The following is a 144,179-nucleotide window of genomic DNA, read 5'->3' on the forward strand; positions in this document are numbered from 1 at the left end:
TCCACCCTGCTGTAGTAAGGAGAGCATTAGAGTGCCAGCTTCTGTGGTTCACGTTCCGGTCTTCGAGCACAGATACACAAGAGCGTTTTCTTTTAGAAGGCAATGGTTGAATAACAGATGCAGGAGGGGGGGAAATGTCTTTATTAGCTGTAATGAGAATCACAAATCCTGACAATAGCCGGCTGGCTGCTGCAGCAGCATCCGAAATGCATAATGATAACAAGCTTTATATATACTTAGAAGCCTAATGGATGTTTTTAATTATTCAGCCAGCTCCCAAGACACTGCGACATAGCACGGCGTTCTCACCTCTCCGTTCCTTTCAAACCTCATAATACCGACTAATATCAGCATTTGCAAGATGCTCAGCGGAACACAGACGCTCTAGAAGGGGGGAGTACAGTTATTCATTGTGTTCCTATAAGAACAGACAACACCCAGGTCACATGATACGGGCACCGGTGGGGCCACTTGTGTTGGGAGGACTCGCGGCTCAAACTTTTCACAGTCACATCATTAAAAGTTTGAGATTAAAAAAAAAGTAAGATAGTGAGTTTATAAAGCATTTACTGTATATAATGTATAAACAACTTATTTTTTCCCTTCCTAGATATATCCGAATAGCTGGATTTCTGGAAAGGCCACATAGGCCTGGGCCTTGGGTGGCTCCTGCACAAGGGGGCGGCTGGACATGGAAGAAGAGGCTGCACATGGGTAGCAATGCATGGAATAGAGAGCTAATACCAATGAAAGCTACAAATGAAAGAGATGGACTGCTTGATGATGTTACACGTGGAAGTGGGAGCTACATATAAAAAGGGAAGGAAAGTGCAGCACGTTGAAAGGGAGTCGCAAGAAGGTTGGCCTAGTGTGGGAAAAAGTATACATTTGGCCATGTATATAAAACAGAGTACCTGTCATCATGTGTAGATGCATCGCTCTAGCAGCATAGAATATATCAGAAGAGGAGAGTCAGATGGAGAGTCCTCCAGCAACACATAGTAGATAAGGTGTAAAGGGGTTAGATGGTGGAAGGAGCAGCATCCTCCAGCAGCACAGAGTATATCAGGAGTGGAGGGGTAGATAGTGGAAGGAGCAGAGTCCTCCAGCAGCACAGAGTATATCAGGAGGGGGGGGTTAGATAGTGTAAGGAGCAGAGTCCCCCAGCAGCACAGAGTATATCAGGAGAGGAGGGTTAGATAGTGGAAGGAGCAGAGCCCTCCAGCAGCACAGAGTATATCAGGAGAGAACGGTTAGATAGTGGAAGGAGCAGAGTCCTCCAGCAGCACAGAGTATATCAGGAGTGGAGGGTTAGATCGTGGAAGGAGCAGAGCCCTCCAGCAGCACAGAGTATATCAGGAGAGGAGGGTTAGATAGTGGAAGGAGCAGAGCCCTCCAGCAGCACAGAGTATATCAGGAGAGGAGGGTTAGATAGTGGAAGGAGCAGAGGCCTCCAGCAGCACAGACTATATCAGGAGGGGGGGGTTAGATAGTGTAAGGAGCAGAGTCCTCCAGCAGCACAGAGTATATCAGGAGTGTAGGGTTAGATAGCAGAAGGAGCAGAGTCCTCCAGCAGCACATAGTATATCAGGAGAGGAGGGTTAGATAGTGGAGGGAGCAGAGTCCTCCAGCAGCACAGAGTATATCAGGAGAGGAGGGTTAGATAGTGAAAGGAGCAGAGTCCTCCAGCAGCACAGAGTACATCAGGAGAGGAGAGTTAGATAGTGAAAGGAGCAGAGTCCTCCAGCAGCACAGAGTACATCAGGAGAGAAGAGTTAGATAGTGAACGGAGCAGAGTCCTCCAGCAGAACAGGGTATAGGAGGGGAGGGGAGGGTTGGTAGATGGAAGGAACAGAGTCCTTCAGAAAGACAGAAACATTCAGAAGCACAGGTGTGTCTTTCATTCCTGGAAGCTGCTGAATGGCAGGAGTGACAGCTGTGAAGGCCTGAGGGGGTGTTGCTCATCTCCCCACATTGTCTTCCATCATCCTTACTTCTTGCTCCATTGCATGATGCACTATAATGCACTAGTAATGGATTTACGGCTTGCATTATGCAGTGAAACTAGCCTGGTCTCCTGGCTGTTACCTTGTCTGGCGGTGATATACAGAGTGCTGCCTGCACTGTGATTATCTCATCATCCGCTGTTACAGAGCAGCGCACGTTAGCATTGCAGCCATTAGAGGATTCTGTACATAAAACATGACAGTTTCAGGGTTATGTAAATTGTATTACACCCACACTGTGTGACTTGTTTAAAGATTAACCAGAGGCAACAAGTGAAATCAATCAGGCAATTATTACATGACACATGTGCGCCATGTGTATATATTATATGGTGTGGGTCACAGGAACAAACCAAGGGGTGCAGATTACGGATTTACAAAGCAATGAGAATCCCATCAGCCAAAATTCACCAAAGCAAATGCTAATAGCAACCAAGACAAGTGAACATGAATAGCAAACTGCTGCACATAGCCTTTTCAGCCAAATGTGCTTGGAACTGCACTGACGCTTGCTTCCTCTCATTACAGGATTCAGCTGTTGGGCGGGTCAATCAGGTGTGACCATGTGACAACCAAATTAGGAAAAGCAATATATTGTAGAGACACAGGTTTGATGTCCTGAACAAAACCAGTACCGATTTAGTAAGGAGTCCTTGGGAAAGACTCCCCAATGCTCTAGGGTGGCCTACTGAGTGCACCCTGAGTGGCTGCATTTCTAATACACTGAGCACAATAGGAGAAAAACTCTATAATTAACAATAGATGCCAGACTCTAGTTCACACTGCTATATTATAGTAGAAATGTGTCTACGTAAGGACTGTGTAATTCACAGAAAATTAAACATTGCAAGACCTACAAGAGTGAGAAAGGTCTTAACCTCCTTAGTGGTATGATTCTTCCCAGATATAGTTTCTAAAAGTGGTATAATGGTTTATCTGGAAAGATTTATACCGCTAAGTATAGGCAACCAGAGAGCAATCCCCAGTAACATAGCTAGATATTACGGGGCCCCATAACAATATTTCCATGAGGTCATCAGATCTAGGCACTTTTGGGAAATGCTACCCTATGGATGGATGAGTTGACTGGGCAATTTACTGTTAACGATTTAACAACATTATTACCTTAAAGCGGATCCGAGATGAAAAACTAACTAGAACAAGTAACTTGTCTATATATCTTATCTAAAGTTTAGATAGTTTAGACAGCATATCTAGCTGCAAACAGATTCAAAAGTTTATGATTATTTATTCCTGTGATACAATGAGGGCAGCCATGTTCTGTTTGTCACATTGTCATAGGCCGAGGGCTGGCGATGCTATCAGCTTGCCTGTGTGTAAATACAGTCCCCTCTCCTTCTCCCTCCTCCCCTCTGCCTCTGAAATCTCTGGCTAGTAACCTCCTCCTCCTCCTCCTCCTGCCCAAACTGAGCTCCCATAAGCCCTTGCTACAGTTCGAAGGAACTGTGAAAAAGCTGTGGGCGAGGCTTGTTTTGTTTATAGAGTATTCAAGAGAATCTGTACTCTCAAATTCTTACAGTAAAAAGCATACCATTCTATTCATTATGTTCTCCTGGGCCCCTCTTTGCCGTTTCCACCGATCCCTGCCACGATCCTGGCTTTTAATCGCCAGTTTTAGGCAGTGTTTACAAACAAAAAACATGGCTGCTAACTAGGAAGTGATGTTTGTATATATCTCATGTTACAGTATACTACAAGTTTTTATTACATATAGAATTATCTGCACTCCAGTCTGGGATTCTCACAGTTCTCAGCATGAGACAGGCAGCTCCATTCCCCCTTAGAGAGCTCTGTCTGTGAGTAGTAAACAAAGCACACAGAGCCTGCATGGGGAGGGGAGGGGGCGTACATAACTTCTCCCTATCACAGCAGAGGCAGCACATTCCTCCCTGGCTTGAGAAAGCTTGACAAAGAAAAGAAGATTAGATATATTACAGAGACAGTGCAACTAGAAAAGGCTGCAGTAATCCAGACCACATTAGAACAGGTATAGGAACTTATAGGATAGAAGAAATAAGGCTCAAAAATTTTGTTACAGAGTCTCTTTAAAAACAAAACAAATATTTGGCTTGAGGAATGCCCTATAAACTATATGAAAGGAACACAAATATGCAATGAGTAAAAGTTTATCTCTGATCCACTTTGAACTGCAGTATAGTAAAACAACCACAAGATGTTACTGTGTGTAATATGTGATAATGATCTTTATGGAATTGTAATTTCCTGTATTCTCACTCTTTGATCCTTCCTCTCTGTTCTAAGTAAGCTGCATTTCCTGATGGCGGCTTATGATATATATCTGCATGTTTTTCTCCAGTAAAGAGTTTGAACTTGTTATACTGGGTGCTTATCTGCGTGTACAGACCACTCTGCTCTATCATTTACATTCCCATGCAATATACACTGTGTGTAGTCCATGGACACTTAGGGCCAGTGCTGTGAGAAAACGCGGAAAAGCCGCCGCCAATACTCAAGGTGAGGCGGCTGACTCCGCGTTTAACATGGCAGCTGGGGCGCAGTCGAAGTGCGGAGAAACCGCCGCATGCTCTAACAGGGCGCCGCGTCCAATGCGGCAAGTTGCTCGCATAGGCCTACTCCTCTCAGTAAGGCGGAATGCGGAGTAAACGCCGCACGCCCAGACAGTGGTGCGGCGGATTCCGCGTCTAACACAGCAGAAACATTACAACACATGACTGGTGTGGCTGGGACTGATAGTCCACACTGGTTTAGGAGGGCGCGCGCGCGCGCAGAGAGGCAGGGCCTTTATGGCAGCCAGAGGAGGGTCAGCTGACCAAGCCGGTCAGCTGACAATTGTGGCAACTCTCATTGGTCCAGCACTTAGGGGTGGCGCTGGAGAGCGCCGGGGTATATATACTGGGTGCTGGTCATTCATCTGGTGTCTGGCGTTGCGATCACTACGTGGTAGCACTCAGACCTTGTCAGTATCTGTGTTTATTAGTCAGTTTCGTAGGTGTTGATGATCACAGAGCTCACACCTTAGCCTAGGAATTCTGTTATTATTTGTATTGTTATCTAGACCAGTTTCCAAGGTGTTGACGGCCAAGGAACTCACACCTTAGTCTAGGAATTCTGTACCATCTGTATTATTTGTATTATCTAGTCTAGTTCCTGGAGTGCGAGAATCTTGGAGCTCACACTCAATTTTAGGCATTGTTGATTATCTGTTATGACTTTCTGCATTCCTGACCATTCTCCTGACCTCTGATTTTGTACCTTGTCTTTCTGATTCTCTGTTGCCAAAACCCGGCTAAGTCTCTGGATTCTGTATCTGCCTACTGTGTCTGTACTTTATCTGTCCGTGTGTTTACGACCTGGCTTGTCCGACCTCGAGAACTCTCTCTCCTGTTAGGAGATAGTTCACAGATCTGTCAGTGACACTCCATCATTGGTGTCACTCACGTTCTGTCCTTCCCACTGTCTCAGCCTGGCTCCGCCCCTTGGGGAGCATCAGGCCTGTGGAAGGAAGCTAATCCTACTGTCTAGCACCCATCCCACGGGTGCTTTCCTCAAAGTATTCTTGTTGCACCAAACACTCTCATCTCTCAGGTGTCCAGAGGTTAGAAGATATATCTGATTATCGGTGATACTGCAGATCATCAATAATCGGGTATATTCTGCATTCTCGGTGATACTGCAGATCACCGGTAATCAGACCCTCTCTGTGTTACACCGATCGTTACAAGTGCACACCAAAAACCGGTAGCGGACCTGCAAACTCTAACGTTTTTAAAGCTGTTTTTCAGAGTGATACTAGGCACGTTTGGAGCGATTTTCGAAGCATGCCTAGCGTTTTTTGGAGCGTTTTTGTGTAGCAGATTTTATATTTTGTTACAGTAAAGCTGTAACTGAACAGCTAATGTAACAAAAACGCTTGGGAAAACGCTCTTATCTAGCACTCTTCAGAGCGGTTTTCCACTTTCCTATACGTCACATTGAGGCAGAAACGACTCAGAAATCAGCAAAAATGTTTGTGTTTGGGGAAAAAAATTAATCGCTTTGATGCGCTCCATCCCATTCACTTTTATTAGCCAATTGATTCCCCCCCGCAAGCGTTTTAAAAAACGCTCAGAACCGCTCTTGGTGTGCACCAGCACTCAGACAAAGTCAGAGGGTGGAGAAAAAAAAGGAGAGTTAATAATGAACACATCAAGTACAACCTGGGCCCCTCTGCTCCAGGGCCCCATAGCAGTTGCTGCTATGGCTATTGCTAATCCCTCCCTCAGTATAGATAGCCAGAGATGTCTACAAAGTATAGGTAGTTAGAGAGTGGCTCCCTAGTTTAGGTAGACAGGAAGTGGTCCACCCGTTCTAGGTAGCCAGAAAGCTCCCACTAGTGCAGGTAGCCAGAGAATGCTCCCCCCTACCCTGTTTCAGTATAGGTAGCCAGTGGGTGACAGTTTGCGCAATATGACGCAGAACGCCGGACGTATCACAATTGCCGCAATCCCGATGCAAAGTAAGCAGCGTGTTACTGCATGATCTGTACCTGCTACATGGATTATACAGTAATACAAGTCAGTAGGTGATGCAGAAAGTGTGCACAACGTGGCTCACATGCGCAGACCAACGGGAATCCCAGTGACATACTTCCTGCCCAGCAGCTAGCTGGGAGGCGGGGCTGTGCATATGACCCTGTTTGCCACACTGTGGGGCAGGGTCATATGATGCCTAATTTCTGCAGTGTGTTGCTACACTTTAGTGATAGGTCGTTCGCGAACGAGCCGGCTCTAGGAGCCGGCTCTTTGCTGCGAACGACAAGAGCCGGTTCTCAGTTTCAAAAGAGCCGATGCCTCAGCCGCCCCACACAGCCCTGCTTTGGTCTGTAATAAAGGGCGCTGAGGCATGCTGGGAGATGTAGTCCTCCTCTCGCAGCTTGTAGGAGTGTATGGGGCGGAGCAGAGCAGCAGCAGGTGGGATTGCACCAGTCAGAGAAGCAGTCTGGAGTTGTCATGGAGACAGGGGCGGGGCTTTTACTCCGATTCTGAGTGGTGTCTAGCGATATTTAATGAAGAGCCGATTGAGAGCCGTAAGAGCCGTCTCTTTCATGGGAGCCGATTCAGAAGAGCGGATTCTCTGAGAAGAGCCGGAATTCCCATCACTACTGCGCTTGCACCGCATCTCAATTAATAGGTGTGCCACCAGCCTTCCCTGAAGGTACTGTGGGATATCGGGCCCTCAAAGTTTCAGTTGTGAAGGGAGGCCAAATTATGTCACTGCAGGACCATATCCAGCCTATTCATGTGACTCCCCAACATACTCTTATTCAAACTACAGAGTAATACCTTTGGAATTCTTTACACCAGTAGCCATATTGGCTGCCCCCTCCGCTCAGGACCAATCTGTCCACACAAGAGATAGTTCCCTGTCTGAAGTACTCTGCTGCCCTCTAGTGCTCTCTGCTGGTCCTGCACAATACTTCATTTTCACGTAATTATCTTCAATAGCCCTCACCCTATTCAGCAGAGAATGAGAAGAGAGATTGGAAAATTTCATGTAGAACGCAGAGGTGAAACCTGAATCCATGGAATAATAGTAAAAAGAATGGTCTATATTATAGGCTATAACGGGGAGTATAATGAGTATAGGTTCTCATGGAAAATCCTCATAGGCTCGACATCATTCCCAGAGAGCTGTCAGACCCAAATCACACACAGAATGTAAATGGAAAAAGCTCTGACAAGCCAATGCCAGGGGCCCGCGGCTGCTAGAACTGCACACGCTAAGCTGCTACAGCGGACATTAAGCTATAATAGGAGGTGATCAGAAATACATCATTTATTGGATATAGGAAAAAGCTATGAAAGAAACCTTTAGGGCTGGCGCCCACTAGCACTCGCAAAACGCTGAGCGTCATTGTCAGCGATTTCTGTAGCATGTTCAGGAGGGATTTCCAGAGCTTTTGTTCAGTTCTGGGTAGTAAAATTGCTGAAAAATCGATTTGTACGGGCAATTGAAAAGCGATTGTACAATTGCGATTTGGGGCTTTCGTAGTCCCATCTGTGAAAACCTCTATTGACTTTCACTAGCTTAGCACTTTTGGAAAAGCAGGGGTGAAACAGCTCCTGTGGGTCCCACTCCCTTAAAGCAAACCTGAACTGAAAAATAAGTCAAGATAAACATACACACATCATACTTACCTCCCATGTAGTCTACTCATCAGTCTCTTTCTCCTCTCCTGTATCCCGTTTGTCCACTGTGATCAATGGAATTCTCCATCCTCCATTTTAAAAATGGCAAGACCCCTTAAAGGGAAGGTCCAAGCAAAATAAAAAAATGAGTTTCACTTACCTGGGGCTTCTACCAGCCCCATGCAGCCATCCTGTGCCCTCGTAGTCATGATGACACGTACCCTCGTACGCGTCATCGCGGTACTTCTGTTCTCTCTTGACGCGACTTACAAATGTAAACAGGAAGTGTGTCAGAGAGAGGGCGGAAGTACCAGATGGTACTAGCGCCTGTGATCGCCGGCTGCCGCTTCCTATCCTCTTCCTGCCAGCCTGCTACAGGTACTTTGAGGGACTTCTATTTAATTTTATAGGGTCCAGCAGAAGGGAGAGCTTAGCGGGGAGGGGTGGGGGGCATTTCCGACCAGACCCCCCCCGCGCTCGGGGCATGCTCTCCCTTTATGCTGGGACTCTATAGGGGGCTTTGTTCGGCCGGACACGGCTGTGTTCGGCCTAACACAGAAGGCCTGAGGTGTTCGGGGGGTGGCGAACCGAACCCGAACAGGCCAAAATCCGGGCGAACCCGAACAGTGGCGAACACTGTTCGCCCATCACTACTGAAGAAGTGTCTGAATCACACCAGAAACAAGCATGCAGCTAATCTTGTCATATCTGTCAAAATTGTCAGAAACACCTGATCTGCTGCATGCTTGTTCAGGGTCTATGGCTGAACGTATTAGAGGCAGAGGAACAGCAGGATAGCCAGGCAACTGGTATTGCTTAAATGGAGATAAATATGGCAGCCTCCATACATCTCTCTACAGTTCTCCTTTAAGGCAGGGAACACACTTGACTGTTTTCGTACGCGTTTTCTGCACAGAAAAACTGAGAACTCATGTTAATCAATGGGTGACGTCACACACATGCGCAGAGAGTGCCCGGCAACGGGAGCGCGATCTAGGACACGCTCCGCCGGGCCAGCGCAGACGTACTACTCCGGGTCATTGCGACCCGGAAGTAGTAAGAGCCACAGCCACATGACAGGTTGGGCAGCCGAACAGTTCGGCTGCAGTTGCGCTAACAGTTCGCCCAACTCTACTTTTAAGTCGCACCCCTGCAACAAGCATGCAGCCAGTGGAGTCAGACCAAAAGCAAGGCATCTGATTGCCATGCTCATTCTGAGCCAGTGATATATTATTTGGAGGCAAAGCATCAGCACAAAACTCAGGCAAATGGCTTTAAAGCCTCATTTCCATTTAGTGCGCTTCTGTCTGCTTTTTATCAGCACATCAATGTTACAGATTGATACATGTTGCTGAAAAGCGGACATATGCTCACTAGTGGAAATGAAATTATGCCTAAAGAATGAAGATGGCAGCCTCTGTATCACTCTCACTTCAAGTTCCCTTTAGTAAACATGATGTCAGGTCTATAGGGTTTTTTTCTTTAGTGATTCTTGTAAGGGCCAAGAATACCGAGGTGAGAAGTAGGGAGAGATCGGGAGCCCAATGGTGCAGTATCGTCAGGTATAGGGAGGATAAGCTCATATAAATATATACTCACAAAGGTGGGTTGCAGTTCCTGCAACCACTGTATAGGCCTGCAGGGAATTAACCGTTCCTGGTAATGGGTAGGATAGAGGCACCCAATGTGTGTTTATTTTAGTGTTTTAACCACTTCACAACTGAGGGGTTTTACCCCTGAAACACCAGTGCCATTTTTACCTTTCAGCGCTGCTTCCCTTCCTTTATTTCTGTAATATGATTGGTTATTGGGGACTGGGGTCCCCATAACCAATCATTGGACTGCAGAGCCGGGGTATGTTTGTGCGCACGCGGGTTGCGGGGGCATGTTTGTTTATTTTACATTGCTATGAATGAACACTGCTTCTGTTTGAAGCAGTCTTCATTCTATTCGCAATCGGCGAGTCTAATTGGATTTAGGAACGCTTGTTCCTAACGTCCAATTAGTCACCTGCTGTGCGGGCTGGCTGGCTGGCTGGAGTGTGCGCGCGCGCGCGAGTCCCCCGCCCACTCCCAGCCAGTAAACAAACAAGTGCGCCTTTCTCCGTCCCTGGGGGTGAAGCGGTACGCAGAGGGACGGAGAAATTTAGCACTGGGGGGGAGGGTAAAGTGGTTAAAATATAAATAAAAAATAATAAAAGAGAGGTAATCGCTTACCTTTTCCAGACAATATAGATACCAGTTCAACTGATAAAAATGTTTTTATTCAAAAAGCAATCTGACAACGTGTTTCATAGGTCATAGCCCGCCCCCTCAGGCCAATACAAAATGCCTTGATAGCATAGGGGATAGAGTGTAGGTGCCTACACTGTATTCCCAGTGCTCGGCAAACTACAGTTCGCGGGCCGGATTCGCTGTACTTGTGCGCTGTACAGCGTGTGGTATGCTGGCGTGTCATGTGACGGCTTGTTACATTGGAGGCGCAACGCAGGAAGTGCTATGTAGGCGAGATAACCCCCGCTAATCGCCAGCTCGCCACTGCTGCACGGGGGGGGGGGGGGGGGGGGGAAAGAGAGAGAGAGAGCGCGGAGGCCAGGCATGTTAGGAATGCAGTTCGTGCTGTGCTAAGTTTGGCCTGCTCTATCTCCTATGCTATCAAGGCATTTTGTATTGATCCGAGGAAGCGGCCATCACCCATGAAATGAGTTGTCAGATTGCTTTTTGAATAAAAACTTTTTTCCCCAGTTGAACTGGTGTCTATATTTTCTGGAGAGGTAAGCGACTACTTCTCTTTTTTTATTTATATTTTAAAACACTAAAACAGAACACACATTGGGCGCCTCCATCCTACCCATTATGTCAGGTCCTTCCCTTGGTCTTAGGTGCACAGTGCACTCCATAAACTATTGCAGTGTCTTAGCACTTCCAGCCAGAAATCACTGCAGTGGCAGGTCTTCATACCTACAGTACAGAAGCAGGTAAGAATTTGGCCTGGGACTCACCAGCAGTGCTTTTCTGAGCGCTTGTGAGCTGAAAAGCTCTTGCTAATGTACAGTGTAATGCTGTGTGTGTGTTTGATCCCACTTGAGGGATGTGATTGCATTACAATAGCAACAGTTTACAAATCACAAGTGCTCAGAAAAACGCTGCTAGTGGGTCTCACGCGTATGGATGTTTGCGTACAATTAACCTGGAGGGGGTATATTCTTCTTAGTTAAAATTAAAATTTCACTTTAAGCTTTTTATACCATTGTCAATAGGCCAAAGGTCATAGTTCACTTACATAAATGATTACTTCAGGATGTCCCATAGCGTAGTAGAGTACTAGACCAGGCAAATAGGTCATTGCACCCCTTTCTGATTTATAGGACTAATTATTTGCACAGTGCTACTGTTTCTATTTCTATCTGTCCAACTGCTGGAGTATGAACATTTAAAGGGCCATTATGCAGAGTGAATTGTGGAGGTCACTGGATGGAAACAGGATGAGGTGGAAGTGGGTCAGTGAACGGCCTGAGAGGTCACAAGATAAAGGAAACTAGATCCTCTCCCATTCATAATAACATATGCTGGTGTCAGGGAAAAAATAATGCAAATAATCTGAGCCTGCTTCAACTAAACTATTCAGGATTGACAGTCCCACAACAGCAGAGGCATACGGCCACAGTGACTGAACTAGAGATATCTATATAGATCTATATCCTAGAGTTCTCACAAGGGCTATCATTCATAAAGCATTTCCGCATGCAGAAATGCTTAAAACAGCTGACTTTACCAAACATTCGGCAAAGTCAGCATTCATAAAGGCTCTTTCTGCATGAAAAAATGACACTACCAAGCAGAGTGATAAATCACCGCCTTGTGCGGTGATTATCGGAACAAATGTAGCAAAATGTTAATTCATGAAGATCACCGCAAGCGGAGTGAGGTCGGGAAGTACCGCTCACTCTGATGTGGCGATAACAATGTAAGTGAATGGAGACACACAGACCTCCTAGGCAGCTGCAGCAGAGCGGAACACGGAGAAATGTATCAACTCGCCAGCTTCCGTGTCTCCGCAAGCCTACCGCCAGCCTAGTTCGGTGAATCTCCGCACTGCTACCGCACATAGATACATTTTTATGAATGCCCACCCAGAAGTCTAAAATACCGGCAGCGGTGTTTTCCCGCATTCCCCTTACCGACAGCTCCTTTATGAATGATAGCCAAGGTGTTGGAAAACATGGAAAATCGAGCTGACACATAGAGGAGGGTAAATAAGATTCTGCAGCAAGCTTACTGTCTACGCTATAGTGAGCGCCTTCAATACTTGCAAGAAGAGAGAACCTAGGTGGCCAAATGCCTCGGCTAACACATATCTGATCTATTTTTAGCAGGGAGAGGTGGCAGTGCTTCCCAAGACAGCTGCATCTGAATGACTAGCAGCATAGATGTGCAGAGCCTAAATTATAGGCAGGATACATAACTTGCATTCAAAACAGATGCACCAAAATTAACATAATGGAGGATGTTAGCTTCCAAAACAGTTTGCATATAGAATGTTCTGTACTAGACCTTTCCACCGCGATAAAGTCATACTTCATGGAAGGGAGATCCTGAGTTTGGGGATTTAGTGCATAGTTTAGCATCTGTCTTAAATACAAGGTGTGTATTTGCCTTTAGGGGGTACTGCTTGCCTCATTTCAGATGTGGTCTGGTTTAAGAGCGCTGCCTATTCTTCCCTGTGATCTATTTTCAGGCTTAAAGTGAACCAGAGAAAGCACCCTCATGTATTTTACCATATATATCAGTGGGAACATAAGAGAAAACACCTACCCTGCTCTTGGTTTCATTCTTCACTGCTCAGCCTGCTTGTTATCAGCCCTGATAAAATCCCCTACTGAGCATTCAGTCTGGCTTTGCTCAGGAATCATTATAACTGAGTCATAGCAGAACCAGAAGGGGGCAGGCTTGGACTTGAAAAGACATCAGAGAAGACAGACTCCGCTTAGTAATTCCTGAGCAAAGCCAGACTGAATGCTCAGTCAGGGATTTTATCAGGACTGATAACAAGCAAGCTGAGCAGTAAAGAATGAAACAGAGCAGGGTAGGTGTTCTCTCTAATATGTTCCCACTGATATACAGTGTATATGGTAAAATACATGAGGGTGCTTCGTCTCTGGTTCATTTTAATGCTGGGCATACACAGCTCTTTTATGCACCGGAATCGAGCTGCTGGTGCCTGGATAGATTCCCGCTCGTCCCCGCGGGCGCTTATCTTCCGCTCGTTTTCTCCCATTGTTCCGACCGCTGGTATCGAGCACGGAATCGATCCAGGCGCTGACCGGACACGTCGGATTTTATCAATTGAGCCATCAGCGGCTCGATTGATGATAAAAAACGACCAGTGTATGCCCAGCAAAGCACAACCTTTAGGATTTTTGCTTCTCGATTCTCTCTTACCCCCCGACCCACCTAATTTACTGATGCATAACCCCGGGACACCTCCCGACCCAGGAAGAGTCTTAAGTCGGTTAGTCCACTCAGAGCCTGAACGCCAGCACTGTAGGTCACAAAGTCCAAATGCTGCCCTCCCCTTTCTCTGGGTCCCTCCTCCCTCAGGAAAGCACAGGGAAGGTGAGTGGTAGGCTGGCGATTCCTCCTCCCCACTGCATCACATCCCCTGTAGTTACTAACTACTACCTCTCACCATTAGGTCCTAATCCACAACACCACTTTTCGCAACTATATTTTTGATATGAACAGTCGTTTTCACGATATAGCACAACATTGCTAAATTAACCACTTCACCACTGAGGGGTTTTACCCCTTGAGCACCAGAGCAATTTTCACCTTTCAGCGCTCCTTCCATTTATTAGTCTACAACTTTATCATTACTTATTACAATGAAATGAACTATATCTTGTTTTTTTCGCCACCAATTAGGCTTTCTTTAGGTGGGACATTATGCCAAGAATTATTTTATTCTAAATGTGTTTTAATGGGAAAATAGGAAAAAATGTGGGAGATTTTTTTTTCAGTTTTCGGCCTTTAAAGAGACTCTGTAACAACAAAAACCTCCCCTGGGGGGTACTCACCTCGGGTGGGGGAAGCCTCCGGATCCTAATGAGGCTTCCCACGCCGTCCTCTGTCCCACGGGGGTCTCGCCGCAGCCCTCCGAACAGCCGGCGACTGTGCCGACTGTCAGTTCAATATTTACCTTTGCTGGCTCCAGCGGGGGCGCTGTGGCGACTTTCGGCACGGAAATAGACGGAAATACCCGATCTCCGTCGGGTCCGCTCTACTGCGCAGGCGCCGGAAACTTGCGCCTGCGCAGTAGAGCAGACCCGACGGCGATCGGGTATTTCCGCCTACTTCGGCGCCGAGAGGCATCAGAGCGCCTGCGCAGGAGCCAGGAAGGTAAATAATGACGTCACCGCTGCCCGGACTGCACGGAGGGCTACAGCGAGACCCCCGAGGGACGCAGGACGGCGTGGGAAGCCTCATTAGGATCCTGAGGCTTCCCCCACCCGAGGTGAGTACCCCCCAGGGGCCGTTTTGGCGTTACAGTTCCTCTTTAAAGTTTTTAAATAATGCATGCTACTGTAATTAAAACCCATGAAATGTATTTGCCCTTTTGTCCCGGTTATAAAAACCATTTAAATTATGTCCCTATCACAATGTTTGGCGCCAATATTTTATTTGGAAATAAAGGTGCATTTTTTTTTTCAGTTTTGCGTCCATCCCTAATTACTTTATAAACTATGGGCTTATAACAGTGTTATACCCTCTTGACATTAATATTTAAAAAGTTCAGTCCCTAAGGGAACTATTTATGTATTTTTTTAAATTGTATTTTTTTTTTGTTTTTTTGTTTTTTAATTACAAAAAAAAAATTGGGGCGTGTGGGAGGTAATGAGTTAATTTTTTATGTATAACTAATGTATTTGTATATGAAAAATGCTTTAGGGTGTAGTTTTACAATTTGGCCACAAGATGGCCACAGTAAGTTTTTGTTTATGCGACCTGCAAGCGTACAGGAAGTACGCGTGCAGGAAGTTCAGGGAGGCTGGGCAACTTTTTTTTTTTCTTATAATGATCGCACTGCTTCTCTTAGAAGCAGCTGATCTTTGCAGGGGGCTTAGATCAACGAACGGGAAAGGTTTTTCCCGTTCATTGATCTCCGAGTGGGCGGCAGCGTGCACGAGAGCGCGCGGACGAGCGAGCTGGAGCGTGGACAGTGGCGGGAGCGGCGTCCGGTACGGATTTATCCGCCCCTTGGTGGTAACAGGGTGGAAAAAGACGGAGAAATCCATACGGCTGGGGGGTAAAGTGGTTAAAATTTGTTAAGCGATTGTTACCACGCATGGCGATTGTCAGATCACTGGACGAGCAATTGTTATGATCGCCAGAGTGTCTTGCAACATTTCCCGCAATTGCATAAACAATCAAGTCGGTGATCACAAACAACACTTGACAGATTGGGAAACAATCGTTAATCAATAGAGAGGTAACTGCAGGGTGATAGAGTACTGCAATCACCTGGCAGCCCTCCTGCAGGACTTCTCACTATAAAGGTGGGTAAATACAACAGATAAAAGTCTTTGGAAAAGGAAAGATGACAGACCAATTTTATCCCCTAACATGTAGTATGAGAGTTATACCTTCACGGTCTGTTCTATTGAGCTGAACTCCCCATCAGATAAAAATCTTTGCAAGGTGCTGCACACACAAATGCTGTACACAGGCAACAGATCAGTATCTGCAAAAGGTCACTACCTGCAAAAGATCCGTTCCTGCAAATTGCATTCATAGTCTATGATATCTGCAGATCTCATACACACCTTGTTTAACGGACATTCACCTGCAGATCAGACAATCATCTGCAGATCTGAAGATCCATCCTGGTGGATCTGATCTGCAGATAAATGTCTGTTAAACAAGGTGTGTATGAGGATCTGCAGATATCAGACTATGAATGCATTTTGCAGGAACGGATCTTTGGCAGGAATGCATCTTTTGCAGAAACAGATCTTTTGCAGATACTGATCTGTTGCCTGTCTACAGCATCTTTGTGTGCAGCATCTTGCAAAGATTTCTATCTGATGGGGAGTTCAGCTCCATAGAATAGACTGTGTAGGTATGGCTCTCATACTACATGGAAGGGGGTAAAATTGGTCTGTGTGATCTTTCATTTTCCAAAGACTTTTATTTGACGTGTGTACCCACCTTTAGAGTCTCAAGATAATCCAATGCATAATGTGAAAGGGCGGTCTCCTACTTGTATATAATGTAGGGACAAAGTAGAATGCAGTAAATTATTCAGGATACCCACTTCTATTGTAATTTTCCTGGTTTCATTTTTACAAAAAGTTTCCTATATCTGTATGTTGAATGTAGCCCCGCCCTTTCAGTGATGCGTAGCCTAGGCTGATTAGATATGCAAGATAGTGGCTGGAGGAACGGTCTTCATTCCAGTAGCTCAGCATTTCTCAAACCTGTCCTCATGACTCCCTATGGCCTGGAACCCACTGAAATCAGCAAACACAAAACGCAACCGCTAGCGTTTTGTCTGAGCGGTTTGCAAGCGGATTCATGCGCGTTTTTGGTCGTTTTGCAACATTGTATTTTTTTTGCCCAGCGGGTGCGTAGCGTTTTGCGTTTTTATCCTGATTGGTCCTGTGAATTATTTTTCATTTTGTTACAGTGTGCTGAACCGCAAAACCGCTCAGTTTAGGTTTTGCTGAGCGTTTCTGCTAGCGTTTCAATACTTTACATTGAAGCGCTAACGCTCCCAAAATGCTGCAGGCCCTGCGTTTGCGTTTCTGGGAAACGCAAACGCTCCTGTGGAAGTTGCCCAATCCATTAACATTAGCCCAGCGTTTTGGCAAACTGCTAGCGTATCGCAGTGTTGCCAAAACGCTGCCAAAAGCGCTCCTGTGGGTTCCAGCCCTAACAGTGCATGTTTTCCAGGCAGCCTCACCTATGCACAGGTGGGGTAATTAGTGCCTTGGCTACATGGAATCCACCTTGCTGAGGCTCTAATTATCCCACCTGTGCATAGGTGATGTTGCTTGCAAAGCATGCACTATTAGGGAGTCACGCGGACAGGTTTGAGAAACACTGCAGTAGCTTACAAATTCTGATGCATTCATTCCATGCTATATTACCAACCATGAACCGTATATACCTGAAGCGCCATCTTGTGTTATTCCAAGATTACTACAGGCCTCCCAGACTTTTTTTTATTAACATAATACATAAAATCAACAACTAACACTTAAAGCAGCCAAGCCCATTTCAGGAGAAGGGAATTACCTGAGCTGTGCAATGAGTGAGAAAAACGATACAATTTAAGGAAAAGTTTTTAATCTCTTTCACACAAGATTCATCAGCTCCTGCATTGGGGTTTGTGTTCTAAACAGATCGCTTAGGCGACACACTTCTCATTTACAAGACTGCAGGAATTAACCCACAGAATATCTGTGCAGTGCAACTTTAAAACTGGTCTAAATAAAAATCTCACTTTGGATAACTCAAGGTGTGTCCAAAGTAGAAACCAGAAAGAAGGGCGCCACAGGCCCCCATAAATAGAAAGGCACCCTAGACGCCCATTATAAAAGCCACAATTTGTGGCAAGCTGCAGGAAATAAAATGAAGTGTGCCAAGTCTCTTCTATAAAGCCGCAATTTTCATAGCGGGAAGCCTTGGCACCTGCAATTTTATGGGGTGCCTCAATTACCGCAAATCGAGGCTTTTTTGGTGGTGGAAGAGATAAAGGTTTAGGTGATGTGGTGATTAATGCTTAGGCCCGGTTCACATTGGCGTTTTTTCCGGATCGGAACCGGAACGTATACTGTACAAACGGAACGGATGTGAATGGATCCAATGTTAACCTATGAATCCAGTCACATGCGTCCGTTGGTACGGATATGTTCCGGTCCACGGATCTAAAAAATGCTGCAAGCTCTAATCTTCCGGATTGTTCTGCCTAGCGGAAGGGATCCGGACAAAAAAATACTGTAGCATTGGGGCAATGGGAAATGGAACGTTTCTTCACACTAGTAAAGAAACTGACTGTTCCACAGGGGATGTGGGCATGGGCCGACGCAAATCTAGCGGTGGGAGGGGAGGGTGCAGCAGCCGGGCGGGTGGGCTAGGGAGGGTTTATACATACCTTATTTTCAGTAGTAGCCGGCAGTAGAGGCTTCCGTCTTCTTCTTGACTAGTCACATGAAGCGCTGTGTAGTCACAGCGGAAGAAGAGGAAGCCTCTACCACCGGCTACTACTGAAAATAAGGTATGTATTTGCTGAGTGAAAACGGAGCCGATCAATCATTGATCAGATCCGTTTTCACTGTGTGAACCAGGCCACGGACTGACTCACCGGATCCTTTTGGCTCAGAACGCTAATGTGAACCAGCCAATGTGAACCGGGCCTTAGGCATATGTTAAGGGAGGGTGAAGGGTTAGGTATCAATAGAGAGTGGATGAAAATCGATCCAGTTATTGGTCAGGAGCAGATCAGACATATCGGAAATTATCGATTAATCTGACGGTAAGTTGCTTTTTGTGTATCAGACATTACATGCTTGTGCTGTATTCTATCAAAGCATGGCCATTCTGACTTTAAAACAATCCATGACCATCCGGGCCCTAAAAACACAAAAGCAAAACTTTGTGTTGTATTCCATAGTGCTGGTCAACATCTTAATAAGATGTAAAACTTTATGATGCATACATATTTGTTAGAAATGCTCCATAATAGTAAATGTTTTTTTCCAGACATTCCCTTAAAGCAGTGATGGCTAACCTTAGCACTCCAGCTGTGGTGGAACTACATGTCCCATGAGGCATTGCAATACTCTGACAGCTCTAAGCGTAACTCAGGGAGGTAGAGGCATGATGGGATTTGTAGTTGTTGTCACAGCTGGAGTGCCAAGGTTAGCCATCACTGCCTTAAAGGGTACCCAAGACGAGTTGTGACATGAGATAACCGTGTATGTAGAAAGCAAAACATTAATATTACTTGTTTTATTTTGCTGCCTGAAAGAGTTAATTTTCTGCCATGGAAGGGACAGCGGCCATAAAAGTTCAATCAGAAAAACGATCAGAAATCAGATCTGATCTGTCGGAAATAGATTGTCAATCTGATGGAAAATTGCATCGAGTGTACTAGGCATAAGGACTGGTTCACAATGCAAAAGCTTTTTTAGTGCTACTGATTTGAAAAGTTCTTGCTAATGCAATGCTATGGGGGATTTTTATATACCGTAATAACTCGGTGTAGAACACACACATAGCATTACATTAGCTAGAGCTTTTAAAATCCCAAGCGTTTAGAAAATGTGTGACCCGCCCGCGGCAGACAATAGTCTCGTTTCAAATGGGTTCTTGTTTTGCAAGATTCAGTGTAATGGCCAGTTTCCACTAAGAACCACAGCAGTTTCTGGTTTGGCCGCGGCTCCCGTTTTGCTGCGCAAACAAAATTGCTAAGCCATGCCAAGCACAGCTTCAGGGATTTGGGTACATGCTGCAGAAATCTGGTGCATGCCACCCAGATGCGTACTTCAGTGCGATTTGGACAGCAAGCCCATAGTAGAGATAAGCAGCGTTTCTTCGCCCCTCTCACCAACGGGACACGCTGCAGATTCGGCCCGGATTTGGGATTAGTGAAAATAGGGCCTAACTGTAAGCAGTGAGGATAACATTTCCCCCCATTAGAAATTTCTGAATGAATTTGCTACAATACATGAATTACGACAGCTCCAGCCCGACAGAATTCTATTCTGGGGGACTTGTGACTTTTACACAGATGACATTACCTTGGGACAAAATCAAGTAAGATAATTCTACGGACCATAAACAGTAGGTAAACAAGTTTTTATTGAATGTTATGCCAGACTGAAATTCTGCTTTGATCATCTTTAAAAATACCTCTTAGATGTGTTTATAGAGCACTTATTTTTTTATTTAAAAAAATATACCATAACCAATTGATTGTATCCAGATACAATGGTATCTAAAATATAGGTATATAAAATGTTAGAATATATAGGTATATAAAATGTTAGAAGTCTATAGGCACAGAAATCCCTGTGCCTTAAGCCTCCTACACAGGAACAAAGACTGACGCCTGCAGGGATCAGGAATTGATCCCCGAGGTGACAGTCTGAAGCAGAGAGTGTACAGATGTGTCGCTAGCCTGAACGCTAGCAATGCATTCTGTTGCTATAGACGGGGGCTGAGGGATGAAGGCACAGTGAACAACAAAGTGGCACGGAACAGGAAGGATAAGGGGTAGAACAATAGACCCAATCTATGCTCAGATCAAGCAGCATCAGGGCCAACTCAGACGAGAACCAGCTAATGTGTGACCAAAGCTTAAGGCCCCTTTCACAGTGGGACGTTTTCATTGCAGTGTTACACTTTTTTACCGGCGCAGCAGCGCAGGAGACTTGGGTGCAGCTGGAGCCACCATAGGCCGTAATAGGAACTACGGCTATCGCAGGCACAGGGAGTAACTTCAGAGCCGTCAGAAGACGGAGCTGAAGTTGCTTTTAAAACAATAACTCGGCTTCCAGCAACTGCTGGAAGCCAAATTATTTCATTCCCCCACTATCCATGTCGGCCTGGAGGGGGGAATAGTAATTAACACGGCCCGGACTTGTGTGGCAGCAGGATCAGCCATATACTGGCTGTGTCCTGCGCCCAAGTCTCCGGCGCCGTTCTCTCTCGTATGCCTCAAGACGCCCGACTTGGAAACCATGCCACGCTCTAAATCCCACCCCTTACATGTGATCCTAGCAGCCCCTCACTGGGCACATATTTAAAGCTGCTAATGCAGCCACAGGACAAACGAGACCGCACAGAAGCAGCTGGGTGGCTAAAGCTATGGCAGCTGGAGGGTAGCAGCCGACTCTGAAGCACTGGTGTCTCTTGGCACCTGCTCGATAATAATTCTAACCCTGACTGGTAAATGTAATTGTTCCCTGAGTCCAGCCCACATACCCCCTGGATTATGCATACAGTGCATTGAGAGCCTACAAAAGGGATTTGTAACACCAGAAACTAATATAAAGCTTATCACTGGCAGTACTACTTAGCGTTAGCATGTTCTGTGACATGACAAGCTGTCTTCAGGGAAGAGCTATGGCATTGGCACACTTCTCAGGCACATCAGCGGCCAGCAACATCGGTTACACTCTCTCCGTCTCTCCCCACATATGGTAGAGTCCAGAAAAGCCCAGGGTCACTGACCAGCAGGTAGCAATTAATTTAACATCTGTCTCTTTAAATAAAAATAAAGTTTATCTTCTGAAAAAATAATAAGATTAAAAGTCAGTCTTGATCTGTAATTGCACAAGAAGATAAATAGAGAGTCATTTGTAGGCCAAAAAACAGGCTGGGTTAAAAGTTCTAAGGCACTGATAGGACAATATATGGAGGAGATCATGTGACTGTGGTCCTTATGTAATACAAAAACTAAACAAGACTAGCTTGAGTCACTTTGGCAGATTGAAACTGGGCAATAAACGCCAAGGGGAAGCAGGAAGGGACAAAGATGGCAGCGATAACGTCTCACCCAGTCAGAGAAGGCAACACCTTGTGCATGATTGGCTGATTTTCCATAAAAAGTTTGTTCTGACACAGCAGCAGCTTTGAAAGACACATGGCGGTGTGCAAGCCCTTGTTCAGTCCCTGAGATGTACAATTAGCGAGAGTGTGGAGCGGCTCCTCAGCTAATTGCTGCATTCTGTGCCAAGAGCAACATAGTCTCCTGCAAAGTCTTATTGGCTCGGGGCTCCCAGGTGCTCAGGAGGATGTGCAGGTCGTATACGCTATAGGATTCCCACCATCTGATCGATTTGCCGCATGTAAACACTCTTCAGAGGTAGGGAGTACCTCCGCTCCTCGGGGACTCTGTAACACTAAGTGCAAAACAATGCATTATTCACAAGTGCTAACAAATAGAGTATGTTAAAGCTGACCTGAACTCAGAACTTCCTCTCTGATCTAAAAAGATAAAGTATAATCACATAATAATTAGCGAAAAATGTTTTTTGTTACAGCTGATACAAATCCTGCAATAAATCTGCAGTGTGTCTACTTCCTGCTTTCAAGGAAACAGACACAGGGTTAACATCCTGTGTACCAAATTATCAGCTCTGCTGACACAGCTTAGAGATTAAATTACAGTTGTGATTAGTCACAGATGAGGGGGAATTCGACAGACTCTCTAAATACATACAGCGTGGATTTATCGGTTTTCCTTCTGTCCTATGCAAGAGTTCAGGTCCACTTTAAAAGGGTTAAACCATGTTTTTCACATTGCTGTCTATGTTTTTGTTGGAAAGCATGCTCCCTCACTTAAAGAGAAACTCCGACCAAAAATTTAACTTTATCCCAATCAGTAGCTGATACCCCCTTTTACATGAGAAATCTATTCCTTTTCACAAACAGACCATCAGGGGGCACTGTATGACTGATATTGTGGTGAACCCCCTCCCACAAGTAACCCCTCCCACAAGAAAAGTTCGAACTTTTGTGGGAAATAGCTGTTTACAGCTGTTTCCAACTGCCAAAAAACGTGCAGCAGCTACATCACCTGCCAACAGTAAAATGTTCACTGGAGTTCCTCTTTAAAGAGGAACTCCAGTGAAAATAATGTAATAAAAAAGTGCTTCATTTTTACAATAATTATGTATAAATGATTTAGTCAGTGTTTGCCCATTGTAAAATATTTAAAATCCCTGATTTATATGTTGACATTTATTACATGGTGACATGGTTACTGCTGGCAAGTGATGTAGCTGCTGCTTGCTGTTTTGGCAGTTGGAAACAGCTGTAAACAGCTATTTCCCACAATGCAACAGGGTTCACAGACAGGAAACTGCCAGAAGTACCTCAGTACTCAGAGCTTCTTGTGGGAGGGGTTTCACCACAATATCAGTCATACAGCGCCCCCTGATGGTCTGTTTGTGAAAAGGAATAGATTTCTCATGTAAAAGGGGGTATCAGCTACTGATTGGGATAAAGTTCAATTCTTGGTCGGAGTTTCTCTCTAAAGCAAACCTGTGGGAAGACAAAGTTTTAAAGCTTGATACTAAGTTTTGGGAAGGCTCTGGAGCATCCAGAGGCTTCCCAGATGCTCCCTGAGTCCACCGCTACTAGCAGAGACCCTCTCCAACACTGTGCTCCCATTTGTGTACAAGTATGACCATACTGCGAATGTGAGTGGTCCACGCAGTATTCTCCCCAGGCTCTTTTAGCCGGATGCTCCACCCGGCTAGTTATGGTGAGCATCCGGCTGTTATCTGCTCACCTCCTTCTCTGCTGTATGCAGAGAAGCACCTGCCCTGCATTATCTTATCTCTCCCCACCCGGCTAGTTCTTCATGCTACCCGGCTACTTTTTCATGCCACCACGCTGGAAAAAAAATCTGGGGAGAACACTGGCATCTCCAGTGGCTCACAGCTGCTCAGGCATGGAGGAAAAAGCAGTGAACAAGCAGCTGGGTATGTGTGGACTGCACTCACATTCACAGAATGGTTGCGCTCGTACATGAAAAGGAGCAGAGCAAGAGAAGCATATTCAACAAGCCTTTGTTGAATATATGGTTACAGGCACCCAGCACTGGAACGGTGGGCCACTAGACTATCCGGGAAGCATCTGGGCTATCCATAGGCTGCCCTCTATTGAGGTATCCAATTTTAAATTCCTGCTTCAGATACACTTTAAAGCAGAATTCTAGTTATCACACTAAAAATGGCTGCAGGTGCTACTACACCAACATATTTTTTAAAAAAAAATTCTACAGCTATAAAACAAAACACTAAATAGGATTTTTCAAAACAGAATCAGAATATGCTGTTCAGCTGGTTGTAAATTGCAGAAATATGGTATATATCATAAACAACGTAGGGCTTCTCATCTGTATTTGGAAGCGGGGTTTCTAGGTTCTCTGGCAGCTCTATAAGTTACATGGGGATTGAGAAGAGCATGCTTTCTCTTACTCCACCCTGACATGCAGTGTTGCTCCTCTTTTCCTAATTATCTCGATCAGCGTCTGGAAATTGTAGTAGGCTGTATGCAATTTTCACTGCTGGATACCAAACATCAGTATATCTGCTGATCACACTATATATAGGAATACTCTATGCTGAAAGATTCCTGTTTTTGCTTAGAAATGCTATTTTATCTCTTCAGTGACATGCCATGAACTCTCCATTAAAGTGAACCAGAGACGAAGCACCCTTATGTATTTTACCATATAGATCAGTGGGAACATTAGAGAAAACACCTACCATGCTTTCTGTTTCATTCTGCACTGCACAGCTTGTTTCTTATCAGACCTGATAAAATCTCCAACTGAGTATTCAGCCTCGCTTTGCTATAATGACTCAGCTATAATGATTCCTGAGCAGAGCCACAAGGGGGCAGGCTTGGACTTGAAAAGACGAGAGAACACAGACGGAGATTTAAATATTCCTGAGCAAAGCCAGACTGAATGCTCAGTCGGGGATTTTATCAGTGCGGATTAGAAGCAAGCTGTGCAGTGCAGAATGAAACAGAAAGCATGGTAGTGTTTTCTCTAATGTTCCCACTGATATATATGTATGGTAAAATATATGAGGATGCTTCGTCTCTGGTTCCCTTTAAGTACACAGACAGCAACACTAATCAGACCCTTCACTACACAGAGATCCTGTCATATCCACTTGTCAGCAAGACAACAGGAAATGAGGAACAATCTCCCTAAAGCGTCGTACAGACGCTCGACTAAAGTCTACTGAGGCGGTCGATAGCTCCTTCCCCAGCTGATATTTAGGCTTGTGTACAGAGGCTTGCGAACCCTGACCTCAAGTAATTCACCAGGGGGGGGAATCAACTCAGCCCCAGTGACTACCAATGGCATTAACACCGCACCTCCACGTGATGTCACGCACGCGCTGCACCATCGTCCCTCCGCCCCCATCTGTGCAGCCTGGCCCAGCAATGTAGTGTGTATGCACCTAACAGAGACACAGAGCAAAACACATGCTTAAAGGAAACCTGAGACAAAAACTGATCCTCCACCGGCCAGCCTGGACTCCTACTCCAGTCATCCCAGTCTGCGCGTACTTCACATGCGTACTCTCAAGCAACAGGGGCACATGCGCTGGGCCGCTCATGCACTGTATGCACCGACTGGAGAAGAAGACTGGGCCGGCCTGTGTAGGATCGGAGCATCCTGGGAGGACGGCGAAGGAGCTCATGGCTTAAAAAAAGCCCCAAGTATAAATGCTTTTAAATTTTTTGTCTCAGGTACACTTTAAAAAAAAAAAATTAAAAAAAATGAAAGCATCCTATGCACTTTTCAGGTTTGTCTGAACTCCTAAACTCATCACCGTGCTGAAGTTCACCAACCCCTCTTACTCCACCAGTGCTAATCATACCAACCAGATTTAGCCATAGATACAGCCAAATACAATCTTCCACTGATATCGGTTACTTACATTGGTGCTGGTATTAGCAGCTCGGACTTTGGTCTGGGAAAGTTTCTGTGAGTCCGTCTGTTCTTTGCTCTTGGGGCTTAAGAAGATGTCCTTCCAGGCTTTGTTCCTGAAGCGCAGGTCGAGAGGGATCAGGTGCCCCTCAGTGGTAAAAAGATACTTGTTGCCAGATGAGTGCACTGGATTTTCCTCATCAAAGAGCTGCAGGGAGGAAAATATGCAACAATGAGTCCAAAATCACTTTTCACATACTGTATGTATGCAGTCTGTCACCTACTGGATTTTGAAGGAAACCATAGACTTGAAACTTTGGTCTGCAGATTGAAGGCACCCATGGTCTGCCTACCATCAGCAGATCAGCTCTTTCACACTACATAGAAATTTCTGCTGAGGGCTTCTGGTCCGGCTTTGGCTGACAAACCACACCAGTGGTGTGCTAGTTCAGCAGTTAATGGAAATGCTAGTCACAGTAAGGGGAGTTAACATGGTTAAGTGTTGCCACCTAGGTGTTAAGCTGTAAAGCATACAATCTAGCTGATCGGGTTTCTAGCTAAAGTCATGCACCAATGCACCAATAGCCTCTAGGCTAGCAAAGTGTTTTGTAGCAATGCAAACCGGAGAAGGGCCAACAGTGCGGGGCACACTGTAGCACCATGGAGTGGGAAGAAAAAGCCGGGGAGGATCACTCACCAACTTGAAGCGGAATAAGGGGCCACAGTATACATGCTAGACTCTTGCCTGAGGCAGTCTATCAGTTGCCTCAGTCAAGATAAATCCAGTGTGTGTTAGTAACACAACTCTTCCATTTTGAAAATACTTTCATATAGCCAAAGGAAAGCAAATATCAGCTGACCATGGTATCTGGTCTATGGGTACCCCCTCTAGAACTCATGAAGTTGCCATTTTTGTGTAGATCCCAGCACAATTCCTCGCTCTGTTCCCTTCCATTGAGCCCCGAGTTCTCTCCAGCAAGGGATCGGATATTTTCCTATGTCCATATGAAAGGATTTTGCAAGGGCTTCAGGAGAATTTTCCTTACCAAGTAGAGATATTTGCAGGTCTCACTCAGGAAGAAGCTCTCCATTCGATCCTCCTGAGATTTCTCCACCACATGATGCAGCGTAGCATATCCACACCTGAAACAAAGGGAGAGTCAGCCCAGTGTATGCAGCAATAAACTAGTCACAATTAGGCCTTGCTCCTACTACTGCCCACAATGAGGTGGGGGACAGCATTACTCATAAATGAATGGAAAAAATGCAGCCAGTGGGGCTGAGAAGATATGAGCAGCACTGGTCTCCACTGCTTACAGTGTGCACTAGCACTGAATGTGGTCCATACAGATCCCTACAGCACAATACTGCAACACTCCCTGGTTATACTCACTCGGCCTTGGCGTGTTTCTCTAGACTGTGCAAGATGTCCATTCCAACATGTAGATAGAAGGGATTTTTAGTGGCCTGTAACAATACCAGGACATTAAACATTGAACTCAATGAAACCAATATGCAGCTACAATAAATGCCAATAAAACACCATCATAATATAAAGTAATCTTTTGTCATAATTTTGGTAAAAACCAAAGTGCTCATAGGTTACCTGAAACTTAAAATCCTTTCTTGAAATGTTTATCACGTGACTCAAAGTGATGAAATGAGAATCTGTTTTAGGCAGCGGGAACACGGGAGATGCACAAATTGTACCATCCTGCTGTTCTGACTGCAAGGAGGAAGGTACAGACTGAATCCTTCTGGGAAGATTGCCATGAAAGTCAGAGGTGCATAAAAGCAGTGGGAACAGGGGGCTTCTGAACACACTGATGGAATTTGCTGGAAAACTACTGCTCCTAACATACCCAACTTATGATCTATTGACTTTGAGTGGTTTGTGAGTCAAAAGAGGAAATGGATATGTTGAAAAATCTATATAAGATCAATGGTCGCATAGTGTTGGCATGCATGTAACAATATAACCTATGCTCAATAAATTTCTGATGACACCCAATAGAGATTGCGCATGCACAGGAAGGATTTCCAGTCTGGAAGGGATCAATCAGCTTGCCATATCAAACTATTAAAGGACACCTAAAGTGAGAGGTATATGGAGACTGCCTCATTTATTTCCTTTTAAAAAATACCAGTTACCTGGCAGTCCTCCTCATTCTGTGTGTCTAATACTTTTAGCGATAGACCCTGCACAAGAATGCAGGAGATCAGGTACTCAGACTCAGGTTGTACTGGATTTGCCATATGCTTGATCCAGGGTTTTGATTCCGACCCTACTTATGCTAGAAGATCAACAGGGCTGCCAGGCAACTGGTATTGTTTACAAGTAAATAAATTTGGAAGCCTCCATATCCCTCTGACCTCAGGTTCCCTTTAACCACTTCACCCCAAAGCGTTTTTTACCCTAATGGACAAGAGGGATTTTCACCTTTCAGGGCTCATCCCTTTCATTTGCCAATAGCGTAATCACTACTAATCACAATGAAATGATCTATATCTTGTTTTTTTCACCACCACCACCGCTTTTTGGGGTTGTTTTCAGTACTTTATTTTCTATGCATTTTAAAGGGAAAAACAAGGAAAAAATACACTATTTCTCCAATTTCATCCCCTATGGTTTTAATATAAACACTGCTACTGTACATAAAACCCACACATTTTATCTGCCTATTTGTCCTGGTTATTACAAGATTTGAATTATGTCCCTAGTACAAAGTATGGTGACAATATATTATTTGGAAATAAAGTTGTATTTTTTCTGTTGTGTGTGTGGTTTTTTTGTAACTGATCTCACGTGCGCGCACGGGAGCGCGCACAGCAGCAGCACTGCTTGACTTATAAAAACGTCCTGGAGCCGTTAAGAGGTTTTAATACGCCTGCATGTCTTTAAGTGGTAAATGACCCATGTATATCTTATTATTATTATTATATCTAGAATAAGTCACACACTTGGATCAAGCATGTAGCAATAAAGGCAGAATGTAGAGTTCTGCATGGGATCGGGTACCGGTAACACACAGTTTTTGCAATTGTTTTGAGGGTTGGGGGTGTGTAAAAGCTATTGCCGGGTGGCTGTGGGTAGGGATAGCTAGCGTAATACTGCTAGGTAGTATAATGCTCCCGCTTACAAAAGTCTTGTGGTCTGAGCAGTTTTTTTTGTTTAGCTGATAAATAAAAATTAGGGATGGTGAATGTGATAATTCAGAGTTGATGCACATTTCACGCTTCAAAACGGACCAATCAATTTAAACCTATGCGGGACTTGATTGGTCCATTTTAAGGCTGCACAGGTTTGCATACAAAATGTGCATAATAATGCATCAAGTTGGAATCATTTACATCTCATTGACCCAGAGGCGTCCCAGCCGCCAGGCAAGGACAAACTGTGGCCTGGAGTGCCGTGGGGGGAGGTGGGGGGAGGTGGGGGGAGGTGGGTGTGGGAGGAGTGCCCACCTTCCCCCGCCAGACTGTGCAACCCCTGTGGTGGACTGGAGGAGTCTTCTACAGGTGAGTAAATGCTTTTCTTTTTACAGGTAATTATACATTTTTAGTGAAATGCTACCCAAATTAAGATTATTTTCTGGTGAACACTGGCCATATAACGATTATTTTATGGTGAACACTGGCCACATTACGATTATTTCCTGGTGAATGCTGGCCACATTACGATTAATTCCTGGCGAACACTGGCCACATTACTATTATTTCCTGGCGAACGCTGGCCACATTACTATCATTTCCTGGTGAACGCTGGCCACATTACTATTATTTCCTGGTGAACGCTGGCCACATTACTATTATTTCCTGACGAACGCTGGCCGCATTACTATTATTTCCTGGTGAACGCTGGCCACATTACTATTATTTCCTGGCGAACGCTGGCCGCATTACTATTATTTCCTGACGAACGCTGGCCACATTACTATTATTTCCTGGTGAACGCTGGCCACATTACTATTATTTCCTGGCGAACGCTGGCCACATTACTATTATTTCCTGGCGAACGCTGGCCACATTACTATCATTTCCTGGTGAACGCTGGCCACATTACTATTATATCCTGGTGAACGCTGGCCACATTACTATTTCCTGGCGAACGCTGGCCACATTACTATCATTTCCTGGTGAACGCTGGCCACATTACTATTATTTCCTGGCGAACGCTGGCCACATTACTATTATATCCTGGTAAATGCTGGCCACATTACTATTATTTCCTGGCGAACGCTGGCCACATTACTATTATTTCCTGGTGAACGCTGGCCACATTACTATTATTTCCTGGCGAACGCTGGCCACATTACTATCATTTCCTGGCGAACGCTGGCCACATTACTATCATTTCCTGGTGAACGCTGGCCACATTACTATTATATCCTGGTGAACGCTGGCCACATTACTATTATTTCCTGGTGAACGCTGGCCACATTACTATCATTTCCTGGTGAACGCTGGCCACATTACTATTATTTCCTGACGAACGCTGGCCACATTACTATTATTTCCTGGCGAACGCTGGCCGCATTACTATTATTTCCTGACGAACGCTGGCCACATTACTATTATTTCCTGGTGAACGCTGGCCACATTACTATTATTTCCTGGCGAACGCTGGCCACATTACTATTATTTCCTGGCGAACGCTGGCCACATTACTATCATTTCCTGGTGAACGCTGGCCACATTACTATTATATCCTGGTGAACGCTGGCCACATTACTATTTCCTGGTGAACGCTGGCCACATTACTATTATTTCCTGGCGAACGCTGGCCACATTACTATCATTTCCTGGTGAACGCTGGCCACATTACTATTATATCCTGGTAAATGCTGGCCACATTACTATTATTTCCTGGCGAACGCTGGCCACATTACTATTATTTCCTGGTGAACGCTGGCCACATTACTATTATTTCCTGGCGAACGCTGGCCACATTACTATTATTTCCTGGCGAACGCTGGCCACATTACTATTATTTCCTGGCGAACGCTGGCCACATTACTATCATTTCCTGGTGAACGCTGGCCACATTACTATTATATCCTGGTGAACGCTGGCCACATTACTATTATTTCCTGGTGAACGCTGGCCACATTACTATTTCCTGGTGAACGCTGGCCACATTACTATTATTTCCTGGCGAACGCTGGCCACATTACTATCATTTCCTGGTGAACGCTGGCCACATTACTATTATATCCTGGTAAATGCTGGCCACATTACTATTATTTCCTGGCGAACGCTGGCCGTATTACTATTATTTCCTGGTGAACGCTGGCCACATTACTATTATATCCTGGTGAACGCTGGCCACATTACTATTATTTCCTGGTGAACGCTGGCCACATTACTATTATTTCCTGGTGAACGCTGGCCACATTACTATTATATCCTGGTGAACGCTGGCCACATTACTATTATATCCTGGTGAACGCTGGCCACATTACTATTATTTCTTGGTGAACGCTGGCCACATTACTATTATTTCCTGGCGAACGCTGGCCGCATTACTATTATATCCTGGTGAACGCTGGCCACATTACTATTATTTCTTGGTGAACGCTGGCCACATTACTATTATATCCTGGTGAACGCTGGCCACATTACTATTATCTCTTGGTGAACGCTGGCCACATTACTATTTCCTGGTGAACGCTGGCCGCATTACTATTATTTCCTGGTGAACGCTGGCCACATTACTATTATTTCCTGGTGAACGCTGGCCGCATTACTATTACTTCCTGACGAACGCTGGCCGCATTACTATTATTTCCTGGTGAACGCTGGCCACATTACTATTATTTCCTGGTGAACGCTGGCCACATTACTATTATTTCCTGGTGAACGCTGGCCGCATTACTATTACTTCCTGACGAACGCTGGCCGCATTACTATTATTTCCTGGTGAACGCTGGCCACATTACTATTATTTCCTGGTGAACGCTGGCCACATTACTATTATTTCCTGACGAACGCTGGCCACATTACTATTATTTCCTGGTGAACGCTGGCCACATTACTATTATTTCCTGGCGAACGCTGGCCACATTACTATTATTTCCTGGCGAACGCTGGCCACATTACTATCATTTCCTGGTGAACGCTGGCCGCATTACTATTATTTCCTGACGAACGCTGGCCGCATTACTATTATTTCCTGGTGAACGCTGGCCACATTACAATTATTTTCTGGTATCATTCTGAATCATTGCTACGTTATAATTATTTTATGGTGAATCATTGCTGCGTTATGGTTATTTTCTGGTGAAAGATTGCCGCATTACGATTATTTTAAAGAGGAACTGAAGAGAGAGGTATATGGAGGCTGTCATGTTTATTTCCTTTTAGACAATACCAGTTGCCTGGCAGCCTTGCTGATCCTCTGCCTCTAATACTATTAGCCATAACCCCTGAACAAGCATGCAGCAGATCAGGTGTTTCAGTGGTTCAGACTTATAAGTCTGATCTGACAAGACTAGATGCATGCTTGTTTCTGGTTTAATCAGATACTACTGCAGAGAAATAGACCAGCAGGGCTGCCAGGTAACTGGTATTGATTAAAAGGAAATAAACATGACAGCCTCCATATACCTCTCTCTTCAGTTCCCCTTTAAGTGAATCATTGCTGTGTTATGATTATTTTATGGTGATAGATTGCCGCATTACTTTTAACTTATGGTGAAACATTGCTGCGTTTTGATTATTTTATGGTGAAACATTGCTGCGTTACAATTATTTTCATCAGGGGGCATCACACGGGGAGGTGGGGGGGCTCCACAGGTTTTCGCGCCTGGAGTGACGAAATGGCTAGGGACGCCCCTGCATTGACCATCCCTAATCAAGAGATTTGCCACCGCCTCTTGTCCTGGAAAAGGCCATTATCGGGACAGGAAAGGAAGAAAATCTTACAAAAGCTATCAAGAACAACATTACAGTGCGCAGTGCAGTGCTGTCCCATTCCATCTGACAGAAGTAGTGCAAGCATGACAGTGTGCTCAGCCCCTAAAGGAAACATGAAGTGAAAGAAATACTGAGGCTGCCATCTTCATTCCCCTATAAAACAATGCCAGTTGTCTGGCTGTCATACTGAGCTTTAGGGGGGGGTTTGTCTGTTTGTTATTTTTTGAGTAACACACCTGCAACAAGCATGCAGCCTGGCAACTGGCATTGTTTATCAGAGAATGAAGATGGCAACCACCGTATTCATTTCATTTTGGGTTCCCTTCAAGGGCCGAAAAAGTCGGAAGACATACCTGATACAGGAGATAGGTGGACTCCACCAGTTCTGGTCTGAGCGGGTAGAAGGAGACATCAGGGGCCTGCAGTTGCCAGTTGTACCTTTCTGGCAGGGCACCAAATCTTTTCCAGATTGCATAGTAGAAGGCATGCAGACAGATCGCATCCTCTATGTCTCCTTTTAACACCTGTAAAACATTTTTTTACATAATACTTAACCAGGAATTCGTTTTCCAGCCATCCTTAATAACAGTATCCAGGATTCCTCTTAGAGGTGCTAACAAAGAAGGATGAACTATATACTGTATGGAGAACAAGAATACTTGAGGGCGATTCCTTTTCTAGGATGTGATCTGGGAGGATGAACTAAGGCAGGAGGCCCCAAACGTTTTGGGTCAAGGGCCGGGTCAACAAACTTCTCAGACTGCTGGGGGGGACGGAGTATAATTAAAATGATGTAGAAAACTTTGCGGGCCAGACAGTGAACAATAACAATAATATTTATATAGCGCTTTTCTCCCTGGGAACTCAAAGCGCTGTGACCCTGCATTATGCAGTCTCAAAGGCTCGGGAAAAGAGGTGAGTTTTTAGCCTTTTTTAAAGCTGTCCAGAGAAAGAGCCTCTCGTACTGATTGTGGAAGTGAATTCCATAGAGTAGGGGCTGCATAGGAAAAGGCCCGAGCACCAAATGTTAAGTGTATCCTGGGAATAACCAGCTTTATCTTGTTGGCAGAGCGGAGGGTGCGTGGAGGGGCATAAAGTTCCAATAGATCCGCTATGTATTTGGGTCCCATGTGGTGTAGAGCCTTGAATGTCAGTGAAGCATACCCAGGATAAAACCTGCAGTCCAATTGGACAGCAGTGTCACCTAATTTGATTGAAAACCAGCGAATTACTACTTTCCATGTGGATGAGTGGTGCCAACACCGCTATTCTATATGCGGACCACCAATATTTAAATGTAAATAACCCATCTATAAGTAATACATTTTGTGAGTGGCGGGGCAGTAAAAAAGCCTCAGGGGGCCACGTTCAGCTCACGAGCCTTAGTTTGAGGACCATTGAGCTAAGGTATAATGCACAAATTAAATAAAACAAAATAGGACTGTACTTTGGTGTCTGGTGTTACCTGGAGGCCTGGAAAAAAGGCCTGCAGAGAATCGATCCACGTGTTCATGATCTGGCCATTGAACATGTTGACATTGACATATAGTGGTGGGTCCCCTTCGCCTTCGTTGCACGCTTCACGCCTGCAGGATAGACCGTTAGGAATGAATATAGCGGTAAATACAAAGTGAGATTTTGCTTGTGCAATGCAGTAAGTTCTACAAGAGCTAGCCTTATCCTTACTTCTCATTCCGGATTTGTGGAACAAAGTGAATCTCAATCATAGAGGTTTTTCAGTAAGTGAAATTATGTTAAGACACAACAAAAAAGCAAACAAGCATGTTTGTGTTCCATTATGCATACATTTTTTAAATTCACATTTGATAGCTGTAGCCTTAGGATGTGGTTGGAAGAAGCGAAGATGGCCATTTACCGTATATACTCTCATATAAGCTGAATTTTTCAGCACAAAAAAAAAAAAAAAAGTGCTGAAAAGTCCCCCCTTCGGCTTATATGCGGGTCAGCTGGCTGTGCTCCCCGTTCCCCTATGTCTGCGCAACATGGTACGTGCGGTTGTCAGCTGACTACCCTTTCCAAGAGTGTGCGGCATTACAGATTAGGGACGCAGCCTCTTCTTGCTATAAATGCCTTTGAAGTTCCCACGATTTTATTCTCTCTACTTCCCCCTCCCTCCCCCCAGTGACGTAGCTGGGAAACTCCTCTCTGCAAGGCTGAGCTGTTAGGAGTCGGACTCAGGACATGTGCTTAATGTGACAGGCAGCCCCACGCTGTGATTATGCTCAGAGCTGCATAGGGCTGTGGCTGCAACTCACTATCAGTGCTTTTGACATGATAGTGAGTTGCAGCGCTGAGCATAATCACAGTATGTCCCGAGTTTGACTCCTAACAGCTCAGCCTTGCAGAGAGGAGATCCAGCAATAAAAAAAAAAAAAAAAAAAAAAAAAAACACGAAACAAATAGACATTTCCCGTCCACATCGCAGGGGGGAGGTAGAGGGAGTGAAATCTACAGAACTTTAAAGGCATTTATGCATTTATGGCAAGCAGGGTCTGCGTGAACATTTTCCAGCGGGGGGGGGGGGGGGGGGAATAAGGAGTAGGAAGAAACACTATGAAGATCTTCTAGAGACTACATTTCCCTGCATGCTTTGCTGTCCCTGCACATGCTCAGTACAATGCAAGATGACAGCTGTCAGGAAAGCAGCATGTGAAGTGCAAAGGAGATGATGTGGTCTGTATATCTCTACTCTCTAGGCTACGCAGTTATATTTCCTGCCTGCAGCTTTGCAGTTCCTGGGGAAGTACTTAGTGCCCTGGTGAGTGCAGCTTCACTTAATCTTATTTTGGAGTATATTCCCTTATAGCAGAATTCACTCTAGACAGTCAGTAACGGTCATTTGACAGTCCAAATTCCAGGGTGTGGAAGATCTGTCTTTGGCAATGTCCCTGGTTTTCAGTAGGATTTGTATCAAGAAGAGGCTGGCCACTGGGAGCTAAGCAGACGTGTGGGGCACTGACAATTAGCAGAGATGAGGGTGCACATCTGGCTATGGGAAGTGGGGCTGTCTCACACTGGGGGACCACCTGGCTATTTATACTGTAGAGGGGGCTATACTGGGGAGCGGGGTGATACTGGGCAGGGGGCGATACTGGGGAGGCGGCTTATATGGGGGTCAACCACTTTTTCCTGGTTTCTGAAAGAAAAGTGGGTACCTCGGCCTATATGCGAGTATATACGGTACTTCACCTTGAAGATTTGAAATTACAATGTGCATAAAATGTGCATTGAAGATCTTGTGATTACAATTTGCGTAAAGTAAGAGACTTGAGTAGCAATTCAAATTATCTTGTAAAGCTAGCAAACAGAGAAAGCTGTTCTTTGTCTGTATCAGTGTTTTGTGAAATAGGAAAGGTGGCTATACACTATTCGACTCGGCAGCCGATAGATCATTCAATAATTATCGAATCAGATAAAAATCGGTACCACCAATTGCATAACCAATCGACAATGTGACCAACTTCGAGCTGAAATTGGTCATATGTATTGATCGGACATGCTACAAGATGTCGGGCCATCGTGGTCTATTGGATGCGCAAACGATGAACGCGATGAAGCCACCAAAGCTGTTCTCCCTAGTGTATAAACGTGCCCAGTTTGTGTGCATTTATACATAACCTGCCCTATGTCACCCACCATGCGGTGCACATTCATCTTCCGCTTCCTCCTCTTCCACTTGCGCTACAGACGCCGCAGGCGTACAGCACGTGGCGCGTGTGTAATGACACACGCACTATGTGCTAACTTAAGTAGCACGATTTCCAAAAGATTTTATGCTGAAATCTTTTAAAAAAACTGTATGCAGTGTATGGCCAGGCAATAGATCTAAGATCAGAGAAGGATCTATCTAATGGTCGATCTGGCAGTACATCAGTGATATACGGCCACCTTAAAAGTGCTGCTACCAAACAATGCTTAAACAAAAGAAAAACTTTGGACCTTGCAACTTACTACAGAGCGAGTGGAATTCGAACTGACAATTGCAGACCACAAGTAGAAAAACAAGCAAAAAAATCAAAAGACAATTTTTGCAAGTCCATATTATCTTGCATACTATCAGTACTGTACTTTCATTTAACGGACAAAGCAGATTTTTATTTATTTATTTATTTTTTTACTTCAGGCTGACATCAACTCACCCCCTGCGAAGATGGTTCTGAATGCTTTTATATGCTTCATTAAACATATGCAGGTCCTCCTCTTCCCCAAACAGGATATAAGACTTCAGCAAGTACTCAAAAAAGGAATCCAGACCAGCACCAAGTCCGCTCTGCTTCCCCACCCACTGCCCCGTCTGAATGTCTACAACATTGCCTGCAAGACAGAGAAGAGGTAAGCTGAGACACTGCAGACACTTCCAGGGATAAGGGAAGCTCAGTCTAACCACCCTGCTCACCTAGGAGTCCGGTATTATTGTTGCGCAAACTCCAGAGCGCTTGCACAGCTCGCCGTGCCACCCACTCAAACGTGGAGTCTCCCAGAAGTCGGCTGAGGATGCCAAATTCTACCAGTAGAGAGCCGGCTCCAGCCGTACAAGTCTCATTCAGACTGTCAGGAGGGACTCCCTTCTGCAGGTTCACCTAGAGAGAGAAGATTGGGCAACAGGACACTGCATGAGCCGAACCAATCACATCATCACCAGCAACAAACCGCTGCAGCATTAGTAAGACTTCAAAAATATGCTACAAAAACAGCTAGCCGGCAGTTAAACATATATTCCTGGAAGATCCTAAGATTCATTTTTCTACAAGTGGACCTTTATTGAAAACACAGATCAGCTCTAGACCGTAAGGGTTAATTTTAGTGTACAGTATATTACAGGGCTGTGGAGTCGGAGTAATTTTGGGTGCCTGGGGTCGGGAAAAAACGCACCGACTCCGACTCCTTATGCGTTTAAACTGTAATTAAAGGGACTCCGAGCAGTGCAGAAACTATAGAAGGATGCATATCATTTTAAAGCTCGCTTTCTCCTCTTTTCAATGAAATACAAACTGTCGCCCTACGCCTTTTAGTTTTCGCTATTTTCGTGATTGAAATTGCTGTGACCGTGATTTCGATCGCAAAAATAGAGAACGAAAAGGCGTAGGGCGACGATTTAGGTGTCGTCAGAAAGAGGAGAAAGAGAGCTTTAAAATGATATGCATCTTTCCATAGTTACATTGTATTACACAGGACGACACTTTCCCCAGTGTCAGCAGATCCATTCAGCAGAATGCAGCTGCTGACTTTGGGAAAAAGTCGCCCTGTGTAATACAATGTAACTATGGAAAGATGGATATCATTCTAAAGCTCTCTTTCTCGTCTTTCTGACACCTAAATCGTCGCCCTACGCCTTTTCGTTCTCTATTTTCACGATCAAAATCGCGGTCGTGGCAATTTCAATCGCGAAAATAGCGAAAACTAAAAGGCGTAGGGCGGCGGTTTATATATCATTGGAAAGAGGAGAAAGAGCTTTAAAATGATATGCATCTTTCCATAGTTTCTGCACTGCTCGGAGTCCCTTTAAAATAGAAAATATGATAAAATGTTCCTTTCTCAAATAATAGTCATAAATAATTTATACATACAGTAATAGATGTGCTTCGTCCACAAAAAAGAAACAAATCAAAATTAGTTACTTTTGCTGCTTCAATAAAGCAGTCCCCGTATTTTTAAAGTCAGATATACACATCTGATTGTGACTGTATATATGATGTGTACACAGGAATCTCTTATATATGTAACGGCCAGAACCCGAAGTGTGGCCACTTCGGGTTCTGGCCGGCCAATGTGCGAAGTGGCCGCAGCGCAGCGGCCAATGTAAGAAATGAAATGATGACATTAAGTTACAATGTATTTTACGGCCGTCTCGCTGCGGCCAAATGTATTAGAAGTTGGTTAATTGAATGAAATACAGCCGGCGGCTATGTAATAGATGAAGCCGCCGGCTTTCGCATTGCCTCCTCCCCCCCCTCCCCCCCCGCCTCTCTCCTCTCCCTGCCTCCTATACAATACGGAGCAGCCGGCGGGGACATGCGTGTCCCAGAGAGTCGTTCGGCGTGGCAGAGGAATCCTGCCGTTCCTGCAAAGCGGGTGCTGGCAGAAGCAATGTCCGCAGCCTCCCCGCTCTGCTTCCCCTGCCGCCACGAACGACTCTCCGGGACACGCATGTCCCCGCCGGCTGCTCCGTATTGTATAGGAGGCAGGGAGAGGAGAGAGGCGGGGGGGGGGGGGGGGGGGAGAGGAGGCAATGCGAAAGCCGGCGGCTTCATCTATTACATAGCCGCCGGCTGTATTTCATTCAATTAACCAACTTCTAATAAATTTGGCCGCAGCGAGAGGGCCGTAAAATACATTGTAACTTAATGTCATCATTTCATTTCTTACATTGGCCGCTGCGCTGCGGCCACTTCGCACATTGGCCGGCCAGAACCCGAAGTGGCCACACTTCGGGTTCTGGCCGTAACATATATACTAAATAACATCCATGCTGTAAGTATAAAGCCTGATGCGTAGCCATGTCACTAATAGAGATGGGGAATGAGATGGAAATAATTCTGCGTTGATTCTGATTTTATGCAAATGTATGCACTCTCTTTGCTCATGAAATCAAATAATTTGATATGTGGTTAAAATTTGGTTTGGGGACTACGAATTAAATGGTACCTGAGAAGGATGAAAAGTTTTATACATACCTGGGGCTTCTTCCAGCCCCCTTCAGGCTAATCAGTCCCTCGCTGTCCATCTCCACCACCTGGATCTTCTGCTATGAGTCCTGGTAATTCAGCCAGTCAGCGCAGTCCGGCCGCATGCCGCTTCCACAGCCAGAAGCGTTCTGCACCTGCGCAACAGTGCTGCACAGGTGTAGTATGCTCCCGGCGGCGGAGTGTGTGCATGCGCACTACGCCAGACTGGCTCAAGTACCTGGACTCATAGCAGAAGATCCAGGTGGCAGAGGAGGACAGCAAGGGACTGATTAGCCTGAAGGGGGCTGGAGGGAGCCCCAGGTATGTATAAAACTTTAATTTCATCTGTCTCAGGTTTACTTTGTTACACAGTAGTACTATACTCTACATATGCTCTCCCCACAGAGCTGCAGGGAATGTTGTGCACATTGAACACAGAGGTGTTGTCTATCCCCCATAAACCTGGTTCAGATTGTGCATGAAGAATGCGTAATAGAGGAAGAATCTCCTTATTCCCCTGCAGAGTGCCTGCACATCACTCTTACATGTACCCACAGTTACATTGCTTAGGGCCTGATAGATGTTCTTTGTTCCGGTCTGTACCTTTTACAAGTACTCTTACCAAGGACTAGTTGTAGTCTATGACTAAAGGGAATTAATATGGCAGTCTCCATATCCTTCTCACTTCAGTTGTCTTTTAAAATTCCTAAGCGTTGGCAGTTAAGAGACGAATTTTATGTTACATACTTTCAATCAACAAGATTGTAATATGCAAATTAGAGGAGTCGGAGTCTGAGTCGGTGGAATCCTAAACTGAGGAGTCGGAGGATTTTTGTACAGACTCCACAGCCCTGGTATATTAGAGGTTAGTTTTAGTGTATGTTTGAAAGTGGACATCTTTCATCATAGCCTGTGCTGGAAACAGGTGGTCAAGTATTTCCCAGCTTCTTACATCTAAGGGTAGTAGCGATATTTCTCTGCGATTTGTGCCTTTGCCAAACCACAAATTGTGATCTTTCCCATGTATATCTTCCCTTCCCAAAATGGTTACCGTATTCATTGATAAATGATTTAGTCAGTGTCTGCCCATTTCAAAACCTTTCCTCTTCCTGATTTACATTCTGAAATTTATCACAGGTGGCGACATTCTATCGGACAGGTGCAGCTCTGCGGAATGTTCATTTATAAGAATTCCAAAGCCAGTGAAAACAATGATCGGTCTCCCAATGCTGGGGGAGGAGAATTCCGCTAAGCAACACCCGGAGGGCGCGGCTATATAAACATATAGATATAGGAAGTTTCTGATGCTGAAACCAGGAAATTAATTGCAAAGTGGGTAGCCTGAATAAATTACTGCAATCTACTGTATGTCACTACAGTGCCTCTATAAAAGGGAACCTTAACTGAGAGGCATATGGATGTTTCCTTTTTAAACAATACCAGTTGCCAGGCAGTTCTGTTGATCACTATGGCTGCAGTAGTGGCTGAATCACACACCTGAAACAAGCATGCAGCTAATGCAGTCTGACTTCAGTCAGAGCACCTGATCTGCATGCTTGTTGAGGGGCTGTGGCTAAAAGTATTAGAGACACAGGATCAGCAGGAGAGTCAGGCAACTGGTATTATTTTAAAAGGAAAAATCCTTATCCTTCTCAGTTTAGGTTCCCTTTAAGCTCCAATATTACCAATCCATATAGATCAACCATATCTATAATACGTACCCTTGGGTACGGCATTCCGGTTCTGGTGTTCTCAAAGGCGGGGAGCAGTCTGACGGCAAGGTCATGTGCCATATGAAGGAGTTCATTGTCGTAACCGCTAACTGACATGTTGCCAAAGGGCTGTTTGGAGTCTGTCAGGATAATATGTGCGGAGAGCAGACTACCCAGAATCCTGCAGGGGCACAAGACACGCAGGTCAGATAATGGAGGGATAGCTAAAAACATATTTACATGATTTAATATACAGCCTTATTTTAGATAAAAGGCATAACAACTGAATCCAAAGCGGATTATCTGCTACGTTTACAATTACAGCAAGAACTGCTCTGCCAAAACAAAATCAGATTATTATAAATGTTAAAGTAGCACTTCAGCCATTCAGCTCAGGAAATGTTAGAACCTATATCTGGATTTTACTGCTGTCTGTGACCTTGTTGGGGAGATTGCCCACCAACTACTGGTAGCATCACCAGCAATGTGATGCAAGGGGATCTCTCTAACTTGGACAAAGCAATTAACACTCTAGAAGTGAAAGACAGGAGACAAAGGTGGAAATATAACTGAACAGGGCAATCTAACCCTGTTGATCCATTCCATCACTTCCTGTAATGTTACTGGGGTAAGACAGTCATGTGATCTCCTTAATGGAAAGATGGTCAGCACGGTGGCGTAGTAGTTACCACTCTCGCCTTGCAGCGCTGGGCCCCCGATTGAAATCCCAGCCAGGGCACTATTTGCATGGTGTTTGTATGATTTCCCCATGTCTGTGTGGGTTTCCTCCAGGCACTCCCATTTCCTGAGGGAGTTAAGTGACAAGACAATATACTCTGTGCATCGCTGTGGAAGAGGTTGGCGCTATATAAATATTGAATAATAATAGGCGTTAAGGTGCGTAACCATACAAAATTACTGAGTGCTGTACAGACGTGTTGCTAGACTACTAGAGATGTAGGCGAGCAGCTCTAGAGCTGCTCACCGCGAACAGCGCGCCCTGTACTACTCCCGGGTCGCAATGTCCCGGAGTAGTACGCCTGCCTGTGTCTGCACGCGTCCTTTAGTACACATGCCCTGGCCCAGCGGTGCACGTTGTTGCAATCAGGGACGCGCACCGCCGGGCCAGGGCATGCAAACTAAAGGACACGTGCAGACACTGGCAGGCGTACTACTCCAGGACATTGTGACCCGGAAGTATTACAGGGCCAGAATGCCCATAGAGATTCGCTGGCGAGCTGTCCGTTAGCATCTCTATAGACTGCAGCAGCGGTTACCAAACTTTTTGGGATGAGGGCACCCTTGGTGGCTTTAAAATTTTCTCAAGGCACCCCTCGGCAAAAACAAGAACCGAAATGCCGTTATGACCCTTATCAGGTGACAACCCACTCCAAGTAGCTAGTGATGCATATTAGGCACCATGATTCCTCTCATGTTCAACTTCAACCATGGTTGTGGGGACTAAAGGTTAACTAGCAGGTAATGCAGCCACACTATATATCAATGTGCGGTTGCATCACCTGATGGTATTGCATAAAGGATCAGGATGCATGCCGAGACACCCCTGAAAGGTAGAATTTGAGAACCCATGGACTACAGGGTAGTGTTCTGTTGCTATGGAGGGGGGAGGAAGGACATTGGTGCAGTGCACAACCAAAGCAGTTTTGAGCTTTCTGGGTAAATAAGAAAACAATGGGCTCAGATCATGGCTGCTGTAGATGCTGGACCGGCCGCTGCAGCCAAAAGCCACCTAGTGTGCATATGAGGCTTTTAGATCAGGAAAACAATCGATATCTGATATAACACACACACAAACACACACACACACACACACACACACACACACACACACACACACACACACACACACACACACACACACACACAATGAACTAACACATGTGGAAGTATAGTACATAACCAAAAGGTGTGAAACAACAAAAAACATGTCATATTCTAGGTTCTTCAAAGTAGCCACCTTTTGCTTTGATTACTGCTTTGCACACTCTTGGCATTCTCTTGATGAGCTTCAAAAGGTAGTCACCTGAAATAGTCTTCCAACAGTCTTGAAGGAGTTCCCAGAGATGCTTGGCACTTGTTGGCCCTTTTGCCTTCACTCTGCGGTCCAGCTCACCCCAAACCATCTTAAGTTCAGGTCTGGTGACTGTGGAGGCCAGGTCATCTGGCGCAGCATCCCATCACTCTCCTTCCTGGTTAAATAGCCCTTACACAGCATGGAGGTGTGTTTGGGGTCATTGTCCTGTTGAAAAATAAATGATGGTCCAACTAAACGCAAACCGGATGGAATAGCATGCCACTGCAAGATGCTGTGGTAGCCATGCTGGTTCAGTATGCCTTCAATTTTGAATAAATCCCCAATAGTGTCAACAGCAAAGCACCCCCACACCATCACACCTCCTTCTCCATGCTTCACAGTGGGAACCAGGCATGTAGAGACCATCCGTTCACCTTTTCTGCATCGCACAAAGACATGGTGGTTGGAACCAAAAATCTCAAATTTGGACTCATCAGACCAAAGCACAAATTTCCACTGGTCTAATGTCCATTCCTTGTGTTCTTTAGCCCAAACAAGTCTCTTCTGCTTGTTGCCTGTCCTTAGCAGTGGTTTCCAAGCAGATATTCTACCATGAAGGCCTGATTCACACAGTCTCCTCTTAACAGTTGTTCTACAGATGTGTCTGCTGCTAGAACTCTGTGTGGCATTGACCTGGTCTCTAATCTGAGCTGCTGTTAACCTGCTATTTCTGAGGCTGGTGACTCGGATGAACTTATCCTCCACAGCAGAGGTGACTCTTGGTCTTCCTTTCCTGGGGCGGTCCACATGTGAGCCAGTTTCTTTGTAGCGTTTGATGGTTTTTGAGACTGCACTTGGGGACACTTTCAAAGTTTTCCCAATTTTTCTGACTGACTGACCTTCATTTCTTAAAGTAATGATGGCCACTTGTTTTTCTTTATTTAGCTGCTTTTGTCTTGCCATATTACAGTCTATTCAGTAGGACTATCTGCCGTGTATCCACCTGACTTCTCCACAACGCAACTGATTGTCCCAACCCAATTTACAGTGGAGGAAATAATTATTTGACCCCTCACTGATTTTGTAAGGTTGTCCAATGACAAAGAAATGAAAAGTCTCAGAACAGTATCATTTCAATGGTAGGTTTATTTTAACAGTGGCAGATAGCACATCAAAAGGAAAAATAACCTTAAATAAAAGATAGCAACTGATTTGCATTTCATTGAGTGAAATAAGTTTTTGAACCCCTACCAACCATTAAGGGCTCGTTTCCACTAGTGCGGTGCGAATCCCTGGGATTCCACCGCTGGCAAAATCGCATGCGGATGCGATTCCGCGTGCGGTTTTTGCCGCGAATTCGCATGCGATTTCGCATAGGCAGGGTCTATGCGAATTTAACCATGTCACTGCCTGACTCAATTTGTATTACTTTTCATGCGAATTCGCGGCAAAAAACGCACGTGCGTTTTCCCTATTAAATACATGGGCTGCGATTCGCCTGCATTCCTCACGCAGGCGAATTCTGCAGGCCCTACCGTGCAGAAAAATCCTGCACAGAAAAAACGCACAAAAACAATGACAAGTGGAAACAGTCCCATCCACTTTCATTGCCTATGCGAATTCGCATGCCGGGCACGCATGCGAATTCGCCCTAGTGGAAACGGGCCCTAAGAGTTCTGGCTCCCACAGAGTGGTTAGACACTTCTACTCAATTAGTCACCCTCATTAAGGACACCTGTCTTAACTAGTCACCTGTATAAAAGACACCTGTCCACAGAATCAATCAATCAAGCAGACTCCAAACTCTCCAACATGGGAAAGACCAAAGAGCTGTCAAAGGATGTCAGAGACAAAATTGTAGACCTGCACAAGGCTGGAATGGGCTACAAAACCATTAGCAAGAAGCTGGGAGAGAAGGTGACAACTGTTGGTGCGATTCTTCGAAAATGGAAGGAGCACAAAATGACCATCAATCGACCTCGCTCTGGGGCTCCACGCAAGATCTCACCTCGTGGGGTGTCAATGGTTCTGAGAAAGGTGAAAAAGCATCCTAGAACTATACGGGAGGAGTTAGTGAATGACCTCAAATTAGCAGGGACCACAGTCACCAAGAAAACCATTGGAAACCCATTACACCGCAATAGATTAAAATCCTGCAGGGCTCGCAAGGTCCCCCTGCTCAAGAAGGCACATGTGCAGGCCCGTCTGAAGTTTGCCAATGAACACCTGAATGATTCTGTGAGTGACTGGGAGAAGGTGCTGTGGTCTGATGAGACCAAAATAGAGCTCTTTGGCATTAATTCAACTCGCTGTGTTTGGAGGAAGAAAAATGCTGCCTATGACCCCCAAAACACCGTCCCCACCGTCAAGCATGGGGGTGGAAACATTTTGCTTTGGGGGTGTTTTTCTGCTAAGGGCACAGGACAACTTAAATCGCATTAATAGGAAAATGGACGGAGCCATGTATCGTGAAATCCTGAACGACAACCTCCTTCCCTCTGCCAGGAAACTGAAAATGGGTCGTGGATGGGTGTTCCAGCACGACAATGACCCAAAACATACAGCAAAGGCAACAAAGGAGTGGCTCAAGAAGAAGCACATTAAGGTCATGGAGTGGCCTAGTCAGTCTCCGGACCTTAATCCAATAGAAAACCTATGGAGGGAGCTCAAGCTCAGAGTTGCACAGAGACAGCCTCGAAACCTTAGGGATTTAGAGATGATCTGCAAAGAGGAGTGGACCAACATTCCTCCTAAAATGTGTGCAAACTTGGTCATCAATTACAAGAAACGTTTGACCTCTGTGCTTGCAAACAAGGGTTTTTCCACTAAGTATTAAGTCATTTATTGTTAGAGGGTTCAAAAACTTATTTCACTCAATGAAATGCAAATAAGTTGCTATCTTTTATTTAAGGTTATTTTTTCGATTTTCCTTTTGATGTGCTATCTGCCACTGTTAAAATAAACCTACCATTGAAATGATACTGTTCTGAGACTTTTCATTTCTTTGTCATTGGACAAACTTACAAAATCAGTGAGGGGTCAAATAATTATTTCCTCCACTGTATAAGGCAAGAAATCCCACTTATTAAACCTGACAGGGCACACCTGTGAAGTGAAAACCATTTCAGGTGACTACCTCTTGAAGCTCATCAAGAGAATGCAAAGAGTGTGCAAAGCACTAATGAAAGCAAAAGGTGGCTACTTTGAAGAAGCTAGAATATGACTTTTTCAGTTGGTTCACACTTTTTGGTTATGTACTATACTTCCACATGTGTTAATTCACAGTTTGGATGCCTTCAGTGTGAATCTACAATGTTCATAGTCGTGAAAATAAAGAAAACTTTTGAATGAGAAGGTGTGTCCAAACTTTTGGTCTGTATATACATACACACACACAAATGTTAGCTCAGTGCCTAGTACAATGACACTGTATGTACACAATTCTCCTTTTAATGTAACATTCACATTAGCAATGTGGTGCTATTCCCAATGCAGCAACACACCAGAATGTAGAAAACAGACATTTTTCTCCTGTGCTGCATTGCAGTGTGACAATGCACAACAGCACTAAAGGAGTTACTCTGCAACGTCCTTGTATCTGGCAGAACTTCACAGCACAGCCAAATGAGGCACAAGGTAACCTCAAACTGCTGTTATACAACACAGGTCACTTGCTATGAGATTTACATTTGCATTTCTAGTCTTTACATATCAGTCAAACACTGTGGGAAGCAATCTAATTTCAGTCATATTACCGTATAGTTGCCTCAAACACCTGCACTGTGGAATCCTTGTCAAAGGTCACTGTGTCTATCACCAACCGAACAGCTTTCTGAAACTCTGTGACGTTTCCCATTACCTGCGAAGATTAATACAGATTTCACCAATTCAGTTTAATAAAGTTTGCTGCAATCCACTACTCTAAGCTCCTGAAGGACTCTGTACCTTCCAAAATCTAAATCTTCCTGGAATAACAGTGCTGCCGTAGATCTCTGTTCCTTCCACTACCTCATTTTCTTGTCCAAATACGCCTCATGCTGCTGGAGGACTCACCTCCTTCCACTGTCCACCACTAGCAGAGGCCACTGAAGTTAGGGGACACTAGTACATACTTTACATTTCCATCATTAACAACTAGGAATATTTTGGCTAAGTAAAAATAGTGTGGAGTGTAGGTAGCTTTACTCTCCTCTCCAATATACTCTGTGTTGCTGAAGAACTCCACCTCTACTGCAATCTTTAGCTGGCCCTAAATACACATTTTCACCTTAAAGAAAACCTGAACTGAAAATTAAAAGTCAAAATAAGCATACACAAGTCATACTTACCTTCCATGTAGTCTACTCCTCAGTGTCTTTTTCCTCTCCCGCGTCCTTTTTGTTCACTGTGAGCAAGGGAATTTTCCGTCCTCCATTTTCAAAATGGCCATTACCCATAACAGCTTTCTGGTCAGCACACAGTTAAACTGTAACATCGCCCACTTCAGCCATAGGGAAGCATAGACGTTACCTGGTACATCAGTTTTCCTCTCAGCTATAACTGACAGCAACTGATATTTTACTAATAGCAACTGATATATTTCAGATCTGACAAAATATTGTCAGAACTGGAAGGGATTATTGTCAGAAGACAATGGTGAGCTTCTGAGAGGAACGGATGGCAAGATAACTATGCAATGTTCATTTTTCTAGTTACCTCGTGTTTATTTTAAATATTTTTACTCAGTACATGTTCTCTTTAAAGAACAACTGAAGTAAGAATATGGAGGCTGCCATATTAATTTCCCTTTAACCACTAGCTAACCGCTCCATGCCAATAGGCGTGAACGCGGCGGCAGCCCCAGGACCACTTCACGGCGATTGGTGTGAACGGCCTTCTATGGGGCTGGCAGCAGATCGCTCCACCTTTAGTCTCTCAGACGGTGAAACTTAGGCTGTACAGTGCAGCGATCTAAGGCAGCAATGTACTGGGGACAGCCGTGTAACACGGCTGTCCCTCCGGGACACAGGAGAGCAATCAGCTCTCATAGGCTGAAGCCTATGGCAGCCGATAGCCGTCATTAGCTGACTGGAGGGAGGGAGGGAGGGAGTCAGAGAAAAATAAATAAATAGCAGAATTTATTAACCTCCTCAGCGGTATGCCCGACACTGTGTCGGGCATACCGCCAGCTGACCCCAGGAGTCCCCCAGTATAATTTTTTTGAGATCCCATGGCAGTAATAGCTTCAGCTTGCACTAGGCTAGCTAGTAGTAGTGGCAGGCATCCCCCCCCCCCCCCGATTACTTTTGATCCCCCCGATTGCCCGCTAAATACATTACCTAGCCTGGATCCAGCGATCGCACAGCCTCCCTGCAAGTCTCCGGTTCTCTCTATGGGAAGGATCGGGTCTGCGCATGAAACCATGACGTTGCCGACATAATGTTCGATCCTGCCCATAGAGAAGATCGCTGGCTACAGGCTAGGTAATGTATTTAGCGGGCGATCGGGGGGGGGGGGGGGGATTAAAAGTAAATCGGGGGATGCCAGCCACCACTACTAGCTAGCCTAGTGCTAGCTGAAGCTATTACAGCCATGGGATCTCTAAACATTATACTGGGGGACTCTCGGCTGCAAACCCTCCTGAGCGGCGTACCACTCAGGGAGGTTAAAAAAAATTAACACTGGGGGAGCAACCAGACCCCACCAACAATGAGCTCTGTTGGTGGGGAGAAAAGGAGGGGGGGTTACTTGTGTGCTGAGTTGTGCGGCCCTGCAGCGAGGCCTTAAAGCTCCAGTGGCCTATTTACAGAAAAATGGCCTGGTCTTTAACACTGCGGTCCTCACGTGGTTAAACAATACCAGTTGCCTGCCTGCCCTGTTGATCTGTTTGGCTGCAGTAGTGTCTGAATCACACCAAAAGCAAGCATGCAGCTAATCTTGTCAGATCTGATAATGATGTCAGAAACACCTCATCTGCTGCATGCTTGTTCGGGGGCTTTGGCTAAAAGTATTAGAGGCAGAGGATTGGCAGGCTAGCCAGGCAACTGTCATTGCTCAAAAGGAAATATGGCAGCTTCAGGTGTCCAAACCAAATGTGCAGAAAATCGATTGCCCTCAATATGCTCAACTGATTAAATTGCCCAAAATCAATTGAATGTTGATCAAGCAAAAGTCGAGTGGACATGTGGGAAGATCATGAGTGGAGGAATGACAGCTGCCCTCTTGATAGCACAGCACACAATTCCTTGGTAGATAGTCACACAGCATGCCCATACAACCATTATGCCTACACTTTCAGCCAAAATAATCCTAGACAAAAATTCCAGGTGATAGCTACTAAGCATGTGTGCAAGGCATCTATCTCCTCTCCTGATATATTGCAAGCTATTGGAGAAATATGTCATTTTCTCTAACTCTCCACTCTCAAACCACTTTGGTTGTTTTTATCTGTTAAACTCTGTGCACGTTTGTAATTCGGTCCTCCTAAAAAGCAAAAAAAGTCCAGGCTAAACCTCATCAAACTCCACAAATAGTAGTGCTGTAGTCAAGCACACAGGAAATAATGCAGAGATGACAAAGCTTTTGCCAAGACTTAAGTGGCCCATACATTGGTTGATTTCAGCCTTCAATCGATTGCCGATCGTTTTGATCTGACAGGATGGAAAATCTAGATCAATCTGCTGCAGGCAGCAGATCGATGACCCATAGAGTTGCATTGGATCTAATGGTGGGAATACACAGGTCGATTTTGCAGCTCGATTCCGCGCCCAATCGTTTTCCGAGCTCAATTCTCTTATCTTTTGCTTGTTTTTCTTATCTTTTATCATTGTATCTCGTTCAGAATTGAGCGCGGAAACGATCGGGCAGGAGATCGGACGTGTCAGAAATTATCAATTGAGCCATCTAAATGGCTCTAAATCGACCTGTGTATTCCCAGCATAATGATGCAATAATGCATTTAGATTGCCTTTCAATAGCTTTCCAATAGATTTCATTCTGAAATCTATTGGAAATCTGTTCCTAGTGTGTGGCACACATCAGATAGATTCCTGTCAGATTCAACTTGACAGGCATCTGACAGAAATCTATCTGATGGTCAAATCTGTTGCAAATCTATCAATGTATGGCCACAGAACTTTAGTTAAACTTATGGGATCTGATTGGCTGCTTCACCCACTGGACAAATTCTTGAAACTCAAGCAGTGATCTCCCTCTGCCTCAGACTCCAGCTTTCATCCTGGCTAGCTTACCAATTTCTATGGCATAATTTAAAATAAAATACAGGAGAACATGCTTAAGAAAAAAAAAAAAAAAAAAAAGTATTGACACATTCGGTCTCCGCTCATTTTCATTATGTGCATGCAAAAAGAAAAAAAAATCAGATTGCTATCCTATCGTATTAAAGAAAGGGTTCCTGTGCATTGGCATGTATCTAACAGGGATAGAACTATTGAAATAGAAACAAGATGGATATTAAGGATAGATACAATGCACCCAAGAGGTCTTAATGCAGAATAAGTTGAACTGTTTCATAACTAATAGCTGATAGAGTAGGTTTAATTGTGTATATCCAGTTTCATTTGTATGTAATTAGTATGCTATTTGTTTGTTGGTGTTTAAAATGCAAAATGATGTTTAAACACTAGATGGCAAACTGCCTTTTGTGAATGTGAAATCATGCAACGCCCTCTGTGAACAGGTAAGCGCATGGAAATGAGGAGGCAGATAGAGGTGTGACTAAAAAAGGTATACAAGCCGAGTCTGTGCACGGCTGCGCTCATTAGCCATTACCCCTTGATAAATTCCACTTGGATGAACCCGGGTGAGAAGACTTTAACAAGCCATGGGAGCCACTTGGTCTGTGCGGACAGGTTATAGGGGATCACGCATGCATGCTGTGAGTCAGAGGCTAGGGTCCTCTTTACACCCGCACGCTTAGCTGTATTCATCTTCGCAGGGCATACTGTGATTTAAGAGGAGTATATGGTTTTACAATAAACTTTTAAACGAAGAGCAATGCACCATTTGAGCATTTTTTTTTTTTGGCATGATGAAGAAGCACCAGCCGTTCACTGCTCAGTCTCTCAGGGCCCTTTCACACTGGTGGTGTTCGCACTGCTATCGCAACCTAATAAAAGTCTGTAGGGAAGTTCATACTTCCCACCTTGCGGTACGCTGCACCGGAAGTGCCCAATTTAACACTAGTGCAGAACTACGCTACTGCACGGTTCCTGCGGCGATCTGCATCCGTCCAGAAGTCATGTTAGTCTATGGCGACGCAGGGTTCTTTAACCACGTTGGCTTTGCCACGTCATGGCGTGGAAGCGTATTTTTACAATACGTTTCCCTGCACTTCCACATATTCGAAGCAGGAAGTGACTTGCAAGCGCACATCACTTCTCGCTTGCCCGAATGCCAGAAAGGGGATACTGTGTACTAACGCAGTATTCCCTGAAGGCCTGTTTCTGGCGTTGCGATGCGGTGTGTTGGGCACGAAGCACCACATCACTAATGCCAGTTTGCAGTGTGAAACTAGCCTCACCGATCTTGACCAAAAAGGCTTTGGATTTGAACATGACCTGTGAGGGCTTACAATCTGGTGAGTGACACTTTGTGTGGGGTGAGGTGATGGCACCTATGGGGTCCTGGATTTAAGCAATACAAGCGACATTTATCTGTTCTGGAATTTAAAATAAAATAAAAGCCAGAAGCAGGATTGGAAGCCTCACCTGCTAGGAAGAGCCAACAAGCATGACAACATAAGTGTTATGGCTGCATCATGTTTTAAAGTGGACCTGAACGCTTGTACAGGACAGAAGAAAAACAGAGAAATGCGCCCTGTATGTATTTAGAGAGTTTAACCTAATTTCCCCTTCATCTTTGACTAATCACAACTGTAATTTGACATCTCAGCAATCTTGGCTTATTTGTAAACACAGGATTTTAACCCTGTGTCTGTTTCCATGAAAGCAGGAAGTAGACATACTGCAGATTTAAATCAGCTGTAACAAATGTTTTTTCTTTAAATGTTATCATGCTGTTGATTATCTTTTAGAGCTGAGAGGAAGTTATGAGTTCATGTCAGTTTTACATATTTACAAACCAAAAAAAAAAAAAAAAAAAAAGTATGATAGTGTCCAAAACATGTTACAACTTGCGTGATAAATTCCCTTAAAACTCCCTTGTAGCCTCTGTGATGTAAGGCTAAGAAGAGAGCCAGATGGTTGCATCTACACTGCATGTGACTGGCTGGGTGACCTGACACGCAGGCTAATAATAGGCTGTGAAGATTTCAGTCTCAGTTTCATGGCTGTAGAATGGGCCCACTGGGAAATGAGCACCTGTTTTCTCACACTGTGAGACTGGCACACCTGCAGCTTCCCCAGAGACGGAAGTCCACGTGGCAGAATGCAGCTCATAATAACAGTTTTCTGTAACCTGCTTCCAACAGACAAGATTTAAAGGGCACCTGAACTGACAAATATAAAAAACGACCTATGCCAACATGTGCAATATGGGGTGCTTATACGTACCTGTCCATCGCATTTGATGGGATCCCCTCCCTTGTGCCTGCTCGTGGCTCCAACTGTTGCCAGTCACACTGAGCCAAATGGTCTCCCTGAAATTTTGTGCTCCCATTTGATAACACAGCATCCCTGGCCTGGAGTGGTCTGACCCTGGCTGCTGTGCCTAGCTGAGTGGGAGTTGGATATTACAAGGAGCATGGAGTGGACAGAGCATGTGCCGCTCATCACTGTATGGAGGTCAGAGCGGGGTAACGGAGGGGAACCCATACAAAACTGATGCACATTTTTATAGGACCACTGGAGCCAAAAAAAAGCAAGCAGTTGAATTCTGACAGAACTAACAGGTTTTGGACTAGTCATCTCTACAAGGGGGATTCTCCGGGGGTTTTTATGTTTTCAAGAGTATTTCATGAACAGCCGTTGTTAGGTCTGACTGCCAAAATAGTAAAATGCCAGCCTCCCTTCTTGCTTGCACACTATTTTGGCAGTTAACAACTGCCGTTCAGGAAATGCTTTTGAAAACAAAGAAAACTGTGAGAATCTCCCATGAGGAGAGGACCAGTCCAAAACCTGTCAGTTATTTCACATTTGAACTGCTTACATAAGTCTAACAACCCTAAAAGCTCACGGATAGAGCCAAAGATGATAGGTTCCACTGAACTGATTCGGCACCTTTATCACGCTGAAATTAAAGTGGACCTGAATGCACCCTGTATGTATTTAAAGAGTTTAGCCTGTCTAATTCCCCCTCATCTGTAAATTATTCACAAGTTGTAATTTGATTCCACAGCTGTGTCAGCTGACTGCCACAGCAGAGAGGCTGATCTGAAAGCACATGATATTAACAATAACAGGAAGTAGACACACTGCAGAGTTATTGCAGGATTTGTATCAGCTGTAAACAAAGAAATGTTCTTTAAAGGTTAGTATGCTGTTGCTTATCTTTTAGAGCAGAGAGATGGTTCTGGGTTCAGGTCCGCTTTACCAAGCCAAAATGTGTAATTTTGTCATAGGCCACTGGGAGGCACATGTGGTCCTGAGCTAATATTCTCAGCAGTGTTGGGAGTTCAATACACTTGAATGCATTGCTCTCAGCGCTGGGAAGACTACAGCGATAAAAGATGATTTACCTTCTGTGTGAAGAACTTATACTATGTGTGAATCCCCTGCATGCACATCATCCTTTCCTCCCACGTACATGCTCCAACTCCATGTGCATCCCCAACTGTGTACACCTACCTATTATCTGGGCACAGCCCTCCATGTGACAACCCTTCACCTGCCATGTGCAGCACCACTTCTTGCGAAGGCTGTGCACCACACACACTAATGCTCTGTAAACCACCTTTTGGGTGCACCCCCACCTTACTGTGCAGGAGTCATACACAAAAAGGAGCTGCTCGGTGGGCGGGAACTGCAAGTACAGGTAGGTTTGGATGATAGCTCCGAGAAGGCCACACATACTTTATCAATCTATCATATATCCTTAAAGAGAACCCGAGGTGGGTTTGAAGAATATTATCTGCATACAGAGGCTGGATCTGCCTATACAGCCCAGCCTCTGTTGCTATCCCAAACCCCACTAAGGTCCCCCTGCACTCTGCAATCCCTCATAAATCACAGCCACGCTGCTGACAAACAGCTTGTCAGAGCTGGCTGTGTTTATCTCTATAGTGTCAGTCTGCTGCTCTCCCCGCCTCCTGCAGAACTCCGGTCCCCGCCTGCATCCCTTCCCCCCCTGCTGATTGGAGGGAAGGAACGGGGGCAGGGACCGGAGCTATGCAGGAGGCGGGGGAGCATCTGAGACTGACACTACAGATGTAAACACAGCCTCACAGCACGGCTGTGATTTATGAGGGATTGCAGAGTGCAGGGGGACCTTAGTGGGGTTTGGGATAGCAACAGAGGCTGGGCTGTATAGGAAGATCCAGCCTCTGTATGCAGATAACATTCTTTAAAACACACCTCGGGTTCTCTTTAATGCTGGGCATACACGGAGAGTTTCTTGTTATCAATCGAGCCGCTGATGGCTCGATTGATAATATCCGACGTGTCCGATCACCGCGGCGAATCGATTCCGCGCTCGATCCCGGCGGGCGGACAATGCAAAAAAAAACGCTGATAAGGAAGTGCCTGCAGTGACGAGCGGAAATCGATCCGGGCGGCCACAGGGACGAGACGGCATCGAGCCGCCGGCTCGATTCCGGCGCATTATCTAACCGTGTATTCCCAGCATAACTATCCCTCTTTTGAAGAAACAGTCCCTCTTTGGGAACTCAAACATTTTGTCCCTCTTTCAAGACTGATGTACAGATCTGCATTGATACATGTATTTTTCTACAAAAAAATATGTTTAACTGACTCTAAACTACTTTATTCCCATCGATTAAATAAAATTTTTATTTTTTCAATTTCAAAATGAAACAAAAATTAATAATTATAGAAGGGACTGGTCTGGTTTCATTGATAAAACGACATCCTTTGATTCAAAATTTTTTGGGATATGCACAGCGAGGGGTGTGTCAGGGGCGTGTCTTAAAGTGTCCCTATTTCTTATCTCAAAAAGTTGGGGGCTGTGTCTATCCTCTGATGTAATAACATGATAGTCACTCAGTTATTGAATCTCTAGATATCTCCTCTCCCTCCATTAGCAAATGAAACAAGGATTCTCTGGAACCATAAACCTGGTATTCAGAAAGAGCAGATACATGTCTGTGTAGCTTTCAGGCCTGGAACCCACTGCAATCAGCAAACGCAACCGCTAGAGTTTTGTCTGAGCGGTTTGCAAGCGGATTCATGCGAGTTTTCGGTCGCGTTTTGCAGCATTGTATTTTTTGCTCAGCGGTTGCGTAGCATTTTGCGTTTTTATCCTGATTGGTCCTGTGAATGATTTTTCATTTTGTTAGTGTGCTGAACCGCAAAACTCTAGCAAAACTGCTCAGTTTAGGTTTTGCTTTGCGTTTCCGCTAGCGTTTCAATACTTTACATTGAAGCGCTAACGCTCCCAAAATCCTGTACGTCCTGCGTTTGCGTTTCTGGGAAACGCAAACGCTCCTGTGGAAGTTGCCCCATCCATTAACATTAGCCCAGCGTTTTGGCAAAGTGCTAGCGTATCGCAGCGCTGCCAAAACGCTGCCAAAAGCGCTCCTGTGGGTTCCAGCCCTCACAGAGGAAAGGCAGGTCAATAAACTCTCCAGTGGGGGGGCAAGAAAAGCAATAAAACGCTGACATATGTTCTTCCTCTTCCTTTATGTCCCACAACGCTCCATCCTAATAAGATCACATAACTGTAAACTATAGAAGATTATTACAGAGCAGAGGTTGAACAGTGTTAAGTGGCAGAGCTGGAAGCACACAGCAGAGGCTCTAGGTCAGGATAACATTACTGGATTACTGCTCAGGTAGAGGGACACAGGCAGGCGTTGTGCTGCGATTGCTCACAGACCTGGGATTACAGTAACAGAGGAAAGCACAGACAGTAGCTGGTAACTCACCGCCAAGGTGTCCAGAGAATCGATCAGGGTGAGAGAATAGTTCCCAAGGACATCATTGATGTTAAGATTTGAACTGAAACAACACAGTCACAGGGATTAACAGAGCCTGAAGGCAAAGAGAACCCAGCAGGACTCCATCAGCACAGTCAACAGATTTATTTGTTAAAAAGCACTACAACGTCACGCCCTAGCTCAATCTTTCATTTTTAAAGCATATTCTAGTACATTTGCAAGAATCAAAAATACGTTAGGTATTGTGCGCCGTTTACAATAGAATGCTGAAAGTACCCCTGTGGCTTCTAGCAGGCTGCATCTAGTAGCTCCTTCTCCTGAACAGAGCAGATCACCTGGCCAAGCAAAACTCCTCCCATTGCACACTTTATGACCAGCACTGCAGCCATAGATCAACAGTTCCCAAATGCGCAGTGTGTAATAAAGCATTTAAAGGAAACCTGAAGTGAGATGGATATGGAGGGTTGCAATATGTATTTCCTATTAAGCAATACCAGTTGCCTGGCTATCCTGCTGATCCTCTACCTCTAATACTTTTAGCCATAGACTCTGAACAAGCATGCAGTATATCAGGCATTTCTGATATTTTTGTAAAATCTGACAAGACTAGCTGCATGCTTGTTTCTGGTGTGATTCAAACAAGTAGCAGGGCTGCCAGGAAACTGGTATTGTTTGGTTCGCTTCAGGTTCCCTTAAACTCTTCCCACATCCTCCCCAGTGACTTCACAGAAGCCATGTGCACCTCTCATCAGTCTGTTTTACCTGCAATAAGAAACCATTTCTCTATGTCCGTTGATAAAAACACACTGTAGAGTGTGCTTTATTATACACGGAGCATGAATGTATAGTGAGACTGCAGAGCTGTATGTGCAGTCCTGGCCCAAAAGAGTTAAATCTTTTAGCAGCACAGTAGAGGCAGTCAGTGCCAACTCCGTGATCAAAAGGAAAGACTGAGTGGTCTCCTCTCCCAGTGCCTCCCTGACAACCTAATGTGATGATAGAAAAGGGGGAGGAGTTTAGACATCCCACAGATTGCTATTTAGTCTGGCCAAGCTGCATCTGACATTTAAACAGGAAGTCAGACGGTAATTTGGTAAAAGAAAAAAAAATCATAATGCAAAAATGGTTTATGTACAGTGTTCAGCTTTTTTTATTTTTAAACTGAGGTTTAAAAAAAAAAAAAAAACACAACGCCTCAACTGAGAGCAGCCTAGAACTCTCAAAATAAGAGGTTTAACCACTTTATCCACCACTGCAGTATATCTACGTCCTCTGTGACTTCATCTAAGCCACGAGTCAGTAGATATACGTCTTGTAGCGGAAGCAGTGCTGTGCAGGATTGGGCTTGCTCCTGTGCACATTTCTGGCACTATCTGATGCAGCACTAATTGGTGAATAGGAATATAGGTTTCCTGAGCTAATGAGATTGATTTTTACCAGTAAAAATACTTTTATTTTCTCAGTTCATAGTGAAAAATAAACTTTGTAGCATTATTTCAGAATCAAATATGTTCACCATAAATTGTGACAGGAACATAATCTAAGTTTTGTGATAAGCGGTAACAATAGCCAAACAAAAATTTGTGTTTTTTTATCCACAGTAGCACTTTTTATTTTTAAACTGGAATTGGTAAAACTGAGAAATAATGTGTTTTTTCTATTTTTTTTCCTTGGTTTCCCATTAAAATTCATGGAAAACAAAATTGCTCGAGGGAAAAAAAATGGCATACAATGAAAGCCTAGTTTGTCTTGGGAAAAAAAAAAAAAACAATATATATTTCATTTCTGTGTCATAAGTAGGGATAAAGTTATTTCTGATTAAATAAGGACATAGCTAAACTGTCAAAACTGCACTGGTCCATAAGTGGGAAACAAGGTCTGGCTGTAAAATGGTTAAAGAAAAGCAAGAGATAAATGGGGATTGCCAGTTGCTGGCTGAGCCAGGAATGATCACGCAAGGACAACACTCTCAGTGTGGCAACTTCTGTGAAAATTTATTAGATTCAAGTACCTTCCATATAAACGCATAACCACATGGTGACAGGAAGGAAGAAACAGGAAAGAAGAAACAGGAGAGGGAGAGGTAGAGAGAGAGAGAGAGAGAAAGAGAGAACAGCAAAACATGAATGAATGCACAGTCATGTAAAATGCCATCTTGTGGCCACTTCGATACATTACACTTGGTTCAATTCAAGCACGAATGTTGTTACACTAGAGAAAGGGGATTCGATAATTTGGGGAGGGGGGAGGGAGGGCTGCTCTTCAATAACCAGTAAGGCCTTGTTCACACTATACGCATCGGCGTACGTATTTTGGCAAAGTGTATAGTGTGTGACACGCAGGAACATCAGATGAACATAGACCGCACTGTCTGATGTTCAGACTACATGAGCTATTGCACTGCTGCAAGCAGTTTTTGGAAAAGCGCTGATCTATTCAATGTTGTGAATAAGATCAGCAACGCATGGCAGCGCAGTTGGAGTGTGATCACGGGTGTTGCGTTCCGATCGCATGGCCGTCTGCGCTGAGAAGTGTGAATGAGGCCTTACTCCCATGGACTGAACAAAGAGGGCTGCACATACACACTGAAGGATGATAGCCTGGGAGTTTGTGCCTTGAAAGAGAAGTCAACCTCCATATACACTGTCCTGAAAGACCATTTAAATTTGGGGAAAACACTAACACAATATATGAAGTCTACAATGGGCAAGCGACCCATGGAAAACATACTGGGGGGGGGGGGGGGGGGGTTAAACTAGTGTTCTCCCCACGCTCTTTTAATCGGGTGCTCCACCCTGCTAAATTTGGTGAGCACCTGGCTGTCATCGGCTCGCCTCCTCATCCTCCTCCTATGCTGTAAGCAGAGTTGCACCAGCCCTGAATTTCCCCGTTGCACCCCACCCGGCTAGTTTTTCGAGCCACCCGGCTGGAAAAAAATTCTGGGGAGAGCAGTGTACTATAATTTAAATATCAGCACACACACACACAAAGGAAAAAAGAAAAACGATTTTGCATTTTTCTCAAGAGGTAAATTAATAGAAATTTGGCATATACATGCCAAAGCAACAGCTACAAAGAGAATCCCCAGGCTGCGGTACCTCATGTCTGTAGGGGACTGTCACCATCTGTCGCCTGTAATCAGGGTTTCAGTATCAGATTCAGGAAAGAGGTAAATGTGAAAAGGGCAACTGAAAGTATTGAAGAGAACATAAACAACTTAGTTAGGTACACTGGCAGAAAATATAAGAGCAGCTAGTGCATGTCCAGGCTGGTGTAAGGTGATCCTTAGTAAACACTACCACAGTACAATTGTTCTTAGGTGCAAACTTCAAGGCCACCATCCTATTAACTAGCAAGATTCTGCCCTGGAACAAGCATGCATGATCTGGGTTCCAGAGCAACTTCTCATGTAGGAAAAATCCACAGAGAGGAGATTTTTCAATCAAAAAACTATGTACTATATTTTTCGGACCACAAGACATATTGGGGGGGGTGTCAGTGTGTCTTATGGTCCGAATAACACTATTTGGATCAGCACAGAGTATCCAGAGGCTTTCCTCTCCTTAAGGTGCGTACACACATGCGACTATAGTCGTTTGAAACGATCGTTCCCCGATCCTTTCAAACGACGATCGTTTGAAAAAAAGCAGCCAACGACCATGAAGTCTAACGACGGACGAGCTAGATCGTTCAAAACGAATGATCTAGCTTGGCGGATTTTTCCCAACGGCGATCGTTTGCAAAAGTAGTACATCGTTGGAAACGATCGTTCGTACTAGGCTTGACATGCGCATTTCACTATTTCTCCATGGAACTTTTCATTTTTATGCGCAGGCGCAATAGTTACTTTTATGTGATGTAACGTTCGTTCTAACGATCTGATCGTCACACACCTTTTAAAACTAACTTTACTTAGGTCGTTCTTTCATCAATTAAAAGTTAGTTCGTCGTCGACAACGAACGATCGTTGTCGCATGTGTGTACGTAGCTTTAGGCATATATGTGTTTCTGAACCTAATCTTCTCTTTAATAGAATAACTGGGACAGATTTGAAAGCTAACAGTTTTCTCAATACAAAAACGGTGATTGATGGACGTGCGATCAAAGCGTTCACTCAATTATCAAATGATACAGTGGCGCCAGATGAGTAAAATTTTACTAAAAAGTTTAAAAAGTATTTGGGTGGTGGTGGTAAACCAGCCACACTCAAAAACAGACATGGTGCTGTTGATTGTAGATGCAATAATTTATTCGCATACTCCTAAACAATATCTGCAACGCGTTTCACGGGCAACATCCCGCTTCATCAGGCAATAAAATGACAGGAGTATCACACAGCATAGAGTCCAGTACAAACTTGGCACCTCAACAGCACCGTGTCTGTTTTTGAGTGCGGCTGGTTTACCACCACCACCCAAATACTTTTTAAACTTTTTAGTAAAATTTTACTCTTCTGGCGCCTCTGTATCATCTTATAGCAATCCATCCACCACTGGTGGAAGGGTGAAAACCCCTTTTTTCCTCTATCTACAGAGAGCGACTTCTTAATCCTGAGTGGGGTCAGGTCTAATCTCCCCACCTGCGTATACAGTGGTTGCCTGAATGGTAACCCAGGTTTGTAAGTATATTACTTACATGGTCATATTTCTCTAATTGTTTAAACTTACTACACTATATTGGGCTCTCAGTCTTCATTTCTATACAATTATCAAACGAGTTTTCCCTCCTGCAGTCTATGTATTTTACATATGTCCAACTTAGACATGGCATTCACACTCCATTTTCTGTGATCCCCTCTGATTTAGCAGATTCAAACATGTTAACTATAATGGGACCAACTTCCAAAAAGCTTATTTTTGTTTTGTATGGTTCCCGAATGCTGCCAGAAACCACATGTAGAGCATTTCTTAAAGGACAACTGAAGTGAAAAGACAAGACAATTAACATTTATATCGCACTGTTCTCCTGGCAGACTAAAAGCACCAGAAGCTTCAGCCGCTAGAGCGCACTCTATAGGCAGTAGCAGTGTTAGGAAGTCTTGACCAAGGTCTCTTACTCAATAGGTGCTGGCTTACTGAACAAGAAGAGCCGAGATTGGAACCCTGGTTTCCTGTGTCAGAGGCAGAGCCCTTAAACATTACACTATCCAGCCACAAGAAAAATTTGGCTGCAGAAATGTATTAATAACATCTGAAACAAGCATGCAATTAATCTTGTCAGATCTGATCTGCTTGTTCAGGGGCTATAGCTAAAAGTTGTTGAGGGGCTGTGGCTAAAAGAATTAGAGACACAAGATCAGCAGGAGTGTCAGGCAACTGGTATTATTTAACCTCCCTGCCGGTTATCTCGAGCTCAGCTCGGGGTAACCTGCCGCGGAGGATTCCTCAGGCCCCGCTGGGCCGATTTGCATAATTTTTTTTTTTGTTACACGCAGCTAGCACTTTGCTAGCTGCGTGTAACTTACGATCGCCGCCGCTCCGCGCCGATTCGCCGCAACCCGCCGCATCAGAGGGTGCCCCCCCCCCGAGACCCGTGCGCTGCCTGGCCAATCAGTGCCAGGCAGCGTCGAGGGGTGGTTCAGGACTCCCTCTGACGTCACGACGTCGGTGACGTCATCGCGCCCGTCGCCATGGCGACGGGGGAAGCCCTCCTGGAAATCCCGTTCAGAACGGGATTTCCGGATGGGTATATGCGCCGGCGGCGATCGGCGCATTCGGGGGGACGCCGCAGGGAGGGGGGGGGGGGGAAGCATGTAGCTAGCGCTAGGCTAGCTACATGCTAAAAAAAAAAAAAATGCCAAAAAACACCCTCCCTGCCGTGCGCAGCAATTTTTTATAACGGCAGGGAGGTTAAAAGGAAAAATCCACATCCTTCTCAGTTTAGGTTCCCTTTAAAGAAAACACAGTGGGAATGAGATGTCAGCCCTATTGATGATGCGGAATGGAAGGAATTCCTTTCAAAGGTTGCCAAGCGTTATTTATACTCCATAGAGCTTAACGCCTATTCTTACAAAATATTGTGTAAGAGCATCAGACAAATGTCCTAAGTGTCAATCTGCACATGTGACCTTTTTCCATTTATGTGGGTGTGACTGCTAGTCAACAGATACTGGGCCCAAATTTTAAAATTTCTGTTTGATCACATGGGCTGTTCTGTAACGGAGGACCCAAAGGTTTGTCTCCTGAATATACTATCCGGACGCATCACTGGGAAACACAAAAAGCAATTCCTACTTACAGTTCTTGATATTGTGCGCAAACTCCTAACTAGGGATGGTCAATGAAATGCAAACAATTTCAAGTTGATGCTGGATTACACAAATTTTGTATGCAAATTTATACAGCTTAAAAATGGACCAATCAAATTTTACCTCAGCATGATTCGATTCATTTTCAAGCTGCGTAAATCTGCATACAAAATTTGCATAATGCTGTATCAACTCAAAATTATTTGCATCTCATTGACCAACACTACTGCTAACTACGGTAAGCATTTGATACAGACTGCGGTTCCTTTGCGCATAGATTGCATCCAATCAGTTAATCATATCTTGCCGTACCATGATTTCATATATAAAAACAGGTGTGCAGACCAAGTTTCAAAGGATTTTGGGCAGATTAGACAAGCTAGCCGCATACGGAAATTTGAGCCTTTGGATATTATGGGGTAACCCAAATACGTCTATGAAGGTAGTTGCATATAGTTAGATAAAGGGACATCTTTCAGTAAGTTGAAAACATTAACTACCATTGCATATACCCAATGTTCATATGTTATTTTAATGTTCTGTTAGCTCAACATGTCGATTGTAATGCTGCATACACACTTGAGATAAAAGTCTTTGGAAAAGGCAAGATCACAGACCAATTTCACCCCCTTCCATGTAGTATGAGAGCCATACTCTACACAGTCTATTCTATGGAGCTGCACTCCCCATCAGATAAAATCTTTGCAAGATGCTGCACACAAAGATGCCCGTACACATTCAAAAGATCAGTATCTGCAAAAGATCTGTTCCTGCAAAAGATCCATTCCTGCAAAATGCATTCATAGTCTATGATATCTGCAGATCCTCATACACACCTTGTTTAACAGACTTCATCTGCATATCTGGCAATCATCTGCAGATCTGAAAATCCATCCTGGTGGATCTGATCTGCAGAAGATTGCCTGTTAAACAAGGTGTGTATGATGATCTGCAGATCTCATAGACTAACAGACTCTGCTTGGCACAGAGGAACTGTAAATTCAGGATTAGAGTCTGATGAAGGCAGAATAGCCTAAAGCTAACTCTAGGCTCAAAACACACCATAAAATCTTGGTTGTTCAATCTTATCACTATCATTTAGTATACGAGCTTATCCAATCAAATCATTCTAAGTATTTTTATTCTGTTGATCCTTATACTAGATAGATTTTGTAAATCTGTACCATCAAGATTGAATGTTGTGTGCTGAGCCTTATTCTTTTAAGGTTAGCCAGTAAATGGTATAATTCTGATGCAAAACTTCCTGTAGAGTATTCAATGCTTCTGGGTACCTGCACTGCACCCACATAGGCACACTAGTTACAGCTGTACGCAATGATTTGCAATCTAAAGCAAAATTCTTCCTATAGAACACCCTAGGTGATGACATCAAACAGCAACACTTACAAGCACTTAATTAGCAGCTAATGATGCAGGCATTACTAGCTTCTTTCAGCATTAAAACCAGAAAGTAGTTATATTTGGCAAGACACAGCTGAGAATTCACATCCACAGAAGATCATCAGCAAAGGGTATAATGGCTGGACTGATGCAATGACATAGCAAACAGACCAAAGAATATACAGAACAACAGCACAAGTCTTGGGGCCGATTTGTACAGACAAAAACTCCAATATTCAGTTTTTTTCCCACTGAAGACTTGCTACTCAACTGACAAATTACACAGCTAAAAAACAAAAAACAAAAGAGAAGCTTGTGTTATAAATGAAAGCAAAAAGTTAAATAAAAAGGCAATGAAAAAGGATTATGGGCAGACTGACCAAGAGACAGATCTCTCTCTGATCAAATCTGATTGGAGAGAGATCTGTTGCCTGCCCATACACCACAGGCCGATTCCTGATCAATTTAATGCCGAAATCGATCCAGAATCGGCCTTGAGACATCGCATCATCATGCCTGACGATGTCCCCCTAATCCCCCCTACACAATCTCAGTTCTTCACAGTTTGTAAAAATTGCAACTGTGCAGGCACGGAGCAATCAAGAGGTGCGCAGACAGGTCCGCGCATTCACAGTAGTCCCCAACTGGCTCAATTTACCAGGGTTAACAGTGGAACATTGTGGACCGGGAGGACAGCAAGGGACCAGAGAGACTGCAGGGGGAGGGGGGGGGGTCTGGAAGAATTTTCTGTTCGCATAAATTCCCTGTAAAGAGAACCTGAGCCAGCAAAGTATTGAAAAAAAAAAAATAAAAAATAAAAAATAAATAAATATATATATATATATATATAAATATATATATATATATATATATATATATATATATATATATATATATATATATATATATATATATATATATATATATATATATATATATATATATATATATATATATATATATATATATATATATATATATATATATATATATATATATATATATATATATATATATATATATATATATATATATATAGACAACTTTACTTACGGTAACGTCTTTTCCAGTAGTCAGAAGGACAGCACCCCTGGATGAGACTTGTCTCCCTCCCAATCGTGGACAGGAACTGCAAAAGAAAGATTTGCATAACAAATAGGCAGCCATATATAAGCTACTAGCTTACCCTCAGTACTTCAGTTAATACAAAAGATGACACGGACCGGTATAAATGCCTACTTACATAATTATTATTCCACCCAAAAATAGGGCGGGTTGCAGGGGTGCTGTCCTTCTGACTACTGGAAAAGACGTTACCGTAAGTAAAGTTGTCTTTCCCAGAACGTCATTGGACAGCACCCCTGGATGAGACGATGTACCAGATATGAGATCTAGGGCGGGACCACTGCCTGCAGTACTTTTCTTCCAAAAGATAAATCTGCTGCGGCTGAGATGTTTAGGCGATAATGCCTCACAAAGGTATTGTGACTTGACCAGGTAGCAGCTCTGCATATCTGTTCTATTGATGCCCCTGACCTCTCTGCCCAGGAAGTCGATATTCCTCTTGTAGAATGAGCTCTAATTGAAGACCCTAACTGCTTCCCTTGAGCTTGATATGCCAATGTAATAGCCTGTCTGATCCATCGTGCTAGAGTCGTTTTGGACGCCTTGTTGCCTCTTTGTTTCCCAGCAAATAGAATGAACATTGCGTCAGTTTTTCTCCATGGACCTGTTCTCTCCATATATTGTATAAGACATCTCCTCACATCCAGGCAATGAAGTCTCTTTTCCTTGTCATTGTTAGGATTCTCACAAAAGGAAGGAAGGAAGATTTCTTGATTCCTGTGAAATGAGGAAACAACCTTTGGTAGAAACGCTGCATCCGTGCGTAACGTAATTCTATCTTCAGAAATGACGCAGTAGGGCTCTTTAATAGACAATGCCTGTAATTCACCTATTCTTCTAGCTGAAGTAATAGCTAGCAGGAAAATGGTTTTTAGAGTAAGAAATTTATCCGAAATCTGTGATAATGGTTCAAAAGGGGCTTCACATAACCCCTGTAAGACAGTATTTAAATCCCATGAGGGTATTCTGGACCTGATTGCTGGTTTCAGTCTCTTTAAAGCTTGGAAGAATCTTAAAATTAGATTTTCTTCTGCCAGCCGTCTTTCTAGAAATACGCTTAGAGCAGATACCTGTACCTTCAGAGTGCTTATACTAAGCCCCTTCTTGTATCCACACTGAAGAAATTCTAATACGGATTTAAGTGATGTATTGTCACAAGATCTTTCCGAGCACCATTCGTTAAACACTCTCCAGGCCTTTTGGTATATTACTCTAGTCACCTTCTTCCTACTCTGTATCAAAGTTTCTGATAATTCGTCTGAAAAGCCTTTGGACTTCAGGATGCCCCATTCAGCTTCCAGGCTGAAAGGTGAAGGCTGTTTAAACTCGGATGCCACACTGGACCCTGGGACAACAAGTGAGGTATGGGAGGAAAGACTATCGGATCTGTAACCGCTAGTGTTCTTAGTGACGTGAACCATGGTCTCTTTGGCCATAGTGGAGCTATCAGGATTACTCGAGCCTTGTCCTGAATAATCTTTTTTATTACTCGTGGTAGCAATGGTATTGGAGGAAATGCATACATCAGTAACTCTCCCCAATTGATCGAGAAGGCGTCTACTTTCCAAGGTAGGTCCTCTGGAAACAGGGCACAAAATTGTTGACATTTCGCATTCGCTCTCCTTGCAAATAGGTCTACTTCTGGGCAACCCCATTGTAACGTCACTTGCTGAAAAACTTCCAGATCTAGTGACCACTCGTTCGAGTCTAACTTCCTCCTGCTGAGGTAGTCCGCCAAGTGGTTTGAGGTTCCCTTTAAATGTATCGCCCTCGTGCCCCCTTGCCTGTTCAGGAAAGCTACAACGCTCCTGTTGTCTGTTCTTATTCTGACATGAGAATTCTCTATTAGGGGGCCGAAATGTAGTAAGGCTTGCCATACTGCTTGCAACTCTCTGTTGTTCGATGACTGTGACCTTATTGTCATATTCCATGATCCTTGAGCCGGCAGAGAATTGAAGTGGGCTCCCCAACCCCACAAACTGGCATCGGTTGTGATTGTATTCTGTTGTGGATAATTCCATAGATGACCTGGAGATAGATGATCCAGACGTTGCCACCAGATAAGGGAAGTCTTTACACTTTGTGGAATGATGATCTTCTTGTCTAGAGTCACCAGAGACCTGTTCCAAGATTTCAAAATCCATATTTGTAGAAATCTCGCATGGAACTGTCCCCACTGGATCGCCGGAAAGGCAGAGGTTAGAAGTCCTAGAAGAGCCATGGCTTTTCTTAGCGATATGCTTCTTAATTTCTGAAATGAGAAAATACTATTAAAAATAGCAATGATCTTCCTATCAGGTAACAACAGTTTCTCTTCTCTGGTAGAAATATTGAAACCCAAAAATTCTAGACACTGGGAAGGAATCAGAGCAGACTTTTCCCAATTAATTAACCAACCTAACTCCTGGAGGACGCCCAGAGTTATAAAAAGCTGATCATTAACCACCCTGGCGTTCTGATTAAATCGCCAGGGTGGCTGCGGGAGGGTTTTTTTTAAATAAAAAAAAAACTATTTCATGCAGCCAACTGAAAGTTGGCTGCATGAAAGCCCACTAGAGGGCGCTCCGGAGGCGTTCTTCCGATCGCCTCCGGCGCCCATAATAAACAAGGAAGGCCGCAATGAGCGGCCTTCCTTGTTTTGCTTATATCGTCGCCATAGCGACGAGCGGAGTGACGTCATGGACGTCAGCCGACGTCCTGACGTCAGCCGCCTCCGATCCAGGCCTTAGCGCTGGCCGGAACTGTTTGTTCCGGCTACGCTGGGCTCGGGCGGCTGGGGGGACCCTCTTTCGCCGCTGCACGCGGCGGATCGCCGCGCTGCAGCGGCGATCAGGCAGCACACGCGGCTGGCAAAGTGCCGGCTGCGTGTGCTGCTTTTTATTTCATTAAAATCGGCCCAGCAGGGCCTGAGCGGCAGCCGCTGGCGGTGTTGGACGAGCTGAGCTCGTCCAGACCGCTCAGCTGGTTAACGGATTTTTCAGAAGAACCCCATAATAAAAAATCATCAAGGTAACCGACAATATTAACGTGTCTTAACCTGAGAAGAGCTAATACTTCAGACATAACCTTAGTAAATAGCCATGGGGCAGACGATAGTCCGAAAGGCAAGGCATTAAATTGAAAATGTCTTACCTCTCCTTCCATCCACACGGCAAACCTCAGGTATTGTTGGCAGGATAAATGGATTGGTAGATGTAGATACGCATCCTTCAGGTCTAGGGATGCCAAAAAATCGTCCTTCTGTAAAAGATGAACCACAGATCGAATATTGTCCATCCTGAACTTCCTGTATTTGACTTTTAGATTCAATTTCTTTAGGTTTAGAATCAATCGATAGGCTCCCTGAGGCTTTTTTACCAGGAAGATTGGGGAGTAGAATCCCTGTTCTCTTTGACATGCTGGAACCTGTCGAATTACTCCTTTCTGAAGAAGAGACTTTACTTCTGACTGGAGGGCTACTAATAAGGCTGGGTCTTTTGGACAAGGTGTTAAGACAAAGTTTTGAGGGGGGAGATGTTCGAACTCTATTCTGTAACCTTCTAATATTATGTTTAGTAACCATTGATTGGTGAATAGTTGTTGCCATATTTCGTAAAAGTTGGTGATTCTCCCCCCCCACCGGAATGATGGCGTCATTGTTTGTTTGTCTTTTTAGTATTAGTAGCGGTATTGCGGGGTCCTTGTTGCCTGTAAGGAGCCCATCTTCTACCCCTGGAGGATTTACTATCCGTTTCATTTTTAGCGGGGGCCCGAAATGGCCGTTTATTCTGAAAGGGGCGCTTCTTTGGGAAATTTTTCTTATTATCTGCTGTACGATCTAGTGTATCGTCCAGCTTAGACCCAAACAGAAGATCTCCTTCACAGGGGATACCACAAAGCTTAGATCTGGATGAGTTATCCCCATTCCATGTCTTAACCCATACTCCCCTTCTAGCTGAGTTCACTAGTGCGGTGGTACGGGCTGTTAATTTAACCGTATCGTCTGCTGCATCAACCATAAAATCTGAGGCATTAGTGATTTTAGGAAAGTCATTAAGGATTTCTTCCCTAGACACCCCATTTGCTATTTTATACTGTAATTCTGCCAACCAAGACTTCAGAGATCGACTCACTGCTGTCGATGCTACTGCCGGTTTAAAAGTTAATGAAGCAGACTCCCAAGCCCTACGCAAAACATTATCCATTTTCTTGTCTATTGGGTCTTTAAGGTTTCCGAAATCCTCAAACATAAGGTCTGATTTTCTTGAAACCCTGGAAAAGGACGGATCTAGTTTTGGCGGAGGGCCCCAATAAGCCTGGTCATCAGGAGAAAAAGGATAACGCTTAGATAAAGATTTTGGCCAAAAGGCCCTTTTCTCAGGATTTTGCCACTCTTTCTTGATCAAAGTTTTAAGAGTAGAATGGACCGGGATGAACCTGGATTGGGGGTCCGCCAATCCCTCATACATTTGGTCAAGGGGTGACAAGGGTTTTTGCTCTGATTTAATACCCATTGTTTCATGCATGGATGTCAAAAGATCCTTCATTAATTCTGTAGAAAAAGCAAACTTTTGTGGTTTTTCAGTCTTATCCATCTCCTCCCCCTCAGATATTTCATCTAATGCAGAAATTTCTCCCTCAGAAAATTGAGAACCTTCTACCTCACTATCTCTGCTTCTCCTAGCCTGCACAGGAGTACGAGATAAAGGAATTGGAGATAAACCACTGACATTAAGGTTAACAGGAACCTCATTGCTAGGACCAGGCATTTCAGCAGGGCTGGGAGCTACAGTCTGAGAAGAAATGGCAGAATCTTTAATTTCCTTGATGGCTGAAGACATTTCTGACCGCATCCATCCCATCAGATCCTTAAAGATTACTGGTGATTCATCCTTAACCAGTTTGTTTGTACAATCCTGGCACAGCTTTTTTGAGGTAGAGGATGACAAACGAGAGGAGCAAATGGCACATTTCTTCACAGATTTACTAGATCCACTAGACTGTGTGGAAGATTTGTCAGATTTGTCCTGTTTTCCAGGCTTTTCATGTTTTTCTGGCTAAAAAACATAATAACAAACCAACCATTAGTACCCTCTCTAGTATATATAAAAATACACATATATACACACTGTACAATTTGTACATAAGTACTTGCCAGAGAGGTATCTTGGGCTGGCCTGGCAGACTGCGCAGGAGCTGACCCAGAAGCGTCCTCCATGCTCACTTTAGACAACCAGAGTGAGTCAGGAAACAGATTTAAATAATCATCACATGACACAAAGAAATGCAAACAGCCACCTGAATACTCAGTTCATTAGCATGTTTCTCATTTGCATAAGCCTTTCAAAGGTTAGCCAGCCGCGGCACCTGCCGCTTAATTGCTTAAGCGTATTAGCATAATTATCCCCCTTCTGCGGCACCTGCCGCCTGTAAACCGTTACCTTAGCGGATCAGCTGATGCTGATCCGCAATGACCGCCGCGGCCGCCTGCCGCCTGATCTGAGTCACACTGGACGCTGCGCGTGACGACTTCCGGGAAGACCCGGAAGTACCTTGTCTCCCAAGCGCGCCTGCGCTATATCTCCGCTGCCTTGCACGGAGAAGCCTCCTCCACGCTGCAGGGCTCCCACTGTCACCTGAATCAGCCTAACTGGAGCCCTGAAAGACGTTGCCCCTGAACACCTGTCAAGGATAGCACTCTGGAGACCTCTCCTCTGCATTCCGTCCGGGACAGGAAACTGAACTGAAGTACTGAGGGTAAGCTAGTAGCTTATATATGGCTGCCTATTTGTTATGCAAATCTTTCTTTTGCAGTTCCTGTCCACGATTGGGAGGGAGACAAGTCTCATCCAGGGGTGCTGTCCAATGACGTTCTGGGAAATATATATATATATATATATATATATATATATATACATACATACATATATATATACATACATCCCCTGAGAATAAAACCTAGCAGGGATTTCAAGAATGCTTGAAATGTAAGACATCTTACGAATTTAAGCCCTAGCTAGGCAGCAGCCCACATGACACCAGCAAGTCATGCTCAATACAAAGCCTGGATACAGGAGAGCAGCAGTATCATGTGAGTTCTACTCAGTCCTATATATGTGTCAGGTAATTTGTGTTTTTTGTTGGAGCAAGTCCTCCTTATCTGTCCTGATAAGCATCAGCAGCACTTCACCTCTTCCCAGGACACACAGATTATTCTATCATAGCTCTGGGGAGCCTAACAGAGTTCTCTGCCTGCAAGAAATAGACTCTTACCCACATGATCAGCAGAATTTCTTGTAATTGAGAGCCAATATCTGCAAACCACAAGCTCTGTGTATGTTGCACATGGCATGCAGTATATACATTTTGTATAGGAAAACTACCAGTGTTTGCCCAAAAATAAGACATCCTCTGAAAATAAGCCCTAGCACATCTTTTAGAGCAAAAATTAATATAAGACAGTGTCTTATTTTCGGGGAAACACGGTACTACTTGATCCGTGGGGTTAGCCGGATCTGGTAGCGTCCATCACTGCCGCTCCCTACTGCTGCTGATTCTTTTAATCCCTCAGTTTCATTACTGCAGGAAAAAAATGGCCATGACACTGCAGCTCTGGCTCTGTGCTTCTCATCACAGAGCACAGAGAAGCGGTGAAAGGGCAGGGAGAGGCAAAGTTGGGACATTGAAAGGCGGGGAAGGGACGTTCCTAATGCCAGAGGGGGCATTATGCAGGAGTGCTTCTGCTGCAAGGGAAGCCCCTTCCCGTTTGCCTACCGACAAGATAGTAGTCAGTAGACTCCGCGGGGGGGAACAAAGGCATGTCATGGTGCAGAGAAGATACAAGTAATTAGCCCTTTGCATACCAGCAGTCTCCAGATCCTCACGTCTTGACGCGCTGATGGCCGTGCAACGTGTACGAACACACGCCATCTGCGTTTCCATGCGTTGCGCTTCTGATCCCATTCACTGAAGTGAATAGGTCAGCCGTGCGTTTTGCCCAAAAATGCGTGCAGCAGCGCGTTCGCGCATTGCACTGCTAGGTAACGCATGTAATGTTTGTGCGTGTCTGCCTCCCCGTGCGTTGCCGAAATACGGATGGCAACTCATCTAATGTGAATGAGGCCAGAGTGAAGGCAAAATGGCCAACAAGTGCCAAGCATCTCTGGGAACTCCTTCAAGACTGTTGGAAGATCATTTCAGGTGACTACCTCTTGAAGCTCATCAAGAGAATGCCAAGAGTTTGCAAAGCAGTAATAAAAGCAAAAGGCGGCTACTTTGAAGAACCTAGAATATGACATATTTTCAGTTATTTCACACTTTTTGGTTATGTACTATACTTGTGTTAATTCATAGTTTGGATGCCTTCAGTGTGAATATACAATGTTCATAGTCATGAATATAAAAAAAACTTTGAATGAGAAGGGGTGTCCAAACTTTTGGTCTGTACTGTACATACCGTATATGTATATAATGTTGCATATACAGTACATATTAATGAAAAATAAGGGAAAAGTACCATATAAGAGCAGTCAAGTGTCAGTTGGGAGGTTGGAATGCAGCAGTTGGAGAATGCTATTGTCTGATGTCAGTTGGGAAGTTGAAAGGGAGTAAGCAGTCAGAGGTCAGCAGGAAAGTCAGAAGGGAGCAGTCTGGTGTCAGCAGGAAAGTCAGAAGTAAGCAGTCTGGTGTCAGCAGGAAAGTCAGAAGGGAGCAGTCTGGTGTCAGCAGGAAAGTCAGAAGGGAGCAGTCTGGTGTCAGCAGGAAAGTCAGAAGGGAGCAGTCTGGTGTCAGCAGGAAAGTCAGAAGGGAGCAGTCTGGTGTCAGCAGGAAAGTCAGAAGGGAGCAGTCTGGTGTCAGCAGGAAAGTCAGAAGGGAGCAGTCTGGTGTCAGCAGGAAAGTCAGAAGGGAGCAGTCTGGTGTCAGCAGGAAAGTCAGAAGGGAGCAGTCTGGTGTCAGCAGGAAAGTCAGAAGGGAGCAGTCTGGTGTCAGCAGGAAAGTCAGAAGGGAGCAGTCTGGTGTCAGCAGGAAAGTCAGAAGGGAGCAGTCTGGTGTCAGCAGGAAAGTCAGAAGGGAGCAGTCTGGTGTCAGCAGGAAAGTCAGAAGGGAGCAGTCTGGTGTCAGCAGGAAAGTCAGAAGGGAGCAGTCTGGTGTCAGCAGGAAAGTCAGAAGGGAGCAGTCTGGTGTCAGCAGGAAAGTCAGAAGGGAGCAGTCTGGTGTCAGCAGGAAAGTCAGAAGGGAGCAGTCTGGTGTCAGCAGGAAAGTCAGAAGGGAGCAGTCTGGTGTCAGCAGAAAAGTCAGAAGGGAGCAGTCTGGTGTCAGCAGGAAAGTCAGAAGGGAGCAGTCTGGTGTCAGCAGGAAAGTCAGAAGGGAGCAGTTTTCTAAACATGCCTAGCATTTTTGGGAGCATTTTTGTGTAGCCTATTAATAATATTGTTACAGTAAAAGCTGTTACTGAACAGCTTCTGTAACAAAAACTCCCGGAAAACCACTCTGATCTAGCGTTTTCCAGAGCGGTTTGAGTTTTTCCTATACTTTACACTGAGGCAGAAACGCTTCTGCAAACTACAAACGTGCAACAGGAGGCACGTTTGCGGTTTGCTAAAAACCTCAACCGCTGGTGTGCACCATACCATTGAAATACATTAGCCAAGCGTTTTCACAGGCAGATGCGGTTGGCAGATCGCAGCTAAAAATACTCGGTATGCACTGGGCCTAAGGACACCAACAATGTGCAGTTATATTTGCCATATGGTTTCATGCAGTTATGCAAGGTGCACCAACCTATAGTGTATAAGTATACTTTGTATACAAAATGCATTTACACTGAAAAATGCTAATGTTTTGCGTCCCCCCCCCCCCCCCCGTTTAGAGGCATAGTAGAGAATATGCATAAATGCTTAAAAGGCACCTGTTTAAAGGTGCGCAGAACAGCTGTGGTAAAATATCAGTAAATTATATATATTTTACTACATTCATATAGTAAAATATCAGTAGTATTTACAGATATTTTATATGACCTAACCTCTCCCTACTCATACAGAACCCCCTATTGGGGGTGGCTAACCCTTAACCTCCCTCCGATGGTGCCTTATGCCCCGTTTACACTTAATCAGTTGGTACGAATTTTTTTTCTTCTCTATAGCAGTGCATTGTGAAAAAGATTTCAGTTAAGTGTGAACTGTGCCATAGGAAAACATGGGCTCTACTTTGAAAATCAGTTGTTCTTTCAGTTATAACTGAGAGCAAATGATTAAGTATAAACAGGGCCTAACCCTAAAAGAGAGCCCAAGGTGGGCTCAAATAAAAAACAAAAATAAAATAGGTAGCCACAAAAACCGCAGCTCCCGGGGGCCGCAATGGCCCTCTTTCACTTTAGCGACCTCTGGGTTACGACGCTGCACGGAGAGACTTTGTGTCTCCCATAGCGTGCAGGGAGCGGCCAGGGAGAAAGGACTGCCCAATGGCAGCTCGGGAACCTTGCAGGAACGCCCCTGGCGAGCGTTTTGAACAGGGAATCCCTCTCCGTGTTTAGCTCTGAGATAGCGACAAATATTGTCGTTAATCTCAGGGGGCTATAGTGCGGCGGTGGGGGAACACAGAGGCATGTTATGAGACAGATAACATGCCTCTGTGTCCCATTTTCCCTCCTCGGGTTCTCTTTAACCAACCCCATGATGGTGCCTAACCCGCTGTGGCTAACCCTTAAGTACCTGTAGTGAAAAAAAAAAACTGCCCCTAGGGGATACTTACCTCGGCAAAGGGAAGCCTCTGGATACGAATGAGGATTCCCTCATCCTTCTTAGTACCACCATTCCAGTGCTGGCCCACCAGAAAGATTGTGCAAGTGCACTAACGGCTTTCTCCGATGGAAAGCCCGAACAGTTTGCACTTCGCACAGGCACTGCTTGCCGAGCCCAATCGGGTCTACTCTACTGTTTTGAAGGCTCACGCCTCCACAGTAGAGCAGACCTGATCAGGCTTGGCCATTTCCACCTGCACAAGGCTCACAGATCTCAATAGTGTGGTGTCCATTTCTCTGGGGGAGCCAGTGCTGGATAGGGACTGCTAAGAAGTATGAAAGAAGACTCATTAGGATCCAGATGCTTCGCCGCCCCCCCCCCCCCCCCACTCCTGTGCAACTTTAACCCCTTGCACCTAAACTCAATGTTCTCACCAGGCTCTTTTAGCCGGATAATCCACCCGGCTAATTTTGGTGAGCACCCGGCTGTCATCAGCTCACCTCCTCATACTATGCATTAAGTGAAGATGCACTGGCCCTGCATTACCCCCTCACACCCCACCAAGCTACTTTTTCATGCCACCCGGCTGGAAAAAAGTTCACGGGAGAACACTGTAAACGTGACCCCCCACTCCAATAATCTTACAGGTAATGTCAGCCAAATTAACCAATGCAAGCTCTACTTACCCAGGGCTTCCTCCAGCTCCTTGCAGCTGATATGTCCCTTGTCACAGCTCCCCTCCCAGCCTCCAGCCCAGGGGTCCCCGCCGATGCAGAAGCTGACCTCGCGAGATTGTCCTCTACTGCACCTGCGTAAGCGCCGCTGTCAATCATTCGCACATGGGCTGGAGTGTCCTGCGCAGGCGCAGTAACACTTCAGCCCACGTGCAAGTAATTGACAGGACCACTCACTACGTGGACCGTAGCTACAAATAGCGAGTGTTAAGCCTCGCTACTTCTAGTGGCAACCTGCGTAGCGGGCACACCGTCGATAGTAGGCACGTTTTTAACAAGGCGTAACTTGCACCCTTGTCAACTGCTTTGGAGAATATAAAATAATACACAGTGTAGGTATGGAGGAAAGCTGGTGACTGTCACCCCTATTATCAATATCTGTAACCAGTGCTGCATAATATGTTGGCACTATACAAATCCAATAAATAATAATAATACATACGGGTTGCCAGTGTCCGGGCCCCGCCCCCGGCACAGGATGGGGTTCAGCTCATCCTCGGGAAAGGCGTGCCTCATGTAGTTGTCATAGCCGAAGCTGAACATGTCCCGAGCTCTCTCCCTCATGTGCCTGCGGAGCTGGGCAGGGAAGTCGCTGTACCTGCGGCCATAGTCGTCCTCCGTCAGCAGGAAGCGGCCATAGGAGGAGCGACATACAGGCCTCCGGCCCTCCGCTGCCGCTCGTACCAGCCCCGGGGACATGAAGCCCCGAAGAGCCTGCAGCCCGAGCCGGAGCAACAGCAGCCCGAGCACCGCCGACCAGCACCGCATCCCTGGCACAGCACTTCCGCCTCATGTCCCGCCCCCAATGCCCCATAGGTCCCACGACCAAACCCAGGAACACTGATTGAAAGGAAGGGAAAGCTGAATGTTACTTTCCACCAATTGCCGCACAGCACGTCACCTACACCTATGAGGGGCGTCACGTGTCCATAGAGACGCTTCCTGGTTACAGCCATAACCCCACCCTTTTTAGTGTTTACATAATTTTAACCCACATGACCCGCCTATCTGTACCCGCCCAACCTAAGGAATGTCAAGCACAGACCACGCCCAACACAAATAAATCCCCGCCCACTCCACCTTTCTGAATAGGCGGCTGGGAACCACCTTTTTACGTGTTAAGGAGTGGTGTTTCCATAGCAACCGCTCAGATTCCAGCTGTCATTTTCTTATCCGCAGCAGAACGTTATCGAAGCGTTTTTTTTGGCACCTCACCTGTACTGTGTGTGGAGTTGACTGTTGAAAACTTGCATTTTCCTGCATGATATTAGCTGTGAAAAGTTAGACTCCTTGATAGAGGGAAGCCTCTGGAGTCTGGATAGTCCACAGGCTTTTCATGTCTGTTGCAGTGGTGTAGCAATAGCGGTTGCAGAGGTTGCGACTGCATCGGGGGCCCTTGGGCCCTCCCTGCAGTATTAGCTCTCTATTGGTCCTGTGCTTATAATAATGTAGTAATCATTAAAGCTAATGGGAATCGATATTTAAATAAAAAAAAGTCAGATACTCACCTAAGGTGAGGGAAGCCTTCAGGGGCGTAGCTAGAAATGACTGGGCCCCATAGCAAAAAAAAATTATGCCCCCCCCCCCCCCCCACGACCTTCCAACCCCACGGACCTCGGACCTCCCACCCAAACATTTTGTGGGGCAATCTGATTTCCCCACAAAATGCAACCAGATTGTCGGCAGATTTTCCTACAATATGCAACCAGATTGTCGGCAGATTTCCCTACAATATGCAACCAGATTGTCGGCAGATTTCCCTACAATATGCAACCAGATTGTCGGCAGATTTCCCTACAATATGCAACCAGATTGTCGGCAGATTTCCCTACAATATGCAACCAGATTGTCGTCAGATTTCCCTACAATATGCAACCAGACTGTCGCGAGATTTCCCCACAAAATGCAACCAGATTGTTGGCAGATTTCCCTACAATATGCAACCAGATTGTCGGCAGATTTCCACACAATATGCAACCAGATTGTCGGCAGATTTCCACACAATATGCAACCAGATTGTTGGCAGATTTCCACACAATATGCAACCAGATTGTCGCCAGATTTCCCCACAAAATGCAACCAGATTGTTGGCAGATTGTCCAACCCCACGGACCTCGGACCTCCCACCCAAACATTTTGTGGGGCAATCTGATTTCCCCACAAAATGCAACCAGCTTGTCGGCAGATTTTCCTACAATATGCAACCAGGTGGTCGGCAGATTTCCCTACAATATGCAACCAGATTGTCGGCAGATTTCCCTACAATATGCAACCAGATTGTCGGCAGATTTCCCTACAATATGCAACCAGATTGTCGGCAGATTTTCCTACAATATGCAACCAGATTGTCGCCAGATTTCCCCACAAAATGCAACCAGATTGTTGGCAGATTTCCCTACAATATGCAACCAGATTGTCGGCAGATTTCCACACAATATGCAACCAGATTGTCGGCAGATTTCCACACAATATGCAACCAGATTGGCGGCAGATTTCCCCACAAAATGCAATCAGATTGTCGCCAGATTTCCCCACAAAATGCAGTATATGTAGTTAGGTCTATAGTGGGCTAACATTAATTACCTGGAGGGAGGGTGGTTGGGCAGGCTGGCACACTATTTGCGGTGCAGGCAATGCACTGAGTAGGCAGTTAGGTAGCTGGGTGGGAGGGTAGGGAGATAGGTAGACGAGTGGGAGGGTAGGCAGATAGGTAGACGGGTGGGCAGTTAGGTAGCCGGGTGGGAAGTTAGGTAGAAAGGTGGGCAGTTAGGTAGCCGGGTGGGAAGTTAGGTAGAAAGGTGGGCAGTTAGGTAGCTGGGTGGGAAGTTAGGTAGCCGGGTGGCAGGGTGGGCAGTTAGGTAGCCGGGTGGGCAGTTAGGTAGCTGGGTGGCAGGGTAGGCAGATAGGTAGCTGGGTGGCAGGGTAGGCAGTTAGGTAGCTGGGTGGGCAGTTAGGTAGCTGGGTGGCAGGGTAGGCAGATCGGTAGCCAGGTGGGCAGCTAGGTAGCTGGGTGGGCAGTTAGGTAGCCGGGTGGGCAGTTAGATATCCAGGTGGGAGGGTGGGCAGTTAGGTAGCCGGGTGGGCAGTTAGGTAGCTGGGTGGCAGGGTAGGCAGTTAGGTAGCCGGGTGGCAGGGTGGGCAGTTAGGTAGCCAGGTGGGAGGGTGAGCAGTTAGGTAGCCGGGTGGGAGGGTGGGCAGTTAGGTAGTGGGCAGTTAGGCAGCCAGGTGGGAGGGTGAGCAGTTAGGTAGCCAGGTGGGAGGGTGAGCAGTTAGGTAGCCGGGTGGGAGGGTGAGCAGTTAGGTAGCCGGGTGGGAGGTTAGGTAGTGGGCAGTTAGGTAGCCGGGCGGGAGGGGAGGTAGCTGCCTCACCTGGGCTCCCCCCTCCTTTTATCAGCGGCGGGAGGTGCGTCATATACAGAAGGCTCCGTCGGAGTAATCAGCCACTAGAGGTTCAGCTGCCTCCGGGCTACGGTGTCCCCACTGTATGGCTGCTCGCAATAAACCAGGAAGCGGTGCGAGCAGCAATACAGTGGGGACACCGTAGCCCGGAGGCAGCTGAATCTCTAGTGGCTGCTTACCCCCCGCCGGAGCCTTCTGTATATGACTCACCTCCCTCCGCTGATAAAAGGAGGGGGGCCCCAGGTGAGGAGGGGGGGGCACTGAGGTGAGGGAGGGGGGCCCCAACCGGCGAAACAAAAAGTAAACTAAAAAAAAAGTAATAAACAAAAAAAAAAAAAAGTCCTCTCGGGCAGCTGCGGGCCCGCTGTGACGTAGCGCTGCCGCAGGGCCCCGTAGCAACGCTATGGCGGCTATCCCCATTGCTACGCCACTGGAAGCCTTGGTCCTAATGAGCCTTCCCTCTCCTCTCCTGGTGCCCCCAATGCTGCACTGGCTCCTCCGTTCTCATCCCCCGCCGAGGGGACTTCGGGAGCCGAGTCCTCCCGAAGACAGGCGGCGCACATGCGAGTGCGTCATAGAGGGCGTGCGCAGTGTAGAGCGGCCCGTCTTTGGGGGCACTCGAGCTCCCGAAGCATTTCCAAAGCCTCCCTATCGGCCGGGAGACAGCGGTATTTGACCGAAACGGTCGAATACCGCTACGGGGGAGCCGTCCTTGGGGCCGGGAGAGGAGAAGGGATGCTCTCCTTAGGTGAGTATCTGACTTTTTTTTTTTTTATATACGGGTTCCCATTCTCTTTAACAAACCGTTCCACACACCTCCCAACTTTTTGAGATGAGAAAGAGGGGCACTTAAGCCATGTCCCTACCACACTCCTGGTCACACCCCTTGACCCACCCCTACTCATAAAAACCATAAATATTTCATAAGAAAATTTGCGGCTTTTGTTTTATAACTCAAAGAGCACTGGTACTTTCTACCCTGGTTCATTTTCCTTCATACTAACATTTGAAAATTAGAAATATATCAATTTAAACAATGGAAATAAAGTTTAGAGTCAAACACATTTTTCAGTAGAGAAATACAAATATTTACATAGAAAGAGGGACAAAGTCCTGAAAGAGGGACAAATGAGGAGGAAAAAGGGACAGGGCTCCCAAAGAGGGACTGTCCCTCCAAAAGAGGGACAGTTGGGAGCTGTGGTTCCCCATTCCCTTCTTGCACCTCTGACACTGTAGTTGCCATTGGCAGGTTTTGGTGCACCATATCAATTGTTATGTATAGGGTGTTTGGGGGGGCCCAATGTAAAACTTGCATCGGGGCCCACAGCTCCTTAGCTACGCCACTGGTCTGCTGCAACCCCTCCATTTACTGTCGGGACAAGGTCCCCCAGCAACAAAGGCAGGGATGCCAAAGTGAGCCCCCTTCTCCCGAATTTTTCCTGCCCCTACTTAGGTTGCCAGGTGTGGTCCTAGTATAAAGTATCCCCCCAGTATAAGTAGCCAGATGTGCCCCTATTAGATAGGTCCCCCATTATAGACAACCAAATATGCCCCCTATTAGGAAGCTCACGGCGCTCCATCAGAGCGGGGATGCGCGCACATCGGCGTACGCGATCTCACGCAAACCACACCCCAAGGACCTTACGCCAATCGCCGTTAGGCAGTCCTGGGGCTACTGCCATGTCCCCGCCCATCGGCGTATTGCGGTCGGCAAGAAGTTGAAATGCATTTTATGACAATGGACCATATGCAAATACATTTTTCACCAGAGTTATCTCCTAGGAAATAATTTTCATCTTCTCTTTAACCTCTTGAGGACCACAGTGTTTAACCCTCCTAAAGAACAGGCTATTTTTTTTTCAAAATAGGCTACTGCAGCTTTAAGGCCAAGCTGCAGGGCTGCACAACACAGCACACTAAAAAAATAAAACATTTGTAAAAAAAATAAACAACTGGGGGCGATCAGACCCCACCAACAGAAAGCTCTGTTGGTGGGGAGAAAACCCAGCAACAGAGCTTTCTGTTGGTGGGGTCTGATCGCCCCCAGTTGTTTATTTTTTATTTTTTACAATTTTTTTTTATTTTTTTCATAAATGTACGTTTTTTTTCTCCCTCTGCCTCCCTCCCACCCCCTGCCAGCCAATCATATTGATAGGCTGTCATAGGCTTTAAGAGGTGCCTGCGCATAGGCCCGCATGCTCTCCTGCTAGCCCCATAGAAGGCCATTCACGCCAATCGGCGTGGAGTGGTCCTGGGGCTGCCGCCGCATTCACCCCAATTGGCGTGGAGCAGTCGGCAATAAGTTAATACTTGGTTGCAGTCCATTACAGTCTGAAGTCTGGAATGCATAGACATCATCAGATGCTGGGTTTCATCCCTGGTGATGCTCTGCCAGGCCTCTACTGCAACTGTCTTCAGTTCCTGCTTGTTCTGAAGGGAAGATGCCTCAAGAACAAGCAGGAACTGAAGACAGTGGGCAGAGTGGGATAGACTTTTGGTGTCTATCCCGCTCCGCCATGCCCCCCTCCAGGTGTTAGACCCCTTGAAACATCTTTTCCATCACTTTTGTGGCCAGCATACATTTTTCTAGTTTTCAAAGTTCGCTTCCCCATTGAAGTCTATTGCTGTTCGCGAAAGTTTGCGCAAACCGAACTTTTGCGGAAGTTCGCAAACCTGGTTGCGGACTGAAAATCGGAGGTTTGGGCCATCTTTACCCTCCATCAATGCTGAGATTTCACTGCAGTAGTTTGTCTCTGCTTCCCAACAATTTTGAAATGTCCCTGCATTCATTTGTGTCTTTCCCATCCCACAATACCAAGATTTTCCTGGATCCATGAAGACCCCACCTTGGAAATGACAGAACTTATTGCTAATGTCCTCATGGCAGATACCATACCTCCCAAAGTTTTGAGATAAGAAAGAGGGATGCTTTAACCACTTGAGGACCACAGTCTTTTCGCCCCAGAGCCTTTTTCGGACCAGAGCCTTTTTCTCCATTCAGACCACTGCAGCTTTCACAGTTTATTGCTCGGTCATACAACCTACCACCTAAATGAATTTTACCTCCTTTTCTTGTCACTAATACAGCTTTCTTTTGGTGCTATTTGATTGCTGCTGCGAGTTTTAGTTTTTATTATATTCATCAAAAAAGACATGAATTTTGTCAAAAAAATGATTTTTTTTACTTTCTGTGCTGACATTTTTCAAATAAAGTAAAATTTCTGTATACATTTTTGTCCAAATTTATTGTGCTACATGTCTTTGATTAAAAAAAATCCATTCATTGTATATTTATTGGTTTGGGTAAAAGTTATAGCGTTTACAAACTATGGTGCCAAAAGTGAATTTTCCCATTTTGAAGCATCTCTGACTTTTCTGACCACCTGTCATGTTTCATGAGGTGCTAAAATTCCAGGATAGTATAAATACCCCCCAAATGACCCCATTTTAGAAAGAAGACATCCCAAAGTATTCACTGAGAGGCATGGTGAGTTCATCGAAGATTTTATTTTTTGTCACAAGTTAGCGGAAAATGACACTTTGTGACAAAAAAAAAGAAAAAAGTTTCCATTTCTTCTAACTTGCGACAAAAAAAAATGAAATCTGCCACGGACTCACTATGCTCCTCTCTAAATACCTTGAAGTGTCTAGTTTCCAAAATGGGGTCATTTGTGGGGTGTGTTTACTGTCCTGGCATTTTGGGGGGGTGCCTAATTGTAAGCACCCCTGTAAAGCCTAAAGGTGCTCATTGGACTTTGGGCCCCTTAGCGCAGTTAGGCTGCAAAAAAGTGCCACACATGTGGTTTTGCCATACTCAGGAGAAGTAGTGTAATGTGTTTTGTGGTGTATTTTTACACATACCCATGCTGGGTGGGAGAAATATCTATGTAAATGACAATTTTTTGATTTTTTTTTTACACACAATTGTCCATTTACAGATATATTTATCCCACTCAGCATGGGTATGTGTAAAAATACACCCCAAAACACATTATACTACTTCTCCTGAGTACGGCGATACCACATGTGTGGCACTTTTTTGCACCCTAACTGCGCTAAGGGGCCCAAAGTCCAATGAGTACCTTTCGGATTTCACAGGTCATTTTGCGACATTTGGTTTCCATAATACTCCTCACGGTTTAGGTCCCCTAAAATGCCAGGGCAGTATAGGAACCCCACAAATTACCCCATTTTAGAAAGAAGACACCCCAAGGTACTCTGTTAGGAGTATGGTGAGTTCATAGAAGATTTTTTTTTTTTGTCACAAGTTAGCGGAAAATGATTTTAATTGTTTTTTTTCACAAATTGTCATTTTCCGCTAACTTGTGACAAAAAATAAAATCTTCTATGAACTCACCATACTCCTAACAGAATACCTTGGGTGTCTTCTTTCTAAAATGGGGTCATTTGTGGGGTTCCTGTACTGCCCTGGCATTTTAGGGGCCCTAAACCGTGAGGAGTAGTCTTGAAACCAAATGTCGCAAAATGACCTGTGAAATCCTAAAGGTACTCATTGGACTTTGGGCCCCTTAGCGCACTCAGGGTGCAAAAAAAGTGCCACACATGTGGTGCTCCCATACTCAGGAGAAGTAGTAAATTGTGTTTTGTGGTGTATTTTTACACATACCCATGCTGGGTGGGAGAAATATCTCTGTAAATGACAATTTTTTGATTTTTTTTACACACAATTGCCCATTTACAGAGAGATTTCTCCCACCCAGCATGGGTATGTGTAAAAATACACCCCAAAACACATTATACTACTTCTTCTGAGTACGGCGATACCACATGTGTGACACAAGGTGCACAGGTCATTTTGAGGCATTTGGATTCTAGACTACTACTCACGGTTTAGGGCCCCTAAAATGCCAGGGCAGTATAGGAACCCCACAAGTGACCCCATTTTAGAAAGAAGACACCCCAAGGTATTCCGTTAGGTGTATGGTGAGTTCATAGAAGATTTTATTTTTTGTCACAAGTTAGTGAAAAATGACACTTTGTGAAAAAAACAATAAAAATCAATTTCCGCTAACGTTTGACAAAAAATAAAATCTTCTATGAACTTTTCATACACCTAACAGAATACCTTGGGGTGTATTTTTCTAAAATGGGGTCACTTGTGGGGTTCCTATACTGCCCAGGCATTTTACGGGCCAAAAATCGTGAGTAGTCTGGAAACCAAATGTCTCAAAATGACTGTTCAGGGGTATAAGCATCTGCAAATTTTGATGACAGGTGGTCTATGAGGTGGCGAATTTTGTGGAACCGGTCATAAGCAAGGTGGCCTCTTAGATGACAGGTTGTATTGGGCGTGATCTGATGGATAGGAGTGCTAGGGGTTGACAGGAGGTGATTGATGGGTGTCTCATGGGGTGGTTAGAGGGGAAAATAGATGCAATCAATGCACTGGGGAGGTGATTGGAAGGGGGTCTGAGGGGTATCTGAGGGTTTGGCCGAGTGATTAGGAGCCCACACGGGGCAAATTAGGGCCTGATCTGATGGGTAGGTGTGCCAAGGGGTGACAGGTGGTGACAGGAGGTGATTGATGGGTGTCTCAAGGTGTGATTAGAGGGGGGAATAGATGCAAGCAATGCACTGGTGAGGTGATCAGGGCTGGGGTCTGAGGGCGTTCTGAGGGTGTGGGCGGGTGATTGGGTGCCCTAGGGGCAGATAAGGGTCTAATCTGATGGGTAGCAGTGACAGGGGGTGATTGATGGGTGATCAGTGGGTGACTAGATGGCAGAACAGATGTAAACAATGCACTTTGGAGGTGATCTGAGGGTAGGTCTGCGGGCAATCTGATGGTGTGGGAGGGTGATCAGATGCCTGTAAGAGGCAGGTTAGGGTCTGATCTGATAAGTGGCAGTGACAGGTGGTGATTGACGGGTGATTGACAGGTGATTAAAGGGGAGAATAGATGTATACAGTACACGGGGGGGGGGGGGAGGGGAGGTCTGGGGGGGGGTCTGAGGTCGTTCTGAGGGTGTGGGCGGGTGATTGGGTGCCCTAGGGGCAGATAGGGGTCCGATCTGATTGGTAGCAGTGACAGGGGGTGATTGATGGGTTATCAGTGGGTGATTAGATGGCAGAACAGATGTAAACAATGCACTTTGAAAGGTGATCTGAGGGTAGGTCTGCAGGCAATCTGATGGTGTGGGAGGGTGATCAGATGCCTGTAAGAGGCAGGTTAGGGTCTGATCTGATAAGTGGCAGTGACAGGTGGTGGTTGACAGGTGATTGATGGGTGAATGACAGGTGATTGACAGGTGATTACAGGGGAGAATAGATGTATACAGTACACGGGGGGAGGTCGGGGGGGGGGGGGGGGTCTGAGGGTGTGGGCGGGTGATTGGGTGCCCCAGGGGCAGATAGGGGTCTGATCTGATTGGTAGCAGTGACAGGGGGTGATGGGGTGATTGATGGGTGATCAGTGGGTGATTAGATGGAAGAACAGATGTAAACAATGCACTTTGGAGGTGATCTGAGGGTAGGTCTGCGGGCGATCTGATGGTGTGGGAGGGTGATCAGATGCCCGTAAGAGGCAGGTTAGGTTCTGATCTGATGGGAGGCAGTGACAGGTGATTGCATGACGCGTGACGCAATCGGCACATAATCATGCCCGCCGCCTCCACTGCCGATGGGCGTTTGCGGTTGTTTAGGCCCAGTACTTGCCGCCGTCCATCGGCTGTGGGCGGTCGGCAAGTGGTTAAGACACACCCCTGCCACACCTCTCATCACCCCCACACCAATAGTCATGCGTACCTCAAAAAATTTAAAAGCCAAAGATGTAGTTTTACCATTCAAACACTGGTCCACTCTATCATCGTTATTTTTTATTCATTTTAACATTGTGAAATTAAGAAATATATCATTTTAAATGATAGGAATACAGTTTATAAGCAATAAAACACATTGTTCAGTAAAAAAAAATACATATATTTATAGAGATCTGTACCTCAGTCCTGAAAGGGGGACAAATGAAGAAGAAAGAGGGACAGGGTGTAATGAATAGCGGAGATGCCGCCGCGCGGGCAAGCGGCATGGTGGCTATCTCCGCATTCCAGCTGGCGGCTTCTGCTGCGCAGCAACGTGCTGCTGGTTTGCCTGGTCCTTCTGGTGCACACAGATTGAGAGCTACGCGCGTGCGCGCCAGGCGACAGGACCTTTATGCTAGTAGAAGGGGAGTCAGCTGATCAGGCCGATCAGCTGACTCCAGCTATGCTCCGGATTGGCTGAGTGACTGGGGCGGCACTGCGGAGCGCTCTGGGTATATATAGGACTTGCCTGTCAGTTGCAAGTTGTCTGCTGTTGCGAAAACTTACATGTAAGCACTCAGACCCCAGTCAGATCTTACAGTGTGTTAGAACCAGCCGGAGCTGGGAATTCACACTTAAGTCAGATTCCGGTGATAGCCGTTAAAGTATTACTGTTTATCTGTTAGACTAGTTCCCAGGTGTTGAGACCAAGGACCTCACACCTAAGACTAGGAGATTGCTACATTGCTACTGTTATCTATTAGACTAGTTCCCAGGTGTTGAGACCAAGGACCTCACACCTAAGACTAGGATTGATATATATACTGTTACCTGTTATGACCTCTGGCTTTCCTGACCACTCTCCTGCTTGCTGATTCAGTACCTCCGCCTATCTGATTACCTGTTGCCGACATTGCCTGAACCCGGATACTGAATCAGTCTTCCATCTCTGTACTTTATCTGTCCGTGTGTTGCCGACTTTGCTTGTCTGACCTTTCTGACTGTCACCCAACCCTTGGGTGATCAGCCTTATTGTACTATCTGTGACACTTGCGCTGCAGGTGTTCATCAGCTGCAAGCACAGGCTTATGGTTAATTGCTGCTCAGGGGGCCATCCTGCAGCTCGGTCAGTGGTCTCTGTCCCTTAGGAGTCCACTGGCTGCAGTACAGTCCGATTCCCTGCCCTCAGGGAATCACTGGTTGCAGTACAGTCTGATTCCCTGCTCCTCAGGGAGTCCCTGGCTGCAGTCCAATCATATCTCTCATTACACCCGTTATCACTCTTGCAGTCCAGTCAGTGGTCCCTGCCCCTCAGGTGTCCACTGGCTGCAGTACCATCCGATTCCCTGCTCCTCAGGGAATCCTCGGCTGCAGTACTGTCTGTATTACCTCTATCTCAGGAGATCATCTTGCAGCACAGTCAGTGGGACCCTGCCCCTCAGGGAATTTTTGGCTGCAGTAGTGTCTGTATCTCCCGCTTCTCGGGAGATAACTTCTCCGTTTACTGTTGCACCAAACACAATATCACATTGGGTGTCCTCTGTCTAGCTATACTAGTATTATTGGTGATACTGCAGATCACCAATAATCAGAAAAAAATCTGTGTTGCTGACACCAGTCGTTACACAGGGATTTGGTTCCCAAAGAGGTGCCGTCCCTCCAAAAAAGGGACAGTTGGGAGCTATGTAGATAACACAGGACACCTTCACAGGTCACACATGCTTTGTTGAATCAGATCCATTTTGTAGGGTGGTTTTAATATGCTGGCGGATCAGTGTATGTGCGGTGCAAAATTAATTAGATACAGTGATGCTGCATTGCAGTTCACTTCAGCAGAAACTGTTCTGTAATCCTGTTGATTATAAAAATGTGTTGTGTTTTGTTTAGTTGTCTGGAATCCTCAACCCACAGGGGCACCTGGTAAGTCCTAGAAATGTTTCTTTTAATCTACCTCCACACCCCTGACATATCCACCACTACCATGGACAAGGTCTCCTCCTGCCTATCTGCCATATCCTCCTGTATGTCCGCTAGGTTCCTGAAACTAAATCTAGACAAAACGGAATTTATGATCTTTCCACCCCAGTCATCCCTGGACCTCCCAGATGTGCAGGTCACTGTTAACCACACTACCATTCACCCTACCGGGGTCCACTGGCTGCAGTGCAGTCTGATTCCCTGCTCCTCAGGGAATCCTTGGCTGCAGTAGTGTCTGTATCTCCCGCTTCTCGGGAGATAACTTCTCCGTTTACTGTTGCACCAAACACAATATCACATTGGGTGTCCTGTGTCTAGCTATACTAGTATTATTGGTGATTCTGCAGATCACCACATAATCAGGTATAGCATCTGTATTATTGGTAATACTGCAGATCACAAATAATCAGAAAAAATCTGTGTTGCTGACACCAATTGTTACAGAACAGCAGACCAAAACAATATGGACACACTACACAGCCGCGTTGACGGATTAGCTACTTCGGTGGATAATCTCATCAGGGTGCTTGATGGCCAACAGACTCAGATCACAGCTTTGTCTGGGTCAATACAGGTCCTCCAAACGGCTGTGGATGCAGTGCGATCCCCTCCAGTTACAGACCTTTGCATGTCTGTACCTGAAAAGTTTTCTGGACATAGATCTGACTTTCAGAATTTCAGAGATCGAAGTGCTATCATATTTTGAGTTAAGACCTACCCTGTCGGGAACTGAAACTCAGAGAGTTACGTTTATAAAGACCCTTTTATCAAGGGATTCACAAACATGGGCATATAGTCTTTAGGCAGGGCATGAGGCTCTGTCATCAGTTCAGGAATTTTTTAAGGCCATGGTCATTATATATGATGACCCGGATATTGCTTCCACCTCTGAACGGAAGCTAAAGACCCTGCGTCAGGGATGAGATCCGGTAGAGGTTTACGCAGCAGAGTTCAGGAAGTGGGCTGTATCAGCTAGATGGGGAACATATGCACTGTTGGACTGTTTTTTATCAGGTTTATCTGACGCAGTTTCTGATTTGATGTTGGGACATCCTGAGCCCAAGTCCATTGATGAGGCAATTTCTTTGGCTGTACGGGTAGATCGCTGCTTACGCTATCAAAAACAGACCCGGGGTAAAAATGCTGTAAGATATGTCTCCTACGCCTCCTCTCCAACCTCGTCACCTCCGCCTGAGCCGATGCAAATCGGACACTCGAGATTGACGTAGGTGGAAAATAATCGCAGAAAATCAGAAAGACTCTGTTTACACTGTGCAGAGGAGGGTTACATGGTTCAGAATTGTCCTAAAAAGTCGGGAAACGCTGCCGCCTAGGTGTAGTCAAAGGTAATAACCTAGGCGAGCAGTCTTTACCTCTAAACAATAATCGTCTGCTCCTTCCCTGCTCTACCACGTGGGAGGGTCAGACTTTTCCCACAGAAGCCTTTGTAGACTCTGGTTCTGCGGCCAACTTCATAGATTATGATTTTGTAAAAAGATTGAGAATTCCCTTACTCCCGTTAGACCGACAGATTCTGGTCACTGCAGTTGATGACTCTCCATTGCAAAGTAGACAACCTCTTTCTCAAACCCCCTTGTTGGTGTGTAATGTAGGGGTGCTACATAAGGAGAGTTTACAATTCCTTGTCCTGCATATGGCAACCTCCACCATTATCCTAGGCATACCTTGGTTACAACTTCACTCCCCTCAGATTGACTGGGCTTCAGGTCAGCTAAAGAGCTGGTCGGCCCATTGTCATCATCACTGTTTGCAGAAAGTGACCGTTTGTGCTACCAAGATTCAGGTTAAAGGAGTGCCAGTACAGTATGTGGAATTCGCTGATGTGTTCTGTCCCAAATCTGCTGATAAACTCCCGCCTCACCGTAGCTTCGACTGTCCCATTGATTTAAGATCTGGTTGTATGCCTCCTAGGGGTCACATTTATAATCTGTCAGGACCTGAGAAAGTAGCAATGCAGGAGTACATGAGGGCTCGTTTCCACTATGCGAATCCGCATGCGTCCAACGCATGCGGATTCGCACATGTAATGCAAGTATATGGGCCTGTTTCCACTGTAGCGTTGTTGAGGTGCGTTTTTTTCAGCGGTGAAAAAACGCACAAAAGAGCCGCAGAATTTGCCTGCAAGTGGAATGCATGCGAATCGCATGCAATGTATTTAATAGGGAAATCGCATGCAGTTTCCCCATGCGTTTTTGCCGCAAATTCGCATAGATACCAATGTAAATTCACTCAGGTAGTGACATGGTTTAAATCGCATATACCCTCACCTATGCGAATTCGCATGCAAATTCGCAGCAAAAAACGCATGGGGAATCGCATCCGCATGCGATTTCATCAGCGGTGGAATCCAGGCGATTCCGCACCGCAATAGTGGAAACGAGCCCTTAAAGGAAAGTTAGCCAAGGGTTTCATCCGCCCTTCCCGTTCACCAGCTGGGGCGGGGGTTTTTTTCGTGCAGAAAAAAGATGGAGGTCTCCGACCCTGCATTGACTACCGAGGCTTGAATAAGATTACAGTTAAAAATTGTTACCCTTTACCTTTGATTGACGATTTGTTCGCTCAGGTGACGAATGCCAGTATTTTTTCAAAATTGGATTTACGAGGTGCATACAACCTGGTACAGATTAGGGATGGTGACGAATGGAAGACGGCGTTCAACACACCCGATGGGCACTACGAGTATCTGGTTATGCCCTTCGGTGTAACGATTGTGGAATTCTCTCCGTGGTCAGCGCACAGGACGTGCACTGACACTGCGGAAATCCTCCACAAGCGTATAATTTGAGAGAACCCAGCAAAAGGTGCTACGCACCTGTAGAGGGAAATTCCTGTCGGCAGATGGAGCTGTGGAGTGCAGAGGAACAGATCCTCTGCCCTGCCACAGACGCCAGACAGGAATTGTACGAAGGGAAGAAACGCAGGGCAAGATAGCCCTGAAAGAGAGAGAGCAAAGCGACAGAGGGTATGTGTGTCCACCAATCTAGTCGCCACCCTGCGACGATGAACACACAACCATGAAGATCAGGTGAGAAGGCAATCGCAAGAGATGGCGATTGCAACACAAGACCGAATAAGCACAGATGAGGAATGTATGTATGTCCACCAATCTAGCCGCCAACCTGCGACGGTGGACACACAACAGAGGAAACCAAGTGAGAACGCAATCGCAAGAGAAGCGATTGCGAATGAGAATGAGCACAGAGACAGAATGTATGTATGTGCACCAATCTAGTCGCCAACCCGCGACGGTGCACACACAACAGCAGAAACAAAGTAGGAACGCAATCGCGAGAGAGGCGATTGCCAGAGGTGACACAAGGCTTAAGCAAGACAGGGCACAAGAGTAGCAAAGGCACAGCAAATCATACAATGAGAAGATAAGGAAAATAACAAATGCTAACTAAACGCGAACACCGCTCTCATTCGCAACAGCGAACGCGTTTACAGCGCGGTCTCCACGTGTTAAGCACAACAGAGACAAGCACACCTAACTAACCCCCACCACACAAACACAAAACAGAGAACGCGAGCGCTTGCTTAATGGTTACCTCACCAAGCCTACAGCAAGCGTTCGTATCAGACAAGACAGACAGATGGACGGGAAGTAGGATAGGAAAGATCCACTGCTTTCCGCCAGAGCGAGTGCGATCCAGGTAAAGTAACAGAGCTAGCAGGATCCACTGCTCTTACTGCCAGAGCGAGTGCGATCCAAGTATAGAAGCAGAGTTAACAGGATCCACTGCTCTTACCGCCAGAGCGAGTGCAATCCAAGTATAGAAGCAGAGTTAGCAGGATCCACTGCTCTTTCCGCCAGCGCAAGTGCGATCCAAGTATGGAAGCAGACAGATGAGATAGCCGGTGGCAACCGCTGCTCCAGCTATACTCCAAGAAAGCGATCAGAAGGATCCACAGCCGCTACCGCTAGAGGCTAGTGCGATCCAAGTAAGACAGATAAAACAGAAGGGGCTACCAGTAACAACCGCTGCCCTGGTTAGCACCCACAGACAGACAGCACGATTTCCTGACGACCACCGTTGGCGACAGGACAATCGCAACAGAGAGACAATGCAGACAAAACAGATAAGCGGGCTAACTGCACTAGAGAGGCTGCCTAGTGCAGTCCCCAGAATTACTCTAAGCTAGCTACAACAATCCAACAGGAAAGGCTGACACTCCAGGAGTGATTTAACAAACCGTTATGACCAGCGAAGCTTTCTGTTCAGCAGCAGGCTTTTATACTGCCAGCCCTCCAACGAGACAGGCACGCCTAACTAACCCCCGCCACACAAACATGAAACAGAGAACGCGAGCGCTTGCTTAACGGTTACCTCGCCGAGCCTACAGCAAGCGTTCGTATCAGACAAGACAGACAGATGGACGGGAAGTAGGATAGGAAAGATCCACTGCTCTTTCCGCCATAGCGAATGCGATCCAGGTGAAGTAACAGAGCTAGCAGGATCCACTGCTCTTACCGCCAGAGCGAGTGTGATCCAAGTATAGAAGCAGAGTTAGCAGGATCCACTGCTCTTTCCGCCAGCGCAAGTGCGATCCAAGTATAGAAGCAGACAGATGAGATAGCCAGTGGCAACCGCTGCTCCAGCTATACTCCAAGAAAGCGATCAGAAGGATCCACAGCCGCTACCGCTAGAGGCTAGTGCGATCCAAGTAAGACAGATAAAACAGAAGGGGCTACCAGTAACAACCGCTGCCTTGATTAGCACCCACAGACAGACAGAACGATTTCCTGATGACCACCGTTGGCGACAGGACAATCGCAACAGAGAGACAATACAGACAAAACAGATAAGCAGGCTAACTGCACTAGGGAGGCTGCCTAGTGCAGTCCCCTGAATTACTCTAAGCTAGCTACAACAATCCAACAGGAAAGGCTGACACTCCAGGAGTGATTTAACAAACCGTTATGACCAGCAAAGCCTTCTGTTCAGCAGCAGGCTTTTATACTGCCAGCCCTCCAACAAGACAGCTGAGCAATTTGCATGTATGCAAATTCCTCAGCAAAGCAACTCTGAAAGTTGCAAGATGAAGCCAGGTCTCTTTTCCAGAGACCTGCATCTCTCAGACATAAGGAATGGTCAAACAGCTGGCTGCCTGTGCAGCCAGCTGAGCGGATCATCACATTCGGGTTGTGTAACGCCCCTGCCGTCTTCCAGGAGTTGATCAAAGAGGTTTTCAGGGAGGTACTGGGGAAATTCGTGCTAGTGTATCTAGTCGACATACTGATTTTTTCTCCTAATGTGACGGAACATCGTAAACATGTCAAGTTCGTTTTGAAGAAATTAAGACAGAACTCAGTGTATGCCAAGTTAGAAAAGTGCCTCTTTGAGGTCACCTCCGTTCCTTTTTTGGGTTATATTATCTCAACATCTGGTCTCTCCATGGATCCAGAAAAGGTCTCTGCTGTTTTGGAGTGGCCAGAACCTGTAGGTTTGAAGGCACTCCAAAGATTTTTGGGCTTTGCCAATTACTACAGGAGATTCATCAAGGGGTTCTCCTCGGTAGTGTCACCCCTTACCAGTCTTACCAGAAAAGGGGCTGACACTTATCACTGGTCAGCAGAGGCACATTCTGCTTTTTCCACTTTAAAAAAAATGTTCTGTTCTGCTCCCATTTTGCGACATGTAGATGTCACCTTCCCCTTCATAGTAGAGGTCGATGCCTCAGAGGTCGGGGTTGGGGCTGTACTGTCTCAGCGCTCTGGTTTGCAGGGCAAACTTCACCCCTGTGCTTACTTTTCCCGTAGGTTCTCTCCTGCTGAGAAGAACTACGATATTGGCAATCGAGAGCTTTTGGCCATTAGATTAGCCTTTGAAAAATGGCGACATTGGCTAGAAGGGGCAGAGCATACTATCACAGTCTATACGGATCATAAGAACTTGGAGTACATAGATGGGACCAAAAGACTTAGTCCTCGACAGGCCCGTTGGTCTTTATTTTTTTCAAGATTCAGATTTGTCATAACGTATACACCAGGTAGTAAAAACTTCAAGGCAGACACTCTATCTAGGTGTTTCGAGCCTGAGACAGTGCAACCTTCAACCCCTGAAACCACCCTACCTCAGAAAGTAGTCTTGGCAGCTATTGAGACTTGGAAGGATTGGACGGTTACTCTGGGCCCTTATCAACAGGACGTTCCAGAGGGGAAGCCTAAGGGAGTTATGTTTGTACCACTGCCTTTCCGTCTGCAACGCTTACAATTATTCCATTCCCACAAAAATGCGGGGCATCCTGGGGCTGCTAAAACTCAGGATTTACTCGCCAGATGTGCTTGGTGGCCTACGCTAGCAACAGATTGTAAGGAGTTTGTAAGAGAGTGTTCAGTTTGTGCAAGAAGTAAGCCCTCACGCCAGGCACCAGTGGGTACATTACAACCCCTACCAGTGCCAAATGAACCCTGGACTCATTTGTCAATGGACTTTGTAGGAGAACTCCCCAAGACTGAGGGCAAGACGGTCATCTGGGTGGTGGTGGATACGTTCAGTAAGATGGCTCATTTTGTCCCTTTGAAAGGACTCCCCTCGGCCCAAGAGTTAGCGGATCTCTTCATCCAGCACGTTTTCCGGCTGCATGGCATTCTGGAGAATGTGGTTTCAGATCGGGAAGTCCAGTTCATGTCAAAATTTTGGAAAGCCTTTGGCCATCAGTTGGGTATGGACCTTTCATTTTCATCAGGCTACCACCCACAGACCAATGGTTAGGGATGCTCATTCGGATTCCGCGGAAATGCAATTTCCGAAATTCCGATCGGAATTTGCATTTCCGCATTGGAATGCGGAAATCGGTAATGCAAGTGTGTTAGGCGGATTTCCGCCGGAAATCACAGGAAATTTCCGCCGGAAATCGCGGAAATTCCGCCCGACTTTAACATCGATTTTCTCAAAAACTATAAGGTCTTTTTGAAAACTTTTTTTTGCATCTTGTTCAGAAGATTCTGTTTAATAAACCCTGATTTTTTTGCTGTTTCTAGGACTTACGGGGGCTTTGCTATTAACCGCTAAAGTCGGCGGAATTTAACTATATAGTAAAATGCAGAAAATCTGCATCTGCCTATTTTCTGCATTTATATTACAGTAAAAATCCGCCGACTTTAGTGGTTAATAGCAAAGCCTCCGTAAATCCTAGAAACACCAAATTTTCAGGGTTTATTAAACAGAATCTTCTGAACAAGATTCAAAAAAAGTTTTCTAAAAAACCTTATAGTTTTTGAGAAAATCGATGTTAAAGTCGGTGGAATTTCCGCGATTTCCAGCAGAAATTCCGCATTGGAATGCGGAAATTGGTACCGGAAAGCGGAATCGGTAATTGGCAATGACGGAATGCGGATTTACCGCGGAATCGGAAATTGGCATTTCCGACCATCCCTACCAATGGTCAGACCGAGAGAGTTAACCAATCCCTTGAGCAGTTTCTCAGATGTTATGTGGCAGATGCGCAGTCCGATTAGGTAAAGTTTTTGCCATTCGCGGAATTTGCACATAACAATCAGAAGAGTTCCTCTTTGGGATTCTCCCCATTTCAGGTAGTTTCGGGAAGATCTCCCAAGTTTGCTCCATTACCTGTGGCATCTACCCCATTTCCGGCCCTGGAGGATTGGCAGAGGGCATTGAGGGAGATTTGGGGAATGGTGAAGAGGAATTTGGGGAAAGCCTTCCAGTCTCAGAAGAAACAGGTGGACTAGAGACGGTCTATAGAGTGGAAGTTTTCCCCAGGGGACATAGTGTGGGTATCTATTCGGCATTTAGCTTTGAAACAACCGTCACCCAAGCTGGGACCCAGATTTGTAGGGCCATACTCAGTGTCCAGAAAGATTAATGACGTCACTTATGCTATTGATCTCCCAGCCAGCATGAAAGGTGTGAGATCATTCCATGTGTCTCTGTTGAAGCCTGCAGTGCATATGGGTATATATAGGACTTCAAGAAGCGTTAGTTAGTTAAATGCACCTGGTGCGGCTCTCTTGTACTGGATGGAGCCAGTTACTGTTAAAACAAGAGGGTGGGGGAGAGACAGAGAGCGCTCCGATGGTGCATTAAACAAACAAGTTTACTCAGCACACACTTAAGTGGTTGCACTTACAATCTCTAGTAGCTGTATAGCGCTCTCGCTCCGATCGTCCAGTCGGTGTTCTCAGCCTAATCCAGCCTGGCCAGGGCTGGCGGTGTGGATGGTAAACACTACAGAACGTCCGTCCGGGGAGAGCAGCGCGTGGCTTCTGCCGTCTAACGTCACTACCGGTTTCGGCGTAGATCCACGCCTTCCTCCTGGCCAGGCTGGATTAGGCTGAGAACACCGACTGGACGATCGGAGCGAGAGCGCTATACAGCTACTAGAGATCGTAAGTGCAACCACTTAAGTGTGTGCTGAGTAAACATGTTTGTTTAATGCACCATCGGAGCGCTCTCTGTCTCTCCCCCACCCTCTTATATATAGGACTTGCCTGTCAGTTGCAAGTTGTCTGCTGTTGCGAAAACTTACGTGTGAGCACTCAGACCCCAGTCAGATCTGATTCGGTACCTCCGCCTATCTGATTACCTGTTGAAGACATTGCCTGAACCCGGATACCGAATCAGTCTTCCGTCTCTGTACTTTATCTGTCTGTGTGTTGCCGACTTTGCTTGTCTGACCTTTCTGACTGTCACCCAAACCTTGGGTGATCAGCCTTACTGTACTATTTGTGACACTTGAGCTGCAGGTATTCATCAGCTGCAAGCACAGGCTTATGGTTAATTGCTCCTCAGGGGGCCATCCTGCAGCTCGGTCAGTGGTCTCTGTCCCTTAGGAGTCCACTGGCTGCAGTACAGTCTGATTCCCTGCCCTCAGGGAATCACTACTTGCAGTACAGTCTGATTCCCTGCTCCTCAGGGAGTCCCTGGCTGCAGTCCAATCATATCTCTCATTACACCCGTTATCACTCTTGCAGTCCAGTCAGTGGTCCCTGCCCCTCAGGTGTCCACTGGCTGCAGTACCATCCGATTCCCTGCTCCTCAGGGAATCCTCGGCTGCAGTACTGTCTGTATTACCTCCATCTCAGGAGATCATCTTGCAGCACAGTCAGTGGGAACCTGCCCCTCAGGGAATTCTTGGCTGCAGTAGTGTCTGTATCTCCCGCTTCTCGGGAGATAACTTCTCCGTTTACTGTTGCACCAAACACAATATCACATTGGGTGTCCTCTGTCTAGCTATACTAGTATTATTGGTGATACTGCAGATCACCAATAATCAGAAAAAATCTGTGTTGCTGACACCAATCGTTACACGGGGATTTGGTTCCCAAAGAGGTGCCGTCCCTCCAAAAAAGGGACAGTTGGGAGCTATGTAGATAACACAGGACACCTTCACAGGTCACACATGCTTTGTTGAATCAGATCCATTTTGTAGGGTGGTTTTAATATGCTGGCGGATCAGTGTATGTGCGGTGCAAAATTCATTAGATACAGTGATGCTGCATTGCAGTTCACTTCAGCAGAAACTGTTCTGTAATCCTGTTGATTATAAAAATGTGTTGTGTTTTGTTTAGTTGTCTGGAATCCTCAACCCACAGGGGCACCTGGTAAGTCCTAGAAATGTTTCTTTTAACCCCCTTGGCGGTATGAAAAATACCGCCAGGGGGCAGCGCAGCAGTTTTTTAAAAAAAAAATGTTTAAATCATGTAGCGAGCCCAGGGCTCGCTACATGATAGCCGCTGCTCAGCGGCATTCCCCTAGCCCCGCCGATCGCCTCCGGCGATAGGCGATCAGGAAATCCCGTTCAAAGAACAGGATTTCCTGGAGGGCTTCCCCCGTTGCCATGGCGACGGGGCGGGATGACGTCGCCGACGTCAGCGACGTCGGGATGTCATCGGGAGACCCGATCCAGCCCTTGGCGCTGCCTGGCACTGATTGGCCAGGCAGCGCAGGGGTCTGGGGGGGGGGGCCGCGCGCCGCACCGGATAGCGTCGATCGGGCGCGCGGCGGCAGCGATCGGGGTGCTGGCAAAAAAAAATTTATTTACATCGGCCCAGCAGGGCCTGAGCGGCACCCTCTGGCGGCTTACCCCATGTCACACACGGGGTTACCACTAAGGAGATTAATCTACCTCCACACCCCTGACATATCCACCACTACCATGGACAAGGTCTCCTCCTGCCTATCTGCCATATCCTCCTGTATGTCCGCTAGGTTCCTGAAACTAAATCTAGACAAAACGGAATTTATGATCTTCCCACCCCAGTCATCCCTGGACCTCCCAGATGTGCAGGTCACTGTTAACCACACTACCATTCGCCCTACCTCTTAAGCCCGCTGTCTGGGCGTCACCCTGGACTCCGCACTCTCCTTCACTCCCCACATTCAAAACCTCACAAAGTCCTGCAACTTCCACCTTCGTAACATCTGTAAGATTCGCCCTTTCCTGAGCTCTGCCACCACCAAACTCCTCATCCATGCCCTCATAATTTCCCGCCTCGACTACTGCAATGCCCTTCTGTCTGGTCTCCCTATGACCCGAATAGCCCCACTGCAGTCCATCATGAATGCGGCAGCCAGAATTATCCACTCCTCCCATTGCTCCACCGGGCGGCTCCCCTCCGTGAATCCCTCCACTGGCTTCCTATCCAGTCCAGAATCAGATTCAAGATAGTGTCTGACCTACAAATCCGTCCACAAAACCTGTCCAACCTACATTTCTGATCTTACTCAGAGATAGCTCACTCCGCTCCTCCAATGAACTTCGCCTGACCGTCCCCCGCATCACCCAGTCCCATGCACGCCTCCAGGACTTCTCAAGAGCCGCTCCAACACTATGGAACTCCCTACCTCCACCCATTAGGGCAACCCCCTCCTTCAACACCTTCAAGAAGGCCCTCAAAACTCACATTTGCACTCTGGCCTACCACCCCTCACAATTGCTTTAAACCCACAGCTGAACTCTGGTCTCTACCTCTCGTGTCCCTACCTCTCCCTCTAGATTGCAAGCCTTTGGGCAGGGTCCTCATCCTTTTGTGTCCTACCTGATCATGCACCTCCATTACTGTGCACCCATGCTATGCATTTGAGTGAACCTAACTTGCCTAATCTCCATGCTCCCATCCAGTGACTGACTATCCATTACCTTGTACTTATACTGTGCTGCATGATCTGGTCTTTCTTGTATTCCTGTATTGTTATATTGCTGTATGTGACCCCTAAATATTGTCTGTAACCTAAATTAATGTCCAGTGCTGCGTAATATGTTGGCGCTTTATAAATACAATAAATAATAATCATTATGATGGAATTTGTAATTTGCATCTCTAAAAGTGGATGGTAGTGCTCAGTGCCGCCGCTTTACTCTCAGCCGTTGTCTCCTGGTGCTGGGGACGACCTCGCGAGCACCTGCACGAGTGCTGCTGTCAATCAAATCCACGTGGTCGGGGTGTACTGCGCAGGTGCAGTAGTTCTGCGCCTGTGCAGTACGCTCTGGAAAACGTGTGCTCCGGACGAGCTGCAGAGATCTACAGCTCAGGTGGGGGAATCTATCCATAGGACAACTATTAGTCGTGCACTGCACAAAGTTGGCTCTTATGGAAGAATGACAAGAAGAAAGCCATTGTTAACAGAAAAGCTTAAGAAGTCCCATTTGCAGTTTGCCACAAGCCATGTGGGGGACACAGCAAACATGAGGAAGAAGGTGCTCTGGTCGAATGATACCAAAATGGAACTTTTTGGCCAAAATGCAAAACGCTATGTGTGGCAGAAAAATAACACTGCACATAACTCAGAACACACCATCCCCACTGTCAAATATGGTGGTGGCAGCATCATACTCTGGGGTTGCTTCTCTTCAACAGGGACAGGGAAGCTGGTCAAAGTTAATGGGAAGATGGATGGAGCCATTTGCAGGGCAATCTTGGAAGAAAACCTCTTGGAGTCTGCAAAAGACTTGAGACTGGGGTGGAGGTTCAACTTCCAGCAGGCCAACGACCCTAAAGACAAAGCCAGGGCAACAATGGAATGGTTTAAAACAAACATATTGATGTGTTAGAATGGCCCAGTCAAAGCCCAGATCTAAATCCAATTGAGAATCTGTAGCAAGATATGAAAACTGCTGTTTTCAAACGCTGTCCATCTTATCTGACTGAGCTGGAGCTGTTTTGCAAAGAAGAACGGGCAAGGATTTCAGTTTCTAGATGTGCAAAGCTGGCAGAGACATACCCTAAAAGACTGGCAGCTGTAATTGCAGCAAAAGGTGGTTCTACAAAGTATTGACTAATAATTGAATAATTACGCACACCCCACTTTGCAGTTATTGATTTGTAAAAAACGTTTGGAATAATGTATGATTTTCGTTCCACTTCTCACGCGTACACCACTTTGTATTGGTCTTTCATGTGGAATTCCAATAAAATTGATTCATGTTTGTGGCAGTAATGTGACAAAATGTGGAAAACTTCAAGGGGGCCGAATACTTTTTCAAGCCACTGTATGCTGTATGATAAGCAAATACAATTTTTAATATAAACTCAAATACTGAGTGCTCTGGTTCATTTCAAGGTATACCGTCAATTTATAATTACTGTTATAGAGGGTTCAGACCCTGCTATGCCGGATTTATAGGATAGCAACACTTTAAAGGCTGGTCTGTGAGAAAACGCTGAAAAGCCGCCGCGGGTGCTCAGAGCAAGGCGGCTGATTCCGCGTCCAACGCGGCAGGTTGCGCGCGTGGGTCTGCATCTACTAGCATGACTGAACGCGGAGAAACCGCCGCATGTCCTGAGAACAAGGTGGTGGATTCTGCGTCCAATGCGGCGGTTTGCACGCATAGGCCTACATCTGACGGTATGGCTGAACGCGGAGAAACCGCCGCATGCTCTGATAGCGGTGCGGCTGGTTCCGCGTCCAGCACAGCGGATGGGTTACAACACATGTCTGGTGTGGCTGGGACTGATAGTCCACACAGGTTCAGAAGGACGCGCGTGCGCGCGCTGAGAGGCAGAGCTTTTATGACAGCCAGAAGGGAGTCAGCTGACCAAGCCGGTCAGCTGGCAATTGCAGCAGTTCTCATTGGTCCAGCACTTAGGGGAGGCGCTGGAGAGCGCTATAGTATATATACTGGGTGCTGGTCATTCCTCTGGTGTCTGTCGTTGCGATCACTACGTGGAAGCACTCGGACCTTTTGTCAGAATCTGTGTTATTCTCTAGACCAGTTCCTAGGTGTTGATGATCACGGACCTCACACCTCAGATTAGGAATACTGTATTTCATCTGTGTTATGCTCTAGACCAGTTCCAGGGTGTTGATGATCACGGACCTCACACCTCAGACTAGGAATATTGTATATTATCTGTGTTAGCCTTCAGACTAGTTCCAGGGTGTTGATGACTACGGAATTCACACCCAAGACTAGGAATTAGCGTTACCATCTTGTCATATTCAGACTAGTTCCGGGATGTTGATGATCAAGGAGCTCACACCTAAGTCTAGGCATTGTTGATTATTTGTTATGACCTTCTGCTTTCCTGACCACTCTTCTGATCTCTGATTGTGTACTTTACTATATCTGATTCTCCGTTGCCAAACCTTGCTTGCCTCAGGATTCCGTTTCAGTCTCTTGTCTCTGTATCTGACCTGTCTGTCTGTTGCCGACCTGGCTTGCCCGACCTCGAGAACTATCTCCTCTGTTTAGAGATAGTTCACAGATCTGAAAGTGACACTCCTCCATTGGTGTCACTCACACTCTGGTCCTTCCACCCTCAGCCTGACTCCTCCTATTGGGGAACCTCAGGCCGTTGGAGGGAGCCTGTTCTTTGGGCAGTATCTCTTACTGCCTTGCACCCTCTACACGGGTGCTCTCCTCAAAGTATTACTGTTGCACCAAACACTCATATTACTCAGGTGTCCAGAGGTTAGAGATATATCTGATTATCGGGTATATATCTGTATTCTCGGTGATACTGCAGATCACCGATAATCAGATCCTCTCTGTGTTACACCCATCGTTACAGAACGACAGACCAAACACAAATGGACGCACTCAGTTGTCTGGGCACACTTACCACTTTGGTGGATAACATCAACCAAGTGCTGGGTAGCCACCAGACGTTAATAGACGCCCTGTCTGGTTCCATACAAACCCTCCAGACGGCTGTGGATGAAGTGCGATCTCCTCCTAGCACAGACATACGTATGCCTGTACCTGAAAAATTTTCCGGTCACAGATCTGACTTCCGAAATTTTAGGAGTAGAGTGTTATCATACTTTGAATTGAGACCTAATTCTTCAGGAACTATGGCCCAAAGGGTTACATTTATTAAAACTTTGTTATCAGGTGATTCTCAGACCTGGGCGTACAGTCTGCCCAACGGAGACTTGGCCCTAACCTCTGTAGAGCAATTTTTTAAAGCCATGGCTATAATTTACGATGATCCAGACATTGCCTCGACTTCTGAACGGAAGCTCAAACTGTTACGTCAAGGCAAGAGTCCGGTTGAAGAGTATGCTGCTGAATTTAGGAGGTGGTCAGTATCAGCCAGGTGGGATACCTTTGCCCTTTTAGATTGTTTTTTATCAGGGTTGTCAGATGAGGTCTCTGATCTTATGTTAAGTCAGCCTGAACCTAAGTCCATCGATGAGGCCATTTCATCGGCCATCAGAATAGATCGCCGGCTGCGCTATCAGAGACAGACACGGGGTAGAAACTATGTGAGAACGGTATGCCACGCTGCGCCCCCTGTGACTCCACCTCCTCCCGTTTTGCCTCCACCTGAACCAATGCAGATTGGTCGGTCAAAATTGTCTCAAGTGGAGCGGAAACGCAGGATAGCAGAGCAGCTTTGTCTTTATTGTGCAGAGGGGGGTCATAGAGTACAGAATTGCCTTAAGAAATCGGGAAACGCTACTGCCTAGGAGTAGTTGGGGGTAATACCCTAGGCGTGCAATCTTTACCCCTAGATGATAAACGGTTGCTTCTTCCTTGTACTATTTTATGGGAAGATAAATTTGAAGTCACTGAGGCCTTCATTGACTCAGGCTCAGCGGCTAATTTTATGGATTACGAATTTGCAAAAAAATTGGGTATTCCGCTCACCCCGGTAAAACCACCTATTCAGGTTACGGCAGTGGATGATTCCCCTCTGCAGGGTAACAGCCCTCTGTCGCAGACTCCAGAGGTGGGAGTCACTATAGGGGTGCTGCATAGGGAGAATTTGCATTTTTTGTGTTACACATGACTACCTCCACGATCATTCTTGGCATGCCTTGGTTACAACTTCACTCCCCTCTGATTGATTGGGCCACTGGTCAGCTAACGAGCTGGTCGTCCCATTGCTTTCGTCATTGTTTAGGGAAGGTAACCTTGGGCCAGACCAAGATTCACATGGAGGGAGTACCAGATCAGTATACTGAATTTTCAGACGTGTTTTGTCCTAAATCAGCCGATAAACTTCCTCCACATCACACTTTCGATTGTCCCATCGATCTCTGGTCTGGTTGTATGCCCCCAAGAGGTCACCTCTACAATTTGTCTGGGCCGGAAAAGTTGGCCATGCAGGAGTACATCCGCGAGAACTTAGCTAAGGGGTTCATTCGACCTTCCCGGTCACCGGCTGGAGCAGGTTTCTTTTTTGTCAAGAAAAAAGACGGAGGCCTTCGGCCATGCATTGATTACCGGGGTCTGAATAAAATCACAGTAAAAAATCGCTATCCATTACCTTTGATAGACGATTTATTTACTCAGGTCACCAACGCTAAGATTTTCTCAAAATTGGATTTGCGGGGTGCATACAACCTGGTGCGGATCAGAGAGGGCGATGAGTGGAAGACGGCCTTTAACACACCCGATGGGCATTACGAGTACCTGGTGATGCCCTTCGGGTTGTGTAACGCTCCGGCCGTCTTTCAGGAACTCATTAATGAAGTGTTCAGGGAGGTTTTGGGTAAATTTGTCTTGGTATATCTAGATGATATACTAATCTTCTCAGCTAACATCTCAGAGCACAGGGGTCATGTCAGATTTGTGCTGCACAAGCTAAGACAGAACATGCTTTATGCTAAGTTGGAGAAATGCATTTTTGAGGTAACATCTGTCGCCTTTCTGGGGTACATAATTTCTACCTCGGGCCTTTCTATGGACCCTGCCAAAGTCTCGGCTGTCCTGGAGTGGCCTCAGCCAGTAGGACTAAAGGCTCTCCAGAGATTCTTGGGGTTCGCAAATTACTATAGAAGGTTCATAAAGGGGTACTCCACCGTCATTGCACCCCTCACCAGTCTCACAAAGAAAGGGGCAGATACCAACCACTGGGGCCCCGAAGCTCTGGCTGCTTTCTCCACTCTGAAAGAATTGTTTTGTTCTGCACCCATTTTGAGACACGTCGACACCTCCTATCCCTTTATCGTAGAGGTGGATGCCTCAGAGGTCGGGGTGGGGGCTGTGTTGTCTCAGCGTTCCGGGTTGCAGGGAAGATTACACCCATGTGCCTATTTTTCTCGTAGGTTTTCACCAGCAGAGAAAAACTACGATATAAGCAACAGGGAGCTCCTAGCCATTAAATTGGCCTTTGAAGAATGGCGTCATTGGCTAGAGGGAGCAGAACATATGATTACAGTTTACACTGATCACAAAAATTTGGAATACATTGAGGGGGCTAAGAGATTGAGTCCCCGTCAGGCTCGGTGGTCACTATTTTTCTCGAGATTCAGATTTGTAATTACGTATACCCCGGGTAGTAAAAATATTAAAGCAGATGCTTTATCCAGATTCTTTGAGCCAGAGACGGCACAGTCCTCAGACCCAGAGACTATTATCCCACAGAGAGTGGTATTGGCAGCCACAGAGATGTTGTGGAAGAACTGGATGGAGACTTTAAGTCCCTTCCAGCAGGATGTCCCTGAGGGAAAGCCTGAAGGGGTCATGTTTGTACCATTGCCGTTTCGTCTCCAGATATTGCAGATGTTCCACTCTCACAAGAATGCTGGACATCCTGGGGCCTCCAGAACACAGGACCTTGTTGCTAGGTGTGCTTGGTGGCCTTCATTGGCAACTGACTGCAAGGAGTATGTGAGAGAATGTGCAGTATGTGCAAAAAGCAAACCCTCCCGTCTGGCACCTGTGGGAACATTGCAGCCTTTGCCCACCCAGAGTGAACCATGGACCCACTTGTCCATGGATTTTGTGGGTAAGCTCCCGAGGTCTGAGAGCATGTCGGTCATTTGGGTGGTAGTCGACAGATTCAGCAAAATGGCCCATTTCGTGCCCCTGAAAGGACTCCCCTCGGCCCAAGAGTTGGCCGATCTTTTCATCATGCACATTTTCCGGCTACATGGCATTCCGGAAAATATAGTGTCAGATCGGGGAGTCCAATTTGTTTCTAAATTTTGGAGGGCATTTTGTCATCAATTGGGCATGGAACTGTCGTTTTCGTCGGGCTACCACCCACAGACCAATGGTCAGACCGAGAGAATTAATCAGTCACTAGAACAGTTTCTGAGGTGTTATGTTGCGGATGCGCAAAATGATTGGGTCAAGTTCTTGCCGTTCGCAGAATTTGCACACAATAATTTGAGAAGCTCTTCCTCTGGATTCTCTCCATTTCAGGTGGTAACTGGAAAGTTGCCCAAATTCTCCCCACTGCCAGTAGCTTCCACTCCGTTTCCAGCTTTGGAGGCTTGGCAAAAGTAATTTAAGAACATTTGGGGGATTGTGAGAAAGAATCTAGAGAAGGCCTTTCAGAGTCAGAAAGGTCAAGCTGACAAAAAACGTTCCATAGAGTGGAGGTTCCGGCCAGGAGACTAGAGGTGCGTACACACATGCGACTATAGTCGTTTGTAACGATCGTTCCCCGATCTTTACCAACGACGATCGTTACAAAAAACGAACCACCGACTATTAAGGCAAACGACGAACGAGCCAAATCGCTACAAAAGAAAGTTCTGTCTCGGCGGATTTTAACCAACGACGATCGTTTGCAAAAGTAGTACATCGTTGGAAACGATCGTTCGTACTAGGCTTGACATGCGCATTTCACTATTTCTCCATGGAACTTCTCATTTTTATGCGCAGGCGCAATAGTTGCTTTCTGTGATGTAACGTTCGTTCTAACGATCAGATCGTTACACACATTTTAAAACTACCTTTACTTAGGTCGTTCTTTCATCAATTAAAAGTTCGTTCGTCGTTCTTAACGAACGATCGTTGTCGCATGTGTGTACGTAGCATTGGTCTGGGTGTCCACTCGTCATTTGTCTTTAAAACAACCTTCGCCCAAGTTAGGACCCAGATTTGTGGGTCCTTTCCCAGTAACCAGGAAAATCAACAATGTTACTTATGCCATTGATCTTCCTGCCAGCATGCGTGGTGTAAGATCATTCCATGTATCCTTGCTTAAACCAGCGGTGCATGTAGGTTCCACTCCTCCTCCCCCTGTGATGGTGAATGACCAACCTGAGTATGAAGTTGAAAAGATTTTAGATTTACATATTGTACAGAACTCAGTGCAGTATTTAGTTCACTGGAAGGGTTATGGCATTGAGGAAAGAACATGGGTACCTGATTGCCGCATGCATGCGGATGAATTAAAAAGGGAATTCCACGCCCTACATCCTGAGAAGCCGGGTAGGAGCTGTCCGGAGTCCACTCCTCAGGGGGGGGGTACTGTGAGAAAACGCGGAAAAGCCGCCGCGGGTGCTCAGAGCAAGGCGGCTGATTCCGCGTCCAACGCGGCAGGTTGCGCGCGTGGGCCTGCATCTACTAGCATGACTGAACGCGGAGAAACCGCCGCATGTCCTGAGAACAAGGCGGCGGATTCCACGTCCAACGCGGCGGTTTGCACGCATAGGCCTACATCTGACGGTATGGCTGAACGCGGAGAAACCGCCGCATGCTCTGATAGTGGTGCGGCTGGTTCCGCGTTCAGCACAACGGATGGGTTACAACACATGTCTGGTGTGGCTGGGATTGATAGTCACACAGGTTCAGAAGGACGCGCGCGCGCGCTGAGAGGCAGAGCTTTTATGACAGCCAGAAGGGAGTCAGCTGACCAAGCCGGTCAGCTGACAATTGCAACAGTTCTCATTGGTCCAGCACTTAGGGGAGGCGCTGGAGAGCGCTATAGTATATATACTGGGTGCTGGTCATTCCTCTGGTATCTGTCGTTGCGATCACTATGTGGAAGCACTCAGACCTTTTGTCAGAATCTGTGTTATTCTCTAGACCAGTTCCTAGGTGTTGATGATCACGGACCTCACACCTCAGATTAGGAATACTGTATTCCATCTGTGTTATGCTCTAGACCAGTTCCAGGGTGTTGATGATCACGGACCTCACACCTCAGACTAGGAATATTGTATATTATCTGTGTTAGCCTTCAGACTAGTTCCAGGGTGTTGAAGACTACGGAACTCACACCCAAGACTAGGAATTAGCGTTACCATCTTGTCATATTCAGACTAGTTCCGGGGTGTTGATGATCAAGGAGCTCACACCTAAGTCTAGGCATTGTTGATTATTTGTTATGACCTTCTGCTTTCCTGACCACTCTTCTGATCTCTGATTGTGTACTTTACTATATCTGATTCTCCGTTGCCAAACCTTGCTTGCCTCAGGTTTCCGTTTCAGTCTCTTGTCTCTGTATCTGACCTGTCTGTCTGTCTGTTGCCGACCTGGCTTGCCCGACCTCGAGAACTGTCTCCTCTGTTTAGAGATAGTTCACAGATCTGTCAGTGACCTCCTCCATTGGTGTCACTCACACTCTGGTCCTTCCACTCTCAGCCTGACTCCTCCTATTGGGGAACCTCAGGCCGTTGGAGGGAGCCTGTTCTTTGGGCAGTATCTCTTACTGCCTTGCACCCTCTTTACGTGTGCTCTCCTCAAAGTATTACTGTTGCACCAAACACTCATATTACTCAGGTGTCCAGAGGTTAGAGATATATCTGATTATCGGTGATACTGCAGATCATCAATAATCGGGTATATATCTGTATTCTCGGTGATACTGCAGATCACCGATAATCAGATCCTCTCTGTGTTACACCGATCGTTACATGGTCCTTTACTGAGTTAGCAATCATGAAAAAGGCAAGAACCGCTCAGGTTTTTGACAGTTGGCACCCAACAGTTGATGGTTATCTTGATTGTTATCTTGAAATATACTTTCTATGGTGAAAGCATAGACCATAGTTTTCTATTGCGATAAGAGAATAAAAAAGTACTTATAAACAAATATAGAGTTGGATATGCATATAAAGCATGCAAAATCTGAAGCAAAGAAGGAAGATATTCTTATGCTTTAAAATCTCATAGAAGAGAATTGCTAATGAGCACACTCAGTTTATAGTCTATGAAAAGACTTAGAAGAGAAAATAAATACTTTGGCCTATCGAACCTAGGAAAAGGAATAGTGCTACATGTGTTTTATATATCTGACAAAATGAAGATATTGGAGCAGCATAATGAAGCAGAGTATATAGCTATACATTATGAAAATGGCTACCTTAGAAGTGCAGAAAAAACTTTTTGAGACAAGCTTAGCGAAACAGAAAAGTGAGAGAACAGTTTTTTATCATGAAAAGAACATATTTTTATATACGTAAGAGGTCCTGCTATCAAGAGAATTACAAATCGTTTTTTATACTAGACAGTTGAACAGACTTTGTGATGAAAGCAAAAGCTCCTATTACTAACTTTTTGAAAGAAAAAAGAGAGAAAGGAAAAATCCTGTTTTAAAGATGTATGGCTCTTTTAAAATACAAGACTGCAGACACAAGACAAGTCACAGCTGACATAAATGAGATGTAAGAAAAAATGTTTGCTTTTATTTTGTTACCATGTTTATGGAACAGGAATCCTTGGTGTGTGGTTAGCACTACCAGATGATGACACAGGAGAAGATAAGACAATCCTCCAACTGGCAGCAACACAATAGACTTAAAGGGAACCTTAACTGTGGGCCCCCCAAAAAATTCACTTACCTGGGGCTTTCCCAAGCCTCCTGCAGCCGTCCTGTGCTCGCGCCGGTCCTTCGGTGCCCTCCGGTCTCCCTCCACGGCTAAGTTTCGTTTTTGGCCGACTGCCAGTCGTCCTCCGGCAAAGCATCCTCTTCTTCGGCATTCCCCGTCGTAAAGAGCTGTAAAGCGCGTCCCGCATGACCCTCAGTACAGGCACAAAGTGGCGAACCTGTTACCAACTCACCTGAAGGCAGAAAGGATGCAGCACATGCAGAACAAGTTGGCAATTATGCTTTACAATGCGTTTAAGGGTGTTGTGACAGCACAACGCAATAAAGGTACCACTGGCAGTAATCCTCCTCCCATGTCCATGCAGGCAAGGACAGGACGCTCCAGCGATCTCAGGATGATGTCAGACATGCGGACATTCTTTAGTCCAACGCCTCACCGTAGCCCTTTGGGATCCACCCTCCACCAATGCCTGGACCGGCATGTAGCTGACTACCTGGCCTTAAAGTGGACCCAAATTAAAAATACAAGATTTCAGAAATAAAATCTATTTTCTAAATTATAATAATAAATAGCAGCCTTTTTTCAGTTGCATGATGACAAATATAAAATATTTTACATTTATTTGAGGAACCCCTCCCTTCCTTTCAAATTGCCGGAAAAAATCCGGCAAACTGGAGGAGTAGATGGTGTCCAGCAATAGAGGAATTGCTAATGGCTGCCCCCAGTATAACCCTAGCTATGAAAAGAGAAGGCTGAAAAGCATGCACTGAAATGATCATAGGTTTGAAGGAGTGTTTATTTATCTTTGTAGGTGTCAGAGTGGTGCAACTAAAAAATTTTAATTAAAAAAAATGTTTGGTTTGGGTCCGCTTTAAGTGTGGATGTAGACACTGCGAGTAGCAACGATGAACCCTTGGACTACTGGGTGCGCAGGCTTGACCTGTGGCCAGAGCTGTCCCAATTTGCCATCCAACTTCTCTCTTGCCCTGCCGCAAGCATCCTGTAAGAAAGGACCTTCAGTGCAGCTGGAGGCATTGTCACTGAGAAGAGAAGTTGCCTAAGTCACAAAAGTGTTCAGTACATCGCCTTTATCAAAATGAATGAGGCATGGATCCCGGATGGCTACTGCCTGCCCCAAGACTAAGTCAGTCCCCACACACAGCATCTCTGCCTGCAGGCTGCTTGCCTTCTCCGCCACCACCAACAGGGTCCAGGACTCCAGGCGGATTCCTGAATTATTACCACTATACTAATTTTTCTGGTGCGTGTACATGCCTGGTTAATTTTTCTGGCTGCACTGCGGCTGCAACAACAAAACAAAAGGCATGTACATGTGCCCATTCCCCTTCCTGTGACCATTACCTTGCCGCGGTGAAGGGGCTTGCGTATCACAATGAAGCAATGACCGCCGGCTATATGAGTGTCTTGGGGGGTGGCACACCAAAGATAATAAGGTCGTTGTTTCATTGTGGTCAGACCAAATTTGATCAGCTGGGCAGTCACTGTTGTTCTATCATTGAGCTACCACAGCCCGGCGACCATATGGGCTTGAAAACCGCTATTGCCATGGTGCGCACCAGTTCAGCCTGGCCATCACTATACAAACAGCTGTTTGCAGTGCGTTACACAGTGAGTTTGGTGTGTCAGTGTGAAGCAGTACTCGAATTACACTCACTGATTGATGTATACACATGCAAGATGTTTGAAAGCACCTTTGCAATTTTGCAATTTAGCATTCAATGTGATTTCTGCCCTTAAAACGCTGCTTTGCGTCAAATCCAGATTTTTACCCGGGACTTTTGGCATGTATCCCACTCCGCCACCTGGGGTTCCAGGTGTTAGACTCCTTGAAACATCTGTTCCATCACTTTTCTGGCCAGCATAAGTGTTTCTACTTTTCCAAGTTCGCCTCCCCATTGAAGTCTATTGCAGTTCGCGAAAGTTAGTGCAAACCGAACCGCGGAAGTTTTAAAACGGGGTCTGCGAACCAAAAATCGGAGGTTCGGGCCATCTCTAGCTATGATAAAAGTCATGTCACACATAAAGCAACAAATGAAGACATGTATAAAATGCTATTGATGGATTCTGATGCACAGCTTAAACGTGAAAGTTTTTTTATTTCAGAAGAAGAAAATTGAACGCTTTTCAAAGAGAAAACATATCTCAAGTTTTACAGAAAATGGATAATACTAATTTGATTTTTAAAAGACAAACTAAGATGAACTTAAGAAAAGGCTTAAGCAAGAAGAGAAGGAACCTGCTGTTATAACTTTGAACACTAGAGCAAACTAGTAAGAATGCACCCAGCACCATATAGCATCAACTTATATATTTTTCTTTTTGAACCACAAGTGGGAAGGTAGTTAGTTAGATAGTTTAGTTTTTGTTTTGTTTTTTTATGCTGAAAATTCACCAGAATGTTGCATATTACTTTTTTGTGTATTCCCCTTCTCTCCTCTTCCTTTTTATTTTTCTCATAGGTGCTGAGTACAATATCAATTATCCGCAAAAATACTGCTACAAAAGGGTTTGCTGTACATGATACATTTGAAGATGACTACAAAAGCTTAACTTCACAATTTACAAGGAAGACTTCAAAATAAATTGAACTTGTTGCATCAACAATACGCCCAGCGCCTGAACAAGAGTGACTGCTGGAACTGCTCATACAGCCTTTATCCTTGAAGAGGGTGCCCAACCTAGCCATTCCAGTACTATTTGAAGAGTTGGAAACCAAAGTGCCTAAAAGAAAACCAACACAGACACATAAAGTACATACAAACTCCTTTTAGACTCAGCGCTGCAAGGCGAGAGCACTAACCCCTACGCCACTGTGCTGCTCACATGAAGTTAAAAAAAATATTCTTCAGAAACATTCAAATATGCAATACATGGACAATTGAAAGAGAAGATCCAATTCTCCAGAATAAAAGGACAATCTCATGCTAGGCATACACGGGGTCGATCCGGCGGCCGATTAGCCCCCGCTCGTCCGCGCGTGCGCTTCTTATCACCTGCTCGATTCGCCGCTATTGTTCGCCTGCAGAAATCGAGCGTGGAATCGATCCCCGCGGTGATCGGACACGTCGGATATTATCAATCAAGCCATCAGTGGATCGATTGATAAGGGGGCATCGAGACGTGTATGCCCAGCATCACACTTGTTTGCATTTCAAGAGAGATGAAAATATCCTAAATCATGAAAAGATACAGGTCGTTCTCAAAAAAATTTGCATATTGTTATAAAGTTCATTATTTTCTGTATTGTACTGATAAACAGTAGACTTTCAAATATTTTAGATTCATTACACACAACTGAAGTAGTTCAAGCCTTTGTTGCATATTGTTTTAATATTGATGATTTTGGCATACAGCTCAAAACCAAAAATTCCTATCTCAAAAAAAATTAGCATATTTCATCCAACCAATAAAAGAAATGTGTTTTTAAAACAAAAAAAGTCAACCTTTAAATAATTATGTTCAGTTAACCACTCAATACTTGGTCGGGAATCCTGTTGCAGAAATGACTGCTTCAATACGGCATGGCATGGAGGCAATCAGCCTGTGGCACTGCTCAGGTGTTATGAAGGCCCAGGATGCTTCGATAGCGGCCTTAAGCTCATCCTTAAGCTCATCCAGAGTGTTGGGTCTTGCGTCTCTCAACTTTCTCTTCACAATATCCCAAACACTGGTCCGCACGACAGCCGGGGGCCCCGAAACCACCATGTGATACCCAGAGGGAAGTGTGGGCAAGTCCTGGACCTCTCACCTCCAGGGAATTCACCCACACCACCTCTAAACTGAATGCCAACTGCAAAAAACACAAACAATTGCTAACTCCCAGCTAGAGCAATGTCCTGCCTCTATCTGGCCAGCAGACGCCAGTCAGCCAATCAGCTGTACTGTCATACACCCTTTGCCTGCTGTACCAAATCTAGCAGGAATTGCATAAATTAGCATTCAGGTGGGAGGCTTCGCTTGGACGCAATAGTGGATTGCATCGTTTACAGGGACGCCCCGTGTAGGCACATCTCCCACACGGTCCCCCTCCCTAACCACTCACCTGTCAACCGCATCCTGGGACCTGCAAAAAATAAATTTAAAATCACAAACACTGGTCCGCGCGACAGCCGGGGGCCCCAGATCTCTCTCACTAGCTGGGGCCCCCAAACCACCATGCGATACCCAGAGGGAAGTGTAGGCAAGTCCTGGACCTCAGGAATTGCATAAATTAGCATTCAGGTGGGAGGCTTCGGTTGGACGCAATCGGCACATCTCCCACACGGTCCCCTAGGCATTTTGGCATTTCCCTCTCCCCAGTCTTCCTCCAGACTCTGGCACCTTGATTTCCGAATGACATGCAAAAGTTGCTTTCATCCGAAAAAAAGTAGTTTGGACCACTGAGCAAAAGTCCAGTGCTGCTTCTCTGTAGCCCAGGTCAGGCGCTTCTACCGCTGTTTCTGGTTCAAAAGTGGCTTGACCTGGGGAATGCGGCACCTGTAGCCCATTTCCTGCACACGCCTGTACACGGTGACTCTGGATGTTTCTATTCCAGACTCAGTCCACTGCTTCCGCAGGTCCCCCAAGGTCTGGAATCGGTCCTTCTCCACAATCTTCCTCAGGGTCCGGTCACTTTCTCTCGTTGTGCAGCGTTTTCTGCCACACTTTTCCTTCCCACAGACTTCCCTCTGAGGTGCCTTGATACAGCACTCTGGGAACAGCCTATTCATTCAGAAATTTCTTTCTGTGTATTACCCTCTTGCTTGAGGGTGTCAATGATGGCCTTCTGGACAGCAGTCAGGTCAGCAGTCTGATTGCAGTTTTGAGTAATTAACCAGGATGGGAGTTTTTAAAAGCCTCTGGAATCTTTAAAGCGGATCCGAGATGAAAAACTAACTATAACAAGTAACTTGTCTATATATCTTATCTAAAGTTTAGATGGTTTACACAGCAAATCTAGCTGCAAACAGTTTGAAAATAATATGATTATTTATTCCTGTAATACAATGACAGCAGCCATGTTGTTTGTAAACATTACACAGAGGCAGACTTATCTGTATCTTGAGCCATCAGCCTAATCTCCTCTCCTCCTCCCTCCTTCCCTCTGCCTCTGAAATCAATGGCTTATAACACCTCCCCTTCCTCCAGCCCAGACTGAGCTCCCATGAGCCCTTGCTACTGCCAAGGCTCTCTGAAAACCTGTGGGCGTGGCTTTTTTTAGTTTATAGGGAATTAGAGTATTAAAACAAAAACAAAAAAGTATTTGGCTTGACGAATGCCCTATAAACAATTGGAAAGGAACACAATTATGCAATGTGTAAAAGTTCACCTCGGATCCACTTTAACAGGTGTTTAGAGTTAATTAGTTGATTCAGATGATTAGGTTAATAGCTCGTTTAGACAACCTTTTCATGATATGCTAATTTTTTGAGATTGAAGAATTTGGGGTTTTTATGAGCTGTATGCCAAAATCATCAATATTAAAACAATAAAAGGCTTGAACTACTTCAGTTGTGTGTAATGAATCTAAAATATATGAAAGTCTAATGTTTATCAATACATTACAGATAATAATGAACTTTATCACAATATGCAAGGACCTGTATGTTCAGCAAGGGACTATCGTAAATCTGCACATAGCTCTGTATAGAGAATGGAAACTGCAACAAATGAAGACGTGTAAAATGCTATTGATGGATTCTGATGCACAGCTTAAACGTGAACGTTTTTTATTTCAGAAGAAGAAAATTGAACGCGTTTCAAAGAGAAAACACATCTCAAGTTTTACAGAAAATGGATAATACTACTTTGATTTTTAAAAGGCAAACTAAGATGAAGTTAAGAAAAAGCATAAGCAAGAAGAGAAGGAACCTGCTGTTAAAACTTTGAACACTAGAGCAAACTAGTGAGAATGCACCCAGCACCATATAGCATCAACTTATATATTTTTCTTTTTGAACCACAAGTGGGAAGGTAGTAAGTTAGATAGTTTAGTTTTTTGTTTTTTTTTTATGCTGAAAATTCACCAGAATGTTGCATATTACTTTTTTGTGTATTCCCCTTCTCTCCTCTTCCTTTTTATTTTTCTCATAGGTGCTGAGAACAATATCAATTATCCGCAAAAATACTGTTACAAAAGGGTTTGCTGTACATGATACATTTGAAGATGACTACAAAAGCTGAACTTCACAATTTACAAGGAAGACTTCAAAATAAATTGAACTTGTTGCATCAACAATACGCCCAGCGCCTGAACAAGAGTGACTGCTGGAACTGCTCATACAGCCTTTATCCTTGAAGAGGATGCCCAACCTAGCCATTCCAGTACTATTTGAAGAGTTGGAAACCAAAGTGCCCAAAAGGAAACCAATACAGACACATAAAGCACATACAAACTCCTTTCAGACTCAGAGCTGCAAGGCGAGAGCACTAACCCCTACGCCACTGTGCTGCTCACATGAAGTTAAATAAAATATTCTTCAGAAACATTCAAATATGCAATACATGGACAATTGCAAGAGAAAATCCAATTCTCCAAAATAAAAGGACAGTCTAACATTTGTTTGCATTCCAAGAGAGATGAAAATATCCTAAATGATGAAAAGATATGTTCAGCAAGGGACTATCGTAAATCTGCACATAGCTCTGTATAGAGAATGAAAACTGTGCTAAATTGCAACCTGACTGATAAGGAGAACAATACAAAGATCTCTTTGAAAATACAACTTGGAGATAGCCGTTGTTACTCATACAATACAATACAATAACATTTGTAAAGCGCTTTTCTCCCATAGGACTCAAAGCGCATAGTTGTGTCTCAGATTAATACAGGGTTGCAGGCTGGGTTGTGTTACAGAGGAGATAGTCAGATGTTCATGAATGCCAGACTGAAGAGGTAGGTTTTAAGTTTAGACTTAAATGCTTCCAGGGATGGAGCTGTCCTGATTGGGTGTGGCAGGGAGATCCAAAGTGTAGGGGCAGCATGACAAAAGGCTCTGTCTCCAAAGGTTTTGAGGTGGACTCTGGGGGTGACCAAGGTGTTACGTCCTTTTGATCTCAGATTGTGGGGGGGTGTGATGCAGTTGCAACAAGTCCTTCAGGTATCCAGGGCCCAGATTATTCAAGGATTTGAATGCCAGTAAGCCAATCTTAAACAGAATTCTCCATTTCATCGGTAGCCAGTGGAGTGAGCACAGGGTTGGTGTTATGTGGCAATGGCGGGGTTGGCTCGTTAACAGCCTTGCGGCGGCATTCTGTACTAATTGCAGGCGGCGTAAGTCTTTTTTATGCAGGCCTGTGTAGAGGATGTTGCAGTAGTCTAACCTTGATGTGATGAAGGCATGAACTAGGGTTGGAAGATCCTCTGAAGGAATTAGGTGTTTAATCCTTGCACTATTCCTTAGATGAAAGAAGGAATGATTTACAACAGCTGAGATTTGATTTCTGAAGCTTAATTTCCCATCAATCAGTACTCCCAGGCTGCGCACACAGTCTGAGTTGTTCAGGTCTGAGCTCCCTATCCTTAGCGGTGTTGGTTGAGACTTGGGCTGCTTTGCTGTTGAGCCCTGGCCCTCGATAACAAGAACCTCAGTTTTGTCAGCATTAAGTTTTAGCCAATTATTATTCATCCACTCCTGAAGCTCAGCTAAGCATGCGTTTATTTGTGGAGTAGGGTCTGTGACACCAGGTTTGAATGACAAATATAGCTGGGTGTCATCAGCATAGCAATGATATATCAGGCCATGTTTTTCTTTGATTTCTCCAAGTGGCAGCATGTATATGGTGAAAAGTAAAGGGGATAATATTGCGCCCTGAGGTACACCGTATTTTAGTGGTACAGGGTTGGAGAGGAAGGGCCCTAAGGCTACCCTTTGTGTTCTGCCAGCCAGGAAGGAGTTGAACCATCAGAGAACAATGTCATCTATGCCACAGTACTCTTGTAGCCTGTTGAGCAAGTTTTCATGATCGACTGTGTCAAAAGCCGCTGAGAGGTCGAGCAAAATCAGGATGGAACATTGACCCTTGTCTCTTGCAATGAGCAGATCATTGCAAATCTGGGTGAGGGCTGTTACACAGCTGTGATATTTCCTGAAGCCAGATTGAAGAGGGTCAAGGATGTTGTTTCTGGAGAGCCTGGCTTCAAGTTGGAGGTAGACAGCCTTTTCAATAACTTTTCCCAGAAAGGGGAGGTTTGAGACAGGTCTGTAGCTGTTTAGAGCATCTGGGTCTAAGGATGGTTTCTTAAGTAGTGGCCTGACGATTGCTTCTTTCAGAGTAGAGGGAAACTCATCCTTTTCAAGTTTCAAGAAAGTATCCTGGGACAAATTAAAATGCCTTATGACTGGTCCTAGCATACAAGTTACTGACTGATGGTGGAAAAGGAAGATGCACCATAATTAGAGGAACACCCGCTACATGACTTGAAGAGCAAGAACAGCTCAAATATCAATTAAATAGCTAATCCATATATATATACGAGAGAGGTATTGAAGAAACTAAGAGAGTGAAACGCCTTCAAGTGCCATGGTATGCAAAGATTGTCGTGTACACTAGACTTATAGATGCAAGATAGCTAGCCATAGTCAACTCAGAAAATATAGAGTTAAATGCGGGACTATTTGATAATATTACAGATGAAATGTTCTAAACAGCCTGAACTGTCAATAATGCGCTAAAGTGGCAGACTTAACTGCTAGTAACACACTGAACTGGAACTAGATTGCTTTAAAGCGGCATAAAGGGGAGATCCTATTGCGCCATCGTGAGAAATGCATGTTGTAACTTTCTATACAAGAATTACAGACACTTAATTGAAAGCTATCTAAAACATATGATACCTGTTAAAGAAGTTTACAGAAAAGTAAATTCTGAATGACTGCTGATTCCAATACTAATGAATGATTGGTGCGGAGTACTAGTTCAATCAGAGAGAAGATCTTCACATGACATATTCAGGATCAAGCGTGTAACTACATTAAAAATTGACATGAGACAAGACTGTGCTTAACAAGAATACAACCATATATCCAATTTATTCTACAAGATAATCTATCACATTTTACTTTTTGAGAAAATAAACATGCCAAGATTTACATACAAGAATGCGGACAGTCTACAACAGAGGTAGGGAACCTATGGCTCGGGAGCCGGATGTGGGTCTTTTGATGGCTACATCTGGCTCACAGACAAATTAGTAGGGGTTGATTCACTAAGCTACACTGCTCAAGAAGCGCAGCTTAGTGTGGCAGAGCAAGTAAAATTATCTAAGTAGGCACACTATTGCTATAGCATGCACTGCTAACTTACTTGTGCTCCCCCCAAAACTAACAGCTGCTCCAACTGTCCCACCCTGGACCCTGTCAGCTCCAATGACTTTGTAGGATGAAATCCTCACACTTTAATTGGCCGAATTGGGCCAAAGTGCGGGATCTCATCCTTCAAAGTGAATCAACCCTCAAGTGAGCTAGCTAATTGTACAAGCTGTTAGTCTGTATTTCTCCTGTCTGGCTCTCAGGGAAATTGCTGATGTTACTGACACCCAAGAGAAACTGAAGACGTGTCCGACACTTCCGTTGCCCAGAGGATCAACTGTATACACATCACCAGGGCAACAGGGACGTGAGCACTCTGCTGCGCATGCGCACTGTGCCAGTTTGAAACATATTGTATGGCTCCCACGGGAATACTTTTTAAAATATGTGGCGTTTATGGCTCTCTCAGCCAAAAAGGTTCCTGACCCCTGGTCTACAACATAAGTTTCAACAGACTTTTAAATCAGTGATAAAGATCCTGATCAATTCAAGAGATAGGATTACTCCATAATATTGGAAACATGAAGCAGAGAAGTAACTTCAACAATGAGATGTTAATACATATGCTTTATTGAGAACATATTTAAAAACAGCTACTGTAACTGGCTATCTAGCAACTTGAATTACCAAGAACTTTTCAATGCTTACATTTTTAATATGCTATCTATATTTAAATAGAAAGATGACATTATTTTATGGAATTCTGCTGGCAAACTACACATACTTTGTTCTGCTACATACCATTTGTGAAAAAAACCTTGTGGTATAAGAAAGGTGTAATTAACTGTATTAATACATAATACTAATCAACCAACTAACTAACCAGTTGTAAGCTAATAATAAAACATTGAATGCATTGTCCTCCAAAAGAACCTAGGGGCCACATGAACAGTATAATTCCTGTTTATACATTTTGAATTTTAAGTTTTACCACATGACTTGAAATGGGTAATAACTATTGCCTAGAATTTTCCTACATATCTACACAAGCTACCACAGTCATAGAAACTACAAATTCAAGGGTGAATCCATACATATGTCATATACAAAGACTATAGTTAAATCCAGCCCAGCAAAATATGCTTATTGGAGAAGATATTAATATTGCTATTGAATTTATTGTCAGGCTAGCAACACAGCAGACAACGCTACTTAATGAGCAAGGTTTTGCATGAATGAAAGATTGCAATGTTTTTAATTTTGATTATAGATTTTTTTTCCGCCCGGAGAAATATAAGAATAACAAAGGGAGATCGCTAATCATCTGCCATTATTTTCCTGCAAGGGGGGGACGTCAGAATTCTAGCGGTTTTATTTATGCAGGAAAAGCGGTCATATGTGTATGTTTTAAGTTTTAATGTTCTATGCAAAATTTCATTGTAAACTGTAAAGTTAGAGGACTTTTTTAAAATATTGCTCTGTGACATCTCGGGATATTCCAGACAGTGGAACTCATAATTATTATATTATTTTGGTTACAGAAGCCAACACATTTTTGTCTGTTACAAGAATCTTTCAAATGTCAAGGTTACCAAACACCAAAGAAAATGCTTACTAACAAACAGCACTCTGCCACTTATGTAGTCTGCAGACTGCTTGTCAGCCAATAGGAAGTACACATACATTACACCTAGTCTGCAATACTCAATTAAGCAGAGGCTGTGCAATACAGCCAATCGTTGGAGAGGGCTTCAGTAACATATAGACAAAGGCTATATGCCAGCAGAGGGCACCAGCGTGCAGGAAACTCCCTCTCATCCGCCCCCCTCCTAACTAACCTGTATAAGAGCTACAACTGAAATAAAATATGCAAACACTAGTGCACATGACAGGCCTGGGTCCCGAGCACTGCCACTACTCGGGACCCCAGAACCAGCATGTAACACAATACAGGGGCACAGGCAAGCCCTGGAGCTGCCACCATCAGGAATCTGCCTCCACCACTCCTTCAACTTACCAAACACCAAAGAAAATGCTCACTGACAGACAGCACTCTGCCACTTATGTAGTCTGCAGACTGCTTGTCAGCCAATAGGAAGTGCACATACATTACACCTAGTCTGCAATACTCAATTAAGCAGAGGCTGTGCAATACAGGCAATCGTTGGAGAGGGCTTCAGTAACATATAGACAAAGGCTATATGCCAGCAGGGGGCACCAGCGTGCAGGAAACTCCCTCTCATCCGCCCCCCTCCTAACTAACCTGTATAAGAGCTACAAATGAAATAAAATATGCAAACACTAGTGCACATGACAGGCCTGGGCCCCGAGCACTGCCACTACTCGGGACTCCAGAACCAGCATGTAACACAATACGGGGGCACAGGCAAGCCCTGGAGCTGCCACCACCAGGAACCTGCCTCCACCACTCCTTCAACTTACCAAACACCAAAGAAAATGCTCACTAACAGACAGCACTCTGCCACTTATGTAGTCTGCAGACTGCTTGTCAGCCAATAGGAAGTGCACATACATTACACCTAATGCAATACTCAATTAAACAGAGGCTGCAATACAGCCAATCGTTGGAGAGGGCTGCAGCAGACATATATATATATATATATATATATATATATATATATATATATATATATATATACACACATTTGTTCAGTTATTATACATAAATATTATTAATCTAAATATTAATAATCAATACTGTCCTTCCAACGAAAGAAATAATTATTGTTGTGAAACCCTTTATAATATAATTTAATACTTTGAAATACATTTAAATGCTGGATTCTGCAGTGAAAGTTTCAAAACATATTAGATGTGTTCCACAAAGATGTTTTGACCATCAGTGTCCTTTGGAATGTAAATACAACTTTACAAGGCTTTTCTATTGTCCCGTATTTAGGACAATTCTGTCCTGATGTACCCTGGAGAGACCTGCTCTGCCGGAACGAGATGAGTGAGAGGACGCGGCGGGATCCGCCGTGATGTCAGACGCGGGAGTGGCGGCCACGCCGCTCCCCGCTACAGAGGTAACAGAATTCCTAACATTACCCCCCCCCCCTCGAGGCGTGGCCTCCGGACCCCCCCCCCCCCCCCCCCCCCGAAGTGCTTTCAGGGTGTGTCTGCTGTTTTAATTCTTCAGCATGAAGATGATGAGCTGGGACCCATGACCTCTCCTCAGGACCATACCCTTTCCAGTGGACCAAGTACTGTACAGAGTTCTGTACCCTACGAGAATCCAAGATCTCCTCCACTACTTATTCTGTCTCTCCATCAATAATCACAGGGAGGGGGGAGAGGAATCCGCATATACTGCCGGTTTAAGTAAGGAAACATGGAATGATTTTACACCCCTCATGGTAGCTGGGACAGCAACCTTGTAAGCCACTTCATTAATTTTCTCTGTAATGGGGTATGGACCGATGTATTTCGGCCCCAACTTGGCAGAAGGCTCTCTCAAGGCTATGTGGCGTGTGGAGACCCATACCATATCTCCTGGGGTAAAATCCCACTCAGGTGAACGCTTTCTATCTGCCTGTTTCTTTTGCTTATTAAATGCTTTATCCAGATTCACTTTTACCAATGACCAAATTTTCTTACATGAGTTCTGCCAGCCTTCCAATGCAGGAAAGAGAGAATTAGTCGTATGGTGACTCCCCTGTAACCACCTGAAATGGAGAAAAGCCCGAGAAAGCGTTCCTGAGATTGTTATGAGCAAACTCCGCAAAGGAAAGAAACTTTACCCACTCATGTTGGGAATCAGCCACATAGCAACGAAGGAATTGTTCCAGTGACTGGTTCATCCTTTCAGTCTGACCATTAGTTTGGGGATGGTACCCTGAGGAGAAGGATAGGGTCAGGCCCAGATGTTGGCAAAATGCCCGCCTAAACTTAGATACAAATTGTACTCCCCTATCAGAGACTATGTTGACAGGTATCCCATGCAAGCGGAAGATGTGAGTAATGAAGAGGTCCGCTAGCTCCTGGGCCGAGGGGAGTTTTCTCAAGGGGACAAAATGGAACATTTTACTAAAGCAATCCACGATCACCCAAATCACAGTATTCCCTTCAGAAACAGGGAGCTCTCCCACAAAATCCATGGATATGTGGGTCCATGGTTCTGTGGGTGTAGGCAAAGAGTGCAGTGTTCCCACAGGAGCCTGTCTGGATGGCTTGCTGCAGGCACAAACTGTACAGGAGACCACGAATTCCATGCAATCACTTTTCAAAGATGGCCACCACACACTGCGGGACAAAAGCTCTTCTGTTCTGCGTATACCAGGATGCCCAGCATTTTTATGGTTATGAAACATCTGCAACACTTGAAGACGCAAGTGCAATGGGACAAACAGTACCCCATCTGGCTTTCTCTCTGGAGTATCAACCTGATATGGCTGCAGAGTGACTGTCAGATCCCCATGGGTTCCGTAGCTGCTACCACTATATGATCCGGCAAAATATTAACAGGGAGTGAGGGCTGGACTGTCTCGGGTTCAAAACAACGGGACAGTGCATCGGCCTTAATGTTCTTATTACCAGGCTTGTACGTGATTATGAATTGGAATTGAGAGAAAAAGAGTGCCTACCGAGCTTGTCTCGGGTTGAGTCTCTTTGCACCTTCAATATATTCCAGATTCTTGTGATCTGTATACACCGTAATCACATGCTCTGCCCCTTCCAGCCAATGTCGCCACTCTTCAAATGCCATTTTTATGGCCAAAAGCTCCCCGTTGCCGATGTCATAGTTCTTTTCCGCTGGTGAAAACTTGCGGGAAAAGAACGCACATGGATGCAACCATCACTGAGTATCAGAAGATTGAGACAGTACAGCCTACACTCCTACCTCGGAGGCGTCTACTTCCACAATAAACGGTCGAGTAACATCCACATGATGTAAAATGGTAGCAGCACAGAAAAGTGTCTTAAGTTGCGTAAAAGCCTTACAGGCTTCCTCAGACCAATTATTATTATTATTGATTTATAAAGCGCCAACATATTCCGTGGCGCTGTACAAAGTAAGAAACAAACATGGGGTACATAATAATACAGACAATGCTGTACACCAATATACAAGATACATAATTAGTGACAAAATACAAAGAATGATAAAAAATAAAAAATATAGAATTGGTAATGACAGTGATAAAATGAACATGATGAATAAAATGTATACTGGTTACCAAGACACAAAAGGGGGAGAGAGCCCTGCCCTTGCGAGCCTTCAATCTAAAGGGTATGGGGGGAAAACAGGAGGAGGGGTAGTATGCAGCAAATATATAGAGGCTTTGTGTTTTAGGATACCTAGTAGGAGTGCAATTTGGTCTTAGTACAAAGGGAAGTGGCCTAAGGTAGAGCATATGCTTGTCGGAACAAGTGTGTTTTTAGAGAGCGTTTAAAGGTAACAAAGGTTGACGAGTGACTGATGTGTTGTGAGATGGCATTACAGAGGAGGGGTGAAGCGCGTGCGAAGTCTTGTAAACGTAAATGTGAGGAGTTGATTCTAGAGGAGGACAACAAAAGATCATGTGCCGATCTGAGATTGCAATTGGGTTTGTATCTAGAGATTAGTGAGGATATGTACTGGGGAGAGAGATTGTGGAGAGCTTTGTAGGTTAGGGTTAGGAGTTTGAACTGAATCCTCTGGTTAATTTGCAGCCAGTGAAGAGCTTGACAAAGCGGGTCGGCAGAGGAAGATCGAGAAGAAAGATGAATGAGGCGAGCAGCTGAGTTCAGTACTGACTGTAGCGGGGCCAGTTTGTTAGACGGTAGTCCACAAATATAGCTTTCAGCCCCTTTTTTGTCAAATTGGTGAGGGGTGAAACTACAGAGGTGAATCCCTTAATAAATGTCCTATAGTAGTTTGCAAAACCTAAAAATCGTTGAAGGGCCTTCAAACCCGTGGGTTGCGGCCACTCCAACACTGCGGAAACTTTCTTGGGGTCCATTGACAGGCCATCAGTGGAGATGATGTACCCCGAGAACGCTACTTCTGGCACTTCAAACAAAATTTTTTCTTGTTTTGCATAAAGACGATTTTCTCTGAGTTTCTCCAAAACAAATTTTACGTGTTCCTGAGGCCACGGGAAAAAATCAGAATGTCATCTAAATAGACGACAACGAAACGCCCCAAAACGTCTCTAAAAATTTCATTCATGAATTCCTGAAATACTGCGGGGGCATTGCACAACCCGAAGGGCATCACCAGGTACTCGTAATGCCCATCAGGTGTGTTGAAGGCCGTCTTCCCTTCGTCCCCCTGTCTAATACGAATCAAATTGTACGCCCCTCTCAGGTCCAGTTTGGAAAACACTTGTGCCCCAGAGACTTGAGAAAACAACTAGTCAATTAATGGTAGAGGATAGCGGTTGGGAATAGTTATTTTGTTCAAAGCTCTATAATCAATGCATGGACGAAGTCCACCGTCTTTCTTTTGAACAAAGAAAAAACCCACCCCTGCCGGTGATTTGGAAGGACGGATGAAACCTTTCTCAAGGTTCTCCTTGATGTACTCCTTCATGGCTAATTGCCCTGGACCTGAGAGGTTGTATAAATGTCCCCTGGGAGGCATGGTACCTGGTCTTAAATCAATAGGACAATCAAATTCTCTGTGGGGGGGGGGAAGCTTATCAGCAGTTTGAGGACAGAAGACGTCAGAGAAGGCTACATATGGTGGAGGAACACCTTCCACATGAACCTCGGTGGAACACAGGGTAACTTTTTCTAAACAAGAGGCCTGACAAGCTGGAGACCAGGCCAGCAACTTCCCAGTGTTCCAGTCAATCTGAGGTGAATGTTGATGTAACCATGGGAGCTTTTTTTAAACACACCTGAATTCAATATATTCACAACTAAGTACCCTTTTGGAGGAAACAAGAAAAATAAAACGTAGCTTTTAATTATTATTTAAAAAAGATTAGGCGCAGACATTACTAATAGTGAACATGTGAAGCAATTGGGTTGGCGGACAAGGAATAGTTGTCACTTGGACAGGCCTGCCAAGTTCCCAATTATGAAATTATTAAACCCCTGGGTGTAGGGGTTTAATAATTTCATAATTGGGAACTTGGCAGGCCTGTCCAAGTGACAACTATTCCTTGTCCGCCAACCCAATTGCTTCACATGTTTACTATTAGTAATGTCTGCGCCTAATCTTTTTTAAATAATAATTAAAAGCTACGTTTTATTTTTCTTGTTTCCTCCAAAAGGGTACTTAGTTGTGAGTAACCATGGGAGCCCCAGGACAATCATAGCAGATGACATTTTTAACACATAAAATTGTAACTCCTCTCTATGCAGGACTCCCACATGACAAGTGAGAGGAGGAGTCTGAGAGAGAGGTTGCTTGTTCTGCAGTGGAGAATCATCAATAAAAAAAAAAGCAAAAACAAAAAATGATCTGCACCACCTTCAAAGAAAGCTTGTACTGTTTATTCGGATAGAAACATACAAAATTTAAAAAGAACTATGAGGCACGACAGTCCACTGTTTCGGGCTCCTGCCCATCATCATGCTGCCTAGTTCCAAAAATGACATACAGTACATGCAAATATATACACAAATGCAACCAATCCCTGATGATATACTAATTAGACGACCTGATGGGGAACAGCCTATTTACATATCTAGTCACACCTCCAGCAACCCCATTGGTGGATCCAATTAGGACCCAAACATTTGAAAAATCAAGGCTGAAACATAATGATAACAATGATCAGGCATACCTCATTAATTCCTGTGGAGAATCATCAATGGCGGTAACATATATCTGTTTCTCCATGGGAATAATGGGAATTTCCCACTTGGAAGCCAGATTCGAGTCAATAAAGTTTGCTGCAGAGCCTGAGTCAATGAAGGCCTAAGTGCAGAAAACGTGATCCTTCCACGTAATAGAACATGGCAACAATAGCTTAGACATCTTTGGAGGTAGAACAGGTTCGCCTAGGGTAGTACCTACAACTACACCTAGGCGGAGGAGTTTTCCGCCTTCTTGTTGCAATTCTGAATGAGATGCCCTTTCTCCCCACAGTACAAACAAAGACCCTCTTTCCTCCTTCTGTTTTTTTCAGACTCTGACAACTTTGAATGACCGAGCTGCATCGGTTCATCTGAAGTAGTCGTGACCGAAGGGGCGGAAAAAACAGCTCTGGGAGTACCCCATGACCTTTCGTGCTTATGATACCGTACCCGGCGATCAATTTTTATAGCTAGGGCAATAGTTTTGTCTAAGGTTTTGGGCTCAGGGTGACTGATCATGATGTCTGAAACTGAATCTGATAACCCTGAGAGAAAACAGTCAACAAAACAGTGCTCTGCCCCTTCCAGCCAATGTCGCCACTCTTCAAATGCCATTTTTAGCTCCCCGTTGCCGATGTCATAGTTCTTTTCTGCTGGTGAAAACTTGCGGGAAAAGAACGCACATGGATGCAACCGTCCCTGAGTATCATAAGATTGAGACAGTACAGCCTACACTCCTACCTCGGAGGCGTCTACTTCCACAATAAACGGTCGAGTAACATCCACATGATGTAAAATGGTAGCAGCACAGAAAAGTGTCTTAAGTTGCGTAAAAGCCTTACAGGCTTCCTCAGACCAATTATTATTATTATTATTATTGATTTATAAAGCGCCAACATATTCTGTGGCGCTGTACAAAGTAAGAAACAAACATGGGGTACATAATAATACAGACGATGGTGTACACCAATATACAAGATACATAATTAGTGACAAAATACAAAGAATGATACAAAATACAAATTATAGAATTGGTAATGACAGTGATGAATGAACATGATCTTTGGAGGTAGAACAGGTTCGCCTAGGGTAGTACCTCCAACTACACCTAGGCGGAAGAGTTTTCCACCTTCTTGTTGCAATTCTGAATGAGATGCCCTTTCTCCCCACAGTACAAACAAAGACCCTCTTTCCTCCTTCTGTTTTTTTCAGACTCTGACAACTTTGAATGACCGAGCTGCATCGGTTCATCTGAAGTAGTCGTGACCAAAGGGGCGGAAAAAACAGCTCTGGGAGTACCACGTGACCTTTCTTGCTTATGATACCGTACCCGGCGATCAATTTTTATAGCTAGGGCAATAGTTTCGTCTAAGGTTTTGGGCTCAGGGTGACTGATCATGATGTCTGAAACTGAATCTGATAACCCTGAGAGAAAACAGTCAAGCAAAGCGTAGTGTTCCCATCTGGAGGAGACTGCCTATTTTCTAAATTGCGAGGTATAGTCTTCCACAGTACCATGCCCCTGGTGAAGCCTTTTTAAATTTCTTTTTGCCGTGGCTGCAATATCCGGGTCATCGTATATGACCGCCATGGCATCAAAGAAAGCCTGAACAGACCCCAAAGCCTCATGACCCTCAGGTAGATTATAGGCCCAAGTTTGCGAATCCCCGCTTAACAGGGTTTTAATTAGTTACCCGCTGTAATTCAGAACCTGACGAAATGGGCCTCATTTCAAAATATGACTTACACCTGTTTCTGAAATTTCTAAAATCTGACTTATGACCTGAGAATTTCTCAGGAAGTGCCATCTTAGGTTCACAGATAAGAGAGGGAGACGATGAAGATGCAGATCTATGTGAGCGGTTTTTACAGACTCAGTCAAAAGATTCAACTGAGCCTGCTGTGACGCCACAGTGGCAGTTAACTGCTCAACAGCTACAGTTAATGCCTGAACCTGAGCCTCCATAACTTTTTTGGTCTGCTGTTATGTAACGATCAGTGATGTATATGATGATCAGAACAAGCTCTATCAGTTCAGTAGTCGTGATCACACGTGGTTATGGTGCACAGTAAATAGCACAGGAGTACTCCTATGTGATAGCCCTTGGCTGTAGGAACTTATCACAGGATAGAGTGGTCATACAGGCAATGTCGTTAACAAGTCGGTCAGGTAGTGGTACAATATCGTCAGGCAAACACGTAGTCAATAAACAGGCTGAGGTCAGCAACAGATCAGATGAGCAAGGTACAGAATCAGAAGGCTTAAATGAGAGTGGAGGTCGGGCCGAGGTCGGCAGCAGATCAGATTAGCAAGGTACAGAATCGAGAGGCAGAGAGAGTAATCAGAGGTTCAAGCAAGAGTCATACACATAAATATACAATGATATGATTTTCCTAGTCTAAGCGTGAATCCCCGGGGTTCTGCCGGATCAAACACACACGGATCTGACTAAGGTCTGAAAGCTTTCACTGCGAAGTTTCAGCAACAGCAGACAACGAGCCACTGACAGCCCAGGGCTTAAATACAAATGATCATACCAATGGTTCCGCCCAGCTGATGACAGCCAATCAGTGGCGAGAGTCAGTCCACTGCTGTCAGCTGACTGGCCGGTCAGCTGACCCGCCTCCTCAATGCATAAAAGTCCTGTCTCTGGGTACGCACGTGCGCTATTCTGTCCTGATGTACCCTGGAGAGACCTGCTCTGCCGGAACGAGATGAGCGAGAGGACGCGGCGGGATCCGCCGTGACGTCAGACGCCCACTCCCCGCTGCAGAGGTAACAGAAGATTACTACAAGTTTTACACAGCTACTAGATACACAGCTGTTGATACGGATGAGACTACTTTTGATCTAGTTCTACATAACACAACTATTATATACTTTTTTGCATGTACTTAGAAGATTGATGATCGCTTGGCTATAAAGGCCATGATGAGATGGAATACTGTTAGAAGGAAACACTACTTGGAACTGTTCATATTTTGTATATATGCTGTATGATAAGCAAATACAATTTTTTATATAAAATCAAATACTGAGTGCTCTGGTTCATTTCAAGGTATACCGTCAGTCTATAATTACTGTTATAGAGGGTTCAGACCCCGCTATGCCGGATTTATATGATAGCAACGCTTTAAAGGCTGGTCCTTACTGAGTTAGCATTCATGAAAAAGGTAAGAACCGCTCAGGTTCTTGACAGTACAGGGGAATCCCCTGCAGCCAATCCCCCCTGCTAGCAGCAGCAGCGCGATCGCAGGCATCTGCCCGCACGGTCGCCTGCAAACCTCCCAAACTGCAGGGACGTGATTAGCATGTCCCTGCGGCTCTAGCAGCTGCCGCTGCGGATGTGAAGCTCATGTCTGCGCGGCATAAATGGTTAAACAATGCCACATGCCCCTATTTTTTGGACAAGACTTAATTGGGCAATTTACTCATGCATATTTACTTATTCTCATGCAATCTACACTGCGTATAGCTCATGGGCACTGAGGTAAAGTCAGACTATGGAGAAACACAAGAAAGTTAATGGTGAATACATTAAGTACCACCTGGGCCCCTAATACTGCAGGGGCCCATAGCAGTGGTTATGGCTGCAATGGCTATTGCTACGCCCCTGGTAGCGCTTATTTACTGTTAATAAAGAGTGCCGATAAAATAATTGCTGATAAAACAAGGCAAATATAATATAAATCACGTAAACTATGCACTTATAGAGAAAAAGGGACACCGAGAGCCCAATATAGTGTAGTTTGTATAATAAGGGGTAAATGAAAGTAAATAAACAATAATACTCACAAACCAGGGTCACAGTATAGGCCAGGCAACCACTGTAAATGCAGGTGGGGAGAAGAAGTCCTGTCCCCACTCAGGATTAAGATGTCGTTCTCTGTCGATCGGAAGATAAAGGGTATAGCACCCCTCCACCAAGGGTGGACACAGATATCTCAGAAAAAGTAAACAGAGATAAAATATGCTAAAAACTTTAACATTTCTAGGGAGACAGTGGTGGACTTACCAACCCGAATCAGACATGAAACTGTCGATTTACAAACAAATAAATAAAATAAAGCAACGCGTTTCACAGGTATATTCTTGCTTCCTCAGGCAATAACAAGGAGTATACAACTGTAAAACTAGAGACAAATAAAAGCACCATCAGACTATTGTCTATATTCTAGTAGATGATGGTAATAATAACAGCAAAGTACCTCATTTTTACAAAACATTGGTAATTGACCCTTGTTGCTAAGGGTATATTAGTGACAGGTGGTGTGAGTGGAGCAGGTACTGTCATACTTATTAGTGTGTTGCAAGAAAAGTACTGAAGCTTATAGGGCTGTTTAATGGTTGAGTGCCAAGGGGGGGAAGGGGGGTGTAGGGAGGTATAAAGCCAGTATGTAAGGGCTAGCAATGTGTGCGTGGGTAATGAAAAAGGGGTGATAAGCCTGCAGAAGGTAAGGCAGGACTAGACATATTGTACAACAAAGGGAGCTTAGAGTGTGACAAAGATACAAATTAAAAGGCAGAACTTATAAGTACAGTTGCGTGTTCTATACTAGTAACAGGTCTAATTGACCAATCGTGTTGATTGCAGGGGGAGGGGACTAGCAGTGACGTATGAGCATGTTTGGCCATGAAAGAGTAAAAGGACCGCCAATGGGCTTGGGAAGGAAGCCATGTCTAGTGTCCAATCAATGTTCATCTGTAAAAAAACGGGGGGCGGTGCGCCCGAAATGTCACACCATGCTTTGTATATGCACAGGAGTGAGGGATTTGTTGTGTAATGAGGGCAGTGCACCCAGAACGTCGCACCACTATAGTCAATGCGCAGGAGCGGAAAGGATGTGTTCTGTAACGAGCGGGCGCATGCTCATATTATACAGCAAAAGGAATGGCAGCGCTTTCAGAAACTCATACCTGAATGTTTTAATGGTATAAAATGTGCAGAGCTCCAATACTCCTGGACTAAAATACACACCAACACTCATTGCAGGCACAAAAAAATGGGGGAACATAACTTCAGTGAGGGGTGAACCTACACCTGAATTAATTATCTGCCACAATGTGCAAAGCTCCAATGACCACTGGACTAGATTACACACCTAGCTTCACTTCAGGCAAAGGGGGGGTGTTAGCTTCAGAGATAATATGTGCACAAATTATGCTTACTAGACTTCCCCACGGCTATTGCGGACCGCAACACGTACAAAGATATGCCTTGCCGCATTACCTATGCGTAGATATGCGGCAACGTGTATTTTTGTACGCGTTGCGGTCCGCAATAGCGCTAATTACAGTTGGGAATGCGTAAAAAGATACGCGTGGCCAGTCCTGACGGGCCTGTTGGCAAAAACGAAACTAGCTGGCAGCGGGGGACCAGAGGATTAGTGAGTGGCTGCGAGGGCACAGGACTGCTGCAGGGGGCTGGTGGAAGCCCCAGGTGAGTAAAACTCATTTTTTTCTGGCTTAAGGTTCACTTTAACAGAAAAGCAGTCCCATTTGCAGTTTGCCACAAGCCATGTGGGAGACACAGCAAACGTGGAGGAAGGTGCTCTGGTCAGATGAGACCAAAACTGAACTTTTTGGCTAAAATGCAAAACGCTATGTGTGGTGGAAAACTAACACTGTACATCACTCTGAACACACCATTCCCACTGTCAAATGTGGTTATGGCAGCATCATGCTCTGGGGGTGCTTCTCTTCAGCAGGGACAGGGAAGCTGGTCAGAGTTGATGGGAAGATGGATGGAGCCAAATACAGGACAATCTTGGAAGAAAACCTATTGGAGTCTGCAAAAGACATATGTTAGAATGGCCCAGTCAAAGTCCAGATCTAAATCCAATCGATAATCTGTGCCAAGATCTGAAAACTGCTGTTCACAAACGCTGTCCATCTAATCTGACTGAGCTGGAGCTGTTTTGCAAAGAAGAATGGGCAAGGATTTCAGTCTCTAGATGTGCAGAGCTGGTAGAGACATACCCTAAAAGACTGGCAGCTGTAATTGCAGCAAAAGGTGGTTCTACAGAGTATTGACTCAGGGGGCTGAATAATTACGCATACCCCCACTTTACAGTTATTGATTTGTAAAAAATGTTTGAAATCATGTATGATTTTCGTTCCACTTCTCCCGTATACACCACTTTGTATTGGTCTTTCACGTGGAATTCCAATAAAATTGATTCATGTTTGTGGCAGTAATAATACAAAATGTGGAAAACTTCAAGAAGGGGGCCGAATACTTTTGCAAGCCACTGTATATGTGTATATATATATATATATATATATATATATATATATATATATATATATATATATATATATATATATATATAAAAAGGTATTTATAATTAAATGTATAATATGTATAATGAGATTCGTAAAATTAGTAATTGTCCAAAAATATAATTATATAATGGGAATTCATTAACCAAGGGGGAATCGATGTATATAGAGAAATATAATTGAAAAGGAAAAAGAAAAACGTTGTGGTGTATATCTATATACACATATTGTACTGGCCATTGTAAAAAGTGGTACAATGCTGCCATCTAGTGATCATATTGTGTGGTGCATTTACCCATTATTAACATTGTGTATATATACACTCACCTAAAGGATTATTAGGAACACCATAATAATACGGTTTTTGACCCTCTTTCACCTTCAGAACTGCCTTAATTCTATGTGGCATTGATTTAACAAGGCGCTGAAAGCATCCTTTAGAAATGTTGGCCCATATTGATAGAATAACATCTTGCAGTTGATGGAGATTTGTGGGATGCACACATCCAGGCCACGAAGCTCACGTTCCATCACATCCCAAAGATGCTCTATTGGGTTGAGATCTAGTGACTGTGGGGGCCATTTTAGTACAGTGAACTCATTGTCATGTTCAAGAAACCAATTTGAAATGATTCAAGCTTTGTGACATGGTGCATTATACTGCTGGAAGTAGCCATCAGAGGATGGGTATATGGTGGTCATGAAGGGATGGACATGGTCAGAAACAATGCTCAGGTAGCTTGTGGCCTTTAAACGATGCCCAGTTGGCACTAAGGGGCCTAAGATATGCCAAGAAAACATCCCCCACACCATTACACCACCACCACCAGCCTGCACAGTGGTAACAAGGCATGATGGATCCATGTTCTCATTCTGTTTAAGCCTAATTCTGACTCTATCAAGACTCATCAGACCAGGCAACATTTTCCAGCCTTCAACTGTCCAATTTTGGTGAGCTCGTGCAAATTGTAGCCTCTTTTTCCTATTTATAGTGGAGATGAGTGGTACCCGGTGGGGTCTTCTGCTGTTGTAGCCCATCCGCCGCAAGGTTGTGTGTGTTGTGGCTTCACAAGTGCTTTGCTGCATACCTTGTAAGGAGTGGTTATTTGAGTAAATGTTGCTCTTCTATCAGCTTGAATCATTCGGCCCATTCTCCTCTGACCTCTAGCATCAACAAGGCATTTTAGCCCACAGGACTGCCGCATATTGGATGTTTTTCCCTTTTCACACCATTCTTTGTAAACCCTAGAAATGGTTGTGCGTGAAATTCCCAGTAACTGAGCAGATTGTGAAATACTCAGACCGACCCATCTGGCACCAACAACCATGCCACGCTCAAAATTGCTTAAATCACCTTTCTTTCCCATTCTGACATTCAGTTTGGAGTTCAGGAGATTGTCTTGACCAGGACCACACCCCTAAATGCATTGAAGCAACTGCCATGTGAATGGTTGATTAGATAATTGCATTAATGAGCAATTGTTCAGGTGTTCCTAATAATCCTTTAGGTGTGTGTATATGTATGCTTCTATATTTTGTGTAGTAAGATTAAGGGTTAGCCTAATTGAGTGTTCGTGATAAGACAGATTTTCAACATTGAACAATGAACATACAATAAGAATCATAAAAATGGCTACATTAGAGGTGACATAAAGTTAGGGAATATGATACGGATAATAAATATAATTAGATTAAAGATAACATGATATATAATTAGAGCAATACAAGAATAAAAACAACATATACAGACAGGATATGTCCTTTTGTAGTAAAAACAGGTAGTGTTGCATCAAAAATAGTTCATATTCTTCCTTCAATTTCTGTACGAGAATTTTAGTATTAATTATTAAAGTTAAGATGATTCAACTATGATTTCTTACATAACATATTCACAATTCGTTCTGTTCTTATGATCCTCAAATATGCGTAAAATAATAAAAAGAAATAATAGAAAAAAACTAAAAACTGCCAAAAGCATGACCGGGTTTAAAAAGAAAGCTGCGTGTAGTTTTGGTTTAATGGATTTTTTCTAACTGCTCATTGAGACCTCCTGGAGACAAGGTTTTTAATATCTGTATCCAGTACGTCACTTTTTTAGGAGGTCAAAAGCATCCAAACGATTTTGAGGTATGGTTTCAATGAGGGTAATGTGAAATATATCCGGATTGCTATTGTGTTCAGTGGTGAAGTGCCGGGATACACTTTGCAAAGAGTATTTATTTAGAATATTGCACTTGTGTTATCCAATCCTGCTCCTAGCAGGTTAGGTGGTTCTCCCCACATACTGAAGCTGGCAAGGACAGGATATGATATAAATAATGAATCTAGAGTCACATGTGATTGTGTCTTTAATTTGGTATAATAATTGCATTACCTGGGAGTTAAATGTATTGGTTTTGGTGATGAATTTACAAGCTGAACATCTAGAGTGGTTGCAGGCAGAGCAGCCTGGCTGGGTGTTGGGTAGAGTGGGGATGGTATTGGTGGGTGGAGGGCGTAATCGACTGGGGGCCAAAATGTTGCAGAGGTTGGGTGCGCTTCGATATGTAATGGCTGGTGTGGGAGGTATTATAGATCGGAGGTGTGGGTCTTGAAGGAGAATTTCCCATCTGTTGGTGAGGATTTTCCATATGTGTTGGTGTTGAGTATTTTTAATCTATGAGTTTTGGGGTCAATATATTGGATTGAGTGTTAGTCTTGGATGTCTGTGTAATTTCTATGTATCCTCCTATATTGACTGTATGGTGTGTTTTTGGTCCAGACTCCAGGGGCGATGATGAAAACTCTGAAAGTGAATATAGTTGTTGACGTCGACTGGTTTGAAATACTGTATGTCTTAGTTTTGATCAGGTGTATGTCGCTATACAGGGTGAGGTCCAGGAATTCAATGAATATTGGATTATGATGTGAAGTGAAATGTAGGTGTCACGCTGGTGCGTGATGAGATAACAGACACAGATAGTTTACAATACAGTAATATATGGTCTAGATCGGTCAGTACTTGTGCACAAGTATATATTGAGGTACAAAATTGTTAAGCTTAATCGTAGTCAATTTCGAGCAGAGTCATACACGTGTATCAGACGTCAATCGTATTGCAAGGATCAGACAGTAGCGTAGTCAGGGGCAGGCCGAGTCGATAACATAAATCAGATGACAGTCATGCAGAGGGACTAGACAGGAGCAAGGTCAAAACAGGCAAAAGGTCGGTACACAAATAATATACAATGATATAATATTTCAATAATATCAGGAGGATATTACGAATAAATTACAAATTACAGCTAACAATAAGAATAAAAAGAAGGTAGCTAGGCCAAGAACCAGCAAACTGCTTAGTATCAAGGCCAGTGATTGACTGAAATCACTGACCTTAAATACAGATCCTGCAACCCCAGAACCACCCCCAATTAGTGATGTCACTAGTGACATCATCTGCCATCATCTCATACTTTTTTCCTAAACCTATAAGGCTTACTCAAACTTGTGCCCGTGCGATGCGACCCACGCTGGAGAGATGCCGGGGATGCCGCCAAAGGATGTCTGCTGTGCAGTCCCGCCGCTCGCCCGGACCACACCGGAAACGCTGCGGGACCTGCCCCTGGAAGGTAAGGAAGTTACAGTACGCCTGCAGGGTTTGAATTAAGGAACTCAACAAAACTAGGAATTGTCGTGCAATCTTCTTTTTAATATAAAGGATATGGAAATAACCTTTATATGGAAAGGAGATTGCACGACAATTGCTAGTTTTGTTGAGTTCCTTAATTCAAACCATGCAGGCCTACATTTCACTTCACATCATGATCAAATATCCATTGAATTCCTGGACCTCACCCTGTATAGCGACATACACCAGATCAAAACTAAGACACATTTTAAACCAGTCGATGCCAACAACTATATTCACTTTCAGAGTTTTCATCATTGCTCCTGGACCAAAAACACACCATACAGTCAATATAGGAGGATAAAATAGAAATTGCACAGACATCCAAGACTATAACACTCAATTCAATACGTTACCCAAAAATTCATAAATCGAAAATACCCCAAAACACTACTAAAAGATGCTAATCATAAAGCCAGAATAAAAAAATCCCCTTCCCACGAGCAAACCCACAGACACAGAATCCCAACCCCGCTTTATCACCAGGTACAGTACTCAACAGTCAACACCAACACATACGGAAAATCCTTACCAACAGATGGGAAATTCTCCTTTAAGACCCACACCTCTGATCCATAATACCTCCCACGCCAGCAACCACACATTGAAGCGCACCCAACCTCCACAACATTTTGGCCCCCAGTCGATTACGTCCCCCGCCCACCAATACCATCCCCACTCTACCCAACACCCAGCAATTATTATACCAAATTAAAGGAATACTGTAGGGGGGTCGGGGGAAAATGAGTTGAACTTACCCGGGGCTTCTAATGGTCCCCTGCAGACATCCTGTGTTGGCGCAGCCACTCACCGATGCTCAGGACCTGCCTCCGGTTCACTTCTGGAATTTCAGACTTTAAAGTCTGAAAACCACTGCGCCTGCGTTGCCGTGCCCTCGCTCCCACTGATGTCACCAGGAGCGTACTGCACAGGCACAGACCATACTGGGCTTGTGCTATACACTCCTGGTGACGTCAGTGGGAGCGAGGACACGGCAACGCAGGCGCAGTTGTTTTCAGACTTTAAAGTCTGAAATTCTAGAAGTGAACTGGAGGTAGGACTGAAGCATCGGTGAGTGGCTGTGCAGCCACAGGATGTCTGCGGGGGACCATTAGAAGCCCCTGGTAAGTTTAACTCATTTTCCCCCGACCCCCCCTACAGTATCCCTTTAAAGATGCAATCACGTGTGACTCTAGATTAATTATTTATATCATCTCCTGTCCTTGCCAGCTTCAGTATGTGGGGAGAACAACCCAACCTGCTAGGAGCAGGATTGGATAAAACAAGCGCAATATTCTAAATAAATACTGTAACCTTTGCATAGTGTATCCCGGCACTTCACTACTGTACACAATAGCAATCCGGATTTATTTCACATTAACCTCATTGAAACCATACCTCAAGATCGTTTGGATGCTTTTTATCTCCCAAAAAACATGACATGAATTGGATACAGATATTAAAAACCTTGTCTCCAGATGGTCTCAACGAGCAGTTAGAAAAAATCCATTAAACCAAAACTACACGCAGCTTTCTTTTTAAACCCTGTCCTCTCTTTTTATCATGCTTTTGGCAGTTTTTAGTTGTTTTCTATTTTTCTATTATTTATTTTTATTTTCTTATGCATATTTGAGGATCATAAGAACAGAACTAATTGTGAATATGATATGTAAGCAAAAGATTGAAGCTGAAAATCGAATCACTAGGGATATCAAATCTAACCCAAAAAAGTTTTAGAAGTACATCAACTCTAAAAAAAAAAGAAAGGTTGACTGTATTGGACTCCTAAAGGATGAGGGTGGGAACTCAATGGTGGATGACGAAAGTAAGGCAGAGCTATTAAATGCTCTCTTTGCTCCTGTCTTTACAAGGGAAACATTACTGTTGCAAATGACAGATGCAAAAGAGTCTCATTCTTCCAACTGTAATATATATATATATATATATATATATATATATATATATATATATATATATATATATATATATATATATATATATATATATATATATATATATATATATATATATATATATATATATATATAAAATCGTGTGTGTGTGTGTGTGCGTGCGATGTGTGTGTCGATCACTCGAAAACGCCATTACCGATTTGAACGAAACTTGGTATACAGATTCCTTACTACTTGGGCTGATAGGTTCTGGGGGTCTTGCGTCCCCACCCTGCACATGTGGCCAGAGCTACAAACAGCATATCAGATTTCACCCATTCAAGTCAATGGAAAAAATGGAAAAGGCTGCCATTCTCACAGTAATCAAGCCAGAGTCCCCACACTTGGCACAGTTGGTCATTTGGTGACCGAGGTTACAAATCCAGGAAAAGTGGGCGGAGCATAAAACAGCCAATCAAATTTCAGCCATTCATTTTAAATGGGAAAATGTAAACTGCAGCCATTCTTACACAGTTAATCGCAGGGTTCTCAAACTTGGCACACTTGGTCACTGGGCGAATGCGATTAAGATTCAAGAAAGTGGGTGGAGCCTACAACAGACAATCAAAATTCACCTATTGATTTTCAAGGGGAATATTTAAACTGCTGCTATTCTTACACTTTTAATGGCAGAGACTTCAAACTTGCTACAGTCGGTCATTGGGTGACTGGGGTTCAAATTCACTAAAGGGGCTGGGCCACAAACAGTCAATCAGATTTCCTTGGTGGATAAACTGCTTCCATTCACACATTTTTGATGCCGGGAACCTGAAAGCTCACAAAACGTGGTCATTGAGTGACTGTGTGTCCAGGTTACAAAAAGTGGGTGGAGCCAAAAACAACATTTTCTGGGAAAATATAAACTGCAGCCATTCTCACACTCTTAATGGCAGGGTTATCAAACTTTGCACAGTTGGTCACTGGGTGAATAGGATTAAGATTTTGGAAGGTGGGTGGAGACTACAACAGCCAATAAAAATTCACCTTTTGATTTTCAAAGGGAATATTTAAGCTGCTACCATTCTCTTATACTGTTAATAGCAGATGCCTCAAACCTGGTACAATTGGTCACTGGGTGACTAGGGTTCAAATTCAGAAAGGGTGCGGAGCCACAAACGGCCAGATTTGTTTATTTTTCAATGGGAATATACAAAGTATTGATACCAAGGACCCCAAAGCTGATAAACTTTATAACTGAGTGACTGTATGTCAAGGTTAGAAAAAGTGGGCGGTGCCAACAACTAAATTTTTTACATGGCAGGGTTCCCAAACTTTACACAATTGGCCACTGGGTGACTGGGATGAATATTCAGAAAGTGGAGCCTACAACAGCCAATCAAAATTCACCTATTGATTTTCAAGGGGAATATTTACATTGCTACCATTATTACACTATTAATGGCAGAGGCCTCAAACCTGATACAGTCAGTCATTGGGTGACTGGGGTCCAAATTCACTAAAGGGGTGGAGACACAAACAGCCAATCAGATTTGTAAGATTGATTTCAGCCATTCTGTTATTGGCAAGGTTCTCAAACGTGACACAGTTGGCCACTGGGTGACTGGGACTAATATTGAGGAAAGTGGGAGGAGCCTACAGCAGCCAATCAAAATTCACCTGTTTATTTTCAAGGGGAATATTTACATTGCTGCCATTCATGCACTCTTAATGGCAGAGGCCTTAAATCTGGTACAGTCAGTCCCTGGGAGACTGGGGTTTAAATTCTGAAGGGGGCGGGCCAAAAACAGCCAATCAGATTTGTTTAATTTCAATGGTAAAATGCAACTTATTGATGCCAAAGACCCCACAGCTCATAAACTTGGTCATTGATTGACTGTATGTCAAGGTTAGAAATAGTAGGCGGAGCCACAAACAACTAACTTTTTACATGGGAAAATATAAACTGCAGATAGTCTTACACTGTTAATGGCAGGGTTCTCAAACTTTGCAAAGCTGGTTACTGGGTGACTGGGATTAATATTCAGGAAAGTGGGTGGAGCCTAAAAATGCCAATCAAAAATCACATGTCACTTTTCAAGGAGAATACTAAAATTGCTGCCATTCTTGCACTGTTAATGGCACAAGCCTCAAACCTGGTACAGTTGGCAACTGGGTCACTAGGGTTCAAATTCAGAAAAGGGGACAGAGCCACAAACGGTGAATCAGATTTGTTTCATTTCATGGGAAAATACAAATTATTGATGCCAAGGACCCCAAAGCTCACAAACTTGGTCATTAAGTGACTGTACGTCCAGGCTACAAAAAGTGGGCGGAGCCAAAAAAACAAATTTCACTGGGAAAATTCAACTGCAGCCCTTCTTACACTGTTTATGGCAGGGTTCCCAAACGTTGCCTAGATGGTCACTGGGTGACTGAGATTAATATTCAGGGAAGTGGGTGGAGCCTATAATAGCCTATCAAAATTCACCTGTTGATTTTCAAGGGGAATATTTAAATTGCTGCCATTTTCACACTGTTAATAGCAGATGCCTCAAACCTGCTACCGTTGGTCATTGGGTGACTGGGGTTCAAATGCTGGACAGGGGGTGAAGCCACAAACAGCCAATCTGATTTGTTTAATTTCTATGGGAATATACAAATTATTGATGCCAAGGACCCCAAAGGTCACAAACTTGATCATTGAGTGTTTGTGCGTTAGGGTTAGAAAAAGTTGGAGAAGCCAACACAAGTCAAATACCTACACGGGCAACAGAGGGTCATCAGTGGCTGGAGACAAATACACATTTCACTGGAAAATGCAGCCATTCTTACACTGTTAATGACAGGGTTTTCAAACGTTGCACAGTTGGTCACTGCCTTGAAAGGGTTTTTTTTCGCCTTCCTCTGGATCACCAGGGATATGTGAGGGAGCAGGCTGGTGTATGTGTTGTACTTTGTTCTCTGATTGAACTCGATGGACGTATGTCTTTTTTCAACCAAAATAACTATGTAACTATGGGTGAAGCCTACAAAAGTGAATCAAACTTCAATTTTTACTTTTATACAAAAGAAAATATATATATATAAAATAAGCTCTTTCATGACAAATGAGGGAATGATTCCCATGCCACAACTATCCCCCGAATTTCTTACTACAGATGCGCCGGCGCCCCCCCTTACCCATACTTAATATGGCCGCGCTGGTCTCGTTTTATAAATGCAAATGCACCCGCCCATTACAGAACACATCCTTTCCGCTCTTGCGCATTGACTATAGTGGTGCAACGTTCTGGGTACACTGCCCTCATTACACAATAAATCCCTCACTCCTGTGCATATACATAGCATGGTGCGACGTTTCGGGCACACCGCTCCCCGTTTTTTTTTACAGATGAACATTGATTGGACACCAGACATGGCTTCCTTCCCAAGCCATTGGCGGTCCTTTTACTCTTTCATGCCCAAACATGCTCATACGTCACTGCTAGTCCCCACCCCCTGCAATCAACATGATTGGTCAATTAGACCTGTTACTAGTATAGAACATGCTGTTTGTACAGACACCAGTACAGAGGCACCTAGCACTGCCACGCAACTATACTGGTAAGTTCTGCCTCTTAATTTGTATCTTTGTCAAGCTGTCAAGCTCTAAGCTCCCTTTCTTGTACAATATGTCTAGTCCTGCCTTACCCCCTTTTTCATTCCAACCCACGCACACATTGCTAGCTCTTACATACTGGCTTTATACCTCCCTCCAGCCCCCCTTGGCACTCAACCATTAAACAGTCCTATAAGCTTCAGTACTTTTTTTGCAACACACTAATAAGTATGACAATACCTGCTCCAATCACACCACCTGTCACGCTTTTTCCTTATTTATTCGCACTATATGTAATATACCCTTTGTACCAAGGGTCAATTACCAATGTTTTGTAAAAATAAGGTATTTTGTTGTTATTATTACCATCATCTACTAGAATATAAACAATAGTCTGATAGCGCTTTTATTTGTCTCTGGTTTTACAGTTGTATACTCCTTGTTGTTGCCTGAGGAAGCAGGAATATACCTGCGAAACGCGTTGCTTTGTATTCTGGAGTATGTGAATACATTTTTATTTGTTTGAAAATCGACAGTTTCCTATCTGCTTTGGGGAGGTAAGTCCACCACTGCCTCCCTAGAAATTTTAAAGTACCTGTATTTAGCATATTCTATCCTGTTGGCGCTTCTGTTTACTTTTTCTGCGATGCACTCATACGGAGTTCCCCTCTAAGCAACTAATATATATTTTGATGACCCAAAAACCAAGGACTGAGATATTTCATATGCGTTTGAGAGGACGCTATCATTGCCTAAAGAAGAAAAAAAAAACACAGAAACAACAGGAGCCCAGTTAGTGTAGTATTGTTAGTGCAAGAGAAGAGTAGCTCAGAGATGGAATAGACGCCAAAGGATAGGTTGCTATAATAGAAAACACTTGTATAGCTTATGGAGAAAACTCATCTCCACTCAGGGAACCCAAAACTGCTGCACATTGACCTTGGGCAAGACTCCCTAACACTGCTATTGCCTATAGACCGCCCCCTAGTGGCTGCAGCTCTGGCGCTTTGAGTCTGCCAGGAGAAAAGCGTGATATAAATGTTATTGTTTTGATACCAGATAAAAGTTCACCGGTTAACCTCAGCAGATGCTGATGGTCTCCCTCCAAGGAAGGGTAGTGAAACAGGGCAAACAATGGAAAAGAGACAACCCAATATGTTATTAAAATAGATTAAAAACATAAAATTAAAAAACAATAGGTAGCTTACCTCAAATATATGACACAGGGGTCACCCCATTTCCTCAGGCCAATAAATAGCACCCGCTGTATCTAGTAGTTGAGCTCTGAATGCTCATGTTTTCTATGGCCATGGTAAGCTACTTCTTTGTTATGGTTTTTAATGTATTATCACATATTGAGTGCGCCTTTCCTGTTGTTTCCCCCATTTCATATGTTGTAGTTCATGTATAATAGGGGTTAGGGACACCTCCCAGGGTTACTCAAATGTTCTGAATTTAGCCAAATATAAAGTGTAGTGGAATCTACCACCTCCTATGACAGAAGGGGAACCCGACTCACTGTGATAATGCTGAATGCTGATCCGAGAAGGGTTAATGTTTAAACCAATCTTCACTGTTATGGCCTGCAGCCACCTCCTTCTGCAATCCTGGTGTGTATTGTTGCTTAAAGGGACACTGAGCACCTCTCATGGGCATGCCTTTAAGACTCCGACCAGTACTGCAAAGTACTTAAAGATGCATATCTTTCTGTAGCTTGTGCTCTCCTCTTTCATTTGGTGCCTGACTCTATACTATGTTCTACACCAAATAGTTTTCATTCGATTTCAATTTAATTATTGCAGCTGCCATCTTGGCTATGTTATAACTTCCGGGTCACCCCTGCCTTCTCTGTTAGAGAAGTGCATCACTGAATGAAGCAGGAAGAGGAAGTGACTCGCATGGCCATTGCAAGAGGCTCTTCCAGAGGGGTCATAGCACAACTTTGTTGGAAGTCGTCTGTCTTAAAGGCATGCCCAGGAGTGGTGCTCGGAGTCCCTTTAAAGGGGAACTACATATGAGTGGTTTGCATGATTTATATTTTGTCTTGTTTTATTAACACTTTTTATGAATGGTACATATATACTTTTTTAAGCACCATTATCTACTTTCGAAAATGCGTTAAGGCAGCCATACATGTGCTGATTTTGCGGCCCAATCGACCATCTAATTCAATAATTTAATTGAAATGGTTGAAAATCGGTGCTGCAACATTTCTGCCGGATGGATGATTTGATTAATTTCAGGCTGAAATCAGTCAAATGCATTAATCAGGCAATCTTGATTGAAACTACTAGATTGGGTGCGCAGCGGTAACGGTGATTGATATCACGAAGACAACGGATGCCCAGTCATTGTCCTCCCCAAGTCTAAAATATCTCTCCTGATACCCATGCTCTGTAAATTCTTACCTGTACCACTGGCATGATTCCCGGCGCCTTCCGCCATAACCCCCATTACTGTGAGTGCCTTAACACGTCACCCCAGTGGGACAGGTGAGAACTTACAAAGCACGGCCATCGGGGGAGGAAAACATTTTAAACTTGGGGGCAGCCAGACGGGGGCGTCGCTAGGCTAATTTCTGATAGATTTCATGCTGAAACCGGTGTGCGGGGTGTGGGCGCTGGACAGGCAACAGATCTTTCTCTGATAAGGGTCTGTCTCATGATCCATCTGCCCATACATCACCTGATCTATGGGCACCTTTAGTGCTTCATTGTCTTCAAGATCAGTCTGGTCTCATGTTGATCAAACTACCTCTCTATTGTGTTTCTTTTGGATGATCCAGTGTAAACTCATGAAAATACAACTGTGAAATACACATTCAATGCAGACAGAGCATGATTTTATGCACTCATAACAATAACATTTATATCACACTTTTCTCCTGGCCTGGCAGTAGCAGTGTTAGGGAGACTTGCCTAAGGTCTCCTACTGAATAGGTGCTGGCTTACTGAACAGGCAGCGCCGACATTTGAACCCTGGTCCCCTGTGTCAGAGGCAGAGCCCTTAACCATTACACTATTCAGCCACTCAGCTATCATGAGATAATGTACTAAGTGCTTTATTGTTTCTGGTTTAACACATGTATTTATTTATTTATTTATTTTGTTGAGTTATTTCAACATCCAGTGACCGGTATGTTATTTTTGAGCTATTGTAAACTGGCTAAATCTCTGGCAAAACTAATTATTTTAGTTGGAAGACATCATTACCTATAGGCACACATACAGTACAACCTGGAATTCTATGTACTGTTTATCTCTCTTCTAGGAATCGTTCACGACAGCACAACCTCTGTATATTTGCTTCAATCTCCAAAGAGCAGACAAGAATAAATGGTTAAATAATAATACTGCCCCAAATTAAAAATGAATTGCAGAGCAATAGTTATCAGGACGCTGCCACATATGGCCCTTACAAATGCCAGTGTTT

General features: G+C 44.8%; 1 protein-coding gene across 1 annotated transcript; it reads right to left on the reverse strand.

Annotated features, from left to right (window-relative positions):
* Window positions 1–20,022: 20,022 nt before the first annotated feature.
* On the reverse strand, window positions 20,023–76,100 carry EDEM1 (ER degradation enhancing alpha-mannosidase like protein 1). Its single transcript, XM_068253111.1, has 12 exons — window positions 75,671–76,100; window positions 55,991–56,063; window positions 46,746–46,849; window positions 40,965–41,136; window positions 36,975–37,158; window positions 36,718–36,892; window positions 34,023–34,143; window positions 32,911–33,081; window positions 27,036–27,109; window positions 26,689–26,785; window positions 25,653–25,850; window positions 20,023–22,085 (listed from the first exon to the last, which is right to left on the reverse strand). Exons 1-12 carry the CDS (start codon window positions 75,994–75,996, stop codon window positions 21,996–21,998), a joined length of 1,785 nt encoding a protein of 594 aa, XP_068109212.1. The 5' UTR covers window positions 75,997–76,100; the 3' UTR covers window positions 20,023–21,995.
* Window positions 76,101–144,179: the final 68,079 nt, after the last annotated feature.

Source organism: Hyperolius riggenbachi, chromosome 9, assembly GCF_040937935.1.
Source record: "Hyperolius riggenbachi isolate aHypRig1 chromosome 9, aHypRig1.pri, whole genome shotgun sequence".
NCBI classification, from domain to species: Eukaryota; Metazoa; Chordata; class Amphibia; order Anura; family Hyperoliidae; genus Hyperolius; species Hyperolius riggenbachi.

Excerpts from the sequence above, each read along its gene's own strand:
- EDEM1 (XM_068253111.1), bottom strand. The coding sequence starts at position 75,996 with ATGCGGTGCTGGTCGGCGGTGCTCGGGCTGCTGTTGCTCCGGCTCGGG. Across the intron at positions 46,850-55,990 it reads ATTCTCTGGACACCTTGGCG|GTAATGGGAAACGTCACAGA; the intron begins GTGAGTTACCAG and ends TAATCTTCGCAG. Across the intron at positions 22,086-25,652 it reads CTGCTAATACCAGCACCAAT|TGTTACAGAGTCCCCGAGGA; the intron begins GTAAGTAACCGA and ends TTTTGCACTTAG.